The sequence below is a fragment of the Canis aureus genome, chromosome 9 (genome assembly GCF_053574225.1).
Source record: "Canis aureus isolate CA01 chromosome 9, VMU_Caureus_v.1.0, whole genome shotgun sequence".
Classification (NCBI taxonomy): Eukaryota; Metazoa; Chordata; class Mammalia; order Carnivora; family Canidae; genus Canis; species Canis aureus.
Window position 1 is genome coordinate 2,520,031 of NC_135619.1, and position 121,896 is coordinate 2,641,926.

General features: G+C 42.8%; 2 long non-coding RNA genes and 1 pseudogene across 2 annotated transcripts; 1 reads left to right on the plus strand and 2 right to left on the minus strand.

The window, feature by feature from the left end:
- Window positions 1-48,438: 48,438 nt before the first annotated feature.
- On the plus strand, window positions 48,439-109,914 carry LOC144320227 (uncharacterized). The gene is made up of 3 exons (XR_013385784.1): window positions 48,439-48,507; window positions 52,165-52,576; window positions 109,790-109,914. It is a non-coding gene; the product is annotated as an uncharacterized LOC144320227 (long non-coding RNA).
- Window positions 71,755-71,851, minus strand: LOC144321368 (U6 spliceosomal RNA; annotated as a pseudogene).
- LOC144320226 (uncharacterized) lies at window positions 74,808-93,378 on the minus strand. Its single transcript, XR_013385783.1, has 4 exons — window positions 93,289-93,378; window positions 92,723-92,871; window positions 92,021-92,235; window positions 74,808-75,130 (listed from the first exon to the last, which is right to left on the minus strand). It is a non-coding gene; the product is annotated as an uncharacterized LOC144320226 (long non-coding RNA).
- Window positions 109,915-121,896: the final 11,982 nt, after the last annotated feature.

The following is a 121,896-nucleotide window of genomic DNA, read 5'->3' on the forward strand; positions in this document are numbered from 1 at the left end:
ACCCCCAACCCTAACCCTAACCCCTAACCCATAACCCCTAAACCTAACCCTAACCCTAACCCTAACCCTAACCCTAACCCTTAACCTTAACCCTTAACCCTAACCCTAACCCCTAACCCTTACAAAAACCCCTAACCCCTAACCCTAACCCTAACCCTATTCCTTAACCTTACCCTTAACCCTAACCCTAACCCAAACCCTAACCCTAACCCCTAACCGTAACCCCAAACCTTAACCCTAACCCTAACCCTAACACTACCCCTAACCCCTAACCACTAACGCTATTTATTTACCCTGAACCTCAACACTTAACCCTAAACCTAACCCTAACCCTTACCCAAACCCTAACCCTAACTGAAGCCTAACCGTAACTCGTACCCTAACCCTAACCCGTACCCTAACCCTAAACCATACCCTAACCCCAACCCTAACCCGTACACTAACCCTAACCCGTATCCTAAACCTAACCCGTACCCTAACTCTAACACATAACCTAAATCTAACCCTGACCCTAACCCAAACAATACCCTACCCTTAATTCTAACCTGTGCCCTAAACCTTACGCTAACCCCAACCCTAACGCTAACCTGTACACTAACCCTAAATGGTACCCTAACACTAACCCTAACCCATACCCTAATCCTAACCCTAAAACTAACCCTAACTTGTACCCTAACCCTATACCGTACCCTGCCCTAATTCTAACCATAACCCGTACCCAAACACTAAAACTACCCCTAAACCTAACCGTAACTAATCATAACCCTAACCCTATCTCTAAACCTAACCCTAACCCTAATCCTAAACTAACCCTAACCCTCACCCTAACCGTATCCCTAACACGTAAACCAACCCTAATCCATAAACTAAACCTAACCCTAACCCTAACCCTAGCAGTACCTTAACCCTAACCCAAACATGTACCTTAATCCTAACCCTATCCCTAAGCTGTACCCTAACCCTAACCCTAACCCAAACCCTTACCCTAACTCCTAACCCTAACTGTAACCTTAACCCTAACCCTAACCCCTAACCCCTAACCCTAATCCTAAACCTAACCCCTAACCCCTAACCCTAACCCTAACCCTTAACCCTAAACCTTAACCATACCCCTAACCCTAACCTTAACCCTAACCCTAAACCAAACCCTAACCCTAACTCCTAACCCTAACACTAACCCTAACCCGTACCCTAACCCTAAACCGTAACCTAACCTGTACCCTAACCTGTACCCTAACCCGAACCCAAAACCTAATCCTATCCTGTTCCCTAACCCCAACCCTAACCCTAACCCATTCCCTAACCCTAACCCTAAACGTATCCCATACCCTAACCCAAACCCTAACCCTAACCCTAACCCATAACCTCACCCTAACGCTAACCCTAACCCGTAAACTAAACCTAACACTATACCTAACTGTAAACAGTACCCTAACCCTAACCCTAACCCTAACCGAAACCTAACCCTAACACTAACCCTAACCGTAACCTACCCTAACCCTAATCTTAACCCTAACCCGTAGCCTAAACCTAACCCTAACACTAGCCCTAAACAGTACCCTAAACCTAACCCTAACCCGTACCCTAACCCAAACCCTAACACTAACCCTAAACCTAACCCTATCCTGTACCCTAACCCTAACCCTAAACCTAGCCCTAACCCATAACCTAAACCTAACCCAAACCCTAACCGTTACCAGTACCCTAACCCATACTTAAACCCGTACCGTAATCCATACTATATCTCTAAACCGTACCCTCACCCTAACCCTAACCCATACCCTAACCCTAATCTGTACCCTAAACCTAAGCCTAAACCAAACCCTAATCATAACCCTAACACTAACCCTAACCCGTAGCCTAACCCTAACCCGAACCCTAAACATAGCCCGAACTCTAACACTAACCCTAACCCGTATTCTAACCCTAACCATAACTCTAACCTGTAACCTACCCCTAACACTAACCCTAACACTAAACAGTACCCTAAAGCTAACCCCATCCCATACCCTAACCCTAAGCCTAACCCTAAACCTAAACCAAAACCTAACCTTAACCTGTACCCTAATCCTAACCCGTACCCTAACGCTTACCCTAACCCTCACCTGTACCCTAACCCAAAGTCTAACCCGTACCCTAACCATAACCTTACCCCAACCCTAAACCTAATGAAACCCAATCCCTAATCCTAACCCTAACCCTAACCTAATCCTAACCTTAACACTTACCCTATCCCTAACCCTAACCCGTAACCTAACCCTAACCCTAACCCTGAACACTACCCTAACTTTAACCCTAACCCGTACCCTAACCCTAATCCTAACCGTAAACCTAAACCAAACCCTAAGCCATACCCTAACACTAACCCTAACCCTAACCCGTACCCTAACCCTAACACTAACACTAACCGTACCCTAATCCATAACCTAACCCGTACCCTAACCCGTAACCTAACCCGTAACCTAACCCTAACCCTAACCCTAACCCGTAGCCTACCCCTAAACCTGAAACTACCCCTAACCCTAACCCTAACCCTAAGCTTAAACAGGACCCTAACCCTAACCCTAACCCATAACCTAACCCAAACTTTACAGCATTAAGTCAGTTCGTTCCATGAATAAAGCTCCACTGCCCCTGGAGACACAACCGTTGAAGCCTGCAGCTTGCACCTTGCATCCCATGAGCTTCTGACAAACATGTCTAGTGAGGATGTTCGTAACTCCATCTGCAGGCAGTGTGGAACTGGGAAGGACCGCGTGTCAGCTCATCTTTCAGAAGGAAGTTCCCCAGAGAGACAGCTTTCAACTAGGTACTCAGGTTTGGAAGTTAGTATGTAGCTCCCTTCTGAGGGAGGAATTACTCAGAAGTTGTTGGATTGGGCTAGGAGACACTTGCCTCTCACAAAACTTGTGTCCCATATCAAACGACGTCCTTTCCAAGTGAAAGGTACAGGCGGTCAGCATGTGGGAGGAACAAGCCATAAGCTCATCCAAAGGAGTGTGCATCACTTGGAGGCAGGTGTCCGGTAGTCGCGAAATTGACAATGCAGACACTTGGTTCTCACTCCGCTACTGTCCCGCATAGAACGGAATGCTGTGGAAGCGATCCGCACAGGCTGTCAGATTGTGGGAGGTACAGGCCATAAGCTCAACTCTGAGAAGCGTGTATGCTTTGCAGGCAGATGTCTGTTAGCCACTCTTTTATGGGAGTTAGAACCCAGCTACAGTTTAATTGAACAAGGCTGTTGGAAATCGCTGTATTGAACTCAGTTACAAGTGACTACAAGCCTGAAATGTCTACATGCTTTTCACAACCTCTTCCAGCACCTAACATAAGGATGTTAGGACCTATGTCTACAGGCAGTCAGGTTGCGGGAGGGTCCCGCCCTCACCTCAACTCTCACAAGGAAGCATGTCTAGAAGCCAGCTTTCAACTAGCTGCATTCTTCTGGCCCTGAGAACGCAGCAGTATTTTAACTCAGGAGGTTCCAAGAATACCACTCTACTCCACCTGGAGACACCTTCCAGGCCTGCATTATTCCACTTGCGTCTCAGAAGCTTCTGACAAGCGTCTTTGGTGAAGACGATGGAAACACATTCTGCAGGCAGTGTGGAACTCTGAGGGACTGCGTGTGAGGCCAACTCTCGGGATGTAAGTTGCCATTGGATGCAGGGTTCAATTAGCTAGTATGGAACTTAGTATGTAGCACCAGTCTAAGACAGGAATTACTAGGAAATCGCAAGATTGAGCTTGGAGGCACTACTCTTGTGGGCCTCACCTGGACGAGGTGACTGGTTCCCACCTGGGACTCAACTGGACCTGATAACTTTGCTCCACACTTTGGCCTCACATGGCCCTGATGACTCTGGGCCCCCAACTAGGCCTCAATCTGGACCTGGTGACTGTGGTCCCCACCTGGGTCTCACCTGGACCTGGTGACTCTCGTTCCCACGTGTACCACACCTGGACCTGGTGACTGTGGTGTCCTTCTAGCCTCACATTTACCTAGCGACTCTGGACCCCACCAGGGCCTCACCTGGATCTGGTGACTCTGGCCTGCAGGTTGGCCTCACCTGGACCTGGTGAGTGGGGTTGCCACCTGGGCCTCACCCATACCTGGTGACTCAGGTCCCCACGTGGGCCTCACTTGGACCTGGTGAATCTGGTCCTTACCTGGTCCTCACCCAGACCTGGTGATTCTGGTCACCACCTGGGCTTCACTTGGACATGGTGAATCTGGTCCCCATCTGGGCCTCATGCAGTCCTGGTGACTTTGTTCCCCACCTGGACCTGATTGCTGTGGACTCCTTCTTGGCCTCACATGGAACAGGTGACACTGATCCTATCTGGGCCACATCCAAATCTGGTGACTCTGGTCCTCACCTGGGCATCATTGGGACCTCGTTACTCTGTTCCACACCTTTGCCTCACCTGGGCATGATGACTCTGGAAACCCTCTGAGCCTCACCCTGACCTGGTGACTCTGGTCCCCATCTGGATGTCACCTGGACCAGGTGATTACGGTACCCATCTAAGCCTCAACCATACCTAGTGACTCTGGTCCACAACTGGGCATCACCTGGACCTAGTGAATATGCTCCCCACCTGGGCCTCATCTGGAGCTGGTGACTCTGGTCCCTACCTGGGCATCATCGGGACATGGTTACTCTATTCCCCACTGGACTGACCTGGTCCTGGTAACTCTGGTCCTGACTTTGGCCTCTTCTGTACCAGGTGACTCTGGCTCCACCTGGGCCTCACCTGGAACTGGTGACTCTGATCCTCAGCATGGCCTCACCTGACCTGGTGACTGTGGTTCCCACAGGGACCTTACCTGGACCTCATGTCTCTGGTCCCCACCTGGGCCTCACCTGGACCTGTTGTCTCTGGTACCCGCCTGGGTAGCATCAGGACATGGTTACACTGTTCCCTAACAGGGACCCACCTGGACCTGTCAACTCTGGTCTTCACCTGGACCACACCTGGACATGGTGACACTGGTTCCCACCTGGGTCTCACCTGGACCTGGTGAGTCTGATATCACCTGGGCCTCACCACTAACGGGTGACTCTCGTTCCTACATAGACCTCATGTGGAGCTGGTGGCTGCAGTGTTTCTACCTTCTCATGGACATGGTGACTCTGGTCCCCACCAGGACCTCACCAGGACCTGGTGAGTGTGGTTGCCACGTGCAACTCACCTGGACCTGGTGACTCTGGTCTGCACCTCAGACTATCCTGGATCTGGTGACTGTGGTCCCCACCTGGGTCTCACCTGGACCTGGTGACTCTCGTTCCCACATGAACCACACCTTGACCTGGTGACTGTGGTGTCCTTCTAGCCTCACATTTACCTGGTGATACCGGACCCCACCAGGGCCTCACCTGGATCTGGTGACTCTGGCCTGAAGTTTGGCCTCACCTGGATCTGGTGAGTGGGGTTGCCACCTGGGTCTCACCCATACCCAGTGACTCAGGTCCCCAAATGTGCCTCACATGGACCTGGTGAATCCGGTCCTTACCTGGTCCTCGCCCGGACCTGGTGACTCTGGTCACCACCTGGGCCTCACCTGGACCTGGTGAATCTGGTCTCCATCTGGGCCTCACCCAGTCCTGGTGACTTTGTTCCCCACCTGGACCTGATTGCTGTGGACTTCTTCTTGGCCTCACCTGGAACTGGTGAATCTGATCCTTTCTGGGCCTCACCCAGACCTGGTGACTCTGGTCCTCACCTGGGCATCATTGTGACCTGGTTACTCTGTCCCACCCCTGAGTCTCACCTGGACATTTTGACTCTGGAACCTATCTTCGCCTCACCCTGACCAGGTGACTCTGGTCCCCATGTGGATGTCACCGGACCAGGTGATTCTGGTACCTCTCTAGTCCTCAAAAAGACCTGGTGACTCTGGTCCTCAACTGGGCCTCACCTGTACCTAGTGAATATGGTACCAACCTGGGACTCTTCTGGACCTGGTGATTCTGGTCTGCACCTGAGACTACCCTGGATCTGGTGACTGTGGTCTCCACCTGGCTCTCACTTGGATCTGGTGACTCTGATCCCCATCTGGGCCTCACCTGGCCCTGTTGACCATGGTCCTCAACTGGGCAAAATTGGGACCCGGTGACTGTGTTCCACAACTGGACCTCACCTGGACCAGGTGACTCTGGTCCCCCTCTGGGTCTCACCGTGCCCTAGTGACTGTGAACCCCACTTTGGCCTGACTTGGACCTGCTGACCCTGGTTGCCACCTGCGCCTGACCTCGAACTGTTGACTCTGGTTCTTTCAAGGGCCTCCCGTGTACCTGGTGATCCTGGTTCCCATTGGGGCTCATCTGGACCTGGTGACAGTTGTTACCACCTGGGACTCACCTGGACCTGGTTACAATGTTCCACACCTGGGCCTCACATAGACCTGTTGACCATGGTCCCCAGCCCGCCTCACATGGACCTGTTGCCTCTGGTCCCCATCTGGGCCTCACGTGTACCTGGTAACTCTGATCCATACCTGAGCCTCATCTGGACCTGGTGACTCTGGTCCCCACTTGGGCTCCACCTGGATCCGGTGACGCTGGTCCCCACCTGGACCTCTCCTGGACCTGGTGACTCTCTTTCCAACATAGACCTCACCTGGATCTGGTGACTCTGGTCCTCAGTTTGGCCTCATCTGGACCTGGTGACTCTAGTCCCCACTGTGACCTAATTCAGACCTGGTGAGTCATTCCCCACCTAGGCCTCACCCAGACCTGGTGACTCTTGTCCCCAGCTATGCCTCAATTCAACCTGATGAATTTGGTCCTCACGTGGGCCTCACATGGACCTGGGACTCAGCTGGATACAGTGGCTCTGGTTCCAACATGGGGCTCACCTGATACTGGTGACTGTGGTCTCCTCCTATGCATCACCAGGACCTGGTGATTCTGATCCCCATTTGGGCCTTACATGGCCCTAGTGACTCTGGTCCTCACCTAGGCTTCATTGGGACCTGGATACTCTATTCGACACCTGGGCCTCATTTGAACGGGGACCTCTGGTCCCACTCTGGGCCTCAAACTAAACTGGTTACTCTGGTTACATTTCTGGGCCTCACCCTTACTTGGGGACTCTGGTCCCACCCTGGGCTTCACTTGGACCTTGTGAACCTGGCCCTTGCCTGGTCCTACCCTGGATCTGGTGACTGTGGTCCCCACCTGGGCCTCACCTGGATTTGGTGACTCTGGTCACCATCTGGGTGTCACCTGGACTTGGTGAATCTTGTTGCCACCTGGGCCTCACATGGACCTTGTGACGGTGGTCCCCACCTGGACCTCACCTGGGCTCTGGTTCCCAGATGGGGCTCTCCTGGACCTGGTTCCTGTGGTCTCCTTCTGGCCTCACCTGGAACAAAATGACTCTGATCCATATTTGGGCCTCACCTGGACCTGGTGACTCTGGTCCTTACCTGGGCATCATTGGGAACTGGATACTCTCTTATATACCTGGGCCTCACCTGGACCTGGTGACTCTGGTCCCCCTCTGGACCTCACCCTGACCTGGTTACTATGGTCCCACCTGGACTCACCTAGACGAGGTGACTGGTTCCCACAGGGAACTCTCCTGGACCTGGTGACTCTGGTCCTCACATGGGCATCATTGGACCTGGTTTCTCAGTTCCACTTCGGGGCCTCACCTGGATCTAGTGATTCACATCTCCCTCTGGGCCTCACCCTGACGTGGTGACTCTGGTCCCCACCTGGATATCACCTGTACCGGGTGACTCTGGTCCCCCTCTGGGACTCACCCAGAGCTGGGGACACTGGTCCTCAACTGGGCCTCAACAGGACCTGGTGAATCTACTCCTCACTTAGGCCTCGTGTGGACCCTGTGACTCTGGTCCCACCTGGGCATAAATGGGACATGGTTATTCTGTTCCCCACCTGGAACTCACCTGGTCCTGATACTTTGATCCACACATTGGCCTCACCTGCCCTGTTGATTCTGGGCCCCCACCTAGGCCTAAATCTGGACCTGGTGACTGTGGTCCCCACCTGGGTCTCACCTGGACCTGGTGACTCTCGTTCCCACATGAACCACACCTAGACCTGGTGACTGTGGTGTACTCCTAGCCTCACATTTCCCTGGTGACTCCGGTATCCACCAGGGCCTCACCTGGATCTGGTGACTCTGGCCTGCAGGTTGGCCTCACCTGGACCTGGTGAGGGAAGTTGCCACCTGGGACTCACCCATTCTTGTTGACTCAGGTCCCCATGTGGGCCTCAAGTGGACCTGGTGAATCTGCTCCTTACCTGATCCTCACCCGGACCTGGTGACTCAGGTCAGCACCTGGACCTCACCTGGAGCTGGTGTAGCTGGTCCCCATCTGGGCCTCACCCAGTCCTGGTGACTTTGTTTCCCACCTGGACCTGATTGCTGTGGACTCCTTCTTGGCCTCACCTGGAACTGGTGACTCTGATACTATCTGGGCCTCACCCAGATCTGGTGACTCTGGTCCTCACCTGGGCATCATTGAGACCTGGATACTCTGTTCCACACCTGAGCCTCACCTGGACATGATGACTCTGGAACCACTCTGGACCTCACCCTAACCTGGTGATTCTGGTACCCATCTGGATGTCACCTGGACTAGGTGATTCTGGTACCCCTATAGGCCTCAACCAGACCTGGTGACTCTGGTCCTCAACTGGACCTCACCTGGACCTAGTGAATATGCTCCCCACCTGGGCCTCATGTGGACCTGGTGACTCTGGTCCCTACCTGGGCATCATCGGGACATGGTTACTCTATTCCCCACTGGGACTCACCTGGACCCGGTAACTCTGGTCCTCACTTTGGCCTCTTCTGTAGCAGGTGACTCTGGCCACACCTGGGCCTCACCTGGAACTGGTGACTCTGATCGTTAGCATGGCCTCTCCTCACCTTGTGACTGTGTTTCCCACTGGGACCTCACCTGGACCTCATGTCTCTGGTCCCCACCTGGGCCTCACCTGGACCTGGTGTCTCTGGTACCCACCTGGGTAGCATCAGGACATGGTTACACTGTTCCCTAACAGGGACCCACCTGGACCTGTTAAATCTGGTCTTCACCTGGGCCACACCTGGACATGGTGACACTGGTTCCCACCTGGGTCTCACCTGGACCGGGTGTGTCTGATCCCCACCTGGGCCTCACCTGTAACCGGTGACTCTCGTTCCCACATGGACCTCATATGGACCTGGTAGCTGCAGTGTTTCTAGCTTCTTATGTACCTGGTGACTCTGGTCCCCCCAGGGCCTCACCGGGACCTGGTAACTCTGGTCCTCACCTGGGCCTCATCTGGACCTGGTGACTCTGGTCTGCACCTGAGACTACCCTTGGTCTGGTGATTGTGTTCCCACCTGGACCTCACCTGGACGAGGTGACTGGTTCCTACAGGGATCTCACCTGGACCGGGTGAATCTGGTCCTCCCATGGGCATCATGGAACCTGGTTACTGAGTTCCACATCGGGCCTTCACCTGGACCTAGTGACTCTCGTCCAACTCTCAGCCTCACCCTGACGTGGTGACTCTGGTCCCCACCTGTTTATTCCCTGGACTGGGTGACTCTGGTCCTCCTCTGGGCCTCACCTGGAGCTGGGGACTCTGGTCTTCAACTGGGCCTCAACAGGACCTGGTGAATCTACTCCTCACTTAGGCCTCATGTGGAACTTGTGACTCTGGTCCCACTTGGGCATCAATGGGACATGGTTACCTGTTCCCCACCTGGGACTCACCTGGACCTGATTACTTTGCTCCACACTTTGTCCTCACATGGCCCTGATGACTCTGGGCCCCTCACCTAGGCCTCAATCTGGACCTAGTGTCTGTGGTCCCCACCTGGGTCTCACCTGGACCTGGTGACTCTCGTTCCCACATGAACCACACTTGGACCTGGTGACTGTGGTGTCCTTCAAGACTCACATTTACCTGGTGACTCCGGTCCCCACCAGGGACTGACCTGGATCTGGTGACTATGGACTGCAGGTTGGCCTCACCTGGACCTGGTGACTGGGGTTGCCACCTGGGCCTCACCCATACCTGGTGACTCAGGTCCCCTCGTTGGCCTCTTGGACCTGGTGAATCTGGTCCTTACCAGGTCCTCACCTGGACCTGGTGACTCTGGTCACCACCTGGGCCTCACCTGGACCTGGTGATTCTGGTCCCCATCTGGGCCTCACCCAGTCCTGGCGACTTTGTTCTCCACCTGGACCTGATTGCTGTGGACTCCTTCTTGGTCTCACCTGGTACTGGTGACTCGGATCCTATGTGGGCGTTACCCAGATCTGGTGACTATGGTCCTCACCTCAGCATCATTGGGACCTGGTTACTCTGTTCCACACCTGAGCCTCACTTGGACCTGATGACTCTGGAACCCCATTGGGCCTCACCCTGACCTGGTGACTCTGGTCCCCATCTGGATGTCACCTGGACCAGGTGATTCTGGTACCCCTCTAGGTCTCAACCAGACCTGGTGACTCTGGTCCTCAACTGGGCCTCACCTGGACCTAGTGAATATGCTCCCCACCTGGGCCTCATCTGGACCTGGTGACTCTGGTCCCTACCTGGGCATCATTGGGACATGGATTCTCTATTCCCCACTGGGACTCACCTGGACCTGGTAACTCTGGTCCTCACTTTGGCCTCTTCTGTACCAGGTGACACTGGCCCCACTTAGGCCTCACCTGGAACGGATGGCTCTGATCCTCAACAGCATGCCTCGAATGCACCTTTCCACTAGCTGCTGTTCTTATGGCCGTGAGAATGTAGCTACATTGTAAGTCAGGACATTCCATGTATACCGCTCTACTGCACATAGAGACACAAGCATTGAAGCCTGCAGCTAGCTCCTTTGTCCTATGAGCTTCTGACCAGCACATCTAGTCCTCACTGTTCGAAATTTCATCTGAAGGCTCTGTGGAACTGTGAGGAACTGGGGGTGAGCTCAAGTCTCAGAAGAAAGTACCCTTTGGACACTGCATTCCACTAGCTTCTCATGTATGGAACTTAGTATGTAGCACCAATCCTAGAGAGCAGTTCCTCACATATCTCTGGATTGGGCTTGGAGACACTAGTCGTGTGGGCCAGCACCTTCCACTAACCTCTCACAACCCTTCTGTCACGATTCGAGCCTAGGCCTGATAGGAGCGAAGTGTACCTGCAGTCAGCATGTGGACGGTACAGGGAATAAGTTCAACTCTCAGAAGTGTGTATGCTTTACAGGCAGATGTCTGCTAGACACTTATTGATGGGAGCTAGAACTGAGCTACACTCGAATTGAACAAGGATGTTGGCAATAGCTGTATTGAACTCAGATACACGTGAGTACAGGCCCATCACTTCCACATGCTTTTCGCACAACCTCTTCCAGAACCTAACATAAAGATGCTAGGACTTATGTCTACAGGCAGTCAGGATGCAGGACGGTCCTGCCCTGACCTCAGCTCTTACAAGGAAGCATGCCTAGAAGTCAGCTTTCAACTAGCTGCGTTCTTATGGCAGTGAGAATGTAGCAGTATTCTAATTCAGGAAGCTCCAAAATGACCACTCTACTGCACCTGGAGATACCTTCCAGGTCTGCATTGTTCCACTTGCGTCTCACAAGATTCTGACAAAAGTCTATGGTGAAGGTGAAGATGTTTGATACTCATTCTGCAGGCAGTATCGGACCGTGAGGGACTCAGTGCGAGCTCAACTCTGTAAAGTAAGTTGCTTTTGGACAAGGCGTTCATCAAGCTTCTCACCTATGGAACTTAGTATGTAGCACCAGTCTAACACAGGAATTACTAGGAAATCGCTGGATTGAGCTTGGAGGCACTAGTCTTGTGTGCCAGGACTTTCCACTTACCTCTCACAACACTTCAGTCACGCATCGAGCCTAGGCCTGTTAGCAGTGAAGTGTACCTGCAGGCAGGATGTGGGAAGTACAGGCCATAAGCTCAACTCTCAAAAGTGTGTATGCCTGGGAGGCAGATTTCTGCTACCTACTTGTACATGGGATTTAGAACATAGCTACAATCTGATTGAAGAAGCCTGTTGGAAATAGCTTTTTTCAACTCAGATACATGTGAGTTCAGGCCCGACGCTTCCACATGCTTTTCTCACAACCTCTCCCATAACCCAACACAAGGATGTTAGCAGCTACGTCTACAGTCAGGCAGGATGTGGTAGGGTCCTGCCCTGAACTCAGCTCTCAAAAGGAAGCTAGCCTCGAAACCAGCTTTCTACTAGCTGCGTTGTTATGGCCTTGAGAATGTAGCACCACTGTAAGTCAGGATGTTCCATGTATACCGCTCTACTGCAACTGGAGAGACAAGCATTGAAGCCTGCAGCTAGCTCCTTGTGTCCTGTGAGCTTCTTACAAACATGTCTAGTGAGGATGTTCGAAATTCCATCTGAAGGCCGTGTGGAACTGAAGGACTGGGGGTGAGTTCAAGTCTCAGAAGCAAGTACCCTTTGGACACTGTGTTCAACTAGCTTCTCATGTATGGAACTTAGTATGTAGCACCATCTAAGAGAGCAGTTACTCACATATCTCTGGATTGGGCTTGGAGACACTAGTCATGTGGGCCGGCACTTTCCACTAACCTCTGACAAAACTTCTGTCACCCATCGAGCCTAGGCCTGATAGGAGCAAAGTGTACCTTCAGTCAGCATGTGCGAGGTACAAGGCATAAATTCAACTCTCAGAAGTGTGTATGCTTTGCAGGCCGATGTCTGCTAGACACTTATCGAGGCAAGGTATACCCGAGCTACACTTTAATTGAACAAGGACATTGGCAATTGCTGTATTTAACTCAGATACACGTTAGTACAGTCCTGACACTTCCACTTGCATTTCTCCAACCTCTCCAGGCCCTAACATAAGGATTTTTGCAGATATGACTACAGGCAGGTAGGAGGCGGGAGGGTCCTGCCTTGAGCTCAGCTTTCAAATGGAGGCATGCCTCGAAGCCAGCTTTCTACTAACTGCGTTCTGATGGCCATGAGAATGTGGCAGCCTTGTAATTCAGGATGTTCCATGAACACCGCTTTACTGCACCTGGAGACACAACCTTGAAGGCTGCAGTTTGCCCTGGCATCCCATGAGCTTCTGACAAACATGTCTAGTGAGGATGTTCGTAACTGCATCTACAGGCAGTGTGGAACTCGGAAGAACCGCGTGTCAGCTCATCTCACAGAAGGAAATTCCCCAGAGAGAGAGCTTTCAGCTTGGTACTCAGGTTTGGAAGTTAGTATGTAGCTCCCATCTGAGGGAGGAATTCCTCAGAAGTCACTGATTGAACTAAGGGAAACATGGCTCTCGCAAAACTTGCGTCCCGTATCGAATGAAATCTTTTGGAAGCAAAGCATACCGGCGGTCAGCAAGAGGGAGTTTCAAGCCATAAGCTCAAGCCAAAGGCGTGTGCATGCCTTGCAGGCAGGTGTCCGCTAGGCGCGAAATTGACAAGGCAGATACTTGGTTTTCACTGGACTATTGTCCGGCATACAACGAAATGCTGTGGAAGAGGAACGTACAGGCAGTCAGGATGGGGGAGGTACAGGCCATAAGCCCAACTCTCTGAAGTTTGTATGCTTTGCAGGCTGATGTCTGCTAAACACTTATCGTGGCGAGGTATACCCGAGCTACACTCTAATGGAACAAGGACGTTGGCAATCTCTGTATTGAACTCAGATACACGTGAGTACAGTCCTGACGCTTCCACTTGCATTTCCCCAACCTCTCCAAGCACGAAACATAAGGATGTTAGCAGCTACGACTACGGGCAGGCAGGATGCGGGAGGGTACTGCCCTCAGCTCAGCTTTCAAAAGGAGGCATGCCTCGAAGCCAGCTTTCTACTAACTGCGTTCTTTTTTTTATTTTTATTTTTATTTTTTTAAATTATTTATTTGTGATAGTCACACAGAGAGAGAGAGAGGCAGAGACACAGGCAGAGGGAGAAGTAAGCTCCATGATCTGGGAGCCCGATGTGGGATTCGATCCCGACTCTCCGGGATCGTGTCCTGGGCCAAAGCCAGGCGCCAAACCGCTGCGCCACCCAGAGATCCCCTACTAACTGTGTTCTGATGGCCATGAGAATGTGACAGCACTGTAATTCAGGATGTTCCATGAATATCGCTTTACTGCACCTGGAGACACAACCTTGAAGCCTGTAGCTTGCCCCTGGCATCCGCTACTTACAATGAAATGCTGTGGAAGAAGAACGTACAGGCAGTCAGGATAGGTGAGTTACAGGTACAAGCTCAACTCTCAGAAGTGTGTATGCTTTGCAGGCCGATGTCTGCTAACCACTTATCGAGGCGAGGTATACCCGAGCTACACTCTAATTGAACAAGGACGTTGGCAATCATTGTATTGAACTCAGATACACGTGAGCACAGTCCTGATACTTCCGCTTGCATTCTCCAACCTGTCTCATCTTCTAATATAAGGATTTTGAGCTACAACTACGGGCAGGCAGGATGCGGGAGGGTCTTGCCCTGAGCTCAGCTTTCAAATGGAGGAATGCCTCAAAGCCAGCTTTCTACTAAATGTGTTCTGATGGCCATGAGAATGCAGCAGGCTTGGAAATCAGGATGTTCCATGAACACACTTTAGTGCACCTGGAGACACAACCTGAAGCCTGCAGGTTGCCCCTGGCATCCCATGACCTTCTGACAAACAAGTCTAGTTAGGATGTTCGTAATTGCTTCTGCAGGTAGTGTGGAACTGGGAAGGATGCGTGTCAGCTCATCTCACAGAAGGAAATTCCGCAGAGAGACAGCTTTCAGCTTGGTACTCAAGTTTGGAGTTAGTATGCAGCTCCCATCTGAGGGAGGAATTCCTCAATGTCAGTGAACTGAAGTAAGGGTCACATGGCTCTCGCAAAACTTGTGTCCCGTATCGAACGAAATCCTTTGGAAGCGAAGCATACAGGCGGTCAGCAAGAGAGAGGTTCAAGCCATAAGCTCAAGCAAAAGGCGTGTGCATGCCTGCAGGCAGGAGTCTGCTAGGCGCGAAATTGACAAGGCAGACACTTGGTTTTCACAGGGCTACTGTCCCGCATGCAACAAAATACTGTGGAAGAGGAACATACACGCAGTCAGGATGGGGGAGGTACAGGCCATAAGCCCAACTCTCCGAAGTTTGTATGCTTTGCAGGCCGACGTCTGCTAGCCACTTATCGAGGCGAGGTATACCCGAGCTACACTCTAATGGAACAAGGACGTTGGTAATCGCTGTATTGAACTCAGAAACACGTGAGTACAGTCCTGACACTTCCAAAGCGTTTCTCCAACCTCTCCCAGGACGAAGCCTAAGGATGTTAGCAGCTACAACTACAGGCAGGCAGGATGCGGGAGGGTACTGCCCTGAGCACAGCTTTCAAAAGGAGGCCTGCCTCGAAGCCAGCTTTCTACTAACTGCTTTCTGATGGCCATGAGAACGTGGCAGCAATGTAATTCAGGATTTCCAATAATACCGCTTTACTGCACCTGGAGACACAACCTTGAAGCCTACAGCTTGCCCCTGGCATCCCATAAGCTTCTGACAAACATGTCTAGTGAGGATGTTCGTAACTGTATCTGCAGGCAGTGTGGAACTGGGAAGGACCACGTTTCAGCTCATCTCCAAGAGGGATGTTCCCCAGAGAGAGAGCATTCAGCTAGGTACTCAGGTTTGGAAGTTAGAATGTAGCTCCCATCTGAGGGAGGAATTCCTCAGAAGTTCCTGGTTTGAACTAAGACACATTTGCCTCTCGCTAAACTTGCGTCCCGTATCGAAAGAAATCCTTTGGAAGTGAAGCACACAGGCGGTCAGCATGTGAGAGGTTCAAGACCTAAGCTCAATCCAAAGGAGTGTGCTTGCCTTGGAGGCAGCTTTCTGCTAGGCGGGAAATTGACAAGGCAGACACTTGGTTTTCATTCCGCTACTGTCCCACTTACAACGAAATGTTGTGGTAGAGTAACGTACAAGCAGTCAGGATGGGTGAGGTACAGGCCACAAGCTCAACTCTCAGAAGTGTGTATGCTTTGCAGGCCGATGTCTGCTAGACACTTATCGAGGCGAGGTATACACGAGCTACACTCTAATGGAACAAGGATGTTGGCAATCTCTGTATTGAACTCAGATACACGTGAGTACAGTCCAGACACTTCCACTTGCATTTCTCCAACCTCTCCCAGCACCTATCATAAGGATTTTTGCACCTACGACTACGGGCACGCAGGATGCAGGACGGTCCTGCCCTGAGCTCAGCTTTCAAAAGGAGGCATGCCTAGAAGCCAGCTTTCAACTAGCTGTGTTCTAATGTTCTAATGTGAGACCATAGCAGTCTTCTAACTCAGGAGGTTCGAAGAATACCACCTTACTGAACTTGGAGACACCTTCCAGGCCTGCATTATTCCACTTCTGTCTCACAAGCTTCCAACTAACGTCTCTGGTTAAGATGTTCAAAACTCATTCTACAGACAATGTGGAACTGTGAGGGACTGGGTGTGAGCTCAACTCTCAGAAGAGAGATGCTTTTGGACTCGGGTTCAGCTAGCTCTTAAGTATGGAACTTAGTATATAGCACCTGTCTAAACAGGAATTACTAGGAAATCGCTGGATTGATCTTGCAGGCACTAGTCTTTTGTGCCGGGACTTTCCTCTTACCTCTCACACTTCAGAAACGCATCGAGCCTAGGCCTGTTAGCAACGAATTGTATCTGCAGGAGGATGTGGGAAGTACAGGCCATAAGCTCAACTCTCAAACGTGTGTACGCCTGGGAGGCAGATGTCTGATACCCACTCGTACATAGGAGTTAGAAATTAGCTACACTCTTTGAAGAAGGCTGTGTGAAATCGCTATATTCAACTCAGATACTCGTGAGTACAGGCCTGATACTTCCACATGAAAAGCGATTCGAAACAAAAAGAATCAAATCGAGTAGAATCAAAAAGAACGAATCAGAAACTATCGTATCGAAACGAAAATAATCAAATTGAATCGAATCGAATCCAAAAGGTTCGAATCGCATCGAACTGAAAAGAATCGAATCAAATCGAATCAAAAATAATTGAAACAAATCAAATAAAAAGGAATCAAATAGAAAAAAATCGAATCGAAAAGAAATGAATTGAATCAAATCGAATCAAAAAGAATCGAATCGAACACAATTCAGTCGAAGAATTTCGAATCGAATCGAATTGAATCGAATAGAATCTAATCGAACCGAAACTATTCGAATGGAATCAAAAAGAAACAAATCAAAAAGAATCTTATCGAATCGAATCGAAAAGTATCGAATCCAAATGAAACTATTTGAAAAGAGTAGAATCAAAAAGAATCGAATTGTTTCAGAAAAAATGAATCGAATTCAATCGAATAGAAAAGAAATGAATTGAATCGATCCTTAAGGAAAGGAATTTGAATCGAAAAGACTCGAATCGAAAGATTCGAATCAAATCGAATCGAAGCAAAAAGAATCGAATCGAATAGAATCGAAAAGAAACTAATCGAAAACTATCATATCGAAAAGAAAAAGATCGTATCAAATAAAGAAAACCAAATCAAATCGAATCGAAAAGGATCTAATCAATTCGAAACGAATCAAAAAGAATCGAATCGAATCGAAAAGAATTGAATCGAATCGAATAGAAAATAATCGAAACAAATCAAATAAAAAAGAATCGAATAGAAAAAAATCGAATCGAATCGAAAAGAATCAAATCGAATCGAAAAGATTCGAATAGAATCGAAAAGAAACGAATCAAAAATATTCGAATCGAATCGAATGGAAAGGAATAGAATCTAATCGAATCGAAAAGAATCGAATCCAAATAAATCGAGTCGAAAGGAGTGGAATCGAAAAGATTCGAAAAAAAACGAATCGAATTGAATCGAATTGAATCGAAAATAATCGAATCGAATTGAATTGAAAAGAATAGAAAAGAATCGAGCCAAATCGGAAAGAATCGAAATGAATAGAAACGAAACGAATCTAATCCAATCGAAAAGAATCGAATCGAATTGAATCGAAAAGATTCGAATCGAATCGAATCGAATCGAATAGAAAAGCATCGAATCAAAACAAATAGAAAATAAACGAATAGAAAACTATCGAATGGAAACGAAAAAATCGAATCGAATCGTATCGAATGAAATCAAAAAAGATCAAATTGAATCGAATATAAGAATTGAATCGAATCGAAAAGAATCGAATCAAAAAGGATTGAATTGAATTGTATCGAATAGAAAAGAATCAAATCGAATCGAAAAGAATCAAATCGAATCGAATCAAAGAGATTCAAATCGAAAAGAATAGAATTGAATCGTATCGAAAGAATCAAATCAAATCGAATGGAAAAGAATCGAATTGATCGAAAAAAATCGAGTCGAATTGAAAACAATCGAATCGAATCGGAAAGAATCTAATTGAATCGCATCGAAAAGATTTGAATCGAATCGAACTGAAAAGAATCGAATCGAAACGAATCGAATCAAAAAGACTCGAATCGAATCGAAAAGAATCGAATCGAATCAAATTGAATCGAATAGAAAAGAATCTATCGAATCGAAAAGAATCGAATTGAATCTAATCGAAAAGAATTGAATCGAATCAAATCCATAACCCTAACCCCTAACCCCTAACACTAAACCTATCCTAACCCTAACCCTTAACCCTACCCCTAACCCTAACCGTAACCCTAAACCTAACCCTAATCCCTAACCCCTAACCTGAACCCTAACCCTAAACTTAACCCATACCCTAACCCTAACCATACCCTAACCCTAAGAGGTACCCTAACACTAACATGTAACCCAACCCTAACCCGTACCCTAACCCGTACCCTAACCCTAAGCCCGTACCCTAAACCGTACACTAACCCTAACCCTATCCAGTATTCTAACACTAACCTGTACCCTAAACCGTACCCTAACCCGTATCCTAACACTAACCCTAACACGTACCTAATCATAACCCTAACCCCTAACCCTAACCCTAACACCTAACCATAACCCTAAACCCTAAACCCTAACCCTAAACCTAAACCAAAACCTAAACCTAACCCCTAACCCTAAACCTAACACTTAACACTAACCTTTAACCCTAACCCTACCCCTAACCCCTAACCTAACCCTAACCCTTTCCCTAACCATTAAACCTAACACTTAACACAAACCCTAACCCTAAACCTAACCCTAACCCCTAACCCTAACCCTAACCCCTCAAACTAACCCTAACCCTAACACTAAGCCTAACACCAACCCAAACCCCTAACTCTAAACCAACCTATCCCTAAACCTAACCTGAAACCTAACCCATACACTAACCAGTACCCTAACCCTAACCCTATCCCATAACCTAAACCGAACCCTAAACTGTACCCTAAATCTAACCCATACCCTAAACCTAACCCTAACCCTAACCCATACCCAAACCCGTACCCTAACCCTACCCTATCCCATAGACTAACCCTAACCCTAACCCTTAGACTAAACCCAACCCGTACCCTAACCCTAACCCTAACCCGTACCCTAACCCTAACCTGTAACCTAACCCTAAACCATACCCTAACCCTAACCCGTACACTAACCAGTACCCTAACCCTAACCCAAACCCATTCCCGAACCGTAACTGTAACCCATACTCTAACTGTAACTGGTACCCTAACCCTAACCCTAACCCTAAACCTAAACATAACCATAACCCTAACCCCTAACCCTAACCCTAACCCCTAAACCTAACCCTAAGCCTAACCTTAACACTAACCCTAACTTTAACCCATAACCTAACCCGAAACCTATCCCGAAACCTAACCCATACACTAACCCATAACCTAACCCTAACCCGTACCCTAACCCTAACCATACCCTAAACCTAACCCGTACCCTAACCCGTACCCTAACCCTAACCCTATCCTGTACTCTAACCCTAAACCTAACCAGTACCCTAAACCTAACACTAACACTAACGCGTACCCTCACCCTAACCTGTACCTTACCCTAATCTTACCCGCACCCTAACACTAACCTGTACCCTAATCCTAACCCTAACCCTAACCTTAACCCTACCCTTAACCCTAACCATCACCCAAACCCTAACCCTAACCCCTAACCCTAACTGTAACCCCAAACCTTAACCCTAACCCTAACCCTAACACTACCCCTAACCCCTAAACCCTAATGCTATCCGTGACCCTTAACCTCAACACTTAACCCTAAACCTAACCCTAAACCTTACCCTAACCTCTACCCTAACCCTAACCGAACCCTAACCGTAACAGTACCCTAACCCTAACCCGTACCCTAACCCTAAACCGTACCCTAACCCCAACCCTAACCCGTACACTAACCCTAACCTGTATCCTAACCCTAACCCGTACCCTAACCCTAACACGTAACCTAAATCTAACCCTGACCCTAATCCAAACAATACCCTACCCTAATCCTAACCCGTGCCCTAAACTTTACGCTAACCCCAACCCTAACGCTAACCCGTACACTAACCCTAAATGGTACCCTAACACTAACCCTAACCCGTACCCTAATCTTAACCCTAAAACTAACCCTAACCCGTACCCTAACCCTATACCGTACCCTACCCTAACCCTAACCCATAACCGAACACTAAAACTACCCCTAAACCTAACCCTAACTCTAATCATAACCCTAACCCTATCTCTAAACCTAACCCTAACCCTAACCCTAACCCTAACCTAACCCTAACCCTCACCCTAACCGTATCCCTGACACGTAAATTAAACCTAACCCTGATCCTAACACTAACCCATAAACTAAACCTAACCCTAACCCTAACCCTAACCCTAAACAGTACCCTATCCCTAACCCAAACGTGTACCTTAACCCTAACCCTAAGCTGTACCCTAACCATAACCCTAACCCAAAACCTAACCCTAACTCCTAACCCTAACCCTAACCCCTAACCCCTAACCCTAACGCTAACCCCTAACCCTAACCCGAACCCGAACCCCTAACCCCTAACCCTAACCCTTAACCATAACTATAACCCTAACCCTAACCCTAACCCTAACCCAAACCCTAACCCTAACTCCTAACCCTAACACTAACCCTAACCCATACCCTAACCCTAAACCGTACCCTACCCTAACCCTAACCATAACCCGTACCCTCACACTAAAACTACCCCTAACCTAGCCCTAACACTAATCATAACCTTAACCCTATCTCTAAACCTAACCCTAACCCTAACTCTAACCGAATCCTAACCCTCACCCTAACTGTATCCCTAACACGTAAACTAACCCTAACCCTAACCCTAACACTAACCCATAAAAAACCTAACCCTAACCCTAACATTAACCCATAAAAAACCTAACCCTAACCCTAAACAATACCCTAACCCTAACCCAAACGAGTACATAACAATAACCCTAACCCTAAACCTAACCCTAAGCCACACCCTACCTAACCCTAACCCTAACCATAACCCATACCCTCACACTAAAGCTACCCCTAACCTAACCCTAACACAAATCATCATAACCCTAACCCTATCTCTAACCCTAACCCTAACCCTAACCTAACCCTAAACCTCACCCTAACCCTATCCCTAACAAGTAAACTAACCTTAACCCTAACCCTAAACCGTAAACTAAACCTAACACTAAACAGTACCCTAACCCTAACCCTAACGTGTACCTTAACCCTAACCCTAACCCTAAACCTAACCCTAAGCCCTACCCTAACCCTAACCCTAATCCAAACCTGTACCCTAACTCTAACACTAACTCTCCCGTGCCATAACCCTAACCCCTATCCTAACCCTAACCCTAATCCATACCCTAACCAATACCGTAACCCTAAACCTAACCCGTACCCTAAACCTAACCCTAACCCCAACCCTAACTTGAACTTTAACCCTAACCCGTACCCAAACCCTAAACCATAAACTAACCTGTACCCTAACCTGTACCCGATCCCGTACCCAAACCCTAATCCTATCCCATTCCCTAACCCGAACCCTAACACTAACCTGTACACTAACCCGTAACCTTACCCGTACCCTAACCCATAAACAAACCCATACCCTACCCCTAACCCTAACCTGAACCCGTACCCTAAGCCTAACCCTAAACCCAACCCTAACCCTAACCCGTTCCATAACCCTAACCCTAAACGTATCCCATACCCTAACCCGAACCCTAACCCTAACCCTAAACCATAACCTAACCCTAACACTAACCCGTAACCTAAACCTAACACTATACCTAACCCTAAACAGTACCCTAACCCTAACCCTAAACCCTAACACTATACCTAACCCTAACCGAAACCTAATCCTAACCGAAACCTAACCCTAACACTAACCCTAACCGTAACCTACCCTAACCCGTAACTTAAACCTAACCCTAACCCTAACCCTAACCCTAAACAGTACCCTAAACCTAACCCTAACCCGTACCCAAACCAAACCCTAACACTAACCCTAAACCTAACCCTATCCTGTACCCTAAACCTAACCCTAAACCTAACCCAAACCCTAACCGTTACCAGTACCCGAACCCATACCTTAACCCGTACCATAATCCATACCATATCTCTAAACCGTACCCTCACCCTACCCTAACATGTACCCTAAACCTAAGCCTAAACCGAACCCTAATCATAACCCTAACATAACCCTAAACCGTAGCATAACCCTAACCCGAACCCAAAACATAACCTGAACTCTAACTCTAACCCTAACCCATACTCTAACCCTAACCATAACTCTAACATGTACCCTAACCCTAACCCTAACCCTAACGCCAAACAGTACCCTAAACCTAACCCTATCCCATACCCTAACCCTAAACCTAACCCTAAACCTAACCTTAAACTGTACCCTAATCCTAACCCGTAACCTAACTCTTACCTTAACCCTCACCTGTACCCTAACCCAAACTCTAACCCGTACCCTAACCCTAAACTTACCCCAACCCTAAACCTAACGAAACCCAATCCCTAATCCTAACCCTAACCCTAACCCTGACCTAATCCTAAACTTAACCCTTACCCTATCCCTAACGCTAACCTGTAACCTAACCGTAACCCTAACCCTAAACAGTACCCTAAATTTAACCCTAACCCGTACCCTAATGCTAACCCTAACCGTAAACCTAAACCGAACCCTAAGCCGTACCCTAACCCTAAACCTAACATTAACCCGTACCCTACCGTAACACTAACACTAACCCGTACCCTAATCCGTAACATAACCCGGACCCTAACCCGTAACCTAACCCGTAACCTAACCCGTAACCTAACCCTAACCCTAACCCTAACCCTAACCCTAACCCTAACCCGTTGCCTACCCCTAACCCTGAACCTACCCCTAACCCTAACCTGAACCCTAACCCTAACCTGAAACCTAACCCTAACTCGAACCCTAAACCTAACCCTAAACCTAAGCCTAACCCTAAGCTTAAACAGGACCCTAACCCTAACCCTAACCCGTAACCTAACCCAAACTTTACAGCGTTGGAAGTCAGGTCGTTCCATGAATAAAGCTCTACTGCACCTGGAGACACAACCGTTGAAGCCTGCAGCTTGCCCCTTGCATCCCATGAGCTTCTGACAAACATGTCTAGTGAGGATGTTCGTAACTCCATCTGCAGGCAGTGTGGAACTGGGAAGGACCACGTTTCAGCTCAACTCTGAGAGGGAAGTTCCCCAGAGAGACAGCTTTCAACTAGGTACTCAGGTTTGGAAGTTAGTATGTAGCTCCCTTCTGAGGGAGGAATTACTCAGAAGTCGTTGGATTGGGCTAGGAGACACTTGCCTCTCACAAAACTTGTGTCCCATATCGAACGACATCCTTTCGAAGTGAAGGTACAGGCGGTCAGCATGTGGGAGGAACAAGCCATAAGCTCATCCAAAGGAGTGTGCATCACTTGGAGGCAGGTGTCCGGTAGTCGTGAAACTGACAATGCAGACACTTGGTTCTCACTCCGCTACTGTCCCGCATAGAACGGAATGCTGTGGAAGCGATCCGTACAGGCCGTCAGATTGTGGGAGGTACAGGCCATAAGCTCAACTCTGAGAAGCGTGTATGCCTTGCAGGCAGATGTCTGCTCGCCGCTCTTTTATGGGAGTTAGAACCTAGCTACACTTCAATTGAACAAGGCTGTTGGAAATCGCTGTATTGAACTCAGTTACACGTGACTACAAGCCTGAAATGTCTACATGCTTTTCACAACCTCTTCCAGCACCTAACATAAGGATGTTAGGACCTATGTCTACAGGCACTCAGGTTTTGGGAGGGTCCCGCCCTCACCTCAACTCTCACAAGGAAGCATGTTTAGAAGCCAGCTTTCAACTAGCTGCATTCTCCTGGCTCAGAGAACGCAGTAGTATTCTAACTCAGGAGGTTCCAAGAATACCACTCTACTCCACCTGGATACACCTTCCAGGTCTGCATTATTCCACTTACGTCTCACAAGCGTCTCTGGTGAAGACGTTGGAAACACATTCTGCAGGCAGTGTGGAACTGTGAGGGACTGCGTGTGAGCCCAACTCTCGGATGTAAGTTACCGTTGGATGCAGGGTTCAATTAGCTAGTATGGAACTTAGTATGTAGCACCAGTCTAAGACAGGAATTACTAGGAAATCGCGGGATTGAGCTTGGAGGCACGACTCTTCTGGGCCTCACCTGGACGAGCTGACTGGTTCCAACATGGGACTCACCTGGACCTGATAACTTTGCTCCACACTGGCCCTGAAGACTCTGGGCCCCACCTAGGCCTCAATCTGGACCTGGTGACTGTGGTCCCCACCTGGGTCTCACCTGTACCTGGTGACTCATTCCCACATGAACCACACCTGGACCTGGTGACTGTGGTGTCCTTCTAGCCTCACATTTACCTGGTGACTCCGTTCCCCACCAGGGCCTCACCTGGATCTGGTGACTCTAGCCTGCAGGTTGGCCTCACCTGGACCTGGTGAGTGGGGTTGCCACCTGGGCCTCACCCATACCTGGTGACTCAGGGCCCCACGTGGGCCTCACTTGGACCTGGTGAATCTGGTCCTTACCTGGTCCTCACCCGAACCTGGTGACTCTGGTCACCACCTGGACCTCACCTGGACCTGATGAATCTGGTCCCCAACTGGGCCTTTGCCAGTCCTGGTGACTTTGTTCCCCACCTAGAACTGATTGCTGTGGACTCCTTGGCCTCACCTGGAACTGGTGACACTGATCCTATCTGGGACTCACCCAGATCTGGTGACTCTGGTCCTCACCTGGGCATCATTGGGACGTGGATACTCTGTTCCACACCTGAGCCTCACCTGGACATGATGACTCTGGAACCCCTCTGGGCCTCACCCTGACCTGGTGACTCGGGTCCCCATCTGGATGTCACCTGGACCAGGTGATTCTGGTACCCTTCTAGGCCTCAACCAGACCTGGTGACTCTGGTCCTCAACTGGGCCTCACTTGGACCTAGCAAATAAGTTCCCCACCTGGGCCTCATCTGGAGCTGGTGACTCTGGTCCATACCTGGGCATCATCGGAACATGGTTACTCTATTCCCCACTGGGACTCACCTGGACCTGGTAACTCTGGTCCTCACTTTGGGCTCTTCTGTACAAGGTGATCTGGCCACACCTGGGCCTCACCTGGAACTGGTGACTCTGATCCTCAGTATGGCCTCATCTGACCTGGTGACTGTGGTTCCCACCGGGACCTCACCTGGACCTCATGTCTCTGGTCCCCACCTGGGCCTCACCTGGACCTGGTTTCTCTGGTACCCTCCTGGGTAGCATCAGGACATGGTTACACTGTTCCCTAACAGGGACCCACCTGGACCTGATATTTCTGGTCTTCACCTGGGCCACACCTGGACATGGTGACACTGGTTCCCACCTGGGTCTCACCTGGACCGGGTGTGTCTGATCCCCACCTGGGCCTCACCTGTAACCGGTGACTCTCGTTCCCACATGGACCTCATATGGACCTGGTAGCTGCAGTGTTTCTAGCTTCTTATGTACCTGGTGACTCTGGTCCCCCCAGGGCCTCACCGGGACCTGGTAACTCTGGTCCTCACCTGGGCCTCATCTGGACCTGGTGACTCTGGTCCCCACCTGGGCTTCACCTGGATCTGGTGACTCTGGTCCTCAGTTTGGCCTCACCTGGACCTGGTGGCTCTCGTCCCCACTTTGACCTAACTCAGACCTGGTGAATCTTGTCCCCTCCTAGGCCTCACGCAGACCTGGTGACTCATGTCCCCACCTATGCCTCAATTCGACCTGATGAATATGGTCCTCACGTGGGCCTCACATGGACCTGGGACTCAGCTAGATAGAGTGGCTCTGGTTCCCACATGGGGTCACCTGATATTGGTGACTGCGGCTCCTCCTATGCTGCACCAGGACCTGGTGATTTTGATCCCCATCTGGGACTTGCATGGCCCTAGTGACTCTGGTCCTCACCTAGGCATCATTGGGACCTGGATACTATATTCACCACCTCGGCCTCACTTTGACCGGGGACCTCTGGTCCCACTCTGTGCCTCAATCTAAACTGGTTCCTGGTTCCCCCTCCGGGCCTCAATCTAAACTGGTTACTCTGGTTCCCCCTCTGGGCTTCACCCTTAGCTGGTGACTCTGGTCCCACCCTGGGCTTCACTTGGACCTGGTGAATCTGGTCCTTACCCGGTCCTCTCCTGGACCTGGTGACTCTGGGCACCACCTGGGTCTCACCTGGACTTGTTGAATCTTGTTGCTACCTGGGCCTCACCTGGACCTTGTGACTGTGGTCCCCACCTGGAACTCATCTGGATCTGGTGGTTCTGGTTCCCATATGGGGCTCTCCTGGACCTAGTTCCTGTGGTCTCCTTCTGGCCTCACCTGGAACAAAACGCCTCTGATCCATAATAAGGACTCACCTGGACCTGGCGTCTCTGGTCCTTACCTGGGCATAATTGGGACCTGGTAACTCTCTTCTCTACCTGGGCCTCACCTGGAGCTGATGACTCTGGTCACCCTCTGGACCTCACCCTGACCTGGTGACTGTGGTCCCACCTGGGCCTCACCTGGACGAGGTGACTGGTTCCCACAGGGACCTCAACTAGACCTGGTGAATCTGGTCCTCACATGGGCATCATAGGACTCAGTTCCACAACAGGGTCTCACCTAGACCTAGTGACGCTCGTCCCCCTCTGCGCCTCACCCTGACATGGTGACTCTGGTGCCCACCTGGATATCACCTGGACCGGGTGACTCTGGCCCCCTCTGGGCCTCACCCGGAGCTGGGGACTCTGGTTCTCAACTGGGCCTCCACAGGACCTGGTGAATCTCCTCCTCATTTAGGCCTTGTCTGGACATTGTGACTCTGGTCCCACCTGGGCATCAATTGGAAATGTTTACTCTGTTACCCACCTGGGACTCACCAGGACCTGATAACTTTGCTCCACACTTTGGCATCACCTGGCCCTGATGACTCTGGGCCCCCCACCTAGGCTCAATCTGGACCTGGTGACTGTGGTCCCCATTTCGGTCTCACATGGACCAGGTGAATCTCGTTCCCACATTCACCACACCTGGACCTGGTGACTGTGGTGTCCTTCTAGCCTCACATTTACCTGGTGACTCCAGTCCCCACCAGGGCCTCACCTGGATCTGGTGACTCTGGCCTGTAGGTTGGCCTCAACTGGACCTGGTGAGTGGGGTTGCCAACTGGGCCTCACCCATTCCTGGTGACTCAGGTCCCCACATGGGCCTCACTTGGACCTGGTGAATCTGGTCCTTACCTGGTCCTCACCCGGACCTGGTGACTCTGGTCACCACTTGGGCCTCACCTAGACCTGGTGAATCTGGTCCCCATCTGGGCCTCACCCAGTCCTCGTGACTTTGTTCCCCACCTAGAACTGATTGCTGTGGACTCCTTCTTGGCCTCACCTGGAACTAGTGACTCTGATCCTATCTGGACCTCACCCAGATCTGGTGACTCTGGTCCTCACCTGGGCATCAATGGGACCTGGTTACTCTGTTCCACACATGAGCCTCACTTGGACATGATGACTCTGGAACCCCTCTGGGCCTCACCCTGACCTGGTGACTCTGGTCCCCATCTGGATGTCACATGACCAGGTGATTCTGGTACCCTTCTAGTCCTCAGCCAGACCTGGTGACTCTGGTCCTCAACTGGGCCTCACCTGGACCTAGTGAATATGCTCCCCACCTGGGCCTCATCTGGAGCTGGTGACACTGGTCCATACCTGGGCATCATCGGAACATGGTTACTCTATTCCCCACCGGGACTCACCTGGACCTGGTAACTCTGGTCCTCACTTTGGCCTCTTCTGTAGCAGGTGACTCTGGCCCCACCTGGGCCTCACCTGGAACTGGTGACTCTGATCCTCAGCATAGCCTCACCTGACCTGGTGTCTGTGATTCCCACCGGGACCTCACCTAGAACTCATATCACTGGTCCCCACCTGGGCCTCACTTGGACCTGATGTCTCTGGTCCCCACCAGGGTCTCACCAAGACGTGGTGAGTGTGGTTGCAACCTGCACCTCACCTGGACCTAGTGACTCTGGTCTGCACTTGAGACTTCCCTGGATATGGTGACTGTGGTCCCCACCTCTGCCTCACTTGCACCTGGTGGCTCTCATCCCCACCTGGGCCTCACCTGGCCCTGTTGACAATGGTCCTCAACTGGGCATAATTGGGACCTGGTTACTGTGTTCCACAACTGGACCTCACCTGGACCAGGTGACTCTGGTCCCTCTCTGGGTCTCACCCTGATCTGGTGACTGTGAAACCCACTTTGGCCTGACTTGGACTTGCTGACTCTGGTTTCCAACTGCGCCTCACCTCAAACTATTGCCTCTGGTTCTTTCAAGGGCCTCTACTGTACCTGGTGATCCTGGTCCCTACCTGGGGCTCAACTGGACGTGGTGACTCTTGTCACCACCTGGGACTCACCCCGACCTGGTTACTGTGTTCCACACTTGGGCCTCATGTAGACCTGATGACCATGTTCCACAGCCGGCCTCACATGGACCTGTTGCCTCTGGTCCCCACCTGGTCCTCACGTGTACCTGGTAACTCTGGTTCTCACCTGGGCCTCATCTGGACCTAGTGACTCTGTTCCCAACTTGGGATGAACCTGGATCTTGTGACTCTGGTCCCCACATGAACCTCTCCTGGACCTGGTATCTCTCTTTCCAATATGACCTCACTTGGTTCTGGTGACTCTGGTCCTCAGTTTTGCCTTACCTGGACCTGGTGACTCTCGTCCCCACTTTGACCTAACTCAGAACTGGTGAATCTTGTCCCCACCTAGGACTCACCCATACCTGGTGACTCTTGTCCTGAGCTATGCCTCAATTCGACCTGATGAATCTGGTCCTCACGTGGTCCTCACGGGGACCTGGTGAATCTTTTCCCCACCTGTGCTTCACCTGGATCTAGTGACTCTGGTCCCCACCTGGGCCTCATGTGTACCAGGTAACTCTGGTCCTCACTTGGGCTTCAACTGGACCTGTTGACTCTGGTCCCCACCTGGGCTTCACCTGGATCTGGTGACTCTGGTCCCCACCTGGACCTCTCTTAGACCTGGTGACTCTCTTTCCAACATGGAACTCACCTGGATCTGGTGACTCTGGTCCTCAGTTTTGCCTCACCTAGACCTGGTGACTCTCTTCCCCACTTTGACCAAACACAGAACTGGTGAATCCTGTCCCCACTTAGGCCTCACCCAGACGTGGTGACCCTTGTCCCCAGATATGCCTCAATTCGACCTTATGAATCTGGTCCTCACATGGGCCTCACAGGGACCTGGGACTCAGCTGGATAGAGTGGCTCTGGTTCCCACATGGGGCTCACCTGATACTGGTGACTGTGGTCTCCTCCTATGCCTCACTAGGACCTGATGATTCTGATCCCCATCTGGGCCTTGCATGGCCCTAGTGACTCTGGTCCTCACACAGGCATCATTGTGACCTGGATACTCTATTCCACACTTGGGCCTCAAATTGACGGGGACCTCTGGTCCCACTCTGGGCCTCAAACTAAACTGCTTACTCTGGTTCCCTTTCTGGGCCTCACCCTTACCTGGTGACTCTGATCCCACCCTGGGCTTCACATGGACTTTGTGAATCTGGTCCTTACCTGGTCCTCACCTGGACCTAGTGACTCTGGTAACCACCTGGGTTCACCTGGACTTGATGAATCTTGTTGCCACCTGGGTCTCACCTGTAACTTGTGAATGTGGTCCCCACCTGGACGTCACCTGGATCTCGTGGCCCTGGTTCCCATATGGGGCTCTCCTGGACCTGGTTCCTGTGGTCTCCTTCTGCCCTCACCTGGAAAAAAAACGATTCTGATCCATATTTGGGCCTCACCTGGACCTGGTGACTCTGTCCTTACCTGGGCCTCATTGGGACCTGGTTACTCTCTTCTATACCTGGGCCTCACCTTTTCCTGGTGACTCTGTGGACCTCACCCTGACTTTGTGACTGTGGTCCCACCTGGGCCTCACCTGGACGAGGTGACTGGTTCCCACAGGGACCTCACCTGGACCTGGTGAATCTGGTCCTCACATGGGCATCATAGGACCTGGTTACTCAGTTCCACCTCGGGGCCTCATCTTGACCTAGTGATTCTCGTTCCCCTCTGACCCTCACCCTGACATGGTGACTCTAGTCCCCACCTAGATATCACCTGGACCGGCTGACTCTGATCCCCCTCTGTGCCTCACCCGGAGCTGGGGAATCTGGTCCTCAACTGGGCCTCAACAGGACCTGGTGAATCTACTCCTCACTTAGGCCTTGTCTGGACCTTGTGACTCTGGTCCAACCTGTGCATCAATGGGAAATGGTTACTCTATTACCCACTAGGGACTCACCTGGTCCTGATAACTTTGATCCAAAATTTGGCCTCACCTGGCCCTGATGACTCTGGGCCCCCCAATTCGGCCTCAATCTGGACCCGGTGACTGTGGTCCCACCTGGGTCTCACCTGGACCTGGTGACTCTCGTTCCCACATGAACCACACCTGGACCTGGTGACTGTGGTGTCCTTCTAGCCTCATATTACCTGGTGACTCCGGTCCACACCAGGGCCTCACGTCGATCTGGTGACTCTGGCCGGCAGGTTGGCCTCACCTGGACCTGGTGAGTGGGGTTACCATCTGGGACTCACCCATACCTGGTGACTCAGGTCTCCTTGTGGGCCTACTTGGACCTGGTGAATCTGGTCCTTACCTGGTCCTCACCCGGACCTGGTGACTCTGGTCACCACCTGGGCCTCACCTGGACCTGGTGAATCTGGTCCCCATCTTGGCCTCACCCAGTCCTGGTGACTTTGTTCCCCACCTGGACCTGATTGCTGTGGACTCCTTCTTGGCCTCACCTGGAACTGGTGACTCTGATCCTATCTGGGTCTCACCCAGATCTGGTGACTCTGGTCCTCACCTGGGCATCACTGGGACCTGGTTACTCTGTTCCACACCTGAGCCTCACCTGGACATGATGACTCTGGAACCCCTCTGGGCCTCACCCTGACCTGGTGACTCTGGTCCCCATCTGGATGTCACCTGGACCAGGTGATTCTGGTACCCCTCTAGGCCTCAGCCAGACCTGGTGACTCTGGTCCTCAACTGGGCCTCACCTGGACCTAGTGAATATGCTCCCCACCTGGGCCTCATCTGGACCTGGTGACTCTGGTTCTACCTGGGCATCATCGGGACATGGTTACTCTATTCCCCACTGGGACTCACCTGGACCTGGTAACTCTGGTCCTCACTTTGGCTTCTTCTCTACCAGGTGGCTCTGGCCCCACCTGGGCCTCACCTGGAACTGGTGACTCTGATCCTCAGTATGGCCTCACCTGACCTGGTGACTGTGGTTCCCACCAGGACCTCACCTAGACCTAATGTCTCTGGTCCCGACCTGGGCCTCACCTGCACCTGGTGTCTCTGGTACCCACCTGGGTATCATCAGGACATGGTTACACTGTTCCCTAACAGGGACCCATCTGGACCTGTTAACTCTGGTCTTCACCTGGGCCACACCTGGACATGGTGACACTGGTTCCCACCTGGGTCTCACCTGGACCTGGTGAGTCTGATCCCCACCTGGGCCTCAACTGTAACTGGTGACTCTCGTTCCCACGTGGACCTCATGTGGACCTGGTGACTGCAGTGTTTCTAGCTTCTTATGTACCTGGTGACTCTGGTCCCCACCAGGGCCTCACCGGCTCCTGGTGAGTGTGGTTGCCACCTGCACCTCACCTGGACATGGTGACTCTGGTCTGCTCCTGAGAGTACCCAGGATCTGGTGACTGTGGTCCCCACCTGGGCCTCACTTGGACCGGTGACTCTGAACCCCACCTGGGCCTCACCTGGCCCTGTTGACCATGGTCCCAACTGGGCAAAATTGGTACCCGGTTACTGTGTTCCACAACTGGACCTCACCTGGACCAGGTGACTCAGGTCCCCCTCTGGGTCTCACCCTGAACTGGTGACTGTGAATCCCACTTTGGCCTGACTTGGTCCTGCTAACTCGGGTTGCCACCTGCGCCTCACCTCGAACTGTTGACTCTGGTTCTTTCAAGGGCTTCCCCTGTACCTGGTGATCCTAGTCCCCACCTGGGCCTCACCTGGACGTGGTGACTGTTGTCACCACCTGGGATTCACCTGGACCTGGTTACTGTGTTCCACACCTGGGCCTCACGTAGACCTGTTGACCATGGTCCACAGCCGGCCTCACATGGACCTGTTGCCTCTGGTCCCCACCTGGGCCTCACGTGTACCTTGTAACTCTGGTCCTCACCTGGGCCTTATCTGGACCTGGTGACTCTCGTCCCCACTTTGACCTAACTCAGACCTGCTGAATCTTGTCCCCACCTAGGCCTCACCCAGACCTGGTGACTCTTGTCTCCAGCTATGCCTCAACCGACCTAATGAATCTGGTCCTCACATGGGCCTCACATGGACCTGGGACTCAGCTGGATAGAGTGGCTCTGTTTCCCACATGGGGCTCACCTGATACTGGTGACTGTGGTCTCCTTCGATGCCTCACCAGGACCTGGTGATTCTGATCCCCATCTGGGCCTTGCATAGCGCTAGTGACTCTGGTCCTCACCTAGGCATCATTTGACCTGGATACTCTATTCCACACCTGGGCCTCACTTTGACCGGGGACCTCTGGTCCCACTCTGGGCCTCAAACTAAACTGCTTACTCTGGTTCCCCCTCTGGGCCTCACCCTTACCTGGTGACTCTGGTCCCCCCTTGGGCTTCACTTGGACCTGGTGAATCTGGACCTTACCTGGTCCTCACCTGGACCTGGTGACTCTGGTCACCACCTGGGTCTCACCTGGACTTGGTGAATCTTGTTGCCACCTGGGCCTCACCTGGACCTTTTGACTGTGGTCCCCACCTGGACCTCACCTGCATCTGGTGGCTATGGTTCCCATATGGGGCTCTCCTGACCCTGGTTCCTGTGGTCTCCTTCTGGCCTCACCTGGAAAAAAATGACTCTGATCCAAATTAGTGCTCACCTGGACCTGGTGACTCTGGTCCTTACCTGGGCCTCATTGGGACCTGGTTACTCTCTTCTATACCTGGGCCTCACCTGGACCTGGTGCCTCTGGTCACCCTCTGGACCTCACCCAGACCTGGTTACTGTGGTCCCACCTGGGCCTCACGTGGACGAGGTGACTGGTTCCCACAGGGACCTCACCTGTACCTGGTGACTCAGGTCCTCACATGGGCATCATGGGACCTAGTTTCTCAGTTCCACATCGGGGCCTCACCTGGACCTAGTGATTCTTGTCCCTCTCTGGGTCTCACCCTGACGTGGTGATTCTGGTCCCCACCTGGATATCACCAGGACGGGGTGACTCTCGTCCCCCTCTGGGCCTCACCCAGAGCTGGAGACACTGGTCCTCAACTGGGCCTCAACAGGACCTGGTGAATCTACTCCTCACTTAGGCCTCGTCTGGACCTTGTGACTCTGGTCCCACCTGGGCATCAATGGGATATGGTTACTCTGTTCCCCACCTGGGCCTCACTTGGACCTTGTGACTGTGGTCCCCACCTGGACCTCACCTGGATCGGGTGGCTCTGGTTCCCATATGGGGCTCTCCTGGACCTGGTTCCTGTGGTCTCCTTCTAGCCTCACCTGGAACAAAAAAACTCTGATCCATATTTGGGCCTCACCTGGACCTGGTGTCTCTGGTCCTTACTTGGCTATCATTGGGAACTGGTTACTCTCTTCTATTCCTGGGCCTCATGTGGACCTGGTGACCCTGGTCACCCTCTGGACCCCACCTTGACCTGGTGACTGTGGTCAACCAGGGACCTCACCTGGACCTGGTGAATCTGGTCCCACATGGGCATCATGGGACCTGGTTACTCAGTTCCACATCGGGGTCTCACCTGGACCTAGTGACTCTCCTCCCCCTCTGGGCCTCACCCTGACGTGGTGACTGTGGTCCCCACCTGGATATCACCTGAAGCTGGGGACTCTGGTCCTCAACTGGGCCTCAACAGGACCTGGTGAATCTACTCCTCACTTAGGCCTCGTCAGGACCTTGTGACTTTGGTCTCACCTCGGCATCAATGGGACATGGTTACTCTGTTACCCACCTGGGACTCACCTGGATCTGATACATTGATCCACACTTTGGCCTTACCTGCCCTGATGATTCTGGGCCCCCCACCTAGGACTCAATCTGAACCTGTAGACTGTGGTCCCCACCAGGGCCTCACCTGGAATTGGTGACTCTGACCTGCAGGTTGGCCTCACCTGGACCTGGTGAGTGGGGTTGCCACCTGAGCCTCACCCAAACCTGGTGACTCAGTCCCCACATGGGCCTCACTTGGACCTGGTGAATCTGGTCCTTACCTGGTCCTCACCCAGACCTGGTGACTCTGGTCACCACCTGGGCCTCACCTGGACCTGGTGAATCTGGTTCTCATCTGGTCCTCACCCAGTCCTGGTGATCTTTTCCCCACCTGGACCTGATTGCTGTGGACTCCTTCTTGGCCTCCCCTGGAACTGGTGACTCTGATCCTATCTGGGCCTCACCCAGATCTGGTGACTCTGGTCCTCACCTGGGCATCATTGGGACCTGGTTACTCTGTTCCACACCTGAGCCTCACCTGGACATGATGACTCTAGAACCCCTCTGGGCCTCAGCCTGACCTGGTGACTCTTGTCCCCCGCCATGACTCAATTGGACCTGATGAATCTGGTCCTCACATGGGCCTCACATCGACCTGAGACTCAGCAGGATATAGTGGCTCTGGTTTCCTTCTATGCCTCACCAGTTCTGTAGATATCTGTGAAATCCATCTGGTCCAGTGTATCATTTAAAGCTCTCGTTTATTTGGAGATGTTGTGTTTAGAAGACCTATCGAGGGTAGAAAGAGCTAGATTGAAGTCACCAAGTATGAGTGTATTATTATCTAAGTATTTCTTCACTTTGGTTATTAATTGGTTTAAATATTTGGCAGCTCCCACATTCGGGGCATATATATTCAGGATTGTTAAGTCCTCTTGTTGGATAGATCCTTTAAGTATGAGATAGTGTCCCTCTTCATCTCTCACTACAGTCCTCAAGGTAAATTTTAGTTTATCTCATATAAGGATGGCTACTCCTGCTTTCTTTTGAGGACCATTTGAATGGTAAATGGTTCTCCAACCTTTTATTTTCAGGCTGTAGGTGTCCTTCTGTCTAAAATGAGTCTCTTGGAGACAGCAAATAGATAGGTCCTGCTTTTTTATCCAGTCCATAACCCTGCGCCTTTTGATGGGGTCATTAAGCCCATTCACGTTCAGAGTTACTATTGACAGATATGAGTTTAGTATCATCATGGTATCTATTCAGTCCTTGTTTTTGTGGATTGTTCCGCTGAATTTCTTCTTAAAGGGGAATTTTAAGAGTCCCCCTTAAAATTTCTTGCAGAGCTGGTTTGGAGGTCACATATTCTTTCAGTTCCTGCCTGTCTTGGAAGCTCTTTATCTCTCCTTCCATTTTGAATGAGAGCCTTGCTGGATAAAGTATTCTTGGTTGCATGTTCTTCTCATGGAAGACCCTGAATATATCCTGCCAGCCCTTTCTGGCCTGCCAGGTCTCTGTGGAGAGGTCTGCTGTTACCCTAATACTCCTCCCCATAAAAGTCAGGGATTTCTTGTCTCTTGCTGCTTTAAGGCTCTTCTCTTTATCTTTGGCATTCACAAGCTTCACTATTAGATGTCGAGGTGTTGAATGGTTTTTACTGATTTTAGGGGGGGATCTGAATGCCTGTTTCTGGATCTGAATGCCTGTTTCCCTTCCCAGATTAGGAGAGTTTTCAGCTAGGATTTGTTCAAATACATATTCTGGCCCTCTGGCCCTTTCGGCACCCTCAGGAACCCCAATTAAATATAGGTTTTTCTTCCTCAGGCTGTCATTTATTTCCTTTAATCTTACCTCATGGTCTTTTAATTGTCTGTCTCTTTTTCCCTCAGTTTCTCTCTTTGCCATCAACTTGTCTTCTATGTCGCTCACTTGTTCTTCCACCTCGTTGACCCTCGTCGTTAGGACTTCTAGTTTGGATTGCTTCTCATTCAATTTATTTTTAATTTCTACCTGATTGGATCTAAATTCTGCAGTCATGAAGTCTCTTGAGTCCTTTATGCTTTTTTCTAGAGCCACCAATAGCTGTATGATAGTGCTTCTGAATTGGCTTTCTGACATTGAATTGTAATCCAGATTTTGTAACTCTGTGGGAGAGAGGACTGTTTCCCGTTCTTTATTTTGAGGTGAGATATTCCTTCTAGTCATTTTGCTCAGTGCAGAGTGGCCAAAAACAAGTTGTATTGGGAAAAGGGGAAATAAAAGAAAGAAGGAAAGAAAAAAGAAAAAGAAAAAAGAAAAAAAGAAGAAAAAGAGAAAGAGAAAGAAAAAGAATGAAAGGGAAAAAAGGGTGGCAGAAGCAAACAGAAAACAAAAAGAAAAAAAAGGAAAAAAAACACGGGGAAGTATCTTCTGTTTCTGTATACTTTAAGTCCCTTGACTTCCTCTGGAACTTGTCTGTCTAGCAGTTCTTCTGGGGAAGGGGCCTGTTGTGCTGATTTTCAGGTGTTAGCACTTGGGGGAGCTGCTCTGCCCCCTGTCTGGTGCAGGGCTCAGTGGAGGTTGTTTACCCCGTGAGGCCCCTGGGGGAACAACCCCAGTGGTGGGGCCAGCTCTGGAAACCTGGATTCAGCCCCCACAGGAACTCTGAAGCACTGTGCCTGCAGGGCCTGGAGGCTCTAGGGGTGGGGCCGCTGATCTGCTCAGCTCAGGGCAGGAGCATCCTTGCTGTCCATGGCCCTCCCGGCCTCTGCCTGTCCCGGGGAAGGCCGGATCCTAGGCTGTGTCCCAGAGCCCTGGGCTCCTGGTCTGCGTTGTTGGATTCGCGTTCCCACCCTACAGCCCCCTCCACGGAGCCGCCGCCTGAGCCCCTCGGAGCTGCCGAGCTGCTCTGGGTCCGGCTGTGCACTGCAGCCCTTAGGGAGCTCGGCGCACTCTCCTGCACGCGCAGGTGTCTGTTAATGTCCCAGGGAGCCCGAGGGCATCCACACCCTCCTGGGATCCTGCTCTAACTCCCTGCAGGCACCTTTCTAACCAGGAAGGTTGGTGGAGCTCCTGCTCCTCCAAGACGGGGCTCTCCTTTCCTGAGGACACTCGCCCCAGCCTCAGCCTGGCTTCTCGTGCCCCTCCCTATCAGAGGCCTTTTGTTTCTTTATTTCTTTTTCTCCGTGTTGCTACCTTGAGAGAAGTATGAACTCTTCTGACTGTAGCGTTCCAGCTTGTCTCTCTTTAAATCTCAGGCCGAATTCGTAGATTTTCAGGATGATTTGAAGGTTTTCTAGGTAATTTGGTGGAGACAGGTGATTTGGGGACCCTACTCTTCAGCCATCTTGCCATTCCTCGGACTTGGTGAATCTTGTTGCCACCTGGGCCTCACCTGGACCTTGTGACTGTGCTCCCCACCTGGAACTCACCTGCATCTGGTGACTCTGGTTCCTATTTGTTGCTCTCCTGTACCTGGTTCCTGTGGTCGCCTTCTGGCCTCACCTGGAACAAAAAGACTCTGATCCATATATGGGCCTCACCTTGAACTGGTGAGTCTCGTCCCCACTTTGACCTAACTCAGACCTGCTGAATCTTGTGCCCACCTAGGTCTCACCCAGACCTGGTGACTCTTGTCCCCAGCTATGCCTCAGTTCGACCTGATGAATCTGGTCCCCACGTGGGCCTCACATGGACCTGGGACTCAGCTGGATAGAGTGGCTCTGTTTCCCACATGGGGCTCACCTGATACTGGTGACTGTGGTCTCCTTCGATGCCGCACCAGGACCTGGTGATTCTGATCCCCATCTGGGCCTTGCATGGCCCTAGTGACTCTGGTCGTCACCTAGACATCATTGGGACCTGGATACTCTATTGCACACCTGGGCCTCACTTTGACCGGGGACCTCTGGTTCCACTCTGGGCCTCAAACTAAACTGCTTACTCTGGTTCCCCCTCTGGGCCTCACCCTTACCTGGTGACTATGGTCCCCCATGGGCTTCACTTGGACCTGGTGAATCTGGTCATTACTGGGTCCTCACCTGTACCTGGTGACTCTGGTCACCACCTGGGTCTCACCTGGACTTGGTGAATCTTTTTGCAAACTGGGCCTCGCCTGGACCTTGTGTCTGTGGTCCCCACCTGGATCTGGTGGCTCTGGTTCCCATATGGGCCTCTCCTGGACCTGGTTCCTGTGGTTTCCTTCTGGCCTCACCTGGAACAAAATGACTCTGATCCATATTTGGGCCTCGCCTGTACCTGGTGACTCTGGTTCTTACCTGGGCATCATTGGGACCTGGTTACTCTCTTCTCAACTGTGCCTCACCTGGACCTGGTGACTCTGGTCACCATCTGGACCTCACCCTGACCTGGTGACTGTGGTCCCACTGGGCCTCACCTGGACGAGGTGACTGGTTCCCACAGAAACGTCACCTGGACCTGGTGAATCTGGTCCTCACATGGGTACCATGGGACCTGGTTACTCAGTTCCACATCGGGGCCTCACCTGGACCTAGTGATTCTCGTAACCCTCTGGGCCTCACCCTGACGTGGTAACTCTGGTCCCCACCTGGATATCACCTGGACCGGGTGACTCTGGTCCTCTCTGGGCCTCAGTTGGAGCTGCTCTCCCCCGGCGCCCCGGGATCCCACCTGGTTCCCTGCTGAGCGCCTTTCCGTCCAGGAAGAGTCGTGGGGATTGTCAACGTGCCCGCTTCCCGGGCGGGGCGCCCTGTCCCGAGGCTCTCCCCGGCCTCGGCGGCTCCTCGCGGGCCCTCCCCCACCGGATTCTTTTTTATTTTATTATTTTCCTCCTTCCTGCCTTGTCAGAAGCGAAAAGCCTTCTCTCTGTAGCGTTCTTTACATCTCAGTTCGAATTTGAGGTGTTCAGGATGGTTTGAAAGTTATCTAGGGGTGTTGGTGGGGCCGGTGTGTGGAGGACCCCACTCCTTTGCATCCTGGCCCGCCCCCCGTTGCCATTGTTTCAGATGCTCAGGTCAAAGACTTCAAAATCATATGGATTCATCTTTTTTTTTTACATTTTGTAACTGATGCCAGTTATTTCTATCATGTCTGCCTTTAAAATATAACCAGAATGCCTCGTTTTTATCTCCTTACTACCTCCCTGGTCCAGACCATTATCATTCCTTATCGGAATTTTTGAAATCTCCTTTTCTTGCTGATGTCACCTTATTTTTATCTTTTCTCAGTACAGTAGCCATGGGGATGGGATTAAGTCAGAATTTGTTAAAGCATCCCTAATTGTTTCCAATACCTCAAAATTAAAGCCAAAAAATTAAAGTGATTGCTCTGAGTTTACCTAGTTGCCAGGTTTTCTAGGACACCTCCCTTGATCACCATCTGTGAATTTTCAACCCTACTCTGTCATGCTCTATTCCTTTCTCTTTTTTTTTTGCCTTATTATCATTAAATGAATTATATATGTCTTACCTATTTCTTTTTTTTTTCAATATCTCACCTAGTATCCCTACCTTTCTCACTCACATTATTTAAATGCCATGAAGACAGAGATTTTTTTTCTGTTTTCTTTTCCCCATTTTACTTTTCTGTCTTCTTAGAAGACACTATACCTGTGCCAAACATATAGTGTGTACGCAGTACATCTTTGTCAAATGAATGAAGAGTGAATGAATGAGTACTTGTTATTCTGTTGTCATAATTTCCTGTTTATAAATTTCCCATGCTAGATTTTAGGCTCCCTATTGGTGAGCACTATATATATATATATATATATATATATATATATATATATATATTTATGTATTTTATATGTATATACATAATATTTAATGTAGGATGTGTTGAGAAATGTGAAGAGTCTGAAACTTTACTTATAAGCTAGCAAGTTAGCCTGTGTAGTTCTATGGATGCTGCCAAAATAGGTGAGACTTCTGGTTCAGAGACTAAAGGATTCATTATTAATGGTGTAACACCCAGCAAAAATGTCCTGTTTGCCTTAGTTCCTCTTGCTCCCTGAGTCCCAGGAGCAGCTCAGAGGGGCCCAGGCTGATATGCATGAGAAATAGGTTATGCATCACAGCTAAGAAAGCCTGTGTTTATGGAACCCAAATCTTATAGTGGGATTCAAGCAAATGTGTCTGACCTATGTTTAAGAGGAGTACATTTTCCTTATTATATTATACAAGATAATAATTTGCCCTCTCTTATAGATGGAGTCACTACCTCTATTTTTCATGAGCATTTACTATTTTAATATCCTTAAAAGGATGGTCTGGAACAAAGGGGCAGTTAATGGCTCAGCTTATAAGACATGCAGAAACATGAGAGACCCTGGAGAATTATGTCCCAATAGTACCTCTGCTGGTCAGATTACAGGAGACCCTTAAAACCATGTGTAGAATAATGTAATTAATAATTGCTACTGCAAATGCAATAATTTTGAATGTAAAGTGTTACTGTTTGTGCATTGGTGTTCCTTTAAAAGATTTCATCTATTTATTCATATAGCAGTCTTTTTGATTTCATGGTACTTTTACAAATATTTGACTATTTTATGCTTTAATAACTAATGAATATTAACTTTTGGTGAAGACTACAGTTATTTTAACATTACAACTCCAAAATTATTATAACTCCTTTTGAATGCATGAAAAAGCCTGAAGCTCAAAGAAATACTATGAGTAGAGAACATATTCTAAAATAGTATGCATAGTTTTAATGCATTTAAAGCTTATAATAACCTCTGCTTAATCAAATCAAATAAAGTAGAACCTCAATGTACTAGAACACTCAAATAACTTTTGTCCTCCTTCATGTAACTTTCAAGGAGGGTCATGAAATCTAGCAAGAAAGAGAGATAAACAGGGAGAGTTAACCTAGTGGACTTACAGTTATCATAACTATGCCTCAGAGATATTGTGGTTTTTGTTCCAGACCACTGCACCTAAGCAAGTATCACAATAAAATCAATTCTTTGCTTTTCCAGTGCATATAAAAATTATGTTTGCACTATACCTTAGCCTGTTAAGTGTGCAGTAGTATTATGTCTAAAGAAACAATGTACATACCTTAATTAAAAAGTACTTTATTGTTAGAAAATTCTATCATACAAATTTTCAAGGAGTCATAATTGTTTGTTGGTGGAAGGTCCTGCTTCTATGTTGATTGCTGCTGCCTGGTCTGGGTGGTAGTCACTGAAGGTTGGAGTAGCTGTGCCAATTTGCTAAAATCAGACAGCAATGAAATTTGCTACATCAATTGGCTCTTCCTTTCATGAACAGTTCTCTGTAGGATATGGTGCTATTTGATAGCATCTTACCCGCAGTACAACCTCTTTCAAAATTGGAGTCAGTCTTCTCAAACCTTGCTGCTGCTTTATCAACTAAGTTTATGTAATATTCTGAATCCCTTATTGCCATTTCAACAGTCTTTACAGATTCTTTCCCAGGAGTAGGAATAGGTTACGTCTCAAGAAATCACTTTCTTTTTTCATCCATAAGAAGCAACTCCTAATCTGTTCAAGTTTTTCCCCCCACTTTTAAAGCCATCATTTTTGGCATTAGTACTTTTTTTAAAATTTTAAGTTTTTGCTTAGATTCTAGTTGGTTAGCATGTGGTTCAATATTGGTTTCAGAAGTAGAGTACAGTGATTCATTACTAATGTATAAAATCATGTGCTCATCACAAGTGCAACCAATAATACTCATCACCCAATTCACCCATCTCCCCTCCAGCAGCCCTCAGTTTGTTCTCTGTAGCTAAGAGTCTCCTGTGGCTTGCTTCTTTTTTTGTTTTCCCTTCCCCTATGTTCATCTGTCTTATTTCTTAAATTCCACATATAACAGAGATGATATGGTATTGATCTTTTTCTAACTGACTTATTTCATCCAAGTTTTATTATGAGATTGCAGCAGTTCAGTCACAACTTCAGGTTCTACCTCTAATTCTAGTTCTCCTGCTGTTTCCACCCCATCTGCAGTTATTTCCTCCACTGAAGTCTTGAGCCCCTCAAAGTCATCCCTGGGGTTTAGAGTCAACTTCTTCCAAATTCCTATTTCTGTTGATATTTTGAATGCTTCTCACGAATCACAAATGTTCTTAATAGCATTTAGCGTGGTCAGTCCTTTCCAGAAGGCTTTCAATGGACTTTTCCCACATCCATCAGAGAAATCAGTATCTATGGCATCTATAGCTGTATGAAATGTGTTTCTTAAATATTAAGCCTTGAAAGTTGAAAATGACCACTTGATCCATGGGCTGCAGAATGGATGTTGTATTAGAGGTAGAAAAACAGCATTAATCTCACTGTACTTCTCTGTCAAAGCCCTTGGGTGCCCAGGTGCGTTGTTAGTGAGCAGTCATATTTTGAAACGAATCTTTTTTTTTTTCTGAGCAGTCAGTTCAACAGTGGACTTAAAACATTCAAGAAATCATGTCATAAATAGATGTACGGTCACCTAGGCTTTGCAGTTCCATTTATAGAGCACAGATAGAAGGGATTTAGCATAATTCTGAAGGGCCCTAGGAATTTTATAACAGTAAATGAGTATTGGCTTTGGCTTAAAGTCACCAGCTGCATTAGCCCCTAACTTAGAGAGTCAGCCTGTCCTTTGATGCTTTAAAGCCAGACATTGACTTCTCTCTAGCTATGAAAGTCCTAACGTCCACTATGAGGCTGTTTAATCTACATTGAAAATCTGCAGTTCAGTGTGGCTGCCTTCATTAATTCTCTTTGCTACAACTTCTGGATACCTTGCTGCAGCTTCTGCATCAGCACTTGCTGCTTCACCTTGCACTTTTATGTCATAGAGATGGCTTCTTTCCTTAAACTTCATGAAATAACCTCTGCTAGCTCAGACTTTTCTTCTGCAGCTCAACTAATTAATTATTAGGACTTTTTTTTTTCAGAACAGTTTTCAAGTCACAGAAAAGTTGAGGAAAAAGTAGAGATTTCCCACATACCTCTCCTGCCCTAAACACACACACACACAGAGAGAGAGACAGACAGAGAGAGAGAGAGAGAGCGTCTCCTACATCAGATTTCCCAGCGGGCAGGGGAGGAGGGCATTTGTCACAACTGATGAATCGACACTGATACATCATAATTACTCAAAGCCCATTATGATCCACTCTTGGTGTGATACATTCTGTGGGTTTGGAAGAATGTGTGGTAAAATCTATTTGTCAATATGGTATCATACAAAGTATTTTCATGACATTGCTCTTGTATTGAAAATACTCTTGTGAATCACCTCATCAGCCTTCCCCCCACTTCTAAATTCTGGCAACCACTCCTCCTTTTACTCTTTTCATATTTTTGCCTTTTCCAGAATGTTAAATAGTTGAAAGCCTACAGTATGGAGCCTTTTCAGCCTGGTTTCTTTCACTTAGTAACATGCATTTAAGTTTCCTCCATGGCTTTTCATGGATTGATAGCTCATTTATTTTTAGTGCTGAATAACATTCCACTGTCTGGGTATAGTACGGTTTGTCCATTCACCTATTGAGGGACTTTTTTTTTTTTTTTTTTTGCTTCCATGTTTTGGCAGTTAGGAATTGCCATGTACAGTTTTTTTGTGTGGATGTGTTTTGGACTCCTTTGGGTATATATCAAAGAGTACCCTTCTTTAAATTTTTAAGTCTTTGCATGAGACCCAAATTATCAGCTCCAGTGCTTTGCTCATTTCATGTTTATTTCTTATACATGATTCTCTGTAGGAATCATCTCAAACCATCAAAGAAGTTCTAACAGTGAGTCTGATATAAGACCATCTGATTCTGTATCCATCACCCTGCCAAGGTTCCTTGGCTCCTACATAAATTTAATTTCTTCTCTCCTAGTGAAAAGCTCTCAACGTGACAGTGATAGTGTAGGGTGATGGACCTGTGTGTCTTTCTACCAAATATCCCCTAACATCCTTTCCTTGGGGGTAGCTACTATAATTATATTTATATAACTAATAGTGGCAACAAGAGTAATTTTACTGAAAATAATTAAAAGCTGCTATAGAGTCACTAGGTTTTTTACTCATATCCATAGAAATAGAAATAGACAAATAAGTTTTAGAAACTTTATGTCAGGGACACCTGGGTGGGTCAGTGGTTGAGCGTCCACCTCTGGCTCAGGGCATGATCCTGGGGTCTGGGATCGAGTCCTGCATCAGGCTCCTGTGGGAATCTTGCTTCTCCCTCTGCCTACGTCTCTGCCTCTCTCTGTCTCTCTCATGAATAAATAAATAATATCTTAAAAAATTAAAAAAGAAACTATGTCAACAGTTATCCTATGATGAGCATAACAGCTTCTAGCACAAAGCTTGGTATACAATAAACCCTGAAGTAGTGATAACTATGATTCTTGCAAATTATGCTGTTTCTGATAATGATGATAATTAAGAAAGTCAATAGTGAGGCTCCAGAAAAGTGAACAATCTTTGAACCTCAATTGTTAAAATTTACCCAGAATATTATATCTCTAAGTCAGAAAAGACTGTTTTTTTAAGATTATTTATTCATTTATTTACGAACAACACTTAGAGACAGAGACTTAGGCAGAGGAAGAAGCAGGCTCCTTGCAGGGAACCCAATGCGGGACTCAATCCTGGACCCTGGGATCACGACCTGAACTGATGGCAGTTGCTTAACTGATGAGCCACCCAGGCGTCCCAACATACAGAATTTTTAATAGCTGTTCTTATAAAGTGTATATTTGGTTAACAGCTAGCTAAATTAATTTCAGCTGGTTTATTACATCTCTGAACAGCTGAGGTGAGTTTTTATTTTTTTAATTTTTTTTGAGGTGAGTTTTTAAAATGTGTATAGAAATCTAAATATTTGGGAACACAGTATATTAGATAGGCGTATTTAAATTTTAGCAGCAAAGCATCTGTTAAAAATTGCTGTCTTTGATGGATCTTATCTAATAAAACTAGAAAATTGCCACAGTGGTTTCTGAAATTTTACCACCATTAGTATATTCATTTATTTCTACATTGGTATCTCCTTGGATAGCAGACAATAGACAATAAGGCTCCCTTTCCAGGTAACTATGTGTGATAGCTATTCCATAGTAGCAATAACTTGTTTTCTTTCTGTATTTTCGTAAAAGAACTCCTGGATCTTTTTTTTAAAGATTTTATTTATTCATGAGAGACAGAGAGGCAGAGACATAGGCAGAGGGAGAAGCAGGCTCCCTGCAGGAACCTAATGTGGGACTTGATCCCTGGACCTGAGATCATGCCCTGAGCCGAAGGCAGATGCTCAACCACTGAGCCACTCAGGTGTCCCCCTTTGTTTTTTTTTAATTGTCTGAAAAAGGAATCAAAAGCATTACTTTCTCAGGGATTGAAATGGCAACTACATACTTTGAAACCACTGAAATCTAGGTATATTTATGAGTTATTTATATATTATGTATTTATAAACAGAGATGGCCTATAAAAATGTAGTTTTAAATATTCTTAGTATTTTTCCCCTAACTTGTCATAATTATCATTGGAGTGAAAAATCTTTGGATTTCAATCCATTTACATAGTTTCCTAACTCTATGACCTTAGTTAGATTAATAACTTCCCTGAACTTTCCTTTCTTCCTTGGGCTATTGTGAAAGTTGGATCTATATAAATTGTTTAGTACAGGGTCTATGACATAGGTATCTATTAAATATTAGCTATAATTCATACTATTATTATAACTTCTCAGTCCTGACTTTCTCTTCCTCTTTTCTAATGGCTTTGTGGAAATTAACTATTCCTTACCTATTTCCTGAAAAGTGGGTCAAATTATTCTGCCCTATAAATATTATGCAATGCATATAATACTTTGGGAAATATTAAGCTCTACAAAATTGGTGGTGAACGTAATATTAATTATAATAATCTTGGTTTTTCAAATTTTAATCTTTTTGAAGTAGCTACTTTTCATATTTTAGTATAAAATAATCTGTAGGAACAATGAAGTCTTCCAAATAATGTCATAGTGGCAGAGAAATAACATGAGTATCGAATAAATTAGGTAGACCTTGGCAATTCTATACTCAATATAGCTGAATAATGCTGTTTCTTTGAAAAATTATTTGGTAAAAATGTAACTTCTTAAATTGATAATTCTGCTTTATTAATTTTTCAGTATGGAAAGCACAACTCTGGTTTTTATTTCTTTCAGATCAGATAGGATCCATTTTTTCCTCAAATGTATCCTTTAATGTACTTAGAGAAGTATAACAAGGTGATTTCAGTTGAGCTTTACGATTCTAAACTATATGAATACTCCGGAGAGCCATCCTAGGAGTCACATTTTGTTTTTCAGGCTCCAAATGTGACTTTGAAGCAGATAGCTGTGGTTGGTTTGAAGCAATTAGTCGTGACCATTTTGATTGGGTATGGAACTCTAGAAGTAACCTTTCGGCTGAATTTGAGCAACAGGCTCCACCTAGGGATCATACTCCCAACACAACTGAAGGTAATAAGCAAGGAGAGGCTTTTGTTCACCCTTGGTCAGGCCTGTTAAGAGAAAGATAAGCATTTAAAGCTCTATGTTACTGCAACAAATAGTGTGACAAATAGCTAAATAGTGTCAATTACGTTTATGTTGTTAGTGTGAAATGACTCCTTTAAGGGTGGTGGGGAGGGAGTATAGATATGCTTTTGGCTGAATTCACTTAAATTAACTTTTTGCATGATTTTCAACCTGGAGGTAGATACTAGTTTAGTTTTCATAAGAGCAAATTTGACTCATCATATTTATTGATTTTTGATTGTATAGTCTTAATTTTAGTCAGACACAGAGCTTAGTACAAGGTTAAGAGGCAGGTGCCTCAACTCAGTTGGCTAACTTACAATTTGTATTTGTATCTCAATAGGGCATTTTATGTTCATTCTGAAGAAAGCAGAAGCTTGTCACAAGTTGCCAAACTCCAGAGCCCAACGTTTAGCCAGGCAGGACCTGGATGCATACTTTCCTTCTGGTAAATACTAAAAACTGTGGTCAGCTACCCCAGCAACCCGGTGGTTGCAGGTGTACTTCTGCACTTGTTAGACTTTATGATTTGCCATTGGTTTGCCTTTAAAAATAGGTACTGTTATATTTATACAATTAGCATTTTACTTAGAAGCACATTATCAGTATTTGTTGTGTTCTTTCTTTAGATGAAAGAGACTCTTTCCCTCCAACAGTGGATTATAATTTAATTAACTCTGCCTCCTCTGTTCTAGGTGGAACTCCTTGAGAAAGGCTCCCAGGGTCCTGGAGCCAGAGTATGCACCTCAGCAGATAAGCTCTCGCATATGAGCAGCAATGATTACTGCAAGAAATAAAGGCGTCCATTGTAGCTAATTATTAATCAACGGTTGACTGAGTGGAAGAGCCTATAAGTTAAATATTTAGTCTATGCAATAAATCATTTCCATTCCTTGTGTTTGTTCTTTTTCAGGTTTTATGACCATGGTCTGTCAGTGGGAGCAGCTGAGCTACAGCTACATGTGGAAGATTCCAATGACTCTACAGTACTCTGGAGAGTATTGTGTAACCAGGGCAACCAGTGGTCACAGGCCACTATTCAGCTTGGACGCCTTACTCAGCCCTTCCATTTGTCACTAGATAAAGTCAGTCTTGGCATTTATGACGGAGTCTCAGCTATTGATGACATCAGATTTGAAAATTGTACCCTTTCTCTTCCTGCAGAGAGCTGTGAAGAGCCGGACTTTTTCTGGTGTCGACGCAGCAAGGCTTGCATAGAAAAACTTCTGTTATGTGATTTGGTAGATGATTGTGGTGATCATACTGATGAGGTTGACCGTGGTAAGTGCTTTGTTGTTGTTGTTGTTGTTATTATTATTATTATTATTATTATTATTATTTTGGTCCATCGTATTTTTACAGTGGAGATCTTGATTTGTTCACTGTTTTCTAGCCAATCAAGGCAAAGACAGGAAGCATTGTTCCAGAGTTGACGACCGTGATGAGTGGTTGATTAATCAGGTAACCGATATTTGTTATGTGGACTTATTAACTAGATACTATAGATAAAGTGCTAACCACAATGACTGAGTTTCAGATCTCATGGAATTTACAGTCTAATTGAGAAGTAGATATTATTCAAATATTGTTTTAAAAATACAAACTAGGGATCCCTGGGTGGCGCAGCGGTTTGGCGCCTGCCTTTGGCCCAGGGCGCAATCCTGGAGACCCGGGATCGAATCCCACATCGGGCTCCCGGTGCATGGAGCCTGCTTCTCCCTCTGCCTGTGTCTCTGCCTCTCTCTCTCTCTCTGTGAGACTATCATAAATAAATAAAAAAATTAAAAAAAAATACAAACTGGAAGCTTTGATGGGAGATATGGAGAGGAGTGTGGTGACTTTATAATAATGGTATTAAACTTTCTAAAGGAGATGACTTAGCTGAGATCTGAAAATAAAAAAGTCAAAGCATATATATGCAAAAGCCCTGATATGTGACCGTGTAGCAGATGGAGGCCAGCCAGTGCGGTAGGAGCGAGGAGGTGAAGGAGAGATAGGGTGCAGTATAAGGACAGAAATGTGAAGGAGGCCAGATTTGCAGATATTTATAGTCTATATTAGGAAAGTTTTTCTTCATTTGAGGGTTTTTAAGAAGGAAAGTGGTATAATAAAATTGGCATATTAAAACATGTCAGTGTAGATACAGAGTGATAAGTGGATTGGAGGAGAGTGGATTTGGGAGACCCATCATGAGGCCATTGCGATAATCCACTGAGGAGGGGTGGGCAGCCTGTATCACAGCGGCAGTGATGGAGATGGAGGGACTGATGTTTGGGGAAATACTTAGGAGGGACATTTGATGATGTTTTGGCTATAGGGAGCAGGGAGTGCTGTGTCAAAGGTAAGTCTTGAGTTTCTGGTTTAAATTACCAGAAAGTTTATGGTATCTGATGATTGTATACATTTTATAATTTAATAAACCTAGCACCAGGTAGTGCCCATTGCACTTGCTCCTGAAAATGAATCAGAAGCTTATAGCTGTTTTTTACTTCAATTACAAAATCAATCAGAAAAAGAATTTGCATCTTTCTTTGTCCAGAAATAGCAACAATTCTTAAAATTCAAGCTATATGCCTATTACATTGAGAGGCTAATTATAAACCAAAGTGAAGCCATAAAATGCTTGGTGCATCATAGGAAACACTGCATTAAGAAATTTCCATATAAATTATTGTACAGCATGCTGCATATATGTGATCTTTGATACAGTCAGGTGGATTGAAGTCAGAATTACCATGCATCTCATTACACAACTAATTCTTTGAGTGGATATGAATAAAGTTGATAATTTAGACAATGGCTAACATAAGAAGTGTAACTTGTCCCCAAGGTAATTTATTTTTGCCGCTTTAGAAAGCTTTTTCATCTTTCTGAAGCTCTCCGAAGCCCACTCCTCAAAAAAAAAAAAAAAAAAAGAAAGAAAATTATCCTTAAAACTACTATTAACTTAGAATGGAGTTATGTCAGTACAACTATAATAATCAAAATACTACTTGTGACTAAATATTAGTGAAAGAGAACAGTAGTGGTATCAGAGTGTCAGTTTCTCTCGCAGCTTTCCATATAAATGTGTTCCTGGATTCCATAGAAAGCATTAGGCATCCAGAAATCTATGTTTTATTTCCTAAATCTTCCTACGTTTAGAGATAGGGTTTTTTTATTTGAAGGTGGAGCTACGTGCATTCCCTTTCAAAATAGAGATTGAACATACAGTCAATATGAAGACAGGCAATATCAAAATCTGTTGGCTTTAGTGCCAGTTTTATGTCAAAAAACTTAGCAGCTTGACATTCTCCTTCTGCTCCACAGCCAAAGATTGACACCCGGAGAGTATGCTGTGGGTCCCCAGTTCACGTCACAGCTGGGCTTGATTAGTCACAAGTGAGGAAATATCAAACAAAAGCTCATCTCCCATTTGACATTTACTCACTGGGCTCCCATCATTAGTTCTAAGCTCCTGTTCTGTGGTTTTCAAAGACAGATGATTTGTTCTAGCCCGGCTGCATTTATCCACATTTGCTTATATTTATTGTTTCAGAATATTTATTCCCCTTTGGCACCAAGTGCATTTACTAAGATGAATAGTGAAAGGACAGCTGACATTTATATGTTTAAAAAATATTAACTTCGGTGAATGAAGCTAAAATGTAAAACTATGCATTAATTCTAACTCCTGTTCCTTCTACCCAAATAATGCTAAATGTTTTTATTCTAAAAACAAATCCTTGTTGTCAACAAAATGTTCACATCCTGAAAATGACTACATTACTATATTCTGGAAATTGTGGTAGATAAGCTAGGTGACGAGGGGCTAGTCAATCCTTTATAAGTGCTTTGAATTTTTCTAGTGCCTGGAAGGAGTTTTAAGCTTAAAAGCTCCAGCTCAAAGGAGCTGCAATCCAGTGAGAAGAAAAGACTGCCTCTCAGGAGATGCTGCCAAGAGCCCGCAGCACAACAGGAGGCATAAATAGAGAAGGAGAGAGGAGTGAGGTGTTTAAGGCAAGTGGGGAAGGTGGTGTATGCTAAGAAAAGGCTGGCCAGGGACAAACAGGAAGTTAATTTAACTTGGGAAAGGTAAAGCTTGAAAGAAGAGCTTAGATTTCAGTTTGGATTAAATGAGCATGTATGTACAGGAAGAAAATGATAAATTGCCATGGAAGGCAGAAGAATAGTCTTTCTGGCACTGATGGAGGGAAATGTGGAATTGGGGCAAGATGAAACCAAAGGGAGGAGTTTTTCAGCCTGAGGTCTGGAAAATGCTGGCATCAGGATCATGTTGAGTACTTGTTAAAAATATGGATTGCTCGGTCCCCCATATCTAACCAGGTAGTGCTGGTATGGAGCTTCGCCATGGAGCAAGCAATTATGCTGTACACATCAGGTGATTCTGAAAGATTGGACTCTATTAAAGTATGACTCTTCAGTTCTGCATGTTAGAATCGCCAAGGGAGATAATGAATTATCTTGATGTTTAACCGCACTATTTGTGGCAGTTCAGTCAACATCTCTGGGGGGGCTGGGGTGGCTCAGTTGGTTCAGCATCCAACTCTTGATTTCAGCTCAGGTCATAATCTCAGGGTTGTGAGACTGAGCCCCTGTAGGGCTCTGTGCTCAGTGGAGAGCCTGCTTGAGATTATCTCTCCCTCTGTCCCTTGACCCCCCTTTTCTCTCTCTAAAATAAATAAATCTTTAAAAAAATAAATCAACATCCCTCAAGATAAGTTCTGGAACTTCATGTTTTTTGTTTTGTTTTGATTTTTAACATTCACTGGTGATTGGGACATTTGGCTAAGGTTGAAATCGACTGAGCCAGAAGTTTATAGTATTGAGTCAGCCATGGTGCCCTCATCATTTGCATAAAGTTATAGTGCTGGAAATGGTGAAGGATGGGTATAAAAGGCATTTGGAAAATAATGGCTGAAGTAATGCCCCCCCAGTCTATAAAATATTATTACTTGATATAAATCTAGGATTTATTCACTTTTTAAAAATTTTTAGTGTCACATTTAAAAAACATTAAAATCATTAACCTTGGCAGGAGCCAAATATCAACAAGTATTCTTAATCATGTTTTTTGTCCTTAATTATTTTTTTGTTGTTATTTCATGCCAATTTCAGTACCTGAGTTCCAATGTAACTTTGAAAATGGAATCTGTAACTGGGAACAAGATACAGAAGACGACGTTGATTGGACCAGGAAGCACGGTCCAACTTCAACACTTAATACAGGGCCAATGAAGGCTCATACCTTGGGCACAGCTAAAGGACACTATCTCTACATAGAATCTTCGGAGCCACAGGTTTCCCAAAACAGAGCTACTTTACTCAGCCCTGTCCTCAATGCCACCGATGCAGGGGGCTGCACCTTCCGCTTATATTACCACATGTGTGGAAAGCATATTTATAGGCTGGCCATCTACCAGAGAGTTTGGAGTAACACAAGAGACAGCTGCTGTGGCAGATATTTGGGAATCAAGGCAACAGATGGATAAGGAAACGCCTCAATCTTTCCAGCAGGAAGCCTTTTCAGGTATAGATAATGGCTTTCGTAATTATTTAAGATGCATTCAGAATGTCTAAGGAATATGAAAGATCACTATATCCTTGAATTAAAAGCCAGTGGAATTTGGTCAGAGTTATTTGGAAGTACATTTATCATGCAATTAAGGTTGTGCCAAAGCATGTTAAGTTGCTTTCCTCTTTGACTACCCCCAATAATCTGTGATTAAAATTTCTAAAGGTGGACACATGGCATTGGCAGCAGCTACAGGTCCCTCTGACTTTAAGTCATTTTTCTCTTGAAATAAAAAATCTGGAGGGAAAAAGAGTTTTGCGCAATATATGGTACTCTGCCAAATGTTCAGGTTCTAAAATCTGTGATTTTTAAATATTCCATCAGACTTTTCCACCTTTTATAGGTAAGCAGCAGAAATTCGAGAAGGGTGCATGCTGTGTTGGAGAATCACACAGCTACTCTGGGGCAGAGCCAGAGGTCTAGCTAGGTCTCCTCACTCCTGCTGAAATATTCTTTACTGTGATTCTCACCTACCTTCTCCTAAAAGGAAAACTTGGGGGCAGCCCGGATAGCTCAGCGGTTTAGCGCTGCCTTCAGCCCAGGGGCTGATCTGGAGTCCCGAGATCGAGTCCCACCTCAGGCTCCCCGTGAGGAGCCTACTTCTCCCTCTGCCTGTGTCTCTGCCTCTCTCTCTCTCTCTCTCCTCTCTGTGTTTCTCATGAATAAATGAATAAAATCTTAAAAAAATAAATAAAAGAAAAACTTGGAATGGTGGGTTTAAATGCTTACGTGGCTTTTAAGATTTTATGAAGGCAATTTCTATTATCTCTTGGATTCCCTTAGCAATTTCCTGAAGTGGGTAAGTCAGGATCTTTTTTTATCAGTTTTACAAATATGAATAAAACATTTGGAGAGGTTGTTATTTATATCTGGCCAAATAGATGGTGCACAGCAGGATGGGGGCTTGGAATGGAATCTGCAGTTTCCAATTAATTCACATTCATTCCCTTTCTAATATATCATACAGCCTGTCATGTGTAGGAGGGTCGAATATTCTTTTTCTCTTTGCTCCAATAGATCTATATGTAATATACAGGGAGGAACTCCTTACCACTCCTGGCTAAACTTTTTTTTTTACATGTACTGAATTTCTCTGTTCCCTTATTTAAAGCGCTGTTTCAACCTAAATATCTTGAGAGCCATGATAGAGGGGCGTCTGGGTGGCTGCATCAGTTAAGCATCTGCCTTGGGCTCGGGCCATGATCTCAGGTCCTGGGATCCAGCCCTGCATTGGGCTCCCGCTCACTAAGAAGCCTGCTTCTGCCTCTGCCTGCCACTCCTCTTGCTTATGCTCTCTTTCTCTGTGTCAGATAAATAAATAAAAGCTTTTTAAAAAGCCATCATAGATATACGTTGTATATGACTCACTAAAGAATACATTGAAATGGGTGATTTGTCCAGATAGACACAGGCGGAAATTATGAGAACTAGTCTGCTATATGTAGAGTGTTATTTTGCTGTTCAGCCATGTGGCAGGTGCATGTAATCACAAGAAATGAAATGGAAGGAAGGTTCTTCGACTTTTATTTAATAATGGATCACCCACTTCAAATTTAATCAGATGAATTGTAAGTTGGGTCAAACTAGTATCCTTCTGATATTTACTCAAGAGTTGGTTGCCAGGAGAAAATCACCTTGGCAAGGGAGCTGTTTCACATTCAGATGAACAGAGAACTAACCAAGGAATCCTTTAGTTATGAATCAAAAATATAGAAATTGGTGTGTGGAACCAATTTTGGGTTATACATGCAGTACTCTGTTTTTATCCAATGGTTCTTCTAGGCTTTATTTTTTTCCAATGACATTCAGGCTTGAGAAGGTAAAATCAGATTGTGCTTGTGGTGTAGTTAAGATAATAAAAATTGGGTCCAATTTCAGCGACCAGAGATATTCCTTCATTGAATAATAAGTATACAGAGTTGTGGTGAGAGCAGAAATAACCAAGATTTTACTTAGCTGTGATATTGTAGGTGAAATTAGCTAGTGTCAGTCCAGCAGGTAATGTGCTCATTAAATGTTTGTTTAAAAGAAAAATCCAAGGATTTTTCAGGAGCTATGTATGTATATATAGTTGACACACAAGGTTACATTAGCTTCAGGTGTACAACATAGTGATTCAACAAGACTATATATATATATATATATATATATATATATATATATATATATGTTTTTTATAAATATAAATATATATATATATATTTTTTTTTTAAGACCATATATTATACTATGTTCACCACAAGTGTAGCTACGGCCTGTCCTGACACACTGCTCTTACACCATCTTTAACTGTATTCTTCACGCTAGGCATTCATTCTTATGGCCTACTCATTCAATAACTAGAAGTCTATATCTCACACTTCCCTTCACCATTTTGCCCAACACCCCACACTCCTCTCCTGTGACAACCACCAGTTAGTGGTCCGGATTTATGCATCTCATTTTGTTTTTTGTTTGTTTACTCATTTTTAAAAACTTCCACTTAAGTATTTGTCTGAGGTATTTCACTTCACACAATACCCTCTAGGTTAATCCATGTTTTCTCAAATGGCACACCTCCTCCTTTTTATGGCTATATAATATTCCGAGTGTGTGTGTATGTATATACATAATACTTTCTAATCCATTTGTCTATTGATGGGCATTTAGTTTGCTTCCAAATCTTGACTATCACAAATAATGCTGTGGTAAACATATGGGTGCATACATCTTTTCAAATTAGTGTTTTTGTGTTTTGGGGGTAAATAATAGTGCATTATTGGATCATAAGATATTTCTACTTTTAAGCTTTTGAGCAACCTCCATACTCTTTCCACAGTGGTTGCTCCTCTTGCATTCCCACCAACAGTGCAAGAGGGTTCCTTTTTCTATATGTCCTGCTAAAACTTTTTGTATCTTGTATTTTTGGTTTTAGCCATTCTGACAGGTTTATAGTGATATCTCATTGTGGTTCTAATTTGCGTTTCCCTGATAATTAGTGATGTTGAACATATTTTCATGTGTCTGTTGGCCATCTATATGTATTTGGAGAAATGTATGTATGTCATTTGCCCATTTTTTAATTGGATTGTTTGGCTTTTTTGGTATTAAGTTGTATAAATTCCTTATATATTTTGGATATTAATACTTTATTACATATATCATTTGTAAATATCTTCTCCCATTCAGTAGGTTGTCATTTTGTTTTGTTGATAATTATATTTGCTGTGTAAAAGCTTTTTATTTTGACGTAGTCCCAATAGTTTATTTTTGATGTTGTTTCTTTGCCTCAGCAGACATATCTAGAAAAATAGTGCTATGGCTGATGCCAGGGAAATTACTGCCTGTGCTCTCTTCTAGGGTTTTTATGGTTTCAGGTCTTATGTTGAGTTCTTTAATCCATTTTGAGTTTGTGTGTGGTGTTAAAAAGTGGTCTAATTTCCTTCTTTTTCATGTAGCTATCCAATTTTCACAGCACCATTTATCGAAGGACTATCTTTTCTCCATTGCATATTCTTGCCTCTTTATTCATAGATTAATTGACCATTTAATCCTATGTTTGTTTCTGAACTCTCTCTTTTGTTCTTTTGATTTATGTGTTGATTTTTTGTACCAGTACCATAGTTTTTTTATTAGTACAGTTTTGCAATATATCTTGAAATCTGGAACCATGACACTTTTAGCTTTTGTTATTCGCTCTCAAGATTGTGTTGGCTATTCAGTCTTTTGTGGTTTCCTACAAATTTCAGTATTATTTGTTGTAGTTCTTTGAAAAATACTTGGGATTTTTCTAGTTCCGTAGACATGTTAAATTGTTTATTGGAGCTTTATTTTGATTCTTGAGGTAGGCTGATAACCCTATATATTTCTCTCTTAGAACTGCTTTTGCTGCCTTCCCAAAATTTTGGACCATTGTGTTGTCATTTATATTTGTGTCTATGCATTTTGTTATTTCTCCTTTAATTACCCTGTTGACTGTTTGGTAGTATGTTGTTGAGTCTCCATATATTTGTGACATTTTCACTTATTTCTTGTGATTTATTTCTAGTTTTATAGCATATGATCAAGATATTTATAATTGCCATATCCTCTTATGGATTAATCCCTTTATTATTTTGTAATGACCATCTTTGTCTCTTGCTACTCTCTTTGTTTTAAAGTCTGTCCTGTCTGATATAAGTATTGCCATCCTGGACTGTTTTGTTGTTTGTTGTTGTTGTTGTTGTTGTTGTTTTGCTTTTCCTTGTATGGTGAATTTTTTTTAATCCTTCATTTTCAATCTTTATGAGTCTTTAGGTCTGAAGTGAGACTCCTTTTGTCATCATTAGATGGATATTGTTTTTCTTTTCTTTAATATTTTACTTATTCATGAGAGATAAACAGATAGAGGCAGAGACATAGATGGAGAAGCAGGCTTGCTGTGGGGAGCCTGATCCAGGACTCAAACCCAAAACCCAGAGATCATGACCTGAGCCAAAGGCAGATGCTCAGCCACTGAGCCACCAACATGACCCCAATGGATATTGTTTTTCTTATCCATTCTGCCACCCTTTTATCTTTTGATTAGAGCTGTTAGACCATTTACATTTTTTTCATTTTTTTAACCCTTTATTTTTTAATAATAAATTTATTTTTTATTGGTGTTCAATTTACCAACATACAGAATAACACACAGTGCTCATCCCGTCAAGTACCCCCCTCAGTGCCCATCACCCATTCACCCCCAACCCCCGACCCTCCTCCCCTTCCATCACCCCCAGTTCGTTTCCCAGAGTTAGGAGTCTTTATGTTCTGTCTCCCTTTCTGATATTTCCCACACATTTCTTCTCCCTTCCTTTATATTCCCTTTCACTATTATTTATATTCCCCAAATGAATGAGAACATACAATGTTTGTCCTTCTCCGATTGACTTACTTCACTTAGCATAATACCCTCCAGTTCCATCCACGTTGAAGCAAATGGTGGGTATTTGTCGTTTCTAATGGCTGAGTAATATTCCATTCTATACATAAACCACATCTTCTTTATCCATTCATCTTTCAATGGACACCGAGGCTCCTTCCACAGTTTGGCTATTGTGGACATTGCTGCTAGAAACATCGGGGTGCAGGTGTCCTGGCCTTTCATTGCATCTGTACCCTTGGGGTAAATCCCCAGCAGTGCAATTGCTGGGTCGTAGGGCAGGTCTATTTTTAACTCTTTGAGGAACCTCCACACAGTTTCCCAGAGTGGCTGCACCAGTTCACATTCCCACCAACAGTATAAGAGGGATCCCTTTTCTCCACATCCTCTCCAACATTTGTGGTTTCCTGCCTTGTTAATTTTCCTCATCGTCACTGGTGTGAGGTGGTATCTCATTGTGGTTTTGATTTGTATTTCCCTAATGGCAAGTGATGCCGAGCATTTTCTCATGTGCATGTTGGCCATGTCTTTGGTAGCATGGCAGGATACAAAATCAATGCCCAGAAATCAATGGCATTTCTATACACTAACAATGAGACTGAAGAAAGAGAAATTAAGGACTCAATCCCATTTACAATTGCACCCAAAAGCATAAGATACCTAGGAATAAACCTAACCAAAGAGATAAAGGTCTATACCCTAAAAACTATAGAACACTTCTGAAAGAAATTGAGGAAGACACAAAGAGATGGAAAAATATTCCATGCTCATGGATTGGTAGAAATAATATTATGAAAATGTCAATGTTACCCAGGGCAATTTACACATTTAATGCAATCCCTAACAAAATACCATGGACTTTCTTCAGAGAGTTAGAACAAATTATTTTAAGATGTGTGTGGAATCAGAAAAGACCCTGAATAGCCAGGGGAATTTAAAAAAAGAAAACCATAGCTGGGGGCATCACAGTGTCAGATTTCAGGTTGTACTACAAAGCTGTGGTCATCAAGACAGTGTGGTACTGGCACAAAAACGGACACATAGATCAGTGGAACAGAATAGAGAACCCAGAAGTGGACCCTGAACTTTATGGTCAACTAATATTCGATAAAGGAGGAAAGACTATCCACTGGAAGGAAGGCAGTCTCTTCAATAAATGGTGCTAGGAAAATTGGACATCCACATGCAGAAGAATGAAACTAGACCACTCTCTTGCACCAGACACAAAGATAAACTCAAAATGGATGAAAGATCTAAATGTGAGACAAGATTCCATCAAAACCCTAGAGGAGAACACAGGCAACACCCTTTTTGAACTCAGCCACAGAAACTTCTTGCAAGATACATCCACGAAGGCAAAAGAAACGAAAGCAAAAATGAACTATTGGGATTTCATCAAGATAAGAAGCTTTTGCACAGCAAAGGATACAGTCAACAAAACTAAAAGACAACCTACAGAATGGGAGAAGATATTTGCAAATGACATATCAGATAAGGGCTAGTTTCCAAGATCTATAAAGAACTTATTCAACTCAACAGCAAAGAAACAAACAATCCAATCATGAAATGGGCAAAAGAGGGATCCCTGGGTGGCGCAGCGGTTTGGCGCCTGCCTTTGGCCCAGGGCGCGATCCTGGAGACCCGGGATCGAATCCCACATCAGGCTCCCGGTGCATGGAGCCTGCTTCTCCCTCTGCCTGTGTCTCTGCCTCTCTCTCTCTCTCTCTCTCTCTGTGACTATCATAAATAAATAAAAATTAAAAAAATAAATAAATAAAAAAGAAATGGGCAAAAGACATGAACAGAAATCTCACAGAGGAAGACATAGACATGGCCAAGATCACTTTTTAATAATAAAATAATTTTATGTCATGGTTATAACTGCATTCAGAAGTTAATTAAAAATTCATTTTCATGGTATAATTTTTAAATATGCTTTTCCTTTCACTATATTAAAATGAAAAAAAATGTAGTTTTATTCTATTTCCTGCACAGATGTGTTAGACAAATCTAGAGGAGACATCAAAGAGCTTTCTGGCCTGAAAGATTGCAGAGATGGCCTTGGCTAGGCACATAATTTGTTAGGTTAGGCATGTGTTTTTGGAGCATCTACTCCGTGAGAAGAGAAAACTTAATCACACATGGAACCAGCATACGCAGAATTGATGTGTAATGCCTCGGGGAAAATGTTACTTGCTGAAAGAGAGGTCCATTGGGAGACTCAGGTAACTTACAAATCTTCAGGTCTATCTTGGGTGTGTATGTCTTTAATAATACTTGAAGGGGGGAACCCTGGGTAGCGCAGCAGTTTGGCACCTGCCTTTGGCCCAGGTCGCGATCCTGGAGACCCGGGATCGAGTCCCATGTCGGGCTCCTGGTGCATGGAGCCTGCTTCTCCCTCTGCCTGTGTCTCTGCCTCTCTCTCTCTCTCTCTCTCTCTCTCTCTGTGACTATCATAAATAAATTTAAAAAAAGAAAAAAAGAGGACCTTTCCATTTAAAAAAAAATATTTGAAGGGAGTCTTTACTTTTGGATGTTACTGGATAATACAAATGAACTAAGATAATACTATGGATAAAGACCACATACTGACTCTTTTTAAGAATTTAACTATTTTTATTTCTAAAAAAATCTTTCCTTTTACCACAAAAGACGAAATTCATTTTTATTGTAGGAAAATGTTTAAATATAGGTAGAAAAGGTAAACCACATCAATGCTGCTTACACCCTCATGATAAAAACATTGTGTGTGTCTTTACAATCTACCACGTTGCTTTCAATTAATACAATAAATAAAAGCAACACTGTTTTCAATTAATTTGCTTTAATTTTATATATAATTTTTAAACACCTATTCACCAATATTTTGTTTGGGCCAATAGTATTCCATCAAATGGATGTACCACCATTCACTAATTCAGTTCCTCACTATTGATTTAGGAGTTGCTTTCGATTGTACACAAATTAAAAAGTCTTTACTGAACAGTATACAGGTTTGCACACATTGCAAATTATATCCTAAGAGTAAAAGAAAATACAGAGTAGAATTTTTAATTGATATTCATTTTTAAACCATTTGATTTATGATTTTATTGTTTTAAATTTTTATTTATTTATGATAGGCACACAGTGAGAGAGAGAGAGGCAGAGGCACAGGCAGAGGGAGAAGCAGGCTCCATGCACCGGGAGCCCGATGTGGGACTCGATCCCGGGTCTCCAGGATCGCGCCCTGGACCAAAGGCAGGCGCTAAACCGCTGCGCCACCCAGGGATCCCTGATTTATGATTTTAAATTACTCTTCAATAATGTACCTTTTTTTCACAAGCAATACATGACTGTGTCTGTTTTTCTGTATGCTTGCCAAACACTGTCTAATTATTTTTTTCATTGTTTCAGTCTGAAAATATGGTTAAAGTAGGAGGTAACTGTATATTTTCTCCAATTCTTTAATGCTAAGCAGGTTGATCAAGTTTGTGTGCATGTGTGCCTTGTGTAGTTATATTTCTGTGTGTATCTATATTTCCTATTTGTGCTTTTTGCTTGGTTTTCAGTGTGTAATGCTTATTATTCTTCTTACTGACTTAATCTTTTAAAGCATCGAGGTATTTTTTTATTTGTTGTGAAAGTTGCAAAGATTTTCCCCAAGTTTTATTGACCTTTTATTAGTTTTTCATGTTTTCACCCTTCCTAGTTTTTAGGTTGTGCATAGTTATGTCTGCCAGGGTGTCCTTTATAGTTTATCTTTTTGTTATTTTTTCCAGAATGATATTTTTCATTAGGTTTATTGACACATGAATGACATATAACATGTAAATTTAAGGTGTACAATGTGATTATATTGTGAAATGATTACTACAGGAAAGTTGATTAACACATTCATCATGTCACAGCTACCTTTTTTTTTAGAGAATGTGGTGAGGACATTTAAGATCTACTCTCTTAGGAGCTTTCATATATACAATACATTACTGTTAACTGTAGTCACCATCCTGTGTATTTTACCCCTAGTAGTTATTTATCTTGTAACCATTTCCTCCATCTCTCCAAGCCCTTCTCCCAGGTGACACCTTTTTATTGTCTATTTTTATGAGTTTGATTTTATAAATTCCACATGTAAGTGAGATCATACAGCATTTATCTTTCTCTGTCTAACATATTTCTCTTAGCATAATGACTTCAAGATACATCCATGTGGTTCCAAATGGCAGGATTTCTTTTTTTTTTTAAGATTTTATTTATTTATTTGATAGACCACAAATGGGGGCGGGGAGGGCAGAGAGAAAGGGAGAAGCAAGCTTCCCACTGAGCAAGGAGCCTGATGTGGGGCTTGATCCCAGTACCCTGGGATTGTGAACTGAGCCAAAAGCAGATAGATGCTTAACCAAATGAGCCACCCAGGTGCCCCAAGATTTTTTCTTTTTTAGTATTCCTGTGTGCCCACACCTGTATTTGAATATATGTCGGTATTATGCACCATACTTTCTTAGTCCATTCATCTGTCAGTGGAGACTTAGGGTTCTTTATATGTCTTGGCTATTGTGAACCATGCTGCAGTGAACATAGGGATGCAGGAATCTCTTAAAGATACTAATTTCAGGGATACCTGGGTGGCGCAGTGGTTTGGCGCCTGTCTTTGGCCCAGGGCGCAATCCTGGAGACCGGGGATCGAATCCCACGTCGGGCTCCCGGTGCGTGGAGCCTGCTTCTCCCTCTGCCTGTGTCTCTGCCTCTCTCTCTCTCTGTGACTATCATAAATAAATAAAAAAATTTTTAAAAAAGATACTAATTTCATTTCCTTTAGGTATATATACCCAGAAGTGGGATTGGTAGATCATATAGAGTATTTAATTTTTTGAGAATCTGTATTAAATTTTTTGAGAATCCTTCATACTGTTTTCATACCTACTGCACCAATTTGCATTCCCACTGACAGCGCAGAAGTATTTCCTTTTCTCCACTTCCTTTCCAGCATATGTTGTCTTCTTGATGATAGTCATTCTCACAAGTGTGAGGTGATATCTTTTTGTGTTTTTGATTTGTATTTCTTGGTAATTACTGATGTTAAGCACAACTTCATGTACCTCTTGGACATGTGGATATCTTCTTTGGAAAAATATCAGCTCAGGTCCTTCGCCCCTTTTTTAATTGAATTATTTGGGGTTTTTTTGTTTTTGTTTTTTTAAGTATCGAGTTGTAGAAGTTCCTTAAATATTTTGGAAATTAATGCCTTATCAGACATATGGTCTACAAGTATTTTCTCCTATTCTTTGTGTCACCATTATTATTCTGTTATTAAGTACTTTGTTAATAATTTCTTTTGCTGTAAAGATAACTTTTTTAGTTTGATGTAGAGCCACTTGTTTATTTTTGCTTTGTTGCTTGTGCTTTTGGTGTTCTATGCAAAAACTCATTACCAAGACCAACATCAAGGAGTTTTTAACCCTATATTTTCTTCCAGAAGTTTTAATTATATTACATATGGGCTTTATTTTTGTCATGTTGCATTTTATGAAATGCTTTTATTATGCTTTTGCTATGAGGATTGTGTGATTTTTATCCAACGATATATTAATGTATCATGTTTATTGACTTGTGTTTGTTGAGCCTTCTTTGCATCCTAGGGATAAATCCCATCTTCGTGGCATATAATCCTTTTAATGTGCTAACTTCATTAACTAGTATTTTGTTGTGAATTTTTGCATTTATGTTCATCGGGCTATTGGACCTTTAGTATCTATATGCCTTTTGTATCTGGATAGTGGAGGTCTTATAAAGTGAATTTGGGAGTATTCCCTCTTCTTCAATTTTTTGGAAGGATTTCAGAAGGATTGGCTTTGATTCTTTAAATTCACCAGTGTTTGGTAGAATCCATGAGTAAAACCATCTTGTCCTGGACTTTTCTGTGTTGGGAGGTTTTTGATTACTGATTCAATGGCTTTTCTCATATTTATTCTGCTCAGATATTGTTTTTTTCTTGCTTCAGTCTTGTTAGGTTGTATGTTTCTAGAAATGTACAATTTCTTCTAGATTATCCAATTCATTGGTATATAATTGCTTATCATAGTCTCTTCTGATATATATATATATATATATATATATATATATATATATATATTTAAAAGATTTTATTTATTCATTCATGAGAGCCAGAGAGAGAGGGAGAGGCAGAGACACAGGCAGAGGGAGAAGCAGGTTCCATGCAGGGAACCTGATGTGGGACTCGATCCCTGGTCTCCAGGATCAGGCCCTGGGCCAAAGCAGGTGCTAAACTGCTAAGCCACCCAGGCTGCCCTCTTCTGATATTTTGGAATGATGTTTCAATTGTAATATCCCTCTTTTATTGATAATTTTATTCATTTGAGTCTTTTCTCTTTTTCTTGGTTAGCCTAGTGAAAGGCTTGTCAATTTTGTGTAGTTTTTTTAAAAAAAACTAATTCTTTTAAAAATTTTTTTTAGTTTTGTTAGTCTTTTGTTTTATTCTTCTGTGTTTCATTTTTTCTATTCTAATCCTAATTATTTTTTCTTCTGTTACCATTGACCTTAGTTCAAGCTCCTTGAGTTGTAAAGTTTGATTGTTTATGTGAGATATTTCTTTGTTTAATGTAGGTGTTTATGATTGTAAACTTTCCTCTTAGAACAGCTTTTAATGCATTCCATAAATTTTGGCATGTTATATTTCCATTTTCATTTATATCAAGATTTTTTAATTTCTCCTTTGATCCATAGTTTGTTCAGTAGTGTGTTTTGATTTCTATGTTTGTGAATTTCCCAACTTTCCTCTTCTTATTGGTATCTATATAGTGGTCAGAAAAGACATGTGATATAATTTTAATTTTCTTGAATTTGTTAAGACTTTTTTGTGTCTAAACATATGATCTGTCCTGGAACGTGTTCTGTCTGCACTTGAGAAGAATGTGTATTCTGCTGCTGTTGGGTGGAATGTTCTATATATGTCTGCTACGTCTATTTGATCTATAGTGTTTTTCACATATCACTATCTAGTGTTGAATAACAATATATGATCATATAGTCATATGTTATATGCAATCATGTGTATATACAGTCAGATAACACTGTAGTGCTCTTTCCTTATTGATTTTCTGTCTGAGTAATCCATCAATTATTGGGTATGGAATATTAAAACCCTTCTTATTGTATTGTTGTTTATTTCCCCATGCAGCTCTGTTATTATTTGCTTTATATATTTGGATGTTCTGATGTTGGATGCATACATATTTGCAATTATTATGGCTTGTTTGTGAACTAATCCTTTTATCATTATACAGTGACATTCTTTGTCTCTTGTGACTATTTGAAACTTACTCTATTTCTGATAGAAGTATAGCCATTCCTCCTCTCTTTTGGTTGCCATTTGTATGGAATGTTTTCTATCCCTTCACTTTCAATCTATGTGTGTCTTTAAAACTATAGTGAATCTCTTGTAGACAGCATATTGTTGGATCTAGTTTCCTGTTTTTTTTTTTTTTAACCATCCCAGCTTCTCTAGGTTTTTGGATTGGAGAATTTCATCCACCTATGTTAAAGTAATTATTGATAGGTAGGGCCTTACTATGGCCATTTTGTTAATTGTATTCTTTTCTTTTTTAACTTTTGTTAATTGTTTTTTTCTGATTGTTTTGTAATTCCTATATTCTCTTCTTTGTCCCTTCCTGTCTTATTTTTCTGATTTGATGACCCTTTGTGGTGGTGTGCTTTGATTCTTCTATCTCAATACTTTGCTCATCTACTACAGGGTTTTTCTTTGTTAGTGCCGTGAGGCTTATGTACCCTATCTTATAGTTTCAGCATTCTCTTTTAAACCAATAATAGTTCACTGTGGGGCTTGGATGGGTCAGATGGAAGTAACTGAGGGCAGGAGGGGCTTACTGTTAGGGTCTCTAATTTGGTGAGGCTTCTGTCTCTTCTCTGAGATAGGAGTACTCCTGGCTGAGCTCTTTGGTTAGGTGAGCCTGCTGACTCAGCTTGGCATTCAGATTGGGCTGCTTGCTGGCTGGCTCCCTGGTTGAGTGGCTATGTATTGGCTTCATGGTCAGGTGGAGCCATTAGCTGGATCAGCATTCACCTCTGGTGGGCTGGAGTCACAGGCAGAGTGGTGCTACTAGTTTTTACTTTGCTTATGAATGGGGCTGTAGGCTGGGTCTGCAATTGGCCCTGGTAGGGTGAGAGCGCAGGCTGTGCCCCCAATCCAGATGTGCCTCTGGCATGACTCGGCATTCAGGTAAAGTCTCTTTGGGATTAGGGGGGACCTCAGGCTGTGCTCAGCAATCAGGCAAGGCTGTGGGCTGGGTTCTAGTGCTGGACAGGGCCATTGGCTATGCTCTGTGTCCTGTATGTTGAGCTCCAAGGATGTCCATGGTCACTATTGAGGTGTCCTGAATAAGAAGGGCTGTAGTCTCTGCTCAACAATTGAACAGAGCTACTGGGTTGGCTCTTTGTCTAGGTGAGGTCATAGCCTGGGCTGTGTGACCTCTCATAGATCATTGATTAGGCTCCTAGGTGAGGCAGTGTACCACACTGGGTGGGTTTGCTGACTTCCTTCCCTGTGTGAGCAGGCTGTAAGATGGCTCTGTCTATAGAGACCTTTGTTTTTTTGTTTGTTTGTTTTTGTTTTTTAAAGATTTTATTTATTTATTCATTAAAGACACACAGAGAGAGGCAGAGACACAGGCAGAGGGAGAAGCAGGCTCCATGCAGGGAGCCTGATGCGGAACTTGATCCCAGGACTCCAGGATCATGCCCTGGGCCGAAGGCAGGCGCTAAACCACTGAGCCACCCAGGCATTCCTTATAGAGACCTTTAGGTGGACACACAGAACCAAACCCAGCCAGTTGGGTTGGGGTGTCATCACTTTTTTTTTCTTCGCTTCTCATTTTTTTTGTATATTTTTTATTTATTAGAGTTTGATTTGCCAACATATAGTATAACACCAAGTGCTCTTCCCATCAAATGCCATCCTCAGTGCCCATCACCTAGTCACCGCATTTCCTCACCCACCTCCCCTTCCACTACCCCTTGTTTCCCAGAATTAGGAATCTCTCATGTTATGTCTCCCTCTCTGATATTTCCAACGCATTTTCTCTCCTTTCTGCTTTAATCCTTTTCACTATTTTTTATATTCCCCATATGAATGAAACCATATAATGTTTGTCCTTCTCCGATTGACTTACATCACTCAGCATAATACCCTCCAGTTCTATCCACATTGAAACAAATGGAGGGTATTTGTCATTTAAATGGCTGAGTAATATTCCATTGTGTATATAGATCACATCTTCTTTATCCATTAATCTTTTAATGGGCACTGAAGCTCTTTCTACAGTTTGGCTACTGTGGACATTGCTGCTATAAACATTGGGGTGCAGGTGTCTCGGTCTTTCACTGCATCTGTATCTTTGGGGTAAAACCCCAAGCAGTGCAATTGCTGAATCATAAGGCAGCTCTATTTTGAACTCTTTGAGGAACCTCCACACAGTTTTCCCGGGTGGTTGCACCAGTTCACATTCCCACCAACAGTGTAAGAGTAACAGTGTAAGAGTTCCCTTTTCTCCACATCCTCTCCAACATTTGTGGTTTCCTGCCTTGTTAATTTTCCCCATTCTCACTGGTGGGAGGTGGTATCTCATTGTGGTTTTGATTTGTACTTCCCTGATGGCAAGTGATGCAGAGCATTTTCTCATGTGCTTGTCTATGTCTTCCTCTGTGAGATTTCTGTTCATGTCTTTTGCCCATTTCATGATTGGATTGTTTGTTTCTTTGCTGTTGAGTTTACTAAGTTCTTTTTAGATCTTGGATACTAGCCCTTTATCTGATATGTCATTTGCAAATATCTTCTCCCATTCTGTAGGTTGTCTTTTAGTTTTGTTGACTGTTTCTTTTGCTGCGCAGAAGCTTTTTATCTTGATGAAGGCCCAAGAATTCATTTTTGCTTTTGTTTCCCTTGCTTTCACAGATGTATCTTGCAAGAAGTTTCTGTGGCCAAGTTCAAAAAGGGTGTTGCCTGTGTTCTCCTCTAGGATTTGGATGGATTCTTGTCTCATATTTAGATCTTTCATCCATTTTGAGTTTATCTTTGTGTATGGTGTAAGAGAATGGTCTAGTTTCACTCCTCTGCACATGGCTGTCCAATTTTCCCAGCACCATTTATTGAAGAGACTGTCCTTTTTCCAGGAGATAGTCTTTTCTGCTTTGTTGAATATTAGTTGACCATAGAGTTGAGGGCCCGTTTCTGGGTTCTGTATTCTGTTCCACTGATCTACGTGTCTGTTTTTGTGCCAGTACCACACTGTCTTGATCATCACAGCTTTGTAGTACAACTTGAAATCCAACATTGTGATGCCCCCTGCTCTGGTTTTCTTTTTCAAAATTCCCCTGGCTATTCAGGGTCTTTTTTTGATTCCACACAAACCTGAAGATGATTTGTTCCAACTCTCTGAAGAAAGTCTATGGTATTTTGATAGGGATTGCATTAAATGTGTAAATAGCCCTGGGTAGCAGAGAAATTTTCACAGTATTAATTCTTCCAATCCATGAGCATGGAATATTTTCCATCTCTTTGTGGCTTCCTCAATTTCTTTCAGAAGCATTCTGTAGTTTTTAGGGTATACATCCTTTATCACTTTGGTTAAGTTTATTCCTAGGTATCTTATGCTTGGGTGCAATAAACCTGAATGGGATTTTGGTATTGATTAATTTCTCTTTCTTCAGTCTCATTATTACTGTATAGAAATGCCACTGACTTCTGAGCATTGATTTTGTATCCTGCCACATTGCCGAAATGCTGTATGAGTTCTAGCAATCTTGGGGTAGAGTCTTTGGGTTTTATAGGTACCTTACCATGTCATCTGTGAAGAGGGAGAGTTTGACTACTTCTTTGCAATTTCAATGCCTTTTATTTCTTTTTGTTGTCTGATTGCTGAGGCTAGGACTTCCAGTACTATGTTGAATAGCAATGGTGAGAGTGGACATCCTTGTCGTGTTCCTGATCTTAGGGGAAAGGCTCTCAGTATTTCCAACCATTGAGAATGATATTTGCTGTGTGCTTTTCATAGATGACTTTTAAGGTGGTGAGGAATATTCCCTCCTTCCCTACACTCTGAAGAGTTTTGATCAGGAATGGATGCTGTATTTTGTCAAATGCTTTCTCTGGGGCCCCCTGGGTGGCTCAGTGGTTTAGCGCCTCCTACAGCCCAGGGCCTGATCCTGGAGTCCCAGGATCGAATCCACCTTGGGCTCCCTACGTGGAGCCTGCTTCTCCCTCTGCCTGTGTCTCTGCCTCTCTCTCTCTCTCTCTCTGTGTGTGTGTATGTGTGTGTCTCATGAAGAAATAAAATCTTTTTAAAAATGTTTTCTCTGCATCTATTGAGAGTATCATATGGCTCTTGTTTTTTCTCTTGTTGATATGATCTATCACGTTGATTGTTTTAAGAGTGTTGAACCAGCCTTGCATTCCAGGGATAAATCCTGCTTAGTCACGGTGAATAATCTTCTTAATGTACTGTTGGATCCTATTGGCTAGTATATTTTTGAGAATTTTTGCAACTGTGTTAATCAGGGATATTGGTCTATATTCTCCTTTTTGGTGGGGTCTTTGGTTTTGGAATTAAGGTGATGCTGCCTTCATAAAATGAGTCTGGAAGTATTCTGTCCCTTTCTATCTTTCGGAACAGCTTTAGTAGAATAGGTTTTGTTTCTTCTTTAAATATTTAATAGAATTCCCCTGGGAAGCCATCTGGCCCTGGACTTTTGTGTCTTGGGAGGTTTTTGATGACTGCTTCAATTTCCTCCCTGGTTATTGGCTTGTTCAGGTTTTCTGTTTCTTCCTGTTCCAGTTTTGGTCGTTTGTGGTTTTCCAGAAATGTGTCTGTTTCTTCTAGATTGACTAATTTATTGGTGTATAAATAAATTGCTTTATTAAAATATTATAATAATATTTTTATTATTATATATATATAAAATTACATATTTTTTTAATTTTAAATTTTGTATTTCATTGGTATTGGTTGTGATTTCTCACCTTTCATTCATAATATTATAATTTGAGTCCTTTCTCCTTTCTTTTCAATAGACTGAATAATGGTTTATCTCTCTTACAAATTCTTTCAAAGAACCAACTCCTGGTTTTGTTGATCTGTTCTACAGTTCTTCTGGTCTCTACTTCATTGAGTTCTGCTCGAATCTTTATTAACTCTCTTCTTCTACTTGGTATAGGTTTATTTGCTGTCCTTTCTGTAGTTCCTTTAGGTGCAAGGTTAGTTTGTGTATTTGTTTTTTCCAATTTTTTGAGGGATGCTTATATTGTGATGTATTTCCCTCTCAGGACTGCTTTTGCTGTATCCCAAAGATTTTGAATGGTTGTATCTTCATTCTCATTAGTTTCCATGAATCTTTTTAAATTCTTCTCTAATTTCCTGGTTGACTCTTTCATCTTTTAGCAGGCTGCACTTTAACCTCCATGTGTTTGAGTTTCTTCCAGATTCCTTCTTGTGATTGAGTTTAAGTTTCAAAGCATGGTGGTCTGAAAATATGCAGGGAACAATCCCAATCTTTTGGTATTGCCTGAGACCTGGTTTGTAAGCCAATATGGTCTATTCCAGAGAAAGTCCCATGTGCACTTGAGAAGAATGTGTGTTCAGTTGTGTTTGGACTTAAAGTTCTGTAGATATCTGTGAAATCCATATGATCCAGTGTATCATTTAAAGCTCTTGTTTCTTTGGTGATGTTGTGCTTAGAAGATCTGTCATTTGCCGCAAGTGCTAGGTTGAAGTTTCCTACTATTAGTGTATTATAATTTAATATGTCTTTACTTTGGTTATTAATTGTTTGATATACTTGGCAGCTCCCACATTAGGGGCATAAATATTCATGATTGTTAGGTCTTCTTGTTGGATAGACCCTTTGAGTATGACATAGTGTCCCTCTTCATCTCTTACTACAGTCTTTGGGATAACCTTTATCTGATAGGAGGATTGCCACCCCAGCTTTCTTTTGAGGACCATTTGAATGTTAATGGTTCTCCACCCTTTCATTTTCAGGTTGGAGGTGTCCTTAGGTCTCAAATGAGTCTCTTGTAGACAGCAAATGGATGGGTCTTGCTTTTTTATCCAGCCTGAAACCCTGTGTCTTTTGATGGGATCATTTAGACCATTCATGTTCAGAGTAACTATTGATAGATATGAACTTAGTGTCATCATAATACCTATTCAGTCCTTGTTTTTGTGGGTAGGTACTTTGGGCTTCCTATTTATCTTACAGGGTCCCCCTTAATATTTCTTGCAGAGCTAGTTTAGTGGTCACATATTCTTCCAGTTTCTGCATCTCTTGGAAGCTCTTTATCTCTCCTTCTATTATGAATGAGAGCCTTGCTGGATAGAGTATTCTCGGCTGTATGTTCTTCTCATTTAAGACCCTGAATATATCCTGCCAGCCCTTTCTGGTCTGCCAGGTCTTTGTGGAGAGGTCTGCTGTTAATCTGATATTTTTCCCCATATAAGTTAGGGATCTCTTGTCTCTTACCACGTTAAGGATTTTCTCTTTATCTTTGAAATTTGCAAGTTTCACTATTAAATGTTGAGGTGTTGAACGGTTTTTATTGATTTTATTTTATTTTATTTTATTTTATTTTATTTTATTTTATTGATAGAGGATATCTCTATCTCCTGGATCTGAATTCCTGTTTCCCTCTCCAAATTAGGGAAGTTCTCAGCTATGATTTTTTCAATATGTAGATTTTTCCTTCTCAGACTATCATTTATTTCCCTTAACCTTTCCTCATGGTCTTTTAATTGTTTTTCTCTTTTTTCCTCAGCTTCCTCCTTGCCATAAACTTGTGTTGTATATCTCTCACTCTTTCTTCTACCTCATTAACCCTCATCATTAAGACCTCCAGTTTGGATTGCATCTCATTTAATTGATTTTTAATATCATCCTGATTAGATCTAATTTCTGCAGTTATGAAGTCTCTTGAATCCTTTATGCTTTTTTTCCAGAGCTACTAGTAGCTTTATAATTGTGCTTCTGAATTGACTTTCTGATACTGAATTGTAATCTAAATTCTGTAACTCTGTGGCAGAGAGTACTGTTTCTGATTCTTTCTTTTGTGTTGAATTCTTCCTTCTAGTCATTTTGCTAAGTGCAGAGTGGCTGTATGAGCGGGCTGAGTCAAGAATATCAACCATGACCTAAGTAAATTTCACCCTAGATGATTCTGACAAGGCCAAAGACCAGAAGTTGAAAAAATATGGAATGCTGCATGTTATCCTTGTGCAAGGGCCATGCTAATCTTCTCTGTATCATTCCGATTTTAGTATTTGTGCTGCTGAAGTGAGCACCATCACTTTGGTTCTCCAAATGGCTCTCACTCTGGCTCTTAGCTAAGAGCTCTGTTCAGGTACTTACACTCCCCAAACCACAGCTTACCATGATCCCTGCCTTAATTGCTATGAGCCCCTTTCTCCCTCTCCATCTCTGATGCTTGAAAGTCTTATGCTATTTATTTCTTCAGTGGTCCCTGTGAGATGAGACTGAAGTGTAGGCATCCTTAGAAGCACTCATAACAGTGGAGAAGCTGGATATCCTCCTTTGGGCTTTTTCACACTGGAGAAATCAGAGGTTTCTGGGAGTATATCTTTGTGCTGTACTGCACTGGTTTTGGGAAAGGGTGATTAGGTCAAAGTAAAACTGCTCCCTTTACCCTTCAAATGCATTATTTTATTTTATTTTTTTCTGAGCCAAGTAGATACTCCAGCCTCATCCTTGGTTCTAGGACTTTCACAAAGATGCCTTGACTATAGATACTCCTAGTTGGTTTTTCTCTGAGGGAACTGGAGAAGATCATTTTTCTTGCCATCTTGGTGATATCATTATGACTTTTATGCTTAAAAAGGCTTTCTCTATCCATGTTCATATAAAATTCACCTATATTATCAACTATATGTCAGTAGTTTCATTGTTTCACAATTATGCCTTTAATTCATCTGAGAATTTATTTTGATAAATGTTATGAGAAAAAAACCCTTTTTTTCTTTAATAACTAATCACTTTAACACTTTTTTATATAGACATACCTTATTTTATCGGGCTTCACACAAATATTTTTTTTTTTTTTTTTTTTTTTTTTTTACAAATTGAAGTTTGTGGCAACCGTGCATTGAGCAAGTCTTTTGGTGTTATTTTTATTTCAACAGCATTTCTCACTTCATGTCTCTGTGTCCTTCTTGCAGTTCAAACTTACTCATTATTACTTAATTTGTTACGTGGATCTATGATCAGTGATTGCAACCAACTGAAAGTTCACATGATGGTTAGCATTTGTTAGTAATAAAAGTATTTTTATTTTTTAAAGATTTTAATTATTTATTCATGAGAGATGCAGAAAGAGAACGAGGCATAGACCTAGGCATAGGGAGAAGCAGATTCCCTGTGGGGAACCCCATGTGGGACTCCATCCTGGGACTCCAAGATCATGCCCTGAGCTGAAGGCAGATGCTCAACCACTGGACCACCCGTGCATCTCAGTAATAAAGTATTTTTAAATTTAAAGTATATACATTGTGTTTTTTGGACATAATGCTATTGCACACTTTTAATAGACTTCAATATTGTATACACATAAACTTTATATGCAGTGCAAAACCAAAAAAAAATTCAGTTGATTCACTTTCATGAGATACTTGCTTCATTTTGGTGGTCTGGAATTGAAGACACAATATCTCCAAGCTGTGCCTATAAATGCAATCTGGTTCAATTTATTATAATTTGTCACTGAATGATGTGTAGCCCTAGGTGACGAAATCTGCATCTTGATCCTGGTGTCTTTCTGTTGCTAGCACTTAATGATGTACATGTTGAGTAGAATCAGTCAAAGCCCAAAGCTTTACATATACCCAGGGATCTGTTTTTATGTTGCCACGTCATTAAACCATGCACCTACTTGCAGCTGTTCACCCAACAATGAATACATGTGACTACATTCATTAAACCTACCTTACTAGTTTGTTCTTACATGGGAATCTCTCCCTTTAGAAACAAGTAGCTCTCTCTATCTTGCAGGATTAGGACTGACAAGTTCAAGAATCAACTTTTCTTTCAGTATAACAAGTAAAGGAAGCTAACATCATTATTTAGGGTTGCTCCTGGCCTATGTCTTCTGCGATGCTTCTCTAATTCTAATTTGATGCCTTTTTTTTTTGAAGAGTATCCCTGGACTCTGGGTACCTCATTTCCTTCAGGTTTGGGTTATCTGACTTTTCTATCCAAGTATTTATTACTGCAGACTTGGAAGTAATGCCCCTGTATCCAGATCTGTGGCCATCTAATTCCTACTGAGAGGATTCTGATTTGGGAACCAGAGAATTTGCCTATAGGTGGCAGTGTAGAACAGAGTTTCTGTTCTTGCATTAATTTCCCGTGGCTGCTGTAACAAATGATCACAAACTTGGAGGCTTTAAACAATAGAAAACAATTTTTCCAAGTTCCAGAGGCCAAAAGTCTGAAATAAATGTCACTGAGCCAAAAGCAAGGTATTGAGAGGGTACTCCCCTCTGAAGGCTCTGGTAGCTGCTGCCATTTCTTGGTTTGTAGTCACATCACTCCCATCTTCTGCCTCCATGGTCACATTGCTGCCTCCTCTAGTGTCTGTGTCAAGTCTCTATCTGCCTCACTTTTGTAGTGACACTTGTGATTGCATTAAGAGTTCATCCATTTAATTCAGGTAATTGCTCCACCTCCAGATTGTTACTTTAATCACATCTGCATAGGCTTTGCTAAATAAGATATCAGGTTTTACAGGTTCCAGGGTTTAGGACCTGATATCTTTGGGGGCCATTATTTAACTTACTGTAGTGAACAAGTGAGATCAAATAACACTAAGTTTAATCCCAGAGCCAGCATTCATTATCTGTGTGGAAATAGGTGATGGTGCAAACTCTTTATATTTTAGTTTCTTCATCTGAAAAAAATCAGCATACATACTACATATCTCATATAATAATTGTCAGCTACAAACCAGAAAATACATGCAAAAAGTCATCAAAGTACATGTCCCTAATGCAGTGTTAAATGTAAGTTCTTACATTATGATAGAGGATTGGAAGGATCAGTTGAATTAAATTGCAGACAGCCTATATACTACACTAAGGAGTTTAATACTGGCAGGGGTGGGGGGATTTCGGGGGCATACAGGAATCATTTAGGTTCTTATGCAAATGAGTCATAAGATAAGAGAGGGGCATTAAAAATTAATCTGGTATCTGTGGACAGAATTGAGAAAAGAAAGAGGAAAATTCATTGAAATGATTCAGGGAGATTTATTGACATGAACTAAAGAGAAACAGTATCTCTGAGAAGTAAAGACCTTCTATGTCTTTCCCAGCCCATAAGCTCCAGGAAGGCAGAAGCAATGCCATTATTTTTACCTATATGATGAATGATTGTCTCTCCAGAGTTCTAAAGAATTTTCTGTTTGTGGAGATCCCTGGGTGTCGCAGCGGTTTGGCGCCTGCCTTTGGCCCAGGTTGCGATCCTGGAGACTGGGGATCGAGTCCCACGTCGGGCTCCCGGTGTATGGAGCCTGCTTCTCCCTCTGCCTGTGCCTCTCTCTCTCTGTGTGACTATCATAAAAAAAAAGAAATTTCTGTTTGTAACATACATTCACCTTCAATTAATTATGAATACTATCAACCATAATGGGAAGAAGATGGGTCTCTAAAATGGAATAAAGATATTCACAAAACTAAAGGATGCTACTTAGAAAAGATGAGAAGTTATGTCCGGAATGAAGTGAAAGTAACTTTTGCTTCTGAGGTTGGCATCATATCTGATGGCATGGAGGACTGTGTGGAAAAAATACTGTGGGCAAAATATGTCTAGAAAATAACACTACTGATCTGCCAAATCACAGCCATTATTTTAAATTCTAAGGGCACTGAATATTTATATAAGAATCATATTAGATGAGAATCTTGACTAGAAGTTGCTAGGGTAGTGGAGAATATATTTTGCTGTGCTCAAGATGCCAGGAAGGAAATGGTACCAATTAAGCTTTAGGATGTTTGTCAGGTAAGCTGTATCTGTAAGTGGAGAGTAGAGGTGGCTGAGACAGAAAGAAAAAACTTTCTTCCTGACTTTAGCATCTGTGCTGCCAAAGTGAGCACTCTTCCTGATGTTAGGGTTTTAATTTATTTCAGTAATATACTGTATGGTTGTCCTTTTCACACACATATCCATGTGGGTTTATTTTCCTTCTCCTACTAGATTATAAATCTCATTAATCCCAGGCCTTAATATTTTCCCTTCTCTGTCTTTCTTAAATATCAGCACTAGGAAAAAGTGCTTTGAAATGCCTTTTTTTAATGAAATGCTTTTTTTGAGTTTACTTCATAAAGTGGCTCCCTAAAATTTAGCCAAATACATCTCTTACTATAATTTGCATTTTCAGTAATTTTACTCTAATGGAAAAATTTCTTCACCTACTTCTGCTTGGTTTAGTTGTCCTTTCAATTTATCATTAATTTAGTTTAATATCTTCAGTCACCAAGGAGAACCATAAAAGTGGGTTTTAAAACCTTTTATCCTTTTAAAAGAAAATGCATCGAATTTCAAATTTTCTGGAGATTTTGTAGATACTAAAACATATTGAACAAAAGTTAAAGTCTACACAAGGCTTAGTATAAAAAAATACATGGTGAACTTTAGTAGAGCAGAAAAGAAAGCTCTGTTATCTTCTCCAGTTGTTGGTATATTCATTCAGTAGTCACAGAAATATAAGTAAGGGAGGATAGCACATTTTCTTTATGGAGTGAAGGTTTTTGCTTAAATCTAGTGCTTGTGTTTGCATATTAAAAAGCTATTTAGGGGTGCCTGGGTGGCCCAATGGGTTGTTTCAGCTCAGGTTATGATTTCAAGGTGGTAAGATGGAGCCCCATATTGGGCTCTGGGTTCAGCAGGGAGTCTGCCTGAGAGTCTCTCTTTCTCTCTCATTTGTACTCTCTAAAACAAATAAATCTCTAAAAAAATAAAAATAAATTAAAAAAAGATATTTATTTGCAGGATGATATGAGTTCAATGCAGCCATCCAAATATCTCTAATATTAAGAGAGGAGAAAGGGCAAGATGGCAGAAGAGTAGGGTCCCCAAGTCACCTGTCCCCACCAAATTACCTAGATAATCTTCAAATCATCCTGAAAATCTATGAATTCGGCCTGAGAATTAAAGAGAGAACACCTGGAATGCTACAGTGAGAAGAGTTCACGCTTCTACCAAGGTAGGAAGATGGAAAAAAAGAAATAAAGAAACAAAAGGCCTCCAAGGGGGAGGGGCCCCGCGAGGAGCCAGGCTGAGGCCGGGGCGAGTGTCCCCAGGACAGGAGAGCCCCATCCCGGAGAAGCAGGAGCTGCACCGACCTTCCCGGGTGTAAAGGCACCCGCAGGGAGTTAGAGCAGGACCCCAGGAGGGCGGGGGTGCCCTCAGGCCTCCTGGGACACTAACAGACACCGCGCCCTAGGGAGAGCACGCCGAGCTCCCTAAAGGGCTGCAGCGCATGCACGCATTGACCCGGAGCAGCTCGGAGGGGCTCCGGCAGCGGCTCGCGGGGAGGGGGCTGCAGGGCAGGAGCGCGAACCCACCAGCACAGGCCGGGAGCCTAGGGCGCCGGGGACACAGCCCAGGATCTGGCCTCCCCCGGGACAGGCAGAGGCCGGGAGGGTCCAGGACAGCGAGGACGCTCCTGCCCCGAGCTGAGCAGATCAGCGGCCCCGCCCCGGAGCCTCCAGGCCCTGCAGACGGAGAGCTCTGGGGCTACTGCAGGAGCTGACTCCAGGGCTCCAGAGCTGGCTGCCGCCACTGCGGTTGTTCCTCCTGGGGCCTCGCGGGGTAAACAACCCCCACTGAGCCCTGCACCAGGCAGGGGGCTGAGCAGCTCCCCCAAGTGCTAACACCTGAAAATCAGCACAGCAGGGCCCTCCCCCAGAGGACCAGCTAGACCGACAGGGGAAAAACAAATTATTAACCAAGCAGCACTGGAAAGTTCCAGGGGAAGTCGAGGGATTTACAGTATACAGAATCAGAGGATACTCCCCATTGTTTTTTGTTTTTTGATTTCTGTTTGCCCCCCTTTATTCTTTTTTTCTTTTCTTCTCTTTTTTTTTCTTTTTCTATCTTCTTTTTTTCTTTTTCTTTTCTTCTTTCTCTTCCCTCTTTTTCTCCTTTTCCTAATACAACTTGTTTTTGGCCACTCTGCACTGAGCAAAATGATTAGAAGGAAAACCTCACCTCCAAAGAAAGAATCACAACTAGTCCTCTCTCCCACAGAGTTACAAAATCTGGATTACAATTCAATGTCAGAAAGCCAATTCAGAAGCACTATTATACAGCTACTGGTCACTCTAGAAAAAAGCAAAGGACTCAAGAGACTTCATGACTGCAGAATTTAGATCTAATCAGGCAGAACTTAAAAATCAATTGAATGAGATGCAATCCAAACAAGAGGTCCTAACGACGAGGGTTAACGAGGTGGAAGAATGAGTGAGTGACATAGAAGACAAGTTGATGGCAAAGAGAGAAACTGAGGAAAAAAGAGACAAACAATTAAAAGATCATGAGGATACATTAAGGGAAATAAGTGACAGTGTGAGGAAGAAAAATCTACATTTAATTGGGGTTTCCGAGGGCGCTGAAAGGGCCAGAGGGCCAGAATATGTATTCCTAATCTGGGCAGAAAAACAGGCATTCAGATCCAGGAAATAGATCCCCCCTTAAATTCAATAAAAACCCTTCAGCACCTCGACACTTGAGAGTGAAACTTGCAAATTCCAAAGATAAAGAGAAGGTCCTTAAAAGAGCAAGAGACAAGAAATCCCTAATTTATATGGGGATGAATATCAGATTAACAGCAGACCTCTCCACAGAGACCTGGCAGGCCAGAAAGGGCTGGAAGGATATATTCAGGGTCCTAAATGAGAAAAACATGCAGCCAAGAATACTTTATCCAGCAAGGTTCTCATTCAGAATGGAAGGAGAAAGAAAGAGCTTCCAAGACAGGCAGGAACTGAAAGAATATGTGACCTCCAAACCAGCTATGCAAGAAATTTTAAGGGGGACTCTCAAAATTCCCCTTTAAGAAGAAGTCCACTGGAACAATCCACAAAAACAGGGACTAAATAGGTATCATGATGACACTAAACTCATTTCTTTCAATAGTAACTCTGAACGTGAACGGGCTTAATGACCCCATCAAAAGGCGCAGGCTGTCAGACTGGATAAAAAAGCAGGACCCATCTATTTGCTCTCTACAAGAGACTCATTTTAGACAGAAGGACACCTACAGCCTGAAAATTAAAGTTTGGAGAACCATTTACCATTCAAATGGTCCCCAAAAGAAAGCAGGAACAGCCATCCTTATATCAGATAAACTAAAATTTACCCTGAAGACTGTAGTGAGAGATGAAGAGGGACACTATATCATACTTAAAGGATCTATCCAACAAGAGGACTTAACAATCCTCAATATATATGCCCCGAATGTAGGAGCTTCCAAATATATCAATCACTTAATAACCAAAGTTAAGACATACTTAGATAATAATACACTTATACTTGGTGACTTCAATCTAGCGCTTTCTACACTGGATAGGTCTTCTAAGCACAACATTTCTAAAGAAACGAGAGCTTTAAATGATACACTGGACCAGATGGATTTCACAGATATCTACAGAACTTTACATCCCAACGCAAATGAATACACATTCTTCTCAAGTTCACGTGGAACTTTCTCCAGAATAGACCACATACCACATCACAATTCAGGTCTGAACCGATTTCAAAAGATTGGGATCGTCCCTTGTGTATTCTCAGATCATAATGCCTTGAAACTAGAACTAAATCACAAGAAGTTTGGAAGGACTTCAAACACGTGGAGGTTAAGGACCATCCTGCTAAAAGATGAAAGGGTCAACCAGGAAATTAAGGAGAAATTAAAAAGATTCTAATGAGAATGAAGATACTACGGTTTAAAACCTTTGGGATACAGCAAAAGCAGTCCTGAGGGGGAAATACATCGCAATACTAGCAGCCATCCAAAACTGGAAAGAACTCAAATACAAAAGCTAACCTTACACCTAAAGGAGCTAGAGAAAAAAGAAAAAAAAACAGCAAATAGATCCTACACCCAGCAGAAGAAGAGAGTTAATAAAGATTCGAGCAGAACTCAACGAAATCGAGACCAGAAGAACTGTGGAACAGATCAACAAAACCAGGAGTTGGTCCTTTGAAAGAATTAATAAGATAGATAAACCATTAGCCAACCTTATTAAAAAGAAGAGAGAGAAGACTCAAATTAATAAAATCATGAATGAGAAAGGAGAGATCAACCAACACCAAGGAAATACAAACGATTTTAAAAACATATTATGAACAGCTATACGCCAATAAATTAGGCAATCTAGAATAAATGGATGCATTTCTGGAAAACCACAAACTACCAAAACTGGAACAGGAAGAAATAGAAAACCTGAACTGGCCAATAACCAGGGAGGAAATTGAAGCAGTCATCAAAACCCTCCCAAGACACAAAAAGTCCGGGGCCAGATGGCTTCCCAGGGGAATTCTATCAAACGTTTAAAAAAAGAAACCATACCTATTCTACTAAAGCTCTTTGGAAAGATAGAAAGAGATGGAGTACTTCCAAAGTCGTTCTATGAGGCTGGCATCACCTTAATTCCAAAACCAGACAAAGACCCCACCAAAAAGGAGAATTATAGACCAATATCTCTGATGAACATGGATGTCAAAATTCTCAACAAGATACTAGCCAATAGGATCCAACAGTACGTTAAGATTATTCACCATAACCAAGTAGGATTTATCCCCGGGATGCAAGGCTGGTTCAACACTCATAAAACAATCAATGTGATTCATCATATCAGCAAGAGAAAAAACAAGAACCATGTGATTCTCTCATTAGATGCAGAGAAAGCATTTGACAAAATACAGCGTCCATTCCTGATCAAAACACTTCAGAGTGTAGGGATAGAGGGAACATTCCTAACATCTTAAAGCCATCTATGAAAAGCCCACAGCAAATACCATTCTCAATGGAGAAGCACTGGCAGCCTTTCCCCAAAGATCAGGAACAAGACAGGGATGTCCACTCTCACCACTGTTATTCAACATAGTCCTGGAAGTCCTAGCCTCAGCAATCAGACAACAAAAAGACATTAAACGCATTCAAATTGGCAAAGAAGTCAAACTCTCCCTCTTTGCCGATGACATGATACTCTACATAGAAAACCCAAAAGCCTCTACCCCAAGATTGCTAGAATTCATACAGCAATTTGGCAGCATGGCAGGATACAAAATCAATGCCCGGAAGTCAGTGGCATTTCTATACACTAACAATGAGACTGAAGAAAGAGAAATTAAGGAGTCAATCCCATTTACAATTGTACCCAAAAGCATAAGATACCTAGGAATAAACCTAACCAAAGAGGTAAAGGATCTATACCCTAAAAACTATAGAACACTTCTGAAAGAAATTGAGGAAGACACAAAGAGATGGAAAAATATTCCATGCTCATGGATTGGCAGAATTAATATTATGAAAATGTCAATGTTACCCAGGGCAATTTACACGTTTAATACAATCCCTATGAAAATACCATGGACTTTCTTCAGAGAGTTGGAACAAATTATTTTAAAATTGGTGTGGAATCAGAAAAGACCCCGAATAGCCAGGGGAATTTTAAAAAAGAAAACCAGGGATCCCTGGGTGGCGCAGCAGTTTGGCGCCTGCCTTTGGCCCAGAGCATGATCCTGGAGACCCGGGATTGAATCCCACATCAGGCTCCCGGTGCATGGAGCCTGCTTCTCTCTCTGCCTCCCTCTCTCTCTCTCTCTCTCTCTGACTATCATAAATAAATAAAAATTTTAAAAAAGCTTGTTTAAAAAAAATAAAAAATAAATAAAAAAGAAAACCATAGCTGGGGGCATCACAATGCCAGATTTCAGCTTGTACTACAAAGCTGTGGTCATCAAGACAGTGTGGTACTGGCACAAAAACAGACACATAGATCAGGGGAACAGAATAGAGAACCCAGAAGTGGACACTCAACTTTATGGTCAACTAATATTCGATAAAGGAGGAAAGACTATCCACTGGAAGAAAGACAGTCTCTTCAATAAATGGTGCTGGGAAAATTGGACATCCACATGCAGAAGAATGAAACTAGACCACTCTCTTGCACCAGACACAAAGATAAACTCAAAATGGATGAAAAATCTAGATGTGAGACAAGATTCCATCAAAATCCTAGAGGAGAACACAGGCAACACCCATTTTGAATTCGGCAACAGTAACTTCTTGCAAGATACATCCATGAAGGCAAAAGAAACAAGAGCAAAAATGAACTATTGGGACTTCATCAAGATAAGAAGCTTTTGCACAGCAAAGGATAGAGTCAATAAAACTAAAAGACAACCTACAGAATGGGAGAAGATATTTGCAAATGACGTATCAGATGAAGGGCTAATTTCCAAGATTTATAAAGAACTTATTAAGCTCAACACCAAAGAAACAAACAATCCAATCATGAAATGGGCAAAAGACATGAACAGAAATCTCACAGAGGAAGACATAGACATGGCCAACAAGCACATGAGCAAATGCCCTGCATCACTGGCCATCAGGGAAATACAAATCAGAACCACAATGAGATACCACCTCACACCAGTGAGAATGGGGAAAATTAACAAGGCTGGAAACCACCAATGTTGGAGAGGATGCAGAGAAAAGGGAACCCTCTTGCACGCTTGGTTGGAATGTGAACTGGTGCAGGCCACTCTGGAGAACTGTGTGGAGGTTCCTCAAAGAGTTAAAAATAGACCTGCCCTATGACCCAGCAATTGCACTGCTGGGGATTTACCCCAAAGATACAGATGCAGTGAAACGACGGGACACCTGCACCCTGATGTTTCTAGCAGCAATGTCCACAATAGCCAAACTGTGGAAGGAGCCTCGGTGTCCATCGAAAGATGAATGGATAAAGAAGATGTGAAAGGGAATAGAGGGGAAGGGAGAAGAAATGGATAGGAAATATCAGAAAGGGAGGCAGAACATGGAAGACTCTTAACTCTGGGAAACGAACTAGGGGTGGTGGACGGAGAGGAGGGCGGGGAGTGGGGGTGACTGGGTTGTGGGCACTGAGGGGGGCACTTGATGGGATGAGCACTGGGTGTTATTCTGTATGTTGGCATATTGAACAGCAATAAAAAATAAATTTTTATTAGAAAAAAAGAAAGAAAGAAAGAAAAATAAAGAAAGAAAGAAAGAAAGAAAAGGAAGAAATAAAGAAAGAAAAGAAAGAAAGAAAAGGAAGAAATAAAGAAAGAAAAGAAAGAAAGAAAGAAAGAAAGAAAAAGAAAGAAAGAAAGAAAGAGAAAGAAAGAAAGAAAAAGAAAGAAAGAAAGAAAGAAAGAAAGAAAGAAAGAAAGAAAGAAAGAAAGAAAGAAAGAAAGAAAAGGGATCCCTGGGTGGCGCAGCGATTTGGCGCCTGCCTTTGGCCCAGGGCGTGATCCTGGAGACCCGGGATCGAATCCCACATCGGGCTCCCGGTGCATGGAGCCTGCTTCTCCCTCTGCCTCTCTCTCTCTCTCTCTCTGTGTGACTATCATAAGAAAAAAGCAGTGGTTAGTTTTTTGGAATAAGTTTAAAAAGGACATCAGAATTTTATGCTTTTTCAGAATTTCCTGTCTTATACTGAAATACAACATCCTTATTTCTAATGGTTCAGTTTGAATTGGTATGCACAGCAAGGGACAAGAGGTCTAGGGGCCAAAAGCAAGACCGAGGGTAATTCAGGAGTGTCACAACCCTTCCAGGGATGAGTACCAAGTCAAAAAAGTGTTTTTCTCATCTCTTGAGAAGAGATGAAGAAATGAAACATCGTAAGTATGTCAGATGGGTTTTTTGTATGATACACTAGAAAACAATCTCTGAAATTTTATTCCAAGCTTTGTACACACTCCTTCAAATACTTCATCCACTCGAAACTAGCTAGGAGCTCAAAAGTATATTTGCTTGAATGCTAAGTGACCTCAACAGGAGCTATAGTCAGGGTGCCACCACCCAATTTATGTGACTGATAAGTTTTAAAAGGGGCAATATGAGAGTTTACAGACATCGATAATAGCTTCAAATATGACTCGCATATGTAAGGAAAACTTTTAAGGTATCTTAACCGGTCCAGAAACCCAGACAGTTAGTATTCTGTTTTCCATTTTCGTTTTCATTAAATCGTCATCAATCAGCAATGTGACTAAGATAAATAGACAGCAGTACACAAGATAAAAATAGGAAGGCTCCTCAAAAACTCTCCTTAAATTCTATGCATGATTCATATTCAGCTTGAAAACCATTAGTTAAGGGATCCCTGAGTGGCGCAGCGGTTTGGCGCCTGCCTTTGGCCCAGGGCGCGATCCTGGAGACCCGGGATCGAATCCCACATCGGGCTCCTGGTGCGTGGAGCCTGCTTCTCCCTCTGCCTATGTCTCTGCCTCTCTCTCTCTCTCTCTGTGCGACTATCATAAATAAATAAAAATTAAAAAAAAAAAAAAACCATTAGTTAAGAATGAAATAGCCAAAGATTCTAGCATATGAAGTGTGATGTATACCAACTTCTTAACCCTACAATATAATGGTAGGAAAGCTAACTCTGAGACCAAAACTCCATACCTAAAATAATTAGTACCAATACTTAGAATATAGCAAGATTTATTTTTCTTCCATTGTCTCTTACTTTCCACACAATAAGACAGGATATTATCAGGGTTGCCTGAACTATGTATGAAGTCAAGTCTATTTTTTTCTATCTGGCTATCATTCATAAAAACAAAATTCAAGGTTCTATTTACTTTATTTTAAAAAATATATTTTATTTATTTATTCATGAGAGACACTGAGACAGAGAGGCAGAGACGTAGGCAGAGAGAGAAGCAGACTTTGTGCAGGGAGCCTGACGTGGGACTGGATCCTAGGACTCCAGGATAATGCCCTGAGCTGAAGGCAGACGCTCAACCGCTGAGCCACCCAGGCGTCCCTCTATTTACTTTCATTAATTCAGCTAATAGGAGCTTTTGGGGGAATGAGAAGGGTACTTAGAAAAAGAGAGAAAGATAACGGTTGTGCTTATGTGTCCCGGAGAAGTAATTCTCTTCCTCCTACTACTCCATATACTAGAGTTACTATAGTATTCTTTTCTCATGTTTTAAAGACTACTATTCAGCAATTTAGGGGTTTTAAGGATTTATAACCTCCAGTCAAAATAGTATTTCATGTATCAATTGTCATTTCCATATTGGCACTAGCTCCTAGTTTCATTCACAAAACTAGGGTTGTCAGGGCCTTAATGAGGCAATCCTTCTGCCTCCATCACCCCACTGGTTAGGCCAAACATATGCCGACCCATTCAGTTCTGAAACCACCTGCAGAGAGGAAGTTAAATGAAGAAAAGTAAAGCATCACACTGTCACCATCTTTAGATAAGCTCTAATTTTACCCAAAGGAGAAAACTTTAACCATGATAACAAAGCTGGCAATGACCATGATTAAATGATGCCTGTCATTCTGTCCTACCCCTGGGAGCTGCTCTCCACCCACTCCCAGGTGATGGATGTGTTTCTCTTGGTACACTGGGTTTAGATTGGCAAAGGAAGCAGACAGTTAAATTCATCAATCACCAGAGTGGGCAAAGCAGTATTTGATCTGCTCTGGAGAAAGGATGGGGACCTGAACAAAACTCATTGACAGCACAAAACCAAGGTCATCTCCCAGTACCACGAATACATCAAAGCAGGCTCATTTAGTCTCAAAGTGTGAGTCACAAATACTAAGCCTGGAAGAGATCTTAGAGAACCTGAAACCAATCCATTGACACACAAATCAGAGAATTCCCTCCCTCCACAACAATAAAACAAAACCAGACTCCATGACTCAGCATTTGTTATCCATACTCTTGAAATTTGTTATCTATTAGATGTCAATGTTCTGAATTCCAAAGCTATATCCAGTTACTGATTCCACATGGTATATACTTCCTGACCAGTAAATCTACATGAAAAAAAAAGTTTAAATGTGAACAAATTTGCTGCTTATATCAACATGAAAAACAAAACAAACAGAATCCAACTTATCTCTGTCAACCCCCTCTTTTTTTTCCTTTTCCAAATTGCTTTTTAATGCCTGAAATTTGAAAACCAACAGCTACTTCTATAGGCTTTTTCAAGGCCCTGAAAACAATGACGTACTAGTAAATCTCTTATTAGTATCCTATAGATTCACAAGCTCAAGAAAACTCAAGATGACAGGTTTCATGAATATTTTCTTTCAAGAACTTTATAGTTTAACCATCCCATGAAAAATAAATCTCCTTATTATGATATCCTGCTAAAGAGATAGACCCAAAAGTGTGTCCCTTTGTACAAGTATGTACTTCTTAACAGTGGCCACAAAGGAACAATAGGCATACAAAACCAAATACTATATTTCCAAATATCTGAAAAGAAAAAAAAAGAATCATACCACCGCCTATTTTGTTCTCCTCATTACCTGTCACTCTTTTTTAGGGATAAATGGCCTGATGATTTTCTTACAATAGTTCCACAGCTTAAAGCAGCAAAAAACATTTAAAATTTTTTTAAAAACCAAAAAAGTTATGATTTCAAAACAGAAATGAGAAATTCACTTTTGTTATTTGAATGTGTGCTGCATGGAAAATCATTATGATCCTTCCACTTGCAAATGTTTCGGACCCTTCGGTAAATATGTGTTTTCTAATTAAACAGTAACTCTCTGTTTAAAATAAAAATTGGTATGATAGGTCCATGTCCATTTTCAAAAAGTGTATTTTTCAATGACATCCAAGATAGGTCAGCATTTTCCCACTACTGCAAAAAACAGCAATGTGTATCCTCGACGCAGGTATTACAACACATAAATACACTGTTGCCCTGGCTCTCCCTCTGGTTCCATCTGCTCTCTTGCTGTGCAACAGCTATAGCATAAAAAAGCCTATTCTCACACGCTTTTGATATTACACTATTTAATCACATACAGCTGTGGCTTACAAGACTGCTACAAAACACAATTTTAATGTAGTACTCGAAGCCAATTGTGGATAAACATCAACCATTTACTCCGAATAAGAAGTCCAACACTAAAAAGATTTTCTTTTAAAGAAAGACTGGTTTTCTTAGAATTTGGCATGGACGTAATTGTGACTGAGCCCTCTCTCTGCCAAAAAGACTGATAATGTCAAAAAGGATTGTGTAAAATCATATTAGTGCAATAATGATGCTTTCCAGAATTCCTGGAGCCAGAAAGACCTGAAATGAACTTACATCCTACTTCTCTTCTTTTGTCTCCCTCCCTGCAAATCACCCCTACCTCCAACCCTCTAATAGATTTAATTACTTCAGAGAAATAATTTTGATTTATAATTCTATTGTTCTTTTCCCAAACTGAGAGAAAGCGAAAGGAAGCTGTTAGGAAGATACTGTTAGAACAAATTGACATGAGGTTTCTTTTGAATTAAGAATGATTCTGGAGAGAAAGACAACAACAACATGAACTTTTTACATAGCTCCTCCTTTTAGCTAGGCACTAAACTTAGTACTGTGAAAACAATGGCTGCATTATAGAAAAGACAATTCCAAAGATAATTAAATATGGGGGAGGAGGTAAAGAAAACAGGACAACTAGAAAGGGAGAGTGGCCCCTTGTTACTATTTTTCTCTTATTCAAAACCAATTAAAATTGCGTACATTCTCAAATGAGACAAACAAGATTTATCATAGTTTCATGCTATCATATTACCCCCTGAAGCGGAAGAAATATTTGGAGTTGTACCTCAAGGTTCTATTGCTGGACAATTTTTAGAAAACCAGTTTTGTATGTTTCAGCCTTTCAAAGGAAAACAGAACTTGGGAGTTTTCAAGGCTGTTTTAAAACAGGCAAGTTACCAACTCTGGCTATCAATGCAAATCTGAGGCAGGAAGTACTAAGGAAATCGTAAACTCTTTCCCTCCCTCTGCAGGATTTTCTACATTTTCATGTGCAAGAAGCATGTTAAGGGGTTGTCCTGTTTTGCTTTTGAAGGATCTGTACATTCACATCTTTGAGAATATCCCTTGCCCCATAGGAGCCTCTCTCTTCCTTTCCCTACTCCTTAGTCCTTCGTGTTTCAAGTGTTTGCTCTTTCTATGGCACAATCAATCGGGCTCTAGCTAGACTTTGAGAGATGAGCAGCTGTCCAGGCTGCAGATGGTTGGAAACTCAGCCTGAAGTCAGTGTGCAGTTGAGTTACTCCCTATACCTGACCCCAACTTCACACCAGGTTCTGAATACGATCTGAGTACCAGCAGCCAGAAAAACTCTGTTGGGTCCCACAGATCTTTCTGCAAGATCTTCAGGGGAAGCAGATGGTCCAAGGTGGGAAAGCAGTAGGCTGATGGAAAAGCAGCATGAGTAGAAACCATGCCCTGGATCGGTAGAAACATCGTGACCCGGTCAGGGTAAGGAAATGGAAGGAAGGACTAGCTTGCTGTGTGCGTTTGGATGCATTTTAAAGTTTTGGGAAGATGATAAAGTTTTCCAGATACCACACATGAGGGAAATATCTTTCTCAGCAGCAAAGTATCAATTCACCAGGCTGTGACCATGTTTTACTCTTTTTAGCCTTCCTAGTTATGATTAAGTTGCTTTTCCAAGAAACCCTCCACAAAATAACTCAGATTGCGATTCACCCTGGGTCTCACAATGCAATAGCAACAGGTTGCTTGCTTTGAATGGGCTATAACAAAATTGCTGAGAAATATTAGGTTGTGACTCAATCAAACGTGATTATGGATATTATCATTAAGCTAATGAGCTATTTTTTGGTCCCCTTTCTCTAAAATTTGCTGATTATCCTGGTGGCCTTCAAAGAGCAAATTCGTTTTGATGAAGATTTTTTTTTTTTAAATCTGGCTATGGCTCTTATGTAAGTATTAAAACATGTCATCAAGATTGCTTCTTTTCTGCTCAATCACAATGTTTCTTTTTTAAATTGCTTCTTTTAATAGGGGGAAAAAATGGCCAAAAGAAAATTGACAAATGACAGCTTTTAATGCAAGGTCTTGGAAAGCATGCATCCTAGAACAATACCGCTACAAGATAGCTATCAGCTAGTCATTGGGTTTTCATTTTACTTCTATGTACATTTATCTAATATAATAATTTAAGCATTTGGAAAATTATTCAAAGGGAGAGAAGCATAAGTAACTTATTTCTAATTTCTTTTTCTTTTTAAGCAACAAAGGTAGTGAATTAGTTCTAATGTGATGGGAAAATAAGAGGATCAGAGAAAGCAGGGAAGTGCCCCAAGTTTTTCTAAAACTTTAATTGCATTTGAGGAAAGGGAAACCTTTCCATTTATTTAGACACCCTACTCTCATTTTGTTTTATCATAAGAAAAGAGCAGCTGTATCTAACACACACATTTAAGTAGAAAGAAAAGGTTCAGTATTTTGTACTGTCTGAATAAATGCAATGATACACCTTGAGTTCTTTAAGAACCCCATAAAGATTCTTCACCCCAAACTAATGTCAGTAAATGGCTTTTGTTGATTAGTTAAGAACACCTGGTTTTACAGGACAGCTTAAGTTATGATGTCACCAGAATATGACTTTTATAGTCAACCACAGAACTCTATTTTTATCAACCATAAGTATTCTTTATGTATCAGTATCATTTTAAATAGCTGATTTTTAAAATAGATTATAACTATAAGCCAAGGCTAGGACTGTAGATTTTGTGAATTCCACCAAGGCTTGCTTACCAAATAAACATGAGCAGCATGTATTCCCCTCAGAATTATTATAGGTAATATTTTAAGATAAAAATATAAAAGGAGCAAAAAGACACCACTGAAATAACCCAGTTGTTTTCATGCTATACTGGGTCATGATAGTACTTTCTTACATAGTATTCATGCTGCCAGAAAGTCCCCACATTTTAAAGTATGATTGATCCTTATTCTTATTCCCTGTGTGCCCAAGTTTCAAAGCAGGGCAAGTTTTCACATCTTCAGCTTCCAGGAATGTTATTAATGTCTATCATTTCAGAGCCACCGAAACAGTATTCAACAACTTCACAGCTCTGTCGAAAGTTTGCAACATAATAATCAATATGAACTACCATGATAGCCAAATAGCTGATCCTATATTCCCCACCACCCTGATCTGATTGCCCGAATATCAGTTTAGGTCACCTAATGGATCTACCTTCTTTAAAAATGTTCCAGAAGTTGATGGCTTTGACTAGCTTGAAAGTAACAAGATCCAGATGCCGCCTGTCTACACACTAAACTACACAGGACCCCAAACAGATTTTTTTTTAAATTCCCTCTATGTTTTTCAGGCTCTCCTCTTTTCCCTCACCACTGCACTTTCTTTACCTCAATCCCTCTCTCTCTCCCTCTCCCAGTCTCTCTCTTCACACACACACACACACACACACACACACACACACACACACACACACTTCCCATCAGTGTAGCTCATCCAACATCCTGTCCTTAATATAATGTGCAAGACATTATTTCCTGCTAGCAATAAGTTAAAAGAAATCTCAGGCAGGAAAGCAATTATTCCATTCATTTTTATCTAAAGTTTCCTTTCTGAATATGCTTCGTAGTCAAAAAAAGAACCAAAAAGAAAGCATGAATTTTGAAACATTTGGAAAAATTTAGCCAAATGAGTAAAAGGGATGGAATGTCCGATATTTTTCATGGAACCCTTGGGTTTGTTGTTTTTATTTCTTGGGGGGGGGATGAGGAATGACTATAAATTTCCTCTTTTAGACTAGCCCTTGCTTTGCCATTTCCTTGAGGAAGGCAGACAGCATTCTCCACCCAATCCCCCAAAGAGTTAAAACACATTGCACTGCACGGGAGCAGGAGGGCTGGTCTACTAAAGCAGCAGCCCCACAAACTAAATGCTCACAAGGGCAAAAAGCAATGTGAGTAGACCTTGCAGGGGCAGGGCGAGTCATGGAGCGATTGAAAAAGAAAGAAAAAAAAGCAACAATTTTTAATAGAATTCGGAAAGTCTGCTGCCTCGTCTGGTTTACAAATAGGCATTGTTGGAGGAGACAGAATAAATAAGAGCTAACTACAGCATGAATTACCAAACACTAATCCCATCAACGAGTCCCGGTGGCAGCACAGATCACTCAGGCACGCCTTGGTCACTCTCCGCATATTTATTTATTAAGAAGACAGTGGAGTCTGGCTAATGCGATACAAAATTAATATCATCTGTAAAGAAACATAACCCATACATTCAAAGCGATAACTCTACCGACACCCTCCCCCCCAACTCAATCAAGTCCAATTTAACTGACAAATTGGAGCAGTGATTTCACACCTGAGAGCCTTTCAGGTCTGAACTGCAGGATCAAGTTCATGGTTGGCACTGCCCACTGCTTAGTTACGTGGGCTTTCCACTGGCCCCGTAATGGTCATTTGCGCACACACATAAAGACTAAAGTATTAAAATTTTTTTAATTTTTTTTATTTATTTATGATAGTCACACACAGAGAGAGAGGCAGAGACATAGGCAGAGGGAGAAGCAGGCTCCATGCACCGGGAGCCCGACGTGGGATTCGATCCCAGGTCTCCAGGATCATGCCCTGGGCCAAAGGCAGGCGCCAAACCACTGCGCCACCCAGGGATCCCAAGACTGAAGTATTTAACCAATTCGTGTCCAATTATCATCAGTTATATTTCATCCCGTTTCAAGATCCACAGGCCTCCTGATGGCAGCCAGCACAGAAAAACAGAGCTTCGAAAAGTAAAGAACATCTATTGTAAAGCTCCAAACTTCAGTCTCTAGAGTCTTGATCACCCTCCATATAAAATAAAATATGTAAGGCAAATACACAAAAACAAAAGCACACCCAAACAAACTCTACGGGACGTCAGTTAGTCGTACTATACCTTCCCACACCCTTCTTTCATTCTATACTCTGTGATTGAAAGTCTGAATTGCCCCCACCCTGGTGCATCCTATCCAGTGAGAAAAACCCTTTCAGAGCCACAAAGAACAGCTCACCAGAAAAGCCTCTGAAATCGTTGTTGTTCCTGATAATCACTGTCACAATCTCCTTTCTATCAACCCTGTCCATCTGCAAAGCACTTTACTACGGATATCAGGAACATTTTTATGTTGCCAAATAACAACAAAGGAACATGAGCGAAACTATTATCTCTGCTAGAAGAGAAAAACCACAATCCCAGGGCTTGCTTTCTTTTCATATTCTCCTCTGCCTCATTAACTCCATTGCTATGTTACTAATTTCAAAGAAGCAGGAAAAGGTGATGGGAAAGGGGAGGTAAATAATAATCCACATGCCTGTTTCCCATCCCAAGTGCAGGATACACACTGCTTGCCAGACTGTGGGTCGAGCCATACCTTGGTTTAGAGACAGTGAGGATAGTAGTAAGTGTACTGGGGGTACATTTGTGGCTGATCCAGGCGTTTACCCATGTAGCTGGAATCTTTATCTCCGAGGCAGGGAACTCGATGACAGGGTATAGTGCCCCAGGCCGAGCGTCCTCTTAAACCACTATTCCTGATGGTCCCGATGACTGATGAGGCTTCAGAGATCCTTCGTCTTCCACCACTCACTAGTTCCAACACGGCAGGAATTTAAAAAAGAAACACACCAAAAAAAAAAAAAAAGAAGGAAAGAAAGAAAGAAAGAAAGAAAGAAAGAAAGAAAGAAAGAAAAAAGGAAAGGTATTGGTAGAACAACACATGCACACACACACGCGCGCGCACACACACACACACACACACACAGCCTTCCCAGATCCTGCCTTCCTTCCCCCAGCTGCCAGGGTCCACTTGGGATGAGGCACTTTGTTCTCTACCCAGGCTGTCTGTAGTGATGTCAATTGCCAGCGTTTGTAAAGAGGGAGAGAAGAAAAACTCAAAGTCTTTTTAGCACAACTCCGAATCCTTGCAGATCAGCTTCCTGTCTCCTGTTTGTCTCTTTCCCCACCTTAAAGAAAAAGGGAAAAAAAGAAAGAAGAAAGAAAGAAAGAAAACAAAAAAAATGAAAAAGGAAAAAAAAAGAAAGAGAAAGGGGAAAAGAAAACAAAACAAAACAACCTTGCACAGCCTGGTTGCTGCTGTCTCCCTTCCAGAGTGACATGGTGTTCGGGCTCCTCCTGTCCTTTCATTCACTTCCTCTCCTTCCAGCCGGTGGGTGGAACCTCTCCAGGGAGCAGGGTATGCAGTCCAGAAAGCTGCAGTATTTCCTCCAAGAAAAAAAAAAAAAGCCTGCTTCAACCCCTGCTGCAAGCAAAGTCCTGATTCCCTCTGCTGGCTATCTCGAACAGCAAAGCAATTTTTGCAGCAAAGCTGCTGCCGCTGGAACTGAACCCAGGGAACTCAAATTCGGGCGGTGGATTATTTCTTATCCTTCCCTCCATCTACCCCACACAAGAGCTGCCTTTTTTTTCTTGCCAAGTTGCAAGGTAAGCCACACTGCTAAACCAAACACAGAAGACCATGGGAGGGAAGAGAGGACGAAGGGAGGAAGGAAGAGAAAGACAAAAATAAAAGTAGACGGACGACCCGTGCTGGTTAAAATGGAACAAGTGTGTCCCAGATGCTTTCAGAACCTGTTAACATACGAAAGCCAGATGAATCCAAGACCCGGTCCAGAAACTAACCTTTTACTTCTCGGAGGACACGGAGGATGCTAAGTATTGAAGAAATTTGAGAGTCTATGCCAGGACTACTATTAGCAAGCCCTGCATCGTCAGATCACAATGACCAACTTGCCATAGCCGAAATGATCATTCTTACCCTTACATCCATTTTGTAAGCATCAAAGGAGGTATCCCATTAGGTTTACAGGCGTCTTCATCAATAAAATCTCTGGTTCTCTCACTGTCTATCTATGATGATTTTGATTCAGGGATGCTTTAATCACTTTCCCGATGTCATCACAAAAAAAAGCACAATTACCTGACAGAGTTTTTCCCCACCAATAATAAGTAATATTCTGACATGTCTATCAGCTGTTACATTATAATACAAATGGTTTCAGCGAAAATATATTTCCTTTAAGGGTCCCTTTTCAAGGCACTCAAGGCTAAAATTAGACATGCCAGCTGTGTTTTGCTGTGAGCGCTCACGCATGCCCAAAGCGTGGGCAGACCAACATTGAGCGCCTCTCCACTTCGTCAAACCAGCTCTGTTCTCCCCAGCCTAGAGCTGCCTTTTCAGATAAGAGGTTCCTGGTACAAATCCAGCTTCCTAGTGAGGAAGAACAGAGAATTCCAGCCCAGTGCACAATATGGTATCCAGCCACAAACAAGCCCTGCCGCCCGTGAGGTCACTGGCTTTCACTCAGGGGTCTGGTTATTAGAAGCTGTGTGAGTGCATGGATATTCCTTGGAAAAAGTTAAGGATGGTGGATAAATAGCTTTATGTTTAACAAGAATAACAACCAGAAAGAAGGAAGGAGAGAGGGTGGGAAGGTAGGAGTTAGAAGCCCTGATATCACTGTCATTAAGAGAATTAAATCAATTCCACCAACATTGAAATGTGTTCTTCTGGGCCTTATTCGTCCCATCCAGAAAGTGGAAATGCTGCCAACTTATGTGGCTGAAGGTGGTAAACGGAATCAGATACTAAATCAAAACTACATTGATTTAAAAATCATTCAGTGACATTTCAATGCTCAGACAATAAAGTCTTGGCTTCTTGGAATAGTTTTCAAGACCCTTGAAAACCCAACTTTATTCTCCAGCCTCAGAGAGTAAACTCTGGCCCTCGTAGTCTATATCTGAGTCACAGTGAACTGCTTTTAAAGTGGAATGTGCGGAGGATCCCTGGGTGGCTCAGCGGTTTGGCGCCTGCCTTCAGCCCAGGGCCTGAATCTGGAGTTCTGGGATCGAGTCTCACGCCGGGCTCCCTGCATGGAGCCTGCTTCTCCCTCTGCCTGCGTCTCTCTGCCCCTCTCTCTCTGTCTCTATAAATAAAATCTTTAAAAAAATAATAAACTGGAATGTGCCCTCTCAGAGACTTCTGTCATCTGCTCTGCCCCAAATGGTCTTGCATCCCCATTCAGCCCATCCTTCAGCTCTCAACATGGATATCACCCCTCGGAATAGCTTTCCCTAAAGCCTCCCTTCCCTGCTGCACCTTATATTTGCCCTAAAAGGATGCTTATCCTGGGCAACTGTCTGTTAATTGCATGTTTGTTTCTTCTAGGATGCCGGAAAAGCATCAGGAAAAGCAGAAAAGTAGGAGTCCCCATCATTCACATTCACGTTCCTATTTCCACAAACTGTCATGGAATCTGGCACAAAATGGTGCTCTGCAAGTGTTTGAAGAGTAAGATACCTTAAACCCGATAAAAATTCTAACTCAATTCCTATCCTCTCTCAGTACATTTCAGTACACTTCTGGATGCAGGGGATAGAGTGGTAACACGGATCAGAACAATGTCCATCCCTCATAGAATATATATTCTAGTGAGGGAGATAAGCAAAGAAGTAAGCAAGTAAACAGGCATTATAAATCAGGTAATATGTAGTACTGTTCATAAATATAAAGCTAAGTAAACAGAAAGAGTCACAGGAATTCCACTTTAAATAAGATAGTCAGGAAATGCTCACCAAGAAAGAGCTCTGAGGTTAAAGGAAGAGTGGGAACCACACCCTGGGTGTTGTGTACTATGAGAGCACTTCTTGTGAGAGCCAAGGCCTTCGTTCCAATCCTGCCTTTGCCAGATCACTCTGCCTCCTTTCTCATCCATCCAGTGTCACTACACACTTCATACGGTTATCATGAAAATTCACCACAACAAACATGCAAAGCATTTATAACGCCTTGGAACATACTGGATCTGCCCAATAAATGTCAGCTTGTCTCTGGGGGAAGATCATCCCAGGAAGAGAGAACAGGAAGAACAGAAGGCCTGGCAGCAAGAACACTTCTTTTGAAATGTATGAGAAATGGCATAGGGACTGAAATGGAGCAAGTAAGAAGTAAAGACTATCAAACAAGACTAGAGAGGTTCCCTAGACCAGATCATATAAGCCTTGATGAGGAAAGCTAAATTACTGACAGGTAATAGTATAGCCTGGACTCTACCCAAATATTTTGATTATAGATCTAGCCATCTTCAACTATAGAATGCTGTTCTCCTAAATGACTTATTAAGGCTCCTCCAAATACTAAGACTTTTAAGGTCAGGATCCTCAATTTTGCCATGATGAGCAAAGGCTATCAATATTCTTTTACTAATAACTGGCCTAGCTACTCCTTGGAAGGAAAAGATTAGTGTCTTATTTACAAATGAAAGGCCAAATAAATAACTCCTTCACCCACGCTATAGCTCACTTATACGTAAAGTTCCCAGCATGTGTTGATGCTTTCTGCAATTTCTACACAAATTGCCACTTTACAAAATGGTATTGGATTATTGCTATATTCTTGGCATCAACTGTCATTAGTCTAAGCACATTCATTGAACACTTAAAGCTTTTCTTAAATAATGCAAAGACAGTTTACCACTTGTGAGAATCACAGAACCTGTGTTTTATTTATTTATTTATTTATTATTATTTATTTGTTTGTTTGTTTGTTTATTATTTATTTTCCTTCAGAGATACCAGTAGCCATCACAACTGAGGAGGCAAGATACTCATGTCGGAAATGGTTTTTATATCATGTCTACTCTGTTGGAGCCATAGTGCTTTCCATTTAAATGATCAAGTTAAGGTAGGAGGTAACTAATTTAAAACACTCTCTAAATCAGAAGCCAGCTGTGTCCCATTTGCCAAATAACAAACAAATTTTGTACAAATCCAAGAGCAGCAAACTCATCAAAGGGCATGGACTCTTACAGATTCACGGGATTCATGGCACAGACTGGAGAGGCACTGATTTAAGACAAGTTCTTGGTTTCTAGGATAGAGACAACATCTCAGACATACCATCCATAAATAGAGAAGTGATGGTACCGAAACGAGGTTCAGTTGGGTAGAGACAGAGATTCTCTTCTGGTTTGCTCTTGATCTATCCAGTCAAAGAATAACTGGGTCCTCTCTTTGGCTGATTTATTTTTTAAATGACAAAGACTTAGTCAAAAGCAAAAGGAAAGAACAATAGAGAGAGAGGCATCATCATCATCATCATCATCACCATCATCATCACCATCATCATCATATGCTATCTTTGAAAGCAAGTATACTATTCTTACATTCATGATCATGAATAAATTAAAACAAACAAAACTGCCACTCGGTATTTGTTGCCCTCTTTATTCAAATTTGTGAAATCTCTTCAACACAGCAGTTGCCAAACAGATATTAAAGGTAAATGTTGCTGTTGTTGTTGTTGTTGTTGTTGTTGTTTTTAGAAGACAAGATGGTAGATCACAAACTCCAACAGTAAAGTAGTAGTCTTTTGTCCTAGTGGACATACCCATGGTTTAGGAACATACCCGAGACAAACTAGGAGAAAGAGACCACTAGTGATTCAAGCATTTGTGGTCCAAATTTAAACTATAATTAAATGTAAAATTTTAATGTAGATAAAAACAATGAAAATTGGCCTTGCTTCTGAGCAAAATTATAATGGACTATATTTTAAGACAGTCAACCAAATGCAGAAGAATAATTTAAAACAATGAACATTATTAACTTCAATGAAGTTTTACTGAGCATCTTGTATGTGCCTAAATAACCAAGAATAGCAATATAAAAACCATCACCCTTGTCCTCAAGTAGACTTAACATCTCAATATCTATTAAACATCAGTCATTCATAAATGACCTAAATGCCTTTCCTCTTATCTAAATACTAAATTTTAATAATTGTTATTAAATAACTTTAAGTTGACCCAATTTTTTAAATACATATTTTATTATAAATTTAAACAATGATATACTTGAAAACTTATGTTTATTTTGTTTTATTATCTTTTTAAAAATACTTATTTATTCTCTTGTTTTTTATATACTTAATACTGTGGTAGTCACATATGTTTCTCCTTTACCACTAGGATTACCAAGAGTCACATTTCTCCCCTTCATTGAAATTAGGCATGACAATGTGACTTGCTATGGCCAATAAAAATATGAAGCAAAAGTGATACATGTAGAATCTTTTAACTGTTGCTGTTTGATTCACTGGTCCACTCTTCCCTGATGGAAGCATGTGCTTAGATGGAGGAAGCATATTGGAAGGCTTAGAATAGCTGTTTCAAATAGTCACCTGAACCAGCCACTGACTTGTCACGAGCAAGAAATAAACTTTTGTTGTAATTATGCTAATGAGATTTAGTGACTTACCACAGCATCACTTAGCCTACCCTGACTAATATGATATTACTTGTAGTGTGATTTTATGCTTATTGATTTCTTTCTTTGAGAGTCTCTCCCACTAATATCCAAGCTAAAAGGGCAAGGAATTTATCTATCGTCTTCACTGTTAAATCTCCAGCACCCAGAACAATCCTTGGGATTTAATAGACATTTAATAAATATTTGTTAGATAAATGAGTAAAATATTAATTTAAAATCATCTAATTTATCTATCAGTGGTTAAAATGCAATACTTCATGAAATAGAAGGGAAATGAAGCTTATACTTAAAATGGAAAAAATGTTTAAGTCTTCTAGGAGGAAAATTGCTACGAGTGGAACTACTAAATGTTCAGAGACAGGGAAGGTTTTTCTGTACTGATCATATAGATGGCCTTTCATATACTAGATGCTGTACTAGAATTTCATAAATGTTTCCCCAGTTAGAACTTAACAAGTTACTGGAAAATGGGTATGATTCTCCCTACTTTTTAGTTGAGCAAATTAAGAAGGAAAGGGTTTAGCTATCCAAACCAAATTAATACAGTTGTAACGTGGTAGGGGAATATTCCTAAGTCACATCTGCATAAAGCCCAAACCCAGATTTTTTTCTCAGCATCACTTGATGGAGATCTTAAATGTTTTATTCCAAAACTAGATTAAGATAATCTTTGTGTTTACAACAGAAAACTCACAGTATACATAAAAGTCCTAAATAAGTCAGTGTGTTTTCATAGAAACAGATGGTACTGAACAGAGAAAAAACTGGAAAGAAAGAACATGGCCTTCTATCAAATAGTATAAACTCTATTTGGACCACAGATGTGATGGTTAATTGTATGTGTCAACTTGGCTAGGCTATAGTGCCCAGTCATTTGGTCAAATACCAGTCTAGATGTTGCTGTGAGGTATTTTTCAATGTGGTTTACATTTACATGAGTAGACTCTGAGTAAAGCACCTTATTCTTCACAATGGGACTGAACTTCATCCAAAAACGTAAAGGCTTTAAGAATGAAGACTGAGATCCTTTTAGAAGGAAGAAATTCTGTCTCCAGACTGCCTTTGGCTTCTAGATTCAACGTCAGCTCTTCCTGAGTCTTCAGCCTGACAACCTGACCTGAAGTTTGGGGATCCACTCCCACCCCCCAGAATCACATGAGTCAATTCCTTTAAGATTCTCTTTGCATACAAACACATCTTACAGGTTATGTTTTTCTGGAAAACCCAGACAAATACACTAGGTTAATAAAATGAAATAAATGACAACAATGAAGGTCAGTGATATAGGCACTCTTACACATTCCTAGTAAATATCTATAATGGTTCTAATAGAGCTTAACAAAATGTATAGCCTTAAAACTTTTCATCCTTGTCAGTCCCAGTAATTTCAGTTCTAGGAATCCAAACAGATCATCACTAGACATTTAGGAATAGGTAATTGGAGAACTCTGAGTATCCAACTCTAGTTTGGTTAAGTAAATCACAGTACAGAGTATGATTCAACCATTAAAACGATACTTAAGAAATACTTTAACATATGGGAAATGCTTAAGTCAAATAGCTAATGAAAAAATCAGAATACAGGGACACCTGAGTGGCTCAGCAGTTGAGCGCCTGTCTTTGACTCAGGGGGTGATCCTGTGGTCCTGGGATCAAGTCCCACATAGGGCTTCCTGCATGGAGCCTGCTTCTCCCTCTGCCTATGTCTCTCTCTCTATCTCTCATGAATAAATACATAAAATATTTTTTAAAAAAGAAAAAATCAGAATACAACCTTGTATATACAGTAGGTTTCCAACTATGAACTAAAAACACATAGACAAGACAATAGAACAACTACATCGAAGTAACAATAGTGGAAATGTTTCCTCTATGATAGTGTTATTGGTGATTTTACTTTTTTTCCTTATCCCTCCAGAAATCCCAGCATTTTTCAAATTTGTCTTAAAATGAGCATATATTTCATTATTTAAAATAAATATTATTTTTAAAGAATTCTCTTAGGTAAGTATATTCTTAAGATTTTTGTTGTTGTTGTTGTTAGCTGACAGGACATTTTAAAACACCCAGATATGACATTAAAATAAATTGTGTGTGCACTTGAAATAGCCATTTCCTTCTTACCTGAATCAGACATCACTTTAAGAAAAGTTTACCTTTCTTTAAAGACTGGGAGCATAAATTCTATAATTTAACAATGACAAAACTCTGATTTAAGGCCTATAACCAAATATCCTCATTTAAAGAAAGAAAAACAGCTACCAACGGCAAAGGGCATATCTTTGCAGACACTACAGTAAACCTACATAAGTATCTAAAACATTAATTTTTTTAATATCCACTAATTCTGCCTTTGCATTTCTTTCTCATAAGTTTATTTGTAAACATCAGTTTGCTTACAATATGCTGTAGAAACAGGGAATTTCTTTCTTTCTTTCTTTCTTTCTTTCTTTCTTTTTTTGGGGGGTGGCTATCACTGTCTCCTTGTATATTTCCGTGCAAAGAATTCCACTATTTGCAGACCACTGAGCCAACTTTGTCTTCATGTAGCTGGCAGATTCTTGTGGCCTTCTTACAAACACACCTTCCGCCATGACTTTTGCCAGCAGTGAACCAGAGCTTTAGAAAACACCAACTAACAGCCTCAAAGTCAGGACAGATGAGTAGCTGCTTTGTCACATGAGAAACACATTTTCCTAAAAGGAATATCATTACTTTGTATTCACTATTCAGCTTCCAGCTGCCAAAAGCTAAGCAAGGTAGGTCAATATGACCACATTTGATTGGCTGGGCTGAGCCTTCTCTCTAGAAACATCTGCAGAAGTCCAGGCTAAAAGTTCACTACTAATTAGAATCACTATGCTGTACACCTAAAACTAACATAATATTGTATGTCAACTATATCTCAATTAAAAAATTTTAAAAAAGAAATTAAAAAAGAAGAATTACTGGATAAAATACAAGATATCCAGTTAAACTTGAATTTCAGACAAACGATGAATACATTTTTTAAAAAGATTTTTATTTATTTATTTATTTATTCATGAGAGACACAGACAGAGAGAGAGAGGCAGAGACACAGGCAGAGGGAGAAGCAGGCTCCATGCAGGGAGCCCGATGTGAGACTCGATCCCGGGTCTCCAGGATCACACCCTGGGCCGGAAGCAGGTGCCAAACCGCTGAGCCACCCAGGGATCCCGATTAATACATTTTTAATACAAATTATGTCCCGCCCAAATATTGCACATGGCACTTCTCATGAAATATCTGGGCCATACTTTTAAAAAGCACTCAATGCTTATCTGAGACTTAAATGTACCTGGGTGTTACATACTTTTTATTTCCTAAAGCTAACAAACTTAATCCTAATTGATGCACTTAGAAGGTCTACAGGTCTTTTAGAGGATATAAGAATTGGTAGAAAGTTCAAACTTAATGACAACGGAAATGCTTAATATATTCAATCCTCTTTACACTCAAACCACGTAAACCAAAAATATCCCCATTTTAAGTCTCTTAAGAAGAATCCATACACTGATCTCTGGGTTTTTTGTTTTTTTTTTTTTTATGATTGTAAACTTGTTTTTTTTTTCCTTTTACACGAGGAAACATTTAAATTTTTTCTTAAGTTGTTATTCAACGCAATAAAGTACCTATCAAAAATGACAGATGCCTAGATCCTATCCCTGATATCAGAAAGTTGCAACCTAGAGAACCAGACAAAAGCACAAAATAATAGAGAAAAGGAGACCAAGGCAGTTCTCCTGTGTCCATGATCAGTGTGTACTGCGATCAAGAATAAGTGTCTAGCAACTGTATAGTAATTTGTCAGCAGAAGTTTATGTCTCTTGTCTCCAAGAAATAAAAGTTTGGACTTGTATTTTGAAAGTCTACACTTCATTTTTTCTAGTAATTTCTATCGCACATTACAGAGATATCAGCTGAGGTCAATTAGAAATAAACAAAAACCTGTCTTTCATGACAGTTTGAAAAGTGCTGATCTAGAAAATATTCAATTGTCTTATTTCCTTTCATTTCCATTTGCACATTTCTAGTGGTGGAGAAGTTGCATCGATGTGTTTTCTGATTGAGATACAAGGAATAATGAAACTCATATGAACTACAAAGGAAAAATGCAATTCTCTCAAATTTACTTTTGTCTTCCTAACTCACTTTTTAAAAATCTATTCCTTACCCTCTAACCTATGTCACCTTCCTGACCCCAAGGACAATATTTAAGAGTACCAAACCCAAAGCCAGGAGATATGAGACTTGTTGGTTGGGACCCTGGATAGAATGATTCCCCAGCCAAAGCCTCTTGTGTAAAATGCAGGTTGTAATGAGGTCATCTAAGGTCGTTTCCTAACTCCAATAGTCCACGATGCCGGGATATGCTTGTTAAACTCCAATGACACCGCATCATTTTAGCTCCAGGGATACACTGGCTGGCCCCTGGGGTGGATGGCGAGCTTCAGGCCAATAGCACAAGCTTGACACGCTTCAGCCAGGGGCTTTATGTGATGCCCAGCCATTCCCAACAGCTGTAGGCTGGGAGGCCCCAAGTCCAAAAATAGCCCCACAAATTATGATTTACCTTCTAGAGATGACATCTCTGTGAATGGCACTAAATCAAGGCCAAGCAGTTAGCCTGACACTCTAGCCAATGCCTCGAAAACAGCTCAATCCCTGGAAGTCTAGGTGTACCATCCATCCCACCCAGGGCTTTCAGTATTTGAATGTTGATGCTCATTCTGCAGTCAGGAAACATAATTATTCGTTTTTCTTTAAGGAAGTTTATGACCGAAGGTAATGGGGGGAACATAAATGTACTGACTGTTTACTGACACTCATAAATGCTATGAACACAGACATATAATTGTCTCCTGAAGATCTGCTCTTGTAGTGTAGAATCTTCATTTTTAGCAATTTAACTACTGAAAGTTTACCCACCTTGAGGAGAATTATTTAGTGGAAAATAAAACTTAGCGCCTATTTCATTCCCTGCTCCAACAACTTTCATCCTTTCAGAAAACTGGCTTTCCCATAAAATTTGCAGAAGCTATCTTGTTATATAGGGCTAGTAAAACTGAGAGGTAATTAGTACAAACCAAACCTCTAAATAATAATGTCAAGTTTTAACATTTGCAGAGTTCTGGATCAACATTAACTAATAACTTCTCTCTCTGTTTTCCTCTGTGAGAAAAAAACTTCGTTATTCACAAATTATCAAGATAGAAAACAAAACAAAGAAATTGGTTCTAGCTAATTAGAAAAAAAAAGAAGAAAGAGGAAGAAGAAGAAGAAGAAGAAGAAGAAGAAGAAGAAGCAGGAGGAGGAGGAGGAGGAGGAGGAGGAGGAGGAGGAGAAGGAGAAGAAGAAGAAGAAGAAGAAGAAGAAGAAGAAGAAGAAGAAGAAGAAGAAGAAGAAGAAAGAAGAAGGAAGAAGAAGAAGAAGAAGAAGAAGAAGAAGAAGAAGAAGAAGAAGAAGAAGAAGAAGAAAAAGAAAAAGAAAGAAAGAAAGAAAGAAAGAAAGAAAGAAAGAAAGAAAGAAAGAAAGAAAAAAAAAGGTAAGCAGCTCAGGTCAGAATTCAGCAAGTGCAAGCAAATGTTTACACCTGTTCAGAGTTAAGAACAATGGTCACTTATGACTAGGATGGACCATTAGGTCACACTGAGCTCATTTTTAGGACACTGTCCAGGAAGGCTTGGCATTGCAGAATGGGAGAAACCAGTGTGAAATCCCTAGACTTTTGGATTACTGCTCTCCTACCTTAACTGCTGCAATGACAGGTACATATGTGTGTGCAGGGGAGGAGGGACAGAGATGCTGCAAGTAACTCAGTGTGTACATGGCCTGCCTGTAGCTCTCCCCCAACCCCCCAATGGGCAGCTGTGCTAAATTTGTCAGTTAACATTGCCTTACCCCTTCCAGGAGTGGCCGTACTGTCAGGGTCCCCAGGATGTCACCTCTTGGCTAGCAAAGAGAGTTAAAAGTGAACCACTCCAACAAAGGAAAAAAATAACAATGCTGAATAAGACCCCTTACCAGCTCATCTCTTTTCCTTCCTCTCCAAATTCAGTAGGAAAGAGAATTGAGAGCTTGTCAGGATTAGCTGCATGGCATTAAACAGTCCCTCCCAGGGAAGGCACAGAGAAGAGACTCCCTGGTACATTGCTTTGGGGAGTGGCCCATAGGAACCCAGTGTCAGCAAGTCTCCAAAAAAGCAGCATCTGGAAAAGGAGACATCTCGCCCAGAGATGCCTCTTTCTTCCTCCCCTCCCAGACCTTAGGCTGAAAACATTGAGTTCTCTTGGTCTATAAAGGAGGACATATTATTAAAAGGGCCATAGGGAAGCCCGTCTATTTCTCAATGTCCTAGAATGCCATCCAACCATCTGGGGTCAGATGCCCATTCTTCATCTCTCTCTGACTAGGGGGTGGGAGGCTCATGCCAATGCTTGGGTTCATTCTGATTTTAAGATTAAGACAGAGTTTTCTCTCCCCTCCTGAGAGAAAGGTACACAGGTGTCCAGAGAGAGGGAAACAGTCAGGGACCACTGTGCTAATGTGGACCTGTGGATCTGGTGGTTTTGACAATGGGAAACCAAAGATGGTTCTGAAATGGGATCTGGTGTCCAGATCCAGCTTACTTATTTTTGCTGAAAACTTTAAAAATTAGTTTCCTGGTAAAGAAACAATGTTGTGTCAAGGTCCCTGGAAAAATCAAACAGTGTTATTCTGTAAGGTCTTAATGGGAGGATCTATCCATTTTGACCAGGGATAAATGTATTCGATTCAATATGTTTGGTTTGGGAAATCTCTTTTTGTCAAACCCAGGATAACCAATTGTCCATTATACCATGTCCTTGCTAAGAGAAGCTGATGTAGAAATATTTAACCACCCCATCCATAAACATTTCTTTCCTCCCAGAGCAGAAAAAGGCTGATCTTCTCAAGGCCTAATGTTATTTATTTTCCAGTGAAGGGATATGATTTTTATGCCAGGTACAGTTTTCCTTTAGCATTTTTAAGTGCCTGCTTTTTATTTTTTTTATTTATGATAGTCACAGAGAGAGAGAGAGAGAGAGAGAGAGAGGCAGAGACACAGGCAGAGGGAGAAGCAGGCTCCATGCACTGGGAGCCCGATGTGGGATTCGATCCCGGGTCTCCAGGATCGCGCCCTGGGCCAAAGGCAGGCGCTAAACCGCTGCGCCACCCAGGGATCCCCTAAGTGCCTGCTTTTTAAGTGTCTCCTAGAACTGAGATCCTGACCACTTGCCCTTGTTAAATATCTGGTGATCCTTTTACCCAACAGATGGGAAGGGCCTCCTGATATGCCCCTGGCCTAATTTCAATTTGGGTAATTGCATTCTGTCGACTTGAAATTTCCCCACCAGTTTAATCTGCCTGGAATATGGTGCCTCCTTCTCGGTCCTGAACTGCCTGGCGTGCCGATGGAGGCTGGGGAACAGCTGGTGCATTCCACCCCAGAAGTGGATACATTTTAGTGGCAGGTGCAAAGGTTTTCTTCAGCTGAATACAAATTCTAACATAGGAATAAGCTTCTTGGATGCTTTTTATTTTTATTTTTCTCAATGAACATAACTTTCGCAGAACCAAAAATATAAAAGCATCCAAAGCATCAATATGAATGGAAAAGAAAATACATGCTCACTAAAACCAATCTATTGTGTGATCATTTTGCATTCCATGAATCTTATAATGCTTCTAGATTTGAATGTTGACAATAAGGATAAATAATTCACATAAAGCAATCATTCCTTTTCTCAAAGAATTTTACACACAAATACATGTACACACGGGGGCACATGGGTATGTGCACACATCCTTCCATGCACGTATAGGGGTGTGTGTGTTTGGGTATACCAACTCTTACCTCCCTCTGGGGGGTCCTTTTTAGTTGGGAATAAAAACAGCTTTCCCCACAAAAATACCATGTTAGGCATTCTATGCATATCTTATTTGAGTAGGTAATACATTTAACTGTAAAGAGCTTATCTCCTGTAACAAACTGGAATCTTAGAAGGTATCCTATCCGTTTCTGTTTCCCTGGCACCTAGAACATAGTAGGTACTTAACTAATGGATTAAAATATAGACTACGTAGACAAACCTATTTAATCTTTAGCTCTAAGACCCAAAATGCAATTTAAGGACTGCAGGTCAAGGTATAGTTTTTTAAGGTACACCTTAAAACTCCAGGAACATTGGTGGCCCCAAAGTCACATCCCTTGGCTACCTGAGCTCTAGGAACAGTTACGTGCAAGCATAGGCTCACCTTGCAAACGACCAATACCATCTCTCAGAGGTGACTGCCAGAGATGCTGGTCTGCAGATTCAAGGTGAGTGCACCAAACCAACAGTAAACCAGTGGAAGATAGGGACTAGTAGAGAAATGCTCCTGCCTTCCAGACTTCAGGCAGACAATCCTGGAAGTCCTTCCATACCTTCTCTGCATATCTCCATAAAACTGAATCCCACTGACCAACCTCAGTTTTTTTTTCTTTTTCTGTAATCTTTTTCTCAGTGACCTTGATAACACACCATTGTATTGGACATTTCTCCTTCCCATCTTCCCACTCCCTTGCTCCTGCTTCAGGGAATCACCTCTCAAATGGACTATCTGCCCCCTTGCCTCAGGCTCCGAATTTGGGGGAATCCAGACTCTAATGACTTAGGACATCACCATGCTGACAGTCACACCAGCAGACTATCCACATATGAACACATAGAGTACCTATTCCCCCACCATTCATTTTCTTTCCCTATCATAGGACAGATAAGCCATACACCAAGACCACTCTGATATATATATAGGCTGACAGATTATATGCTATATTTATGCCAGGAAAAAGGAGGAGAACTAAGATTGTGCCTTGATGTATTCTAACTATATTAGTTTAGCTCTAAATATCTTACCTTACCAATGGCTCAAGAGGCATTCCCAGAGTCTCATAATTAGTAGGACAGTCCAGATTCTGCCTCATTTTAGCCTCTGCAGGTCATCATAAATTAGCTTAGAGGCCCCAAGCCTCTGTATGACTCAAGCTGACTTGAATCCTAATTTGTACTATGCAGCAACCTTAGCAATGCCACTTGCATGCTTAAGTCTTTTGCTCTCTTGGCCCTTGGAAAAAACATATTTGCAGTAGCACCTGTCTCTGCCATCCCTGCTTAGTGTAGATCATCAATGGGTAGTGTCCTAACCTAAGAATACAGCCTGATGAAGACTTGGGTCCACCATGTAATGACTATGCACATCATGAAGCCAAGGACGGGCTGCCACAGAGGAGGGCCAAGCCATCTTTGAGTTGACTGCCTCATACTCACTGGAGGGCTACCCTGTTGGCCACACTAGATAGAGAAATGCAGGGAATTCTCAGCAGTTTTGAAGACACCGGTGTTTAGACCTCTGGCTTCTTTAAGGGCAAATTGAGGCCAGTGCCTAATATAGTAGCCAGAGTGGGCCTAAGGTGAGCTGAGGGACCAGTCTTTCAGTTCATGGAAAGGACTGTAGTACCTTAAAAGTAGTATTAGAGAAGACCCATGAGGGACATGGATCATCCTTTGATTTTCATAAAATTGAAGATTTTTATAAGACTGTAAAAGCTCTACTTTCTCACTATAAAATGCAAAATTGCATTAAAACAATTGTATAAAAATTACATTAAACATACATCTCTTGGGATCCCTGGGTGGCGCAGCAGTTTAGCGCCTGCCTTTGGCCCAGGGCGCGATCCTGGAGATCCGGGATCGAATCCCACATCGGGCTCCCAGTTCATGGAGCCTGCTTCTCCCTCTGCCTGTGTCTCTGCCTCTCTCTCTCTCTGTGTGTGACTATCATAAATAAATAAAAATTAAAAAAAATTAAAAATAAATAAAAGCTGCGCTTAAAAAATACATCTCTGATCCTATCACACAGAGGTAACAGCTATTAATATTTGCTCTATTTGTTTCTAGTTTTTCCTATGAATAATGAATATATATTTCTTTCTTTCTCTGTGTTGTCCCTGTCCATATATGTGAGATCTAGAAAAAATATTGTATTTCTGTGCACTTCCTTCTTCTGACAACATACCATGAACATTTTCTTTGAACACAGCACTTAATGGGGGCATAATATATAATCATAATATTTTGTAATTCTCTGTTACGGATGTATAAGGTTTTTTAATGTTTGTTATGTATAACCTTATATTTATATATATTTCATATATACATGTTTTGAAATCCCCCCCCCTCAGTGTGGATTCTGGGATTCCTTTCTGCAACAAGGGCCAGATATCCATCAGTGGGCAGTGTCTGGGTCATCCACATGACCATGACAAGCCATCTTCTGTGTGTTGATATCTAGCCTCATGGTCACAAGATGACCACAGCAGTGTTGGCCACGTTATAATCGCCCACCTCAAGTAGTTTCTTCTTCCTCTGGTATCTTTTAAAAATGTAAGAAATCTTACTAAAGGCTCCTACCCCCAACAGTCTGCTCCTCACAGTTCATTGGACAAAACGGGTCACGTGCAATTTCCTAACTCATTCACTGATGCAGATGGAAGGGTAATGATTGGTTTAGACTACGTAAGACACACCTCCCTCTGAGCCTAGGCAAAAGATCATTGGCTCCAAACAGCGGCATATGGCTGGAGAATGGAACATGTGCTGTGGACAAGAAGTGGAGTCCTCCTGAAAAGAAAGGGGGACTTAAAGAGGAACTATATTCAGGGAGGCAAGAAGCAATTGTCTCCAATATAAATTAAACTTGTTTCGTTATCTTCTCACCTACATTATCACGCTCTCTTCCCCGATAACATTGTCCTTCCTTAATTTACCAGCTAGACACTCCTTTTTAATCAAATGTGTGCTGGTTATCCATGAATCTCTAAAAAGTTAACTGAAAAATTAACATCATAATGATAATGAGTTTAAGGTCTTGCTCTCCTTGGGGGCATTTCTGTTCTAAAAGGGAGTTCTGAAAGATATAATCATCTTCAAGATCTATAAGACCAAAGTAGTAATGGTAGTATGGCAGGCAAGAAAGGATTCAAGACCCACTGTGACCCTCCTACCTTGCTCACCTTGCTCACTGTTACATTCACACTGGCCTCCCTGCTGTCTCTCCAGGAAGCCAGAATACTTACACCTGGGAGCCTTTGCACTTGACTTCCCTCTGCCTGAAACAAGCTTTCTCTAGATAGCCTCAGGGCTTAATTCCTTGCTTCTTATAGTTTTCTTACCCATATGCCACCTTATTAAAGAGGTTTTCCTTGATCCTCTTACATAACATAGTACCTTTACCTCACTCTGTAGCCTTTTACCCTACTTTCCACATATTTGGCACTTATAACCACCTGACATGGTATGTAGGTGTTTACTATCTTTCTCCTAAATAGAGAGTAAATCCCATGAGACTAGAGTTTATGTTTTTTTAGATTGATTTCTTTTTTTAAAAAATTTATTTATGATAGTCACACACACAGAGAGAGAGAGAGAGAGAGAGAGGCAGAGACACAGGCAGAGGGAGAAGCAGGCTCCATGCAGAGATCCCGACGTGGGACTCGATCCCGGGTCTCTGGGATCGCGCCCTGGGCCAAAGGTGGGCGCTAAACCTCTGCGCCACCCAGGGATCCCCGAGTTTATGTTTTATTCATTGTTGGTTCTTCTGAGCCTAGACACAGTGCCTAAAAAGCAGGCATTCCATTGCTAAACATTGAGCTGCATCAGAGTAGAAGCCAATGGGACCTAATCCTGTGTAGGCATCTTTCTGTCATAACTCTGATGCCCACAGTAAGTCTAAGGAGGTCATATTTTCTTTTTCACCTATTTCCCTCTAGGCAAGACCTTCATTTTCCAGGATGCACTGTGTAGCTGTGTATGTCTTGAAATCTGAACAGTATCTATCTCTCTACTATGAAATAAAAGGCAAGTCTCAACTTAAGACACATCCTATAACTTGTAATACTATCTAATTAATAAAATGTGTTTCAATTCTGATTAAAATTTATCTTGAGTGCCAGAAATACTCATAAAAGCATATCTAAAAGCCACAAGGAAATAAGGTAATGTAATTATTCAACAATAACTTAAGAAGTACATTACCATGTGACTTGGAGCTCCCATCTAATGCTCTGGTTGAGACAGATACACACACACACACACAGAGTTTTATTTTTTATTTACTTTTAATTTTTTAAAAATTTATTTATGATAGTCACACAGAGAGAGAGAGAGAGGCAGAGACATAGGCAGAGGGAGAAGCAGGCTCCATGCACCGGGAGCCCAACGTGGGATTCGATCCCGGGTCTCCAGGATTGCGCCCTGGGCCAAAGGCAGGCACCAAACCGCTGCACCACCCAGGGATCCCCGACACACACTGTTTTAGAGACTTTCAGGCAAAATGGTGATATGAATATGTGGACATAATCACCCACATGAAACTATGAAAAAGCCTATATTTGACTTGGGAAAAGGACACGCTAGGAACCATATAGATGTACCAGAGAGCAGGCATGATTTCTGGTCATTTTGGTGTAAATATGCCAGATTAAAAGAAAGGCAACCACACCACAGTGACAGGGAAGTGAGAGGGAAAAAAACTGTCTAAGATAAATAAGAATGAGGTTCCAGCAGAACCTAGATCACACTCACTGCCTGTGTGGAGACAGTGATGGTAGTGTATGTCTGGACTCTAGCAGCATCTCTGGGAAGACTAAGGTAGCAGACACCTTCGTGAGCAGCCTTCCTAGGCTTGTGTTATGCTAGCATAGCCCAGTCAGTGCTGAAGGGAGATCGGGGTACCCTGACCTCAGACTTTGACCTCAGAACAAGGGTATCCTTGCCTGTCAAAGAACAGAGCTCTGATCAGCTAACTCTTGGCTTCCTCACAAACTTGAGGAGTACACTGCTCAGCAAATCTCCAGGCAAAGGGGCTCTAGAGTGGCAAGATAGGAGCATAGCATGCATAAGCTGGTCCTTTCTCTGAAAGACTTCTGTAGGTCACCCCTCAATCTCTGATGGCACACAACCCAGTTCTCAGTTCCATGTATTGGGTAATATATTCTATTTGTGGAATGCTATATAACTTTCATTTTAAATACCATATTCTCAACTAAATATTCAAGGATGCAGAATATGATGCAGAATATCCTCATGTCATGATATATGTTGTATTAAGTGAATGAAAAAGTGCATACATGAGTCAGGGGTATTGGATTACAACTTCACAATATTTTATACATACAGCACACACATAAATCCATACAAAAGTAGTAGAAAGATATACTCCATTATGGTAATAATAACCAAAAAAAAATCCCAAAGTTATCTTTATTTTTCTTTCTATTTTACATGTTATGAGAAAAGAAATTTAATTGGCCCTTCATTCCAAATATTTCCAGAACCTATACTCTATTCACCACTGCAAATACCCCGGTCAGAAGCACCATCATTTTTCACCTGGATTAGTGCATTAGCCTCCTAATAGGCCTCCTGGCTTCCATTCTCATAGTCTATCCACTACACAGCAGCTAGAGTAAGCTTTTAAAAATGTGAGTCAGATTCCTCTGCTCAAAACTCTCCGGTGGCTGCATATCATACTCATTTCATAAACCTCTTTATTACTTTACATATTTCTCCTGCTATCATCCTTGTACAGAATCTAGTAAGATAAGACTGGTCTTCTTTCCAGTCTTCAGACTTGCCAAACATCCCCTTCTATTTGCACAGGTTGTTCCTGCTGCCTAGAACACCCTTCCTTTCAATAGCACCATCTTCAAGTCTTTAATGCCTCCTTTCCTAGCAGCCTAGCCATTACCCCAAACACCCTCTTCCTCCCTCCTGTAAGCAAGATTCCACAACTTACTTTCTTGGGGCCATGTTGCAAAGTTACAGGGAATGAGATTCTCATAAAGTAGAATGTGAACCATGCCCTCTGACATTGTGAGCAATGTAAAGATCCCACTTTATTTTACTCCCCCCCCCCCCGTGAGACTGTCAGCTGCATGAGGGCAGAAATGTCTTTAGCAGTTATGGCTTTCACCTCAGTTTCTAGAATAATGCTGGCATGTAGCACCTGCTACTGGATGAATGAATCACAGGATAGTAGGAATAAAAGTGATTTTTATTTTCTTCTGTAAATGATCTCTGTTTCCCCTATTATTTATAAAAACTAGAAAATAATTAGTAAAAAGAAAAATGTATACTACTACTCATTTCATTTCTCTTGCTCTTAGCCTGGAAAGTAAATTTCTTCTGGACTCACACTAAAGAACAACTAAAGAAGATTATCTGTTTAAACTATCATTGAATCAAATACCCAGTAAAGCATCTCTAAGCTCTTCAGTTATTTCCATGGGTTTTCCTCACTCCCACTGATTTTGGTGTAGTTTCTGATCAGTCACGATGGTAGGAGATGACCCAATTTCATAACATCTGAAGCTATTCAATTTTTCTATGATATGATTCCATCATGGGCCAAGTCGAATGGTCCAGCAGAGAGATGCTCTCACATTCTCTTAAAAGGTTATCCTTTGGGCTTTCTTTTAAGATAGTGTTTCTTAGGAGAAAAATTGAAGCTTATATCTAAGGACATACTATACGATGAAACTTTTTCTCTGTTACGAGTCCTCCTACCCTCACACATGGCAGAAAACATTCTGAAGACTCAGACTTTCAGCTCTAAAAATGTTAATGACCAAGTGCATTTGAACCCATCTTTAAATCTGCTTTTAAGTATTTTTAAAGTCAGTTAAGGTATTAACCCACTGAAAATTTTGATAATTTGCAAAATATCTCCGACCTGACTCTCTGACAATGGTAAATAAAACCAAGCCAACAAACAAAAACCATATATGAGATTCATCCTTTGCCACTCTTTGCTTTATTTAATATTGCAGCAATTTCCTCTGTAATAAACAACTCAAAATCGAGCAAAGACATACCAACCATGGAGGAGAAAATGAGTCTGGTCAGCAGAAATATGGGACCTACCTTTAATCCTTTAATAATAGTCCAGAAAATAATTTATCTCGTGCTGTTATTTTGTATCTGGCAGTTCAACCAAAGACATCATTCCGTCCGTAGGAGGGAGAATCACTTTTACTCTAGCCTCGGTGGATAGCTTTATATAATTTATATAGTTTTTAATTTTGGTAATAGCAACTAGCTGGCTAAGGCAATAAGCCCTTTTTAACAAAGACTAAATAAAGAAATCTCTCATATTTCAATTAACTAACTGAACCAAATCATAAAGAGCATGACTGTTTCATTTCATTTGGCTGTTGCTCAAAGAATGTTCACTCAAAAAATGTTTCATTGTTAATATTTATAATGTTCACACTAACATAAACATTATAACTAATACTATAATGTTCATACTAATATTGGAAAATTAGAAAAACACAAATCTGAGATAGAAGGGCCATTACACCAACTAAAACTCTTGTTTTTATTGAATTAATGGTGTTGTCCTTGGCTTTTGACCTCTAGAAATGTGGCAGGTGCCAGGCAAGCAATGGGTAGGAATGAAAGATGGTGTGTCATACAAAAGTACACATGAGTGGTCCCATTTATTTAAAAATCTTGAAATTATCAATAGTCTCACTGGTTGTATGTTATACGCTGCAGATTTTTTAAGTATGCAGGTGATAACACTATTTTCAATACCATATATATCATTCTTGCAAATCATAGTAGTCATTGAGTAACAATTGATAAATGTAATTAATCTTTTCTTAGGACACATAATGATTGTGTATGAGAACATCATATAATTGCCCTCAATTAGATATAAGTTTCAAAAATTATTTGTAAATTCTATCAAAAGTCCATCCCTCTGATCAACTCACAAGTACATATAATTCTTACAAACACTTGCATGTACTATATTATTTTAAAATTAGTAATAATCGGGATCCTTGGGTGGCTCAGCAGTTGAGCACCTGCCTTCGACCCCGGGAGTGATCCTGGAGTCCCAGGATCGAGTCCCACATCGGGCTCCCCGCGTGGAGTCTGCTTCTCTCTCTGCCTATGTCTCTGCATCTCTAATGAATAAATAAATAAAATCTTAAAATAAAATAAAATAAAGTTAGTAATAATCATTTTAAATAACCCATTATAGAATTTATTTCTAAGAGATTAAACTTATTAATAATCTAATATTGTGAAATTCTAAATATAAACATCTTTCTACTTGTCATTTGGTCATCAATATTCATAAATTTCCATATTTCATGCACACTTTTTTTTAAAATTTTCATTTCCGCATCTCTGAGAGCAGGTTGTGTCACATAATGGATGATATGAAAGTACCGCACACTAGCTTAATAGGATGCCTTTTGTTCTCCTTCCCAGTTGGAGTGATAAAACATAAAATGATGATGTTTCTTGTAATCGTTGTTTCTTGAATTCAATGAACTATAGGAACAGACACTGTTTCCCTGGCTCACTAACTAGGTTTGTCGTATGATATTATACCTGGCCGAAAGTTGGTTAACTATATTCCAGGACAGATGGGTCCCCGGTCCCACACGCGAGGGTACTTAGCACTTCGCCTGACAAAAAGCAAGCTTTCAACCAATGAGAACAACTGCCTTCTTTGGCATGAAATATCTGAGTATGTGGAGCAGATGCCGATCCTGACTCTGCTAATCTCCTTTATTAAATTCCTGTCCCCAGGCCCTTCTCTTTTCTGGAGGCGTGCTTTGGTCTAAAAAACCCCCTTTACCCAGAGTAGCCTGGGAGGTTACAACTATCTGCCCCCCTGGGGTGGGGGGTGGGTGCACGCACGTGACCAGAGTAGACAATCCCAGCTCTTTTGCCTACAGGCAGGCGATGCAACTGCTTCAGAGCTTCTTCCCCAGGGAGAAAGCTAAACTGGACTTCTGAAAGCAGGCCCTTGCCTAACGCCTCCCCGTCCTACTCAGCTTCCCTGACTCAAAGCTTTTCCGTGAGAGCACACCTTCAGTGAGTCACTTCTACACGAATCACAAGTGCTTCTAGACAGCCCTGCCTAAGAGCATGTTTGCGCAGGTTTCGGCTGGGTGAGGTTTTCTACTGGTTTCTACAAGATGTTTGGCCAGCATCATCGTCTGAAAACAACCAGTTGAGCCTTAGGGAACCAGACCTAGGGATTTACACGTTTGCCCTCACGGCCTCAGGGGGAAACAGATACGTAAATGAACAATCACAAATTAGTAAAATGCACATAGATGAAGGGTGCTAAGAAATACCGGAGAGAAGAGTGAATAATGATGCTGGGAAGTCACTGAAAGCTCTGTTGAGAGAGTTAAATTTGGGTTCAATCATGAAGACATGAAAGTGGCTGAGATTTGCTCAGGTAGACAAGGGGTAAGGCTGAACCAGAGAGAAAATGTCATGTTTAGTTAAAAGAGGTTTGAGAAACATGTTGTGTTCACAAATGTGCACGTAATGTGCTAAGAGGGAATAAGTTGCAAATTGGTACAAGATGAATGTGTGTCTGTGCATATGCACATACATAGAATTACATAGAATTTTCGATCAATTACATGATGGAGAACCGGAGAAAGATAAGTAGGAAAATGACATAGATTTCTTTAAAAATTTTTTAAATTAATTATTTTAGTTTAGGTGAAAAACTAATGGATGAGAAAAAAACTCAAAATGTATAACATGATATAAACATTTAGTTAAAGAAGATTCTAGCAACAATATAGAAAATGTAAGGGAATGGAGTGGATCTGCAGGAGGAAAAACCATTTGAACGATGGGAGTAAAGGTGCCAGAAACTCTGCAGGCTGGGAGGATGCAGGCTCTAGAGGAACTGGTCTGTAATTAAATCTACTTATACACTCAGATGTGTTGGGGTCATTCTATTTCTTGCACTTAGTAGGTAAGTAGGCGGAAAGCCAGACCCCCTACATCTTTCAGGATAGGTCAGAGAGTATGGGACTGCACGTGAGAAGGGCAAAGAAAAATTCTCAGTCATCCGTCAGGTCCTATTATCAGCAACAGGATCCCTCTGTGAAAAAAAAGACATTTGTCTCTCCAATGGGGTGAATGTTTCTGAATCTCCAGCTCTGTGAAACCATTCCCACGCAGTTGATATCTTCCATCTTTTCTTTATATTAAAGGGACTTGTATTCTTTGATTTCTCTGTAAATCACCATTATGCTTTTGACAGGCACACAGCAACCCATTACAATATCCCAGGGAAGAAGTGATAAGGGTTAAACTAAGACAATGATCTAGGGAAGGAGAAAGGGATGGGAGGATCACGATGGGGCACTGAAAGATTTATTCGGTAAAAATAAAATAAATGCAAACTGGCTATCCTTTGGAAGTAAGATAGGCTAAAATAGAAAATACCTATTTATGCCACCTTAAAAATCTTCATGCTCAGAAATGCCACAGTGTTAGCACACTAAAATAATATTAAATAGCTTCTTGTTTGTTAAACCACAAAAGTGTATCAGTTTGCAAAACTCAATTCAAGAGAGGCAGATAAGGAAAAGAGAAATAGAGAGAGACATAAACAAAAGCTATCTTCCTAAATCATAAAAGTGAGATATGAACATTTAGCTAGGTCTGAAAGCTAGGAAAACAACAAAAAAGGTGTCATTTTTCTCTTGTAAAATTTCATCATTAAACTCTGGGTTTGCTAACTATGGCCATGAATCATAGCTACATGGCACTGATGCTACGCTACTCTAGTCTCCTCTGGGAGAGGCCACTATGCCATTGTGTTATGACAGCAGGTCTGAGCCCAGCCAATGGCTAAACATTGTCTTAGGCATCCAATGACCCATGCCCTCCTGCCAAAAATTCACAGGCTCAGCTGTGAGTTGTATCCTCCTGTAAGCAAGTTTTGTTAGTGACTTATCTTACTAGGAGGGAGGGAAAAGGAAGCAAAGATACTCCCCCTTTGACCAAGGGAAGTGCCTGGCAATGCTTCTTCTCCTGAATGCACATGAGTGTAGACAGATCCCCTTTATATGGGATGTCTGGGTGGCTCAGTGGTTGAGTGCCCGCCTTTGGCTCAGGGCATGACCCCAGTATTCTTGGATCCAGTTCCAAGTTGGGCTCCCAGCATGGAGCCTGCTTCTCCCTCTGCCCGTGTCTCTGCCTCTCTCTCTAGGTCTCTCATGAATAAATACATAAAATCTTAAAAAACAAAACAAAACAACAAAACAAAACAAAACAACCCAGATCCCCTTTATAGAGCCGGTACACCCATCCCCCAGCTCCTGTGCATAAGAGCTCACAGCTGCCCTGCCTCCGGATAATTACCCAGAGTCCCCACTTTCCAGAGAGAAATACTTTCTAATATGACTTAGGTTCCAGGACCCCCAAAGATCAGGACAGAGCTGATTGTTTTCCCCTGAGAGCACATCCTTGCTTGACTCTTTTCTCTTTCCTATTCTGCTTCCCTCACTTCCCTGATTTATTTATTTTTTTCCCATTTGCTTCCTGAAAAGCACTCTTACAGTAAATCACTGAGACCCAAATGTCTCCCCCAAGGCCTGCTTTTAGGAAACGTGACCTAAAATAAAAGGCTTACCAATAATATGGCTGGCCTAAAATAAAAAATTGGCAACTGAGATTTTTAGCAAAATAAGAGAGGGAGAACACTATTTGGTGGTAATATTCATAATCCTAACAATACTGGCAAAAGAGAAGAGATGCTTATATTTCATTAGGTCTCAAGATAACATGATGGTCCAACAAAGAGGAGTTATGTAGTAATTATCCGTGACAACAGCAACATCACATCAGCAAGGCAGACTAACAATTACATGTTGTTTTCCTTTGGAATTGTATTGACAGTAATACAACACTTGTACCACATCGTTCTATTTGTATGCCATTAAGTATGTGACCTTGAAAAGAAGTTGCTTAATCTTTCTGATCCTCAGTTTCCCTATCAGCAAGATAAGTTTAAAATGCCTTCTTCCTGTAATCATCATGAATATTAAATGAGAGGCTCCAGCAAAGCAATTAGCATAACACTTGGCTCTCTCCAAATATTAATTTCCTTCCACTTTCCTACCATGTCACCATCAATTAATATTTCTTTTTAACGCACTGGCTGTATTGTACCATAATCAACACTAAGATTTAATCTAAGTTTATTCTTTTATCATTGTTCAAGGTGATGTGATCAGTATGAGAGATTATTTCCCATGCTTCTGAGAACAAATTATGGGAAACTGACAGGATTAGCTCATTTACTATAGTGGATATTTGTGTTTTTGCTTGCCCAGCATATCTCTCTCTCTCTCTCTCATGTTTATTTAGTGCTGGCAGCATGCTAATTTTTCCCTGGGGAAGTCCCTCTGTGTTTCTAAATTTTTATTAAAGATGGTCTCCCACCCATAGGAGGGCTGGGCATCTGACTCAGCTGAACCAATCAGATGTATTTCCCAAAACTGTTTGTCTTAAGTGACCACAGGATGCAAAATGGTTGACATTTCTTCCTCATCACAGTGATGCTCTGAACAGAATCCTCATTAGTTCCTGCTCCTTGATCTCTCAAATTCAGCTCTTCTTTGAGAGGCCTTTGATTTCACAATCTACTTATCATTTCAATAAATGGCTTCTACTGCTGTTAGCCAAAGATAGTCTCTGTTGCCTGCCACCAAATGAGCCCTATAAACAGTGATGCTTAAATTTAAAAAAAAATTCAAGAATTTCAAATAAATCTTTAAAGATGGACTTAGGACTTTACATTCTAAAGTGGAATGCTTTAAAGCAAAGAAGAAGAAGAAGAAGAAGAAGAAGAAGAAGAAGAAGAAGAAGAAGAAGAAGAAGAAGAAGAAGAAGAAGGAGGAGGAGGAGGAGGAGGAGGAGGAGGAGGAGGAGGAGAAGAAGAAGAAAAGAACATTCTCAATTTTATTTGAAGGGATCAATATCACGGTTATTCATAAATATATGTTTTATATATAGGATCATTTGCCAGTTCTGACACCAATGGATGATATATCTTAATTAAATATGTTTTACATTAGAAATATATTACACATGATGATAAATTTCAGATAACCCGATGCCACTTTCATGTTTCACTTGTGTTTTAAAACATATGCCCCTTCTCAAACTAAAAATTAATACAATAGCAGATTATAATATCCCTACTAATATATTAGCAGATTCAGTATTCCGTAAGTACTAATGATATTATCAAATCATAACTAAATTATGGTAGAATAGGAGAGTATCCCAGAACTCCTGATTACAGATGAATCACTATAAAATTAACAATGTACTATCCCATAGAGTATGTTCTGGTATCTATTATTTATCTGTCAAAGGGGAATTAATAGGGTATCCCAGATCCTGAGTCACACCAGGATGATTCTCACAGCTCAGGGGAGTATCCCTTCTAGACATACCTTCTATCCATCCCACACATATTATTACCATATTGCTGTCCCACTGCTAACCTACATGCAAGTATGCTTAGACTCGGTAGGCAAAGAGACCAGAGTCTCTATGGAACTCTCAGCAGGGCAGCTCCTGGTCCAGGGAAATGTAAGCCCATGGTATTCTGGAGATCAAGTGCAGGTTCCCGAGGTGCCGCGACATTCTCAGGACAGCGCACTTTGCTGTTTAGCCACTTAGAGCTCCAAGTTCTCCTCCCCAGTCCCTATGTTACTCTATCTCCCTCAGAGAAAATACTTCAGGTCAAGTCTGTGCCATTGCAAACTCATGCATCTATTGAACAGACATTTATTGCTTGGTGGTAATGTGTCAGGCTCCCAGCTGGACTCAGAAAAACAGTGGTGAACAGAACCGATGAAATCCCCACTTTCACATTTGGATGTGAGTGGCTGGGATGGGCAAGAAGCAGGTAAATAAGTAGACTAACTAGACAATTCCAGATAGCCATAAGCACTAGGCAGAAAATAAGGAAGGTGAGTTGACTGAGAGGGAACCATTTGGTAGTGACAGGATGGTTAAATTTAGTTTTGGTGATTAGGAAGGGTCTTTCAGGGGAGGTAGCCTTCTTGTCCTATGACTGTGCCAAAGAACTATATAAACAGATTTAAATTTTGTGAGAAGAGCAGAGGACATCAAAACACACCCGCAATGTACTGGTTATTATAGGGCATGTGTCCCATCGGCCTGTACCCATCTGAAACACACAACTACTGCTATTTGAAATGTCAGTATCTAGGATATGATATCCTCCTCTGTGCCCACTCCTCATTTTTTTTGTTGTTGCAATTATATTAGCTTAAAGGAACTGTGTATCGAGATTTAGCCTCCAGATTCTTACCCAAATTCCTACAAAGTAGTAATATTTGAATGAGTAGAAAAAAAAAAACCCTTAAGAGTTGTCTTGGTCTCCTGTGAGCTTATCTTTATTGCTGGATATTCTAAGACAACGATTTCATTTTCTGTTTCTCTTTTTGATGAGGAATGATCAATGATTTTTCAAGTAAGGATTTTAAAATAAATGAAAAACAGCTCCTTTCTCTAAAAATTAAAAAACAAAATCTTGAGCAGCCCAGGTGGCTCAGCGGTTTAGTGCCGCCTTTAGCCCAGGGCATGATCCTGGAGACCCGGAATCAAGTCCCATGTCAGGCTCCCTGCCTGGAGCCTGCTTCTCCCTCCCCCCTCTTTCTCTCTCTCTGTCTCTCATGAATAAAAAAATAAAATATTTTTAAAAAGTAAAAAAAAATCTTATTCAATATTTATTTCTTTAATGGCGTTTCAACATTGTATACTATAGTGTCAAGAGGAAAATATCTATTGCCAAGGTAAAGTACATGGCGTGTACTAATACCTTATGGTTGAAAGAGTGAATATATGTGGTTTCTCATTCAGACTGCCCCCACCCCACTAGTTTGACTTAGAACAATTCTTCATTCCCTAGAGACCACCAGCCTGATCACCTGGAGAAAGAGAGGTTACATCAGATGGTCTATAAGGTCATGTCCAACCCTACAATTGTATGACTCAATAACTCAGCTGGCTATTCCCGATGACATAGTTAAAATGACATTGACTTTAGAGCCTACATTTCGAGACTGGGTACCTATGGCAAGATAAAGCATTCAAGGAGCCAAGCTGGCAATGGGACTTGAGAAAGGCAAGTGGAAGCAATGCTGTTGCTGGCAAAGACCCAGGTTTGGTTCTCCATGCCACCTCAAATCATTCCAGACCAAGCTCATAGTCACAGAGACCCAGAGACCAATACTCACTTGGGAGAATTCTTTAAAAAGAAGAAAAGCACTTCACTAAAATACTACCCTACCTGCAGCTTTGTTCTCAGATGGACCTGATGTCAGAACCTGTGCTAAAGGCTAACCCAGATCTCAGGAAGACATCTAAAAGCCTCAATCTCCACATCTATAAAACAGAAAATAAAAACCGTATTTCCCTCTTTGAGTTTTTGTGAAGATTAAATAAAATAGTGATTGCAAAGCACTTAGTATAGTATCTCTTATTATTCTTTTTCTTAAAGATTTATTTATTTATTTATTTATTTATTTATTTATTTATTTATTCATGATAGACATGGAAGGAGGGAGGGAGAGAGAGAGGCAGAGACACAGGAGGAGGGAGAAGCAGGCTCCATGCTGGGAGCCCGATGCAGGACTCAATCCCAGGACTCCAGGATCACGCCCTGGGCCAAAGGCAGGCACCAAACCGCTGAGCCACCCAGGGATCCCCATCTCTGATTATTCTTAGGAATTTTTATAAACCTCTCTGACCTTTGGACATAAAAGAATCTGCACTCAGGCTCACCTACATCATGCTTTGGAAACATTAAATCATTCCAACAGCAAGTCAAAAGAATTTCTCAGCAGGTAACAATTTACTTCCTTGAAGTTAAATTCAAATGTTTTGTTTTATTAAAACAAGCAAAACAAAGGTAACAAGGTTCTATTTCTGCTTTTTAGCTGAACATGTGTATGAATGTAATTGTAGTTGTGCTCCATAAATCTGACAGCCATTT